Source organism: Giraffa tippelskirchi, chromosome 4 (assembly GCF_054371585.1).
Source record: "Giraffa tippelskirchi isolate mGirTip1 chromosome 4, T2T-mGirTip1v1.2.pri, whole genome shotgun sequence".
In the NCBI taxonomy this organism is placed as follows: domain Eukaryota; kingdom Metazoa; phylum Chordata; class Mammalia; order Artiodactyla; family Giraffidae; genus Giraffa; species Giraffa tippelskirchi.
In genome coordinates this window covers 205,293,013-205,423,944 of record NC_137278.1, presented here as the reverse complement: position 1 = coordinate 205,423,944, position 130,932 = coordinate 205,293,013, and the positions used below count along the sequence as shown (strand labels likewise).

The 130,932-nt window shown below is 51.1% G+C and overlaps 6 protein-coding genes, 1 long non-coding RNA gene and 1 pseudogene across 17 annotated transcripts; 4 read left to right on the top strand and 4 right to left on the bottom strand.

Annotated features, from left to right (window-relative positions):
* The first annotated feature begins 4,395 nt into the window (after nt 1-4,395).
* PMM1 (phosphomannomutase 1) lies at nt 4,396-14,531 on the top strand. Of its 4 annotated transcripts, none has more exons than XM_081587689.1 (9): nt 4,396-4,511; nt 7,047-7,164; nt 8,656-8,732; nt 8,866-8,957; nt 9,159-9,258; nt 11,711-11,881; nt 12,699-12,774; nt 13,495-13,610; nt 13,986-14,531. In XM_081587689.1, exons 1-9 carry the CDS (start codon nt 4,425-4,427, stop codon nt 14,106-14,108), a joined length of 960 nt encoding a protein of 319 aa, XP_081443815.1. In that variant the 5' UTR covers nt 4,396-4,424; the 3' UTR covers nt 14,109-14,531. The 4 variants fall into 4 exon arrangements, with proteins under 4 accessions (XP_081443815.1, XP_081443816.1, XP_081443818.1 ...); XM_081587690.1 differs by lacking the exon at nt 11,711-11,881 and adding an exon at nt 5,860-5,988; XM_081587692.1 differs by lacking the exon at nt 11,711-11,881.
* A 216-nt stretch (nt 14,532-14,747) lies between these two features.
* Nucleotides 14,748-29,277, bottom strand: CSDC2 (cold shock domain containing C2). The gene is made up of 4 exons (XM_081587671.1): nt 29,053-29,277; nt 18,846-19,144; nt 17,413-17,535; nt 14,748-16,647 (listed from the first exon to the last, which is right to left on the bottom strand). Exons 2-4 carry the CDS (start codon nt 19,019-19,021, stop codon nt 16,485-16,487), a joined length of 462 nt encoding a protein of 153 aa, XP_081443797.1. The 5' UTR covers nt 19,022-19,144; nt 29,053-29,277; the 3' UTR covers nt 14,748-16,484.
* Nucleotides 29,278-40,130: 10,853 nt separating this feature from the next.
* On the top strand, nt 40,131-51,824 carry POLR3H (RNA polymerase III subunit H). 2 transcript variants are annotated; one of them, XM_081587668.1, is made up of 7 exons: nt 40,131-40,364; nt 40,451-40,581; nt 42,978-43,074; nt 48,434-48,520; nt 48,914-48,977; nt 50,470-50,671; nt 51,551-51,824. In XM_081587668.1, exons 2-7 carry the CDS (start codon nt 40,471-40,473, stop codon nt 51,602-51,604), a joined length of 615 nt encoding a protein of 204 aa, XP_081443794.1. In that variant the 5' UTR covers nt 40,131-40,364; nt 40,451-40,470; the 3' UTR covers nt 51,605-51,824. The 2 variants fall into 2 exon arrangements, with proteins under 2 accessions (XP_081443794.1, XP_081443795.1); XM_081587669.1 differs by lacking the exons at nt 40,131-40,364; nt 48,434-48,520 and having other exon boundaries at nt 40,375-40,581.
* LOC145544686 (uncharacterized) lies at nt 47,885-50,748 on the bottom strand. Its single transcript, XR_014081571.1, has 2 exons — nt 49,189-50,748; nt 47,885-48,608 (listed from the first exon to the last, which is right to left on the bottom strand). It is a non-coding gene; the product is annotated as an uncharacterized LOC145544686 (long non-coding RNA).
* Nucleotides 51,825-52,906: 1,082 nt separating the features above from the next.
* ACO2 (aconitase 2) lies at nt 52,907-119,932 on the bottom strand. Of its 6 annotated transcripts, XM_081587659.1 has the most exons (19): nt 119,077-119,932; nt 118,560-118,631; nt 74,695-74,831; nt 70,383-70,641; nt 67,111-67,203; nt 63,778-63,936; nt 63,400-63,550; nt 61,974-62,078; nt 60,973-61,064; nt 59,896-60,001; nt 58,582-58,739; nt 58,354-58,427; nt 57,643-57,754; nt 56,427-56,549; nt 56,075-56,230; nt 55,057-55,248; nt 54,497-54,629; nt 53,893-54,014; nt 52,907-53,423 (listed from the first exon to the last, which is right to left on the bottom strand). In XM_081587659.1, exons 1-19 carry the CDS (start codon nt 119,209-119,211, stop codon nt 53,289-53,291), a joined length of 2,514 nt encoding a protein of 837 aa, XP_081443785.1. In that variant the 5' UTR covers nt 119,212-119,932; the 3' UTR covers nt 52,907-53,288. The 6 variants fall into 6 exon arrangements, with proteins under 6 accessions (XP_081443785.1, XP_081443789.1, XP_081443786.1 ...); XM_081587663.1 differs by lacking the exons at nt 118,560-118,631; nt 119,077-119,932 and adding an exon at nt 100,852-100,916 and having other exon boundaries at nt 67,111-67,245; XM_081587660.1 differs by lacking the exons at nt 118,560-118,631; nt 119,077-119,932 and adding an exon at nt 100,852-100,916 and having other exon boundaries at nt 58,582-58,804; nt 59,832-60,001.
* LOC145504128 (small nucleolar RNA SNORA11) lies at nt 78,591-78,709 on the bottom strand (annotated as a pseudogene).
* PHF5A (PHD finger protein 5A) lies at nt 101,384-110,805 on the top strand. Its single transcript, XM_081587670.1, has 4 exons — nt 101,384-101,466; nt 101,891-101,914; nt 102,416-102,582; nt 110,234-110,805. The coding sequence occupies exons 1-4, from the start codon at nt 101,415-101,417 to the stop codon at nt 110,321-110,323; spliced, it is 333 nt and encodes a 110-aa protein (XP_081443796.1). The 5' UTR covers nt 101,384-101,414; the 3' UTR covers nt 110,324-110,805.
* A 168-nt stretch (nt 119,933-120,100) lies between the features above and the next one.
* TOB2 (transducer of ERBB2, 2) lies at nt 120,101-130,147 on the top strand. 2 transcript variants are annotated; one of them, XM_081587665.1, is made up of 2 exons: nt 120,101-120,581; nt 126,283-130,147. In XM_081587665.1, exon 2 carries the CDS (start codon nt 126,380-126,382, stop codon nt 127,415-127,417), a length of 1,038 nt encoding a protein of 345 aa, XP_081443791.1. In that variant the 5' UTR covers nt 120,101-120,581; nt 126,283-126,379; the 3' UTR covers nt 127,418-130,147. The 2 variants fall into 2 exon arrangements, with proteins under 2 accessions (XP_081443791.1, XP_081443792.1); XM_081587666.1 differs by having other exon boundaries at nt 120,101-120,585.
* Nucleotides 130,148-130,932: the final 785 nt, after the last annotated feature.

Here is a 130,932-nt window from a genome sequence, read left to right as displayed (position 1 = left end):
CCACACAGTCAAAGGCTTTGGCAGAGTCAATAAAGCAGAAATAGATGTTTTTCTGGAACTTTCTTGCTTTTTCGATGATCCAGCAGATATTGGCAATTTGATCTCTGGTTCTTCTGCCTTTTCTAAAACCAGCTTGAACATCTGGAAGTTCACGTATTGCTGAAGCCTGGCTTGGAGAATTTTGAGCATTACTTTACTAGCGTGTGAGATGAGTGCAATTGTGCGGTAGTTTGAGCATTCTTTGGCATTGCCTTTCTTTGGGATTGGAACGAAGACTGACCTCTTCCAGTCCTGTGGCCACTGCTGAGTTTTCCAAATTTGCTGGCATATCAAGTGCAGCACTTTCACAACATCACCTTTGAGGATTTGAAATAGCTCAACTGGAATTCCATCACCTCCACTAGCTTTGTTCGTAGTGATGCTTTCTAAGGCCCACTTGACTTCACATTCCAGGATGTCTGGCTCCAGGTGAGTGATCACACCATCATGATTATCTGGGTCGTGAAGATCTTTTTTGTACAGTTCTTCTGTGTATTCTTGCCACCTCTTCTTAATATCTTCTGCTTCTGTTAGGTCCATACCATTTCTGTCCTTTATCGAGCCTATCTTTGCATGAAATGTTCCTTTGGTATCTCTAATTTTCTTGAAGAGATCTCTAGTCTTTCCCAATCTGTTGTTTTCCTCTATTTCTTCGCACTGATCACTGAGGAAGGCTTTCTTGTCTCTCCTTGCTATTCTTTGGAACTCTGCATTGAGATGGGAATATCTTTCCTTTTCTCCTTTGCTTTTCGCTTCTCTTCTCTTCCCAGCTATCTGTAAGGCCCCCTCAGACAGCCATTTTGCTTTTTTGCATTTCTTTTCCATGGGGATTTTCTTGATCCCTGTCTCCTGTACAATGTCATGAACCTCTGTCCATAGTTCATCAGGCACTCTGTCTATCAGGTCTAGACCCTTAAGTCTATTTGTCACTTCCATGGTATAATCATAAGGGATTTGATCTAGGTCATACCTGAATGGTCTAGTGGTTTTCCCTACTTTCTTCAATTTAAGTCTGAATTTGGCAATAAGCAGTTCATGATCCGAGCCACAGTCTGCTCCCAGTCTTGTTTTTGCTGACTGTATAGAGCTTCTCCATCTTTGGCTGCAAAGAATATAATCAATCTGATTTCGGTGTTGACCATCTGGTGATGTCCACGTGTAGAGTCTTCTCTTGTGTTGTTGGAATAGGGTGTTTGCTATTACCAGTGCGTTCTCGTGGCAAAACTCTATTAGCCTTTGCCCTGCTTCATTCTGTACTCCAAGGCCAAACTTGCCTGTTACGCCGGGTGTTTCTTGACTTCCTACTTTTGCATTCCAGTCCCCTATAATGAAAAGGGCATCTTTTTTGGGTGTTAGTCCTAAAAGGTCTTGTAGGTCTTCATAGAATCGTTCAACTTCAGCTTCTTCGGCATTACTGGTTGGGGCATAGAGTTGGATTACCGTGATATTGAATGGTTTGCCTTGGAAACGAACAGAGATCATTCTATTGTTTTTGAGATTGCATCCAAGTACTGCATTTCAGACTCTTTTGTTGACCATGATGGCTACTCCATTTCTTCTAAGGGATCCTTGCCCACAGTAGTAGACATAATGGTCATCTGAGTTAAATTCACCCATTCCAGTCCATCTTAGTTCGCTGATTCCTAGAATGTCGACGTTCACTCTTGCCATCTCCTGTTTGACCACTTCCAACTTGCCTTGATTCATGGACCTAACATTCCAGGTTCCTATGCAATATTGCTCTTTACAGCATCGGACTTTGCGTCTGTCACCAGTCACATCCACAGTTGGGTATCGTTTTTGCTTTGGCTCCATCCCATCATTCTTTCTGGAGTTATTTCTCCACTGATCTCCATTAGTATATTGGGCACCTACTGACCTGGGGAATTCATCTTTCATTGTCCTATCTTTTTGCCTTTTCATACTGTTCATGGGGTTCTCAAGGCAAGAATACTGAAGTGGTTTGCCATGCCCTTCTCCAGTGGACCACAATCTGTCAGACCTCTTCACCATGACCCATCCGTCTTGGGTGGCCCCACACGGCATGGCTTAGTTTCATTGAGATAGACAAGGCTGTGGTCCATGTGATCAGATTAGCTAGTTTTCCGTCGGCCGCCGCCCCCGGCCCCCAGCCCCCGGCCCGGCCTAGCCCCTGTCAGCCGCTGCCCCCGGCCCCTGGGTCCTGGCCCGGCCTAGGCCCTGTCGGCCGCCGCCCCCAGCCCCCGGCCCGGCCTGGCCCCTCTCGTCCGCCACCCCCGGCCCCCGGCCCGGTCTGGCCCCTCTCATCCGCCGCCCCCGGCTCCCGGCTTCCTACTGCTTCAGCCAAATAAATAAATATTAAAGAAAAATTCCTAGAGGAGCTGACCCCCATATCAGGGAACACACATATTACATTGATGTTATTTCTTTGCTTGTTTGTCTCTCAGTACACCCAGTATCTGGTGTTTATTCTTACAACACCCTTCCCTTTGTAGTGACGTATCAGAAAGAAGGTAGGTAGAAGAGCCAGACTCAATTATTGAATTACTGACAGCCAGTCTACGACTGTCTTTGAAACAATGCAAGAGGAAGAAATTAAGATCCTAATACCTTTGTTCCTCATCACCAGCTACTGACTGTGACTCCTTATCTTATATAAGCCCCTAGACTCCTCATGAAGGGGGGCACAGTTCTTGAGGCATTAGCCCACTGTATTCCCCTCTCCAGTGGTTGAGAATTAAGCCACCTTTCTATTTCCTCCAAACTCTGTCTCTGTATTTTTTATTCTGCTTCAGTAGGCAGAGAAAGCCAAGATTTTAGCCAGCAACAGATGCATGGGTCTCAGTATGACCAAAACAACCAGAGGCGATCACAGGTATCAGGGTAAAGATTGTGGATGTAGCAAAAATGCATGCCTACCCAGGCAACCCATGGGACTGCAGAGGGAAGTGGAGGTGGGCCTTTGATTCTGGCTTCTAAGGAGGAAACAAAGAATCTTAGAGAGGAGAAAGCTAGGGCCAATGCATTTCCAAGAGGAGAAAGAACTTCGAAATTTGCCATAAAACCAACATCCAGAGAGGGGCTACTCTGTGGGCTCTTTCATATTTATTATTTCTTTTCATGAGCAAAGCATCCCTACAAAACAGATGGTGTTCTTCCCATTTTACAGATGGAAATACATCTGTAAAAGCCTTGGAGAGGTCAAGTTAACTTGTCCAAAGTCACATGGATGGTGAACCTGGGAAGACAACCTAGAACTGACTCCAAAGTCAACGTGATGGTTAAATAGTTGTGAATAGAGAGGGGTCCAAGAAGTTTCTTTTTTTCATATATACACTTTTTTTTTTTTTGGCAGCGCAGCACCCGGCATGCAGGTAATCCTAGTTCTCCAACCAGGGATGGCACCTGTGCTCCCTGCAGTGAAAGCCTGAAGTCTTAAACTCTGGACAGCCAGGGAAATTCCCAGAAAGATTTCTTAAAGAAAGTAAATCATTAGCTACGCCTTATGGGGTGGACGGGATTCCCTGGTGGCTCAGACGGTAAAAGCATCTGTTTGCAATGCAGGAGACGCAGGTTCGATCCCTGGGTCGGGAATATCCCCTGGAGAAGGAAATGGCAACCCACTCCAGTATTCTTGCCTGGAAAATTCCATGGATGGAGGAACCTGGTAGGCCACAGCCCATCGGGTCGCAAAGAGTCGAACACGGACACGACTGAGCGATTTCACTTCACTTCACTTGATGGGGTGGACAGAAGGATAGCTGGAGAAGTAAGGATCAGGGAAGACCATTTGGCAAAGTCCAGAGCCTTGCGCAAAGGCCATCAGATTTCTTAAAGCTGGAGATATGTAGGTCTAAGGCATTAGGAGGGAGAGGGTGAGCCCTAGAGGGACTGATCGCCCTGGGGTGAGTGGCGGACTGGTCGGGGCGGGGCGCTGAGCTCCGGCCTCGCCCGCGGACTCTGCACTGCGGGCTCGAGGCCCCGCCCCCGTTCCGCTCCCACTTGCCATAGGAACCATCCCGCCAAGGGCCAACGCTGGCCCGCCCCTCCCTTCCGGGTTCCATCCCCCCCCCTTCCGGGTTCCATCCCTCCCTTCCGGGCCGAGGCCCAGGCCCGCCTCCGGTTCGGCTTGGTAAAATCCGAGGGAAGCCTGGCGTGCTGCAGTCCGTGGGGTCCGCAAAGAGTCGGACACGACAGAGCGACTGAACTAACTGAACTGACGGAACCTGCGAGGCTTTGCTCCTCCTGACTCCACGGCCACGCCCCAGCCACGCCCCTCCCCAGTTTGGCGCTCTCCGACCTGCCTGCTGGCTCCGCCCCTTTAGGCCCCGCCCCGTCCGTCCTCTATCCCCAGCGGCTCCGGCGGCCCCAGCCTTCGTCTCAGCTGGGCGCCGGGAGCTGCAACCATGGCCGTCACCGCTGAGGGCGCCCGCAGGAAGGAGCGCGTCCTCTGCCTTTTTGACGTGGACGGGACCCTCACGCCGGCTCGCCAGGTAGGACCCCGCTCGTTCAGAAGCTCCCGTCGGGGGTGTCACTCGGACACCCAGAAGCCGAATGAGTGACTTGCAGCGGCGTGATCCCAGATCCCCGGGGACCGTGCGTGGGCTGCCGCAACACCCGGCCCCTGACACCCCAGGTCCGCACACTGCGAATGGGCCCTCCCGATTCCCCACGTCACAGCCCCCCCGAGCATCGGCGCCCACGTTCTCTGCCTGGGTGCGAGGCGGATGGGTCGGATTCTGGAAGGAAGAAGCTGCGAGCAGGGGCCTAATCCCCTCCCCCACCAGGCCTGCCTCGGGACGCCCCCTCCCCCCCCGCCCCCGTCTCCCTAGCCTTGGTTCGCACCCCCAGTTCAACCCTGGGTCACACCAGTAGCCCGGAGCTGGCGTCTGAACCTTGGGTTTCCATACAGGGCAGCGCACCCAAGCGTTAAGAGTCCCTAGTTAAGAGTCCCTATCGGTGGGGCGCAAGGGGGGTCTCAGAGCCGTCCCTTTGCAAAATCAGGCTGGCCTGCATTTAGTTTCTCAAGCCCCTTCCCTACTTTCTCCCCCACCTCCATTCTCCTCCTCTTCCAGGGAGGGACGGGTTCTGTACCATCAGGCTGAGTTTGGGGGCTTCTTCCTCCTGGAGGTGAGGGGTGGGGGCTGATCTGGTCTCCGTGGGGTTGTTGTGGTACAGGGTGGGTGGGAGTGCGGTTTTCCTTCTAAAAGCATCTCACTGGGTTGATGCTCCAACCTCTGCTCCACACCTAGTTTTTCTCCCTTTGGATCTAACTCAGGAGGAGCACCCCCCCACCCACCCACCCCCGCCAAGCTGGCTGTGTGGATAAGCAGACTTCTTTCTTGCCCTCCAGTCTGGGTCCACCAGGACCTACTGAAGGATCTCCTAGAGCAGGAGCTATTAGGTCTGGGTGGCAAGGCAGGGGCTTATAGGAACCCTGGTCTTGGCATCCCCTTCCCTGAATGAGGGCCCTGGGGGCACAGGAAGCAATCTGGCCACCTTGCCTTCCCACGGCTCCCAGGGCCTAAACAAGACTAGAGTGTCGATGCTGTCCATCCACCTAGATCTGTCCATAGTACATTTTAAGTTAATTTTTAATTGTACACATATTCACAAACATATTCTCTTGTAAAGAATGAAAACATAACAGAGAAGGGTAAAGTCCCTTCTGACTAGTCAGGATTGCGGCCCAGCCCCATCCCCAAAGTTGTGAGTTTGTGTGTGTGTGTGTGTTTGTTTTTAGCAACTGGTATCATACTGTGTGTGCCCTTCTGCAACTTGCTTTTAAAAAAAAAGAGTCAATATCATAATTTTTTTTAATAATTAATTTGGCTGCACCAGGTCTTAGTTGCGGCACATGGAATCTTCGATCTTCACTGCAGCTACAGGATCTGGTTCCCTGAACCCGGGATCAAACCCAGGCCCCCTGCATTAGGAGCTCGGTGTCTTACCCCCTGGACCACCAGGAAAGTTCCTGCAACTTGCTTTTAACCATTAACAGCGTGTTTTGGCGCGCTCTCATGCTGGAAACACAGTCCTGCCTTATTCTGTGCAACCACAGTATAGAATTTCAGAGCAGCTGTGTGCCATTCTCCAATTGATTAGCTTATTTGCAGTTTTTCACTGTTATAAACCATCCCAGTGAACATATACACCTGGGCAATTCTGGGTGACAGAGTCCTGGCATGTAAAGTTTTACTAGATCTTGCCAGATTACCCTCCAAGTGGCTATACCAACTTACACTCTGACCAGCAACATCTGAGTATGTTTGTCCTATGTCCACCCTAGGTAGTGTCAGCTTTGAGTAACAAGGACTGAAACTCATTAGTTTACATTTCCTTGGCGGGACATCTTTTCAAGTGATTAGTCACTAGTTGTTTTTGTTTTGGTTTGGTTTGGTTATTTATTTATTTTCACTGTGCTGGGTCTTCATTGCTGCGAGTGAGGGCTTTCTCTAGTTGCAGAGAGCAGGGGCTACTCTTCCTTGCAGGTGCTTGGGCTTCTCATTGCAGGGCCTTCTCTTGTTGTGGAACACAGGCTCTCGGGCTTGAGTAGGTGCACGTCCCTGGCCCCAGAGCACAGGCTCAGTAGTTGTGGCTCACGGGCTTGGTTGCTCCATGGCATATAGGATATTCCCGGATCAGGGAATGAACCTCTGTCTCCTGCATTGGCAGGCAGATTCTCTGCCACTGAGCCACCAGGGAAGCCCCAGTTGCTAGTTGTTTTTCCAAGCACTGTCTCATTTAATCCTTAAGAGTGACCCTCTCCAGGTTCTACTGCGATCCCCACTTTATAGATGGGACAGCTAAGGCAAAGGCAAAGCCCATTTGCTCAGGTCATCCTGCTATTGAGGACCTTGAGCCAGAGTTTGAACCTAAGCGCTTCTAATTTGGAGATTGGGGTTCTGAACCCTGACTGGCCCCAGATCCGGGTGGAACATGGGCTCCCAGAACTCTGAGCCCTGAGTGAGGGCTGGGTGGAGGGCCCAGATGTGCCGACAAAGCCTGTGCTTCCCTGCTCCCTGCAGAAAATCGACCCAGAGGTGGCTGCCTTTCTGCAGAAGTTGCGAAGTAGGGTGCAGATCGGTGTGGTGGGCGGCTCTGACTACTCAAAAATTGCCGAGCAGCTGGGAGAGGGTGATGAAGGTAAGAGGAGAGACCAGAACCAATTCCACAGTTGGGTGGTGGGGGTGGAGGGTGTGGGGAGTTTGGGAGACCCCTGGAGCAATGTGCCTTCAAAGACCCAGTCCTGCTTCTGTGGGGCAAAGGAAGCAGAGTGAATAGGCAGATGTTTGCTCCGGGGATTTAACAAACATTTGGTGAACACCTACTATGTGCCAGGCCTCCCTGGTGGCTCAGATGATAAAAAATCTGCCCGCAATGTGGGAGACCTGGGTTCAATCCCTGGGTCAGGAAGATCCCCTGGGGAAGGGAATGGTATTCTTACCTGGAGAATTCCATGGACAGAGGATCCTGGCAGGCTGCAGTCCATGGGGTTGCAAAAAGTTGGACACAGCTGAGTGACTAACACATCAACACTTGCTATATGCCAGGCACTGTGCTGACTTTGGAGAAACGGCAGGGAACAAAGTAGACAGAATCAAGCCCTTACATAGTTTCCTTTCTCAGTTCTCCCTGCTGAGTCTTGATTTCCTCATCCTTAAAATGGGCCTAATCAGTAACAGCTACCACAGGTTGAAAATGACCTTGCATTAACTTCCTTTCACTTAATCCTTACAACTATGCTTTAGGGTGGGTATGATTATCTCATTTAACAGAGGAGGATTCTAAAGTCATTCTGGCAGTTGTGTGCACCTAGAGACTTCCTCGACTTTTCCCCAAGGGTGAAAGTGTTAGTTGTTCAGTCGTGTCCGACTCTTTATGACCCCATGGACTGTAGCCTGCCTGGCTCCTCTGTCCGTGGAATTCCCTAGGTGAGCATACTGGAGTAGGTTGCGATTTCCTTCTTCAGGGCATCTTCCCGACCCAGGGAACGAACCTGGGTCTGCTGCATGGCAGGTGAATTCTTTGTCATCTGAGCCATCAGGAAAGCCCCCTTTCCCCAACCCCTTGTCTGTTTCATCAGCAAGTCCAAAAATGTCTCCTCTCGTCCAAGTCTCCTGTATCCGTGTCTCTATCACTCCACCATTGTCCGGGTGCCCTCCCCCTACCTGACCCCGTAGCAGCCTCCCGGCTATGCTCCAGCCACTTCTTGGGGGCAGTCAGAGTCAAAAACTGCCCCCATGCAGCCAGCCTCGATGGCACAGTGATGGAAGTTGTAAAACAAAAGTTCCTGTTCTGAGGGCCTGTAGGATCACAGGGCAGAAATGATGTCCTCTGCCGGGAAGTTCCAGGGGACTTCCAGAGGAGGGAACTGGATCTTGAAGGAGAAGTGAAGGGGGAGGGCATCCCAGGCAGAAGGAGCTACAGGAGGGAAGGCCCAGGGATGGGCCAGGCTTGTGTGCATGTTTGGAAAAAAACCAAGTTGCGAAGGCGAGGAGGCTGGAAAAGCAGGTTGGGGATGGGACAAGGGTGCTTTGAATGCCATACTAAGGATCGTGGGTTTCACCTCTCTCCTTGGCTCTGGGTGTCTGGTCTCACGCTCTCTTTCTCCCCGGCCTCTACGTGGGCCTGAAGTTATCGAGAAGTTTGATTATGTGTTCGCTGAGAACGGGACGGTGCAGTATAAGCACGGACGGCTGCTCTCCAAGCAGGTCAGTCCCCCTGCCTCTACCCGTGGGTCTTGGGACACTTTTCTACAGTGGAACAGTCCTTGGGTGCCTTCTGTCCTGGGAGGGGGTGGGCCGCCATGCCCACCACCCTCAGAGCCCTATGTCTCTTGCCCAGACCATCCAGAACCACTTGGGGGAAGAGCTCCTGCAGGACTTGATCAACTTCTGCCTCCGCTACATGGCCCTGCTCAGACTGCCCAAGAAGCGGTGAGATCCCGCCCCTCCTGGGCATCCTCCCCGGCAGGGCGGCGGGGGGTGGTGCGCGGTGGGCACGGAGTCTTGCAGATAGGCCCTGACTTGTCCAGGGGTGGATCCCTGTCCCCCGTGAAGTCCCAGAGGGACTGGATTTGAATTCAGGGCCCTTCTTCTTCTCTCTGGCTCCCTGCCCCCCGACCCCCTCGCCCCCAGTGGGACCTTCATTGAGTTCCGGAATGGCATGCTGAACATCTCGCCCATCGGCCGGAGCTGCACCCTGGAGGAGCGAATCGAGTTCTCCGAACTGGACAAGGTGCCACCAGCCACTGTCAGCCTTAGTCTCTAGGACCTCAGTCACTTGACCTCTCTGAGCCTTTATTTTCTTATCCATGAAAAGGATCGGTGGTGGCAGGCTGTTCTGATTCAACCGGTACCCTTTCAGACACCCGCTGTGTGCCACGGTTGTTGGCACTTCTGTGTCTTCCCAGCACTGCTGGCTCGGTGACCGCCCTTGGCGACCACACCAGCAGCCGCCTGCTCACCTGAGCTAGCACCTGGGGCATCTCTTCCGCCTTCCCACCCCCACAGAGTCCAACAGTAATTCCTGGGGTTTCAGCCTCCTGAGTTGGTCTCGAAAAAGATCCCTTCACCCCTATGTGTGTGCCTCTGCCCCCTGCCTATCTGTTCTCCAGCAGTGCCGCCAAGAACCTTCTGAAGCACATCTGGCTGCCCTGCTTAACAGTCCTTCCTTGGGCCCGCTGGCCAACCTCCCATGGTCTCTGGAGCCCTGAGGGGTCTGCGTGGCTCAGACACCTTCTCCCTGTGCAGGGAAGACACCAAGGTCCCTGTCACCTTTGAGTGCGCTGCCCCCGCTGACCTGGCCTTGGATTTTGCTCATCACTCCCTGCCCTCAGCTTTCAGGGATGGAGGGCTTCCCCCAGGCCTTTTCATATCAGCCCATCTCTGACTTTCCCACTGGCTGCCCTTTTTAAACTGCATTTATTTGGCTGCCTCAGGTCTTGCAACATATGGGATCTAGTTCCCTGCCCAGGGGTGGCACCCATGTCCCCTGCATTGCAAGCTGCATTCTCAGCCACTGGACCACCAGGAAAGTGCCCTGACCTGCCCTGCTGCTCTCCCCTTTGCTGTCTCTGCCACAGCCATGTCCTCCCTGCTAATTCCAGAGACAGCAGACTATCTCCTGCTTCGGGGCTGTGCCTTCTCACCTGCATCGCATCAGCTCAAGTGTCACCTTCCCTAAGCATGACACGCAACCCAGCGCCCCCTTGTACTTCCTCTTCAGAGTTTTCTTTCTTCCCAAGCAGCCATCACCACCCACTAATCCAGTGCATCACCTGTTTTTAAATCTTGATTATCTGTCTCCTTCACTAAAGCTGTAAGCTCCCTAAGGGCTGAGATTTCTGTGGCTGTTGGCTGCTAGATCCATGGGTCCAGCATATGCCTGACAAAAGTGCTCGCAACATACTTTTTGAATGAAATAGATGATATTATTTATCCCCATTTTATGAATGAGGAAATTGAGGCTCAGAGAGAGGAAGTGACTCGCTCAAGGTTATGTAGGGCATGAGTTGCAGCCCAAAGATTTGAACTTGGGCTTCTGCTTGCTTCCTTCTGACATTTCCCAGAGGCTGGGTGGGACTTGGTGACAACTCCCAGCTTATCCAGCCCATCCCCATTTCCGCCCTGGGCCCCAAGGCCCACAGGCAATGCCCGCAGGCATGGAGACTTCCTTGTTGGAGTGGGTGATGGACCATTGGCCAAGAACCTCCTCCCACACACATATTGACAGGTGGCCCTTTCTCGGGCTGCCCAGGTTTCCCATCCCAGCTCCACCTCCTGCTTGCCCAGCATCCTGGAAAAGTGGCTTCTCCACTGCGTGCCTCTGTTTTCTCACCTGTAGAGTGGGGATGATCACAGTTCCCATCTCATGAGATGGAGCACGTTGACTCTTCCCACAGCCCCACGCCTGAGAGTCCCTCTTGTGTTTTGGGTCTTGTTCTGCCCTCTTCTGATGCTGGAGAGGGACATGAACCTTCTGCTCTGGGTGCCCTTCGCCAACACAGATCTAATACTAGTGTTTTACCTTCCTTCAGCCCCTCAGACCCTGAGGACAGGTGGTCCTCCTCCTTAGCTGAGGACATTGAGGCCAGAGAGCACGTGAACCAGCCTGAGGACACAGTGCTGGTCTCTGCTAAGGCTGGACTTGGCACATGGAGCTGTCCGGTGACCAGCCTGGTTCTCTGGAGACAGACAGTGCAGCTGCCCTGGACCATTTATTCTGAGCTTGTGGCAACCTTACCTCTAACACTGGACCCACAGAGTGGCCTCTGATAGGGGCTGGCCTCCCTGGGAAGCCAAGGCTTTCTGGGAAGGTCATATCCTTCATCTCTGCTCCCGTGAGAGGCTGTGAGGGTTCATTCAATACACCTGTTATCCTTAATCCCAGGAAATTGACTCAGAGTCATAGCCAGGAGGCACAGCGGCTGGGCCTGGACCTAGGTAGCCTGCCTTTATCTCTCATGTGCTCCCTGCACCACATTTTCAGGCTCCAAACTGCTGGCTACCGCCTGCCTCTCCTCCCTTTCTAGTCCTACCCATCACTGACTGACTACAATGCAGAACTGGGTGCCTTAACCCCCATGCTCTGAAATCCTCAGCGGCTCTTGGTCCCCTGGGATGTGTCCAAGCTCTCTAGCCTGGCTTACAGGCCCTCTGTGTGCTGATCATCCTGCTGATCTCTCGAGGTGGCCAGATGGGGGCTGCCCACCTCGGTACCTCGGCCACAGCGAGCCTGCCGTCCGTTCCCGCGGCCATGGCCCCCATCAGCTCAGCAGCTAAGACGCTCCCCTCCAGGCCCAGTGTGGCTGTTCCCCTCTGTGGCCACAGCAAGGCCAGGCTGGGGAATCCCTGGGCTGGTGAGTGAGTGTCCCCTTCTTGGTGTTCATAGATATGCTGCAGACTTCCAAGGTCCCGCCCAGAGGGGTAGGGGCCGGGGACTCCTGGGCCAGGAACACGTGGGAGGTGCTCAGTGAAGGCACGTTGCTGCCTGGTGGGTGCTGTGATTGTCCCCGCCTCCTGCTGACTTCTTTGCCCGCTGCCACTTCCCACATAGCTAAGTTGGTAAAGAATCTGCCTGCAATACAGGAGACCTGGGTTTGATCCCTGGGTCAGGAAGATCCCCTGGAGAAGGGAATGGCAACCCACTCCAGTATTCTTGCCTGGAAGATCCCACGGACAGAGGAACCTGGTGGGCTACAGTCCATGGGGTCGCAAAGAGTCGGACACGACTTAGCGTCTAAACCACCAGGGCCACTTACAGGTCTCTGCATGCTCTTGGCTCTTCACACCCTGAGCCGTGGCTGGGCTGGGCAGAGCTGACAGGGCTGAGCCCCGCCCTGAGGTGGACACTGCGACTCAGGACTCAGACCGTCCCATCCTTTCAGCCTTCCTCCTCGAGTCTCTGCCTCAAGGCCTCCTTCAGGATACCCTGCCCGAATTCCGCTAGCACACCTGGCCCTGAATTTATTTTCAGGACTTCTGGCCCAGCCTCTGAGGCTGGGTGACCCTGAACAAGGCATCGACCCTCTCTGAGCCTCAGTTTCCCCATCTGTAAAGTAGGGGTCATGACCTCCATCTGGCAGACTCAGTGAGCTCACAGGCACTGTCTGCCCAGCCCAGGACCTGGCACACAACGGGCCCCTGAACCTCAGTCTGTTCCCTCCCCTTCTGCAGAAGGAGAAGATCCGGGAGAAGTTCGTGGAAGCCCTGAAAACCGAGTTTGCCGGCAAAGGACTGAGATTCTCCCGTGGTACGTCCACCCCATGGAGGGCCTGAGAGGTCTGCCACGCAAGCCCACCCCAGGGCCTCACTGCCAAGGCCAGGCTGCACCCCGAGCATCTTCAGAAACTCTTCCCCGTCCCCCAGGTGCAGCACGGGCAGGCTGAGCCAACACAGGCAGGGACCCCAGCCCCCAAAGCTTCCCCTAAACCCAGACAACCCTCACTGCTACCTCCCCCTACAGTCCATTCCCTACAGTGGCCAGAGGGAGCCTTGTGGACATACAGCCCCTGTCACACCCCTGCTTAGAGCCCTTCCGAGGCTCCTTTTGTCTCCTAATGAAACCCAGGCCCGCCCCCTGCACCCCAGGACCCGCACGCCCCTTCTCTGCCCTGAGGATTGTATGGTTCCTGGGCAGCTGCCACTCTGGCTGAGGTCTCAGCTTGGTGTCACCTTCTTGGAGAGCTGTCCCCAGACCACACCAGCTGGGGAGCTTCCCTACCCCCCACCCCGCACCCCTGCCATGGACTTACATAAACTGAGAGGTGGTCTGGTCACTTCCTGCCCCTCTTCCCACCTGGATCGTAACCCTGTGAGGATCCTGAGCCTGTCCGTACCCTGCGCCTGGTGCTCAGTAAGCACTTAGGCGTTATTGAAATGAATGAACAAATGAATGAAGGGCCTTGCCCAAGGCCCCATGAGCCACCCCTCTGCTTACCTCATCTGCCCCCCCCACATACACACCCTGCAGGAGGCATGATCAGCTTTGACGTCTTCCCCGAGGGCTGGGACAAGCGCTACTGCCTAGACAGCCTGGACCAGGACTGCTTTGATACCATCCATTTCTTTGGGAACGAGACCAGCCCTGTAAGTGTGCCTCAGGCTCGGCCCGAGTCCCCCTACCTCCCCGGATCAGGGCCAGGACACGGGGTGACAGGACAGACCTCCTGGGAAACTCCCAGAAAGCAGTCGGTGTTTATCAGCCCCATTGTACAGATTGGAAGGCTGGGACCCAGAGCTGGTTGGACACTTGCCACATGTCACACAGCAAGTCAGGGCCGATGTGATGAAGAAGGTGGGCCTCCTGGCGGTTCTGAGGGGGGATGGAGGAGCAGCCATGTAGGAGCCAGTGTGGGGAGGGGACCCCAGGCCAGGGTGGGCATTGGGCCCCAAACCTGGGAGCCCCCTCCAGGCACCATGTGTGTACACATGCCTTCACTGCCCTTCTTCCTCCATGTGCAGGGCGGGAATGACTTTGAGATCTACACCGACCCCCGGACCGTCGGCCACAGCGTGGTGTCACCGCAGGACACAGTACAACGATGCCGCGAGCTCTTTTTCCCAGAGACAGCCCACGAGGCGTGACCAGGGCCCACACCTGCCCCTCAGGACTTCCAGGGAGCTCTGCCTACGCCTGAGAGTCCCTGGCCCTGGCGTTGGGGGGGTGCCAAGGCCCCTCCTCTGGTCCAGGACCCCTACCTCGTGTTAACCTACTGAAGGCCCAGCTCTATGGGCCCAGGGTCTGTGTGGACGGCCACCCGCAGCTGGTCAGCTCCTGGTGGGCCTGGCTTCCGTTCTCCAGCCTGATCCGATGGCTGCAGCTGCTGCCCGGACTCTTGGCAGAACAGGTTTCTGTCTATGCGAGAAGTGTGTGTGAGAGTTGATACGAGATAGAGCCCGCCCTGCCTGCCTGCCTGCCTGCCTGCCCTCCGTGGGGTGCAGAGCAGTGGGGACCATGCACATTCGTGAGAACTTTATATCATGGATATTAAACCCTGTGGAGCGTGATATGGAGTCCGAGTGGCTAATTGGCCCCAGTCACAGACACTGTTCCAGCCCCCCACTTTGCAGATGAGACCAACACACGTGGCAGGGACTTGGCCCAGGTCACACAGGAGGTGTGATGCAGTCCAGGAGGGTGGGCCACTGAACCCCAAACAGGGTCTGTTTGGGATGTCCTCCCCCAGCCCCTTCCCCAGACAGACAGGCAGCTCAGGGCCAGGCTGAGTCACAGTTGAGGGTTTATTGCCAGTGTCAGGAAGGATGGGGGATCCAGGTGGCTAGTGGGGGTCTCAGGAGGTCTGACTGGACACTGTGGGGCCACGAGTGGAGCAGCCCCAGGGTTGCTGTTTCCACAGTCTGCCTCCTGGTTGGTGCCTAAAAGGGGGGGGGCCTACTCCTGGTAGGGGTGGGGGTGTCTTGGGGGTTCCCAGGAGTTAACCTGCACCAGTAAACCTTCTGCCAAGGAAGCTGGGGAGCCTTGTTCCTCAGGGGAAAGGCCTTAGGCCTTGCTTGAGTAGGCCCAGCCAAACTGGGGCCATTCTGAGTTTTAGGGGGCTGGCCAGTGCATCCTAACAGTGCTGGTCTTCCAGCCTCAGGCCAGGGGTGGGGTACACATCGCTACAGGGCCGGGATCCTCCTAGACAGTCACTGACCCCTCATCGTGAGCATTTGGGCCCCTCTTTTACTCAGAATGGGTCTCCTAAGAGTGAGTCCCTGGCAAGCCCTCCCTTGAACCCCGTTTCTTCCCCCATCAGGTGATGTGTTCTCTGGAAGGGAGTGTGGTTGTGGGGGGGGGGCCCGGGGCCCGCTACCCAAGAGTGAATGCACACAAACACGTCCTGGTCAAAGGGGAGAGGGCTACCACACGTTTAAGGGATGGACAAGATGGGGACCACACCTCGGCCACTGGCCTGTTGGGGGCCAGCGGGAGCCTCTACCCCATGGCTTTGGGAACAGGGTCCAGCAAGGGGCCTGCAGGGCTGGTGGTCTCCCAGGCTGAGGGCTATTCTGACGGGTGCCCCTGCCCAGCCCTGCCTGAGGGGTGTGTATGTGTCCACCGCTGGGTCCTTGCAGCCCTGATGGGTGGGCACAAGCTGAGCATCAGTGGGGTTTGTGAGTCAGGGCAAAGGGGGTGGCTCCATCCAGGCTGGGGGAGCTCTGCCCCCACCCCACTGCAGACCCTTAGCTCCAAGGAGGGTGGAGGCAGTGAGGCTCAGTGCGGTCCAGGGTAGTAGACGTGGTCTCCTTTTGGGGTTCACAGCCATTGCCAGGCTGCGGAGGAAGGGCTGGCCAGGAGCTCCCCAAACTGCCTCCTGCCTCTCCAGTGTGCTTGGGAGAGAGGAGGAAGGAGCCGGGGCTGGGCCTTGGCAGTGGGGGAGGGGGGCTGTCTGCCTCCAGGTTTCACCCTCTTCCCCAGCAAGAGGCCAGAGGGCTCCCCCAAAGCACTCACTGGCCTGGCTTCTGGGGGGAGAGATCCAGGTCCCAGGGGGAGACCCCAGCCCAGAGGGGGAGGTGTGAGTGGCACAGGCAGTCTGGGCCCCCACCCCGCCTGCCAGGCCTGAGGCAGAGGCCAGGGGAGCCAGCTGGTAGGGCAGGGCCCACCGATGCCCTGAGTCCCAGCCCCAGGCCTGACGCCAGTCCTCAGAGGCTCAGTGGACCCTGGGACGGGTGTTAGGAGGGCAAGAGGGTCCTGTGCGTATGTGGCAGGAAGGGGAGGGAGGAGAGCGCAGATAAGCAGAGAAGGCAGGTCTGGTGGCTTCCGCCTCAGTCCAGCTCACACGAGGATCATGGGGTGGATGGAGGCCCACACTCATGTCCACAAGCACAGACAGACAGATGTTCATACCGAGGCTGCCTGGGGGACTGGCTTGGCCGGCGCAGGGGGCTCAGGGCTGGCTGCGGCCCGCCTACCCTGTGTGGCTCCCCCCTCCCCCAGTAGCTGGTACGGGGCCCCCCAGCCTAGGAGCCCACGACCTGGCCGGACCACGTCTCATGGGGAGTGTGTGGGGCCAGCTGGGTGAGCACCACTTCCACGGCTTGGAACTTCTGGTTCTTGGGCGGGATTGGGCACACCTTGTAGGTCACCTCGTCGCCTTCCACCGGCACATACTCCCCCTCGATGCTGGTGGTGGGGAGAGGGGTGTCAGCCCAAGAGAGGCCCCCTCCCTGGATGGCCCCTGTGGTCTGGCCTGAGGGCAGCCTCACCCTGGGCCTCGCTAGGCCGCGGAGCCAGAGCCAGACTCGTGAAAGAGAAATCAACACCACCCCTCACGATGCTATAACGCAGGGGTCCCCAACCTCTGGGATGTAATGCCGGGTGATCTGAGGTGGAGCTGATGTAATAATAATAGAAGCAAAGTGCACAATAAATGCGATGTGCTTGAATCATCCCCACACCATCCCTCCCCAGTCCGTGGAAAAATTGTCTTCCACGAAACCAGTCCCTGGTGCCAGAAGTGTTGGGGACTGCGGCTATAAAGTTAAGAGTGTGAAAGGATTCAGGGAGGTCCCCAAGGCTCAGGGCTCAAGGACTCCACAGGCCACGCCTGGCTTGAGGGCTGGGGTCCAGACCAAGACCACCCCACCTCTCCTAGCCTCCCTCCAGGCTGAAAGGCCCAGGGGCTGGCCCAGCCCTCTCAACCCCCATGGTGTGAGAACAGGATCCAGGACCAGGTGGTGGTCCCAGGGCTTCTGGGTTTCCCCCCTCTCCACCTGGCCCCAGCCCTCCTCCACCCCTGCCCCTGGAGGCAGACCCTAGGAGTGGAAAAAGCTGTCAGGACCACAGACTTCAGCCAGTGAGGGCAGAGGCCTAGGGAGGCATTTTGGAGGCCCTGCTGGGACCCTGTAGCAGGGCCCAGCCGAGAACAGGGAGCTGGGAGGGACTCACTCAGACACGTGCACAAAGATGTCCTCCGACCCGTTCTCGGGGGTGATGAAGCCGTGGCCCTGTGAGCGTGAGAACTGCTTACAGATGCCCTTGAACACCGGGCCGGCCGAGGCACGGGCTGTCCTAAAGATAGGGTAGGAGGATTGGAAATGTGGCCTGAGCACCCCGCCCCGTGCTTCCCTGGACCCCCACAGCCCTCCTGCGCCCTGCCTGCAGAGCCTGCCTAGAAAGCCCTCCCCAGAGCAGAAACCACCCATGTTTGGACAGTTCAGTCCTCTCATCATCCTATTGAACAATAAGGAGACAGGCCCAGAGAGGGAAACTGATTCTCCCAGGTGGCCGAGCAAGTGGGTCGCCTGACTGCCAACCAGTTCCCTTCTCTGTACACAGAACCCTCCCCAGCTGAGCCTGGTCTGGCTTACACGAATTCCTGTTGTAAGACTTCTTAGTGAAGAATGTGCAGCCTAGGCTTGAACACCTCCCAGAACAGGGAGCTCACTCTCTTCCAAAGCAGCAGTCTCCATCCTATTCACTCATTTGTCATTCATCCCTTCATGCATCATTCTTTTTTTTTTTTTTTTTCATGCATCATTTATTAAGCCTCTGCTCTGTGCCTGGCCTTGATGTGGACAGGGGACAATCAGCACCTGCCATCAGACCCCTCCTTTGGCCAAGCCAAACCAGCCTCCATGTGGCCCCCACAAGTAAAAGTGTTAGTCACCAGTTGTGTCTGACTGTGTGACTCCATGGACTGTGGCCCACCGGGCTTCTCTGTCCCTGGAATTCTCCAGGCAAGAATACTGGAGTGGGTAGCCATTCCCTTCTCCAGGGGATCTTCCCGACCCAGGGATAGAATCCAGGTCTCCCACAGTGCAGGCAGATTCTTTACTGTTCGAGCCACCAGGGAAGTCCAGGTGGCTTGCACAAACCCCCTCTTCAACTTGACTCCCCCCAGTGACCTATTCCAGAGGCCCAGGGCTGGTCTCTGTACAGCCTGCCCACCTTTCTCCAGAGGTCAGCCACGTGCTACAGCTCTTGCCCAGGCTGTTTCATCCAGTGGGAGCAGCCAGCTTCCCTCCTCTCCTGATACATCTTCCAAGGCCAGCTAGGACATCTTCACCGAAGCCCAATGCTGGGTCCTCACCCCCAACCCTGCCAGCTGTCATGAATGGTGGACAAACTCCCCCTGGATTATAAGCAGCTTGTGGACTGAGGTGTTGCCTTATTTATCCCTGGATCCCCCGGGGAAAGAGCTCCATACAGCTTTGTAGACTGAATGAATGAATCCCCATAGTTACTAGAAGGCCCTTACACAGCTCTCCTGTCCTCGGGTGAGGACAATAGGGGGTGGTGGAGGATGAGGCTGGACAGCCCCAACTGGAGCCCCGTCCCGGGAAAGATCAGTGGAGCCTGGGCGAGGGGCAGGTACTCACGCTGAATATGTCCTGGTCCGTTTGGTGGGCAGGGGACTGGGCAGGTCCCGAGATGAGACACTGCCTCGCTCCCAGACCCTGCTTCCCTCCCGGTGGAAGGGGAAGGTGGGCCAGACAGGGGACTTGGGGGAGTGCAGCGGGGGCACGACCGCAGGCGGCGTAGGCTCCGAAGTCATGGCGGGGCCAGCAGGAGAGCCAGGCGGGCTCCCGGGAGCAGGGGCCGGCAAAGGGCTTGGGCGTCCTGGCGGGCAGGGCCCGGCCTGGCCCTGCTCGGCGGCCTCACGAGCCACAGGCTCCGTCTGGAAGGGGGGAGAGAGAGGTACAGGTGAGTGTGGTCCAGGGTGGGCATCTTCTGGACACACGTCTGGAGGGCCTGCCTGCTGCTACTGACTGTGAGTTCAGGCCACTCACGGCCCCTCCCTGACACAGAGTCCTCACCAGAAAGACAAAAAAGTCTTAGAACCTTGCTGCGGGCTGAACTGTGGTCTCCTAAAATTCACGTGTTGAAATCTGAAGCCCTCAACGTGATGGTATTTGGAGATGGGGGCGTTTTGGAGGTAACTGGGTTTAGATGAGGTAAGGAAGAGGACTTTCCTGGTGGTCTAGTTGCTAAGACGCCTCGCTTCCAATGCAGGGGGCCAGAGTTTGGTCCTCGGTCAGGGAAGTAAATCCCACGTGCTGCAATTAAGAGTTCGCATGCCACAACTAAAGATTCCCAAGTGCTGCAACCAAGACCCGGCGCAGCCAAATAAATAAAAAAGTATTTACATGAAGTCAGAAGGGTGGGGCCCCCGTTATGGGATTGGTGTCCTTAGAAGGAGAGACCCTTCCCTCCTTCTCACCCCTCCCCAAGAGCTTGCCTCCTCTCCTCTTGCCTTGTGAGGACACAGCCAGCAGGGGGCGTGCGTGCGTGCTATGTCGCTTCATTGCTGTTCCACTCTTGCGACCCCCATGAACTGTAGCCCGCCAGGCTCCCCTGTTCATGGGATTCTCCAAGTAAGACTACTGGAGTAGGTTATCAGTCATTTCCTTCTCCAGGGGACCTTCCTGACCCAGGGATCGAACCTGCATCTCTTGCGTCTCCCGCGTTGACAGGTGGTTCTTTACTGCTGAGCCACCTGGGAAGACCTAGCAGGGGGTGGTCTAGGAGTTAGGAAGAGAGCACTCCCCAGAACCAGACCATGCTGCCACACAGAACTTGGACCTCTAGTCTCCAGAACCAGAAGAACTAAATGTCACCTCTAGTCTCCAGAACCAGAAGAACTAAATGTCTCCGTGGAGCCCCCTGTCTGTGGTGTTTTGTTAATGGTGGGCAGAGATGACTGAGACTAACCGCAAAGTCCTTCCAGCTTGAAGTTCAATTCGTTAACTTGGGGGCCTAGGAGGTGGGATGGGTAAAGTGGCCAGTGACCTGGAACACAGCTTGACACAACTGCCAGCAGTTTCCAATCTACAGACCTGGGTCGGAACCTCAGCTTTGTCACCTGTAACCTGGTGACCTCAAGCAAGCCACTCGACAGTTCCAACATGGCGGGTGGGAGTGTGGGCCCCAGACCCCAGTGACCTGGGTTTGAATCCTTCTCTACCTATTGGCTGTGCAGCCTTGGTCAACACTCATAGCCTTTGACTTGGTTTCCTGTTCTGTAAAATGGGAAGAGTGTTGCTTCTTATTTCATAGAGAGGTCACTGTGAGCATTAGATGACATTCTACATGCTGAGAACAGGACTGGGGCATGGGGAGCTCTTTGTAACAGTGGCGATTTTTCCTTAGCCCCAGTTTCTTCCTCTCCAAAAGGAAGTTGAGAGTGCTTACCGTGCAAAGTGACTATGGCTTCAATGATTTAGTGTGTGTGTGACAGCATCTGACATCGTGTAGATACCCAATAAATTGCTATTATCAATGCTAATCAATAGAAGTTCCCCTGACAACAGCTCAGTGCCTGGATAACCTTAAAAAAAAAAATTAATCCTTCTATTTTTTGGCTGCATCAGGTCTTAGTTGGGCATGCAGGATCTTTCTTTGGGCACTCAGGCTTAGTTGCCCTGCAGCGTGTGGGATTTTAGTTGCCAGACCAGGGACCGAACCTGCGTCCCTTGCATTGGAAGGCTGATTCTTAACCAAACACTCAATCACCAGGGAAGTCCTTCGTCCTATATTTTTCTCTGTGGAGGAAGAGAATGTAGTTCCCCCATCCATGCATCCACCCACCCTCCAGGTCCCTTTGGATGGGAAACTCTTGGACTCCAAGAGACGCTAGACTATTTGTTGAGCCTGGAGTGGGCGCCCTGCCACAGCGGGGCCAGGAGGATGCCTGGACCAGGAGAGCTCCAGTTTTGCTGCGTGTTAGCTGCCTGCTTGGGTAGCACTTCCACCAGACTCAGCTTCCTCTTGAGAGTCCCCTGGACTGCAAGATCAAACCAGTTAATCCTAAAGGAAATCAACCCTGAATATTCATTGGAAGGACTGATGCTGAAGCTGAAGCTCCAATACTTTGGCCACCTGATGTGAAGAGCCGACTCATTGGAAAAGACCCTGATTCTGGGAAAGACTGAGGGCAGGAGAAGGGAGCAGCAGAAGATGAGATGGTTGGATGGCATCACCAACTCAATGGACATGAGTTTGAGCAAACTCCAGGAGATGGTGAAGGACAGGGAAGCCTGGTGTGCTGCAGTCTGTGGGGTTGCAAAGAGCAGGACACTACTGAGTGACTGAACAACAACAGCTTCCTCATCTGTACAGTGGAGCTGAGAAACCCTGCCTCACTCCCTCACGGGCTATGGTGAGGCTTGACTCAGCAGGGATATAAAGAGTTTCCCATGGCCCACGACATATAGGAGTAAGGGTGACAGGTTCTCCACCTCCTCACCCCCATTTCTTCACTCCTCCCACCACCCTGGGGCCAGAGGTGAATCTCTGAGCTAAGTCTATTTCTGACCTCCATCTCTGCCCTGCCCTCTGCAAACCTGTAGTTTCCAGGGAAGAGTTTAAGATGCCTTTGGACTCCAGAGCCCTGCATAGACTGGAATAGCTGAGGAGTCACCCTCACTCAACTCCCGTCATTGGAGCAGGTCTCCTGGCCACAGTTCAATGTCCTACAGCAGGTGGAACCTTTCTGGGTCAAGGTGATGAGCTGGCTCTGCCATCCCTGGGGGTGGAGATGCAGCATCCCTCCCCCTCAGCAGGCCCCCAACACATCCCATCCAGCCGGGAGAGCTGCTGGGGGGCAGTGGAGGTGCGGGCAGAGGATCAGAATTGCCCCTCAGGGCCCCTCATGCTGAGGTGCAGTTTTTCTCTCTGAGCTCGCTTGAGAAGGCAGGCATGGGCCAGGTTTAGCATTTTTATCCCCATTTAGTTAACTAATTGAATTAATTAAATCAACCCTGAATATTCATTGAAAGGACTGAGGCTGAAGTTAAAGCTCCAATACTTTGGCCACCTGATGCGAAGAGCCATCTCGTTGGAAAAGATCCTGATGCTGGAAAAGATTGAAGGCAGGAGGAGAAGGGGACAACAGAGGATGAGATGGTTGGATGGTATCACCAACTCGATGGACATGAGTGTGAGCAAGCTCCGGAAGATGGTGACAGACAGGGGAGCCTGGCATCCTGTAGCCCGTGGGGTCGCAAAGAGTCTGACATGATTGAGTGACTGAACAACAACAAACTAATCAATTAACTTTTAAAAGCCAGGTATTGAATCTGCCCCCTTGGCAGTGAAAGAGCAGAGTCCTAACCACTGGACCTCCAGGGAATTCCCTTGTCCCCATTTTAGAGTGAAGAAAACTGAAGCTTCAAGAAGAAAAGCAGTCACACAAAACCTTGCACATGAATGTCCACAGCAGCATTATTCACAAAAGCCCCAAAGTGGAAAGAACCCAAAGGCCCATCCCCAGACAAATGGATGAACATGTGGTTTATGTCTATATGTGGTTCACTATGAAATAGAACATGATTCAGCCATAAAAAGAAATGAAGTTTTGATAGAGCTTTATGACAGCTGGACTTGAAACCTTGACCCTTGAAGTCATGCTGCTAGGTGGAAGAAGCCAGTCCCAAAAGACGGCGTATTACCTGATTCCATGTGTGTGAAATGTTCAGAAGTGGCAAACCCATAGAGATGGGAAGATTAGTGGTTCCAGAGGTTGGGAAGGGTGAAGGAAAATGAGGAGCGACATCTAATGGGTACAGAGTTTCTTTTTGGGGGTGACGAAAATGTCCTCAAGTTGACTATAGTGATGTTGCCTAGCTCTGTAAATACACTAAAAGCCACTGACTTGTCCATCATAAACAGATAAATTATATAGTGTGGTAATGACACCTCAATAATGCTGTTAGGGAAAAGGAAGACAGGCAGCAAAGCTACCCAGGATGACAGCAGAAAAGCAGGAGATGCCCTAGGGCTCACTCCTGGGTGCCCCCTACCCTACCTGGGTGAGGGTGGCAGGTGGCAGGAAGGGAAACTCGGCCTCCCTTTCTCCAGGAAGCAAGGCGGTCCTGGGCTGCCCACTGCACAGTTTTCCCAGGCCTGGTATTGTGCTTGGCAGTGACAGCCTGTGCTGGGAGGTCGTGGTGGGTGGAGGGGAGGGAAGGAGGTGGGGGAGGGGCTGAGGAGGCCCACAGTGGTTGCCAGGGAGATGCAGCTGAGCTGGGCCCTGCTCTGGCCAGCTAGGCCTCTGGACCCAAGACTGAATGAACCTGGCTCTCAGGTTCCATGCAACGTGGGCCGTGGGGAAGGGGAAGGGGCACTATCCAAGGTAGGGGTGGAGGGCAGCCTCCTCCTTCCCCTCCCACAGTGGGCCTGGCAGCAGAGGGGAAGGGAGAGGGGTCAGAATAACAGCAGTGATAGAACATGTATCCCTTCCAGCTCCCCATCCATCGCCCCACCTACCCAGAGGGGCTTCCTGGGAGAAGGTGGGGAGTTGGCCTTCAGGAAGGAGTTGGGGCTGGGATCTCCCCTCTCTTGTTCCTCTTCTGGCAAATGAGGATTACAAGAGCCCTTCTTCCAAGGGCATCAGTGAGGATGACACAGGATGGAGCGTGGGAAGCACTGAATAGGTGCTAGATGAGAGGGTGCTCCTCCCAGGCAGGGTGGCTAAGGTGGGCACGGGGGTGCAGAGGGAGTGGGTGGAAGGAGAGACCCTGGAGCCAAACCCACCCTTTATTCTCACCTCTGCTGTTTCCCCAAGGACTCGCCCACCCACTAGGTCCCTGCCCTGCCCCTCATAGTTTCTTCTTTCATTTAGTTCCTGCGTCAGTACTTTAAGACTCTTGCTATTATGACCCCATTTTGCAGGTGAGAAAACTGAGGCTCAGAGAGGCTGTCACTCACTCGGGGCCACACAACAATTAAGGTCTGAGCCAGAGCTTGAAGCAGGCCAATCTGACTCTGGAGCCCTGGAGTGGGGAGTCAGGGGTCCTGGGTTCAGTCCTTGTATTGCTACTGACTTGCTGTGTGGCCTTAGACAGAGCCTTTGCCTCTCTGGTCCATGCCAGAGCCCTGGACTTGAAGAAGCTGCACAGTGCAGGGTAGCCTGGGAAACTAAAGAGAACCGAACAAGGGGATGTAGAGCAAGCCTCCAGCTCAGAGTCTTTCTCCAGAATATTGCTGCAGAAGGGGGCAAGGGAAGACAGGGCTTTGATCATCTGAATGCTATACACAGTCTTTACAAAAAAGTCCTTTTTAAGTCTTTATTGAACTTGTTACAATACTGCTTCTGTTTTATGTTTTGATTTTGTGGCCACCATTCATATGGGATTTTCGCTCACTGACCAGGAACAGAACAGCACCCTCTGCAGTGGAAGGTGAAGTTGTAACCACTGGACTGCCAGGGAAACCCACAGAGTCTTTAAAGAAATTATTTTCCATTTTTAAATCTCCCAGTTGCCGCGAAAGGTTGAAATTACAATTGTGTCCATTTTACAAATGAGGAAGCTGAAGCTCAGAGAAGTGACGTGACTTGCCCAAGGTCAGACAGCAGGTAAGTGACAGAGGCTAGATTTGTCTGAAAGCAAATGGTGTCTTCCTCTGGGGATAAGTTCCCAGAAGAATTTTCCCTGAGAAAGCAAAGAGGAAGTAAACTCCGAGAACAGAGAAATAGATGTGTTTGTAGAACATTTGGTTCAACTCAAAAGCAGAGCTAGAGCCTGACCCCCAAGGGATTTTGGTGTGTCTGCCTGGGGGCATCTCTGGCCTGGAATGATGCCCTTCAGAACTAGCAGCTGGAGGGCAAGAGGACTGCCTGAGTCCCAGATGACCCAGGATTGACTCCTGGCTCTAGAGTGTCCTAGCTGGGTGACCCTCCCTTAAAAATATATATATATTTATTTATTTAGATATTTGGGTGTGCCAGATCTTAGTTGTGGTATGTGGGATCTTTAGTTGCAACATGTGGGACCCAGTTCCCTGACCAGGGATCGAACCCTGAGCCCCCTGCGTTGGGAGCTTGGAGTTTTAGCCACTGGACCATCAGGGAAGTCTCAACACTTCCTCTTTGAGACTCACTCTGGTGGTGGTTTCCTAAATCGTGTCCAACTCTTGTAACTCCATGGACTCTGATCTGCCAAGTTCCTCTGTCCATGGAATTCTCCAGGCAAGAATACTGGAGTGGGTTGCCATTTCCTTCTCCAGAGACTCAGTCTACCCATCTGTCAAATAGGGTGAATCAGAGTCCCTGTCCAGGTTACGAGAGGAGCCAAGGAGCTGTGTCAGGGGTCCCCCTGAGAGTGTTTTGCTTCTGACCCTGCCAGCCAAGCTCCTCTTCATTTCCCTGCATGAAGATCAAGCCCCAGCGATTCCGTAGACAAAAGGCCAGGGGAGGTAAAAATAAAACATCAGAGCTGTTTGGAGATAACCCTAGGCAAGGTCCTGATACAGCGTCATGGGGCTGTGAATGATGATTCAGCCACATCAGCGGGTGACCATCAGCCTGGTGTTGGGGCTCCTCCAATTATCAGCTCCCCTAAAAGAACTGAGTAGGAGATGGCTGTCAACAATTTTATATGTATAAAAAGAAACTATTATGAATTAGTCTTCTGTTGACCCTGTGAATCCCTTTCCTTTTGGGCAGGTCAGGGAAACGAAGCTGGCTCAACCACCCGGTCTGTGTGACCTCAGGCAAGCACCTGCCCTTCTCTGGGCCTCAATTTTCTCCTCGGCCTCATGAATCATCATTGATCCAGATGACGCATGAGGGTCACTCCACCGCTCCTCTGAGGCTGTCAAAAACACACACGTAGCTGAGTGTGATTCCCAGGCACTGGGACAACAAACAGGAGAAGAGACAGCACTGCCCTGAGAGAGCCTGGGTCCAGGGGGAACAGACAGACAAGTAGAACACAGGATGGTTGGTCACGACAAGATCATGGCCACCATCGATGGATTAGTAACCACGTGCCAAGAGGTGTGGCAAGCCCTTTGTCCCCTTTCCTCACTTATTCCTCACAACAACCGTACAAGCTAATTATCATTATAACCCCATTCTTCAGAGGAGTAAACTGAGGCCCAGAGAGGTGAAGAGCCTTGCTGGGGTCACACAGCCAGTTGGGGCCCGCACTTTAGCACCCTGGAGATGTTTGGGGGTTGCGGAACAGAGAGGCCTCAGGCAGGAGGTAGGAAGGGAGGACCCACGGGTCCCTGCAAGCTCCCGCCGCCCCTGCAGAAGGAAGAACGGGGCTTGGGGTTCTATTTCTGGCTTTGTGCTGACTCAGACCATGACCTTGCGTGAGTCACTTGCCAACTACGGCAAGCTTAAAAACAACTCCGTCCATAAAAGCATCCCAGCCCAAGCCCCCACTGAGAAGGAGCAGACGGGGAGGCGTGGGTCGATGACTTAGAAAGGGGAAGGGCAGGGAATGCAGGGTGATTGTGGAAGAGCTTTCTGGACTTTGAGGTCTTACCCAGGATGGGCCTGAGGAGGATGAAGAAACAGCCTCAGGACCACCAGGCAGAAGCTGGCTCTTCCCCAGCGCCCCTGCCCTCCCCCAGCCTCTCAGACACGCCTTAAAATACATCAGTGCCAAAGCTGCTGGAGCAGCTGGAGGTGACCTAATTAAACCTGGTTCTTTCCCTCTCCCACAGCATGTGTGTGTGTGTGTATGCGCGCGCGCACCCCTCCTAGGCGCATGTGTATACTGGGGGGTGGGGCACTGCCCCAGCCAATACTCTAGCTTAATTGAGACCCTTTAACTCTCCCCCTTGTCATGTCCCCAGGATGCCCTGGAGGGCTCCTATGATTAAGGCCTTTGGGCTTCGTGGGCGTTAGTGAGGGTATGGGTGCCAGGATGGGCACCACGAGAGAGCCCTGCTCACATCCCAGCTCCACCGGGCTGTGTGACCCTGGGCAAGTTGCTTTCCCACTCTGAGCCCTCCTTGGAAAGAGGAACGGACTGGTCAAAGTCACACTTACGAGTGGCTGAGCTTGAACTCAAATCAACGGGACCCATGAGATTTCCAGCATGCCAGGCCACTCATCCTGGAGCCCATCATTTTGCTGGATTGGGGCAGGGGGGAAGAGCTGCCCCATTGCTTCTTGTCTCCAATCTTAATGGTCTGCGTGAACAAAGGTCTGAACTGCCCGAGCCCTCCTCTTCCCACCAGGCATCAGATCCTGGCCGTGCTAGTTGTGACCAGTGGTCACAGCCAGGCCCTGAGCGCCCTCTGCTGGTGCCACTCCTGGGGATTTGCCTCCAGACCAGCCAGAGGGTTTCCCTCCCTCACCAGCCAGCAGTGTGGGACCCCCGAGTTCCTCCTAGGGAGGCTCCCTCCACGGCCAGTGGACTTCCGTGACCACTGCCCATCCCCTCTCTCCAGGCCTTGGAGAAACCTCTGTGGCCAAGATTGTCCTCTGGCCTCTCCCAGGCCCCTGTGAGCTGCTTCCTATTTACACCTGTCTTTTCTTTTCTTTTTTTTTGGAGGAGGGTCAGACAGACCCAGAGAGGCGGGGCAAATATGGGAAATAGATGTTTTTGGAAAAGACTTCAAGGAAATGCTGGGGGGAGGAGATATCCAGAATTTGGAGGACTCAGAGGCTTCTGAGATAGGGTCAGGTTTGCAGGACTGGCTCCCCTTCCCAGGGAGAGGCCTCCCCTGGAGCCCGTCCAGGTGGGCATGCTGCCAGGCTCTCAGAAAGGTGGCCCACCCCCCACTCGGGTGCACTTCCTCCTCCCCTCCCCCAGCCCCAGCGGATGCAGCAGTTCACACTCTGTATTTATTATTGTTCTCGCTCTGCGTCCCCCTCCGCTCTCCCTGGGAAGAGTCTGCAGGCTGGCAGATTTGCAGGAACCTGCTGTCTCCCTTGTGGGTGCCAGCATCACCCCTTATCTCCGCCTGGACTCTTTGTGCCAGGGTCAAGCCACTTGGGGACTTGGCACTACTATCCAAGGCTGCCTGAGTCTCTGAATCCCACAGCAGCGGGCCCAGCAGACCCTGGCTGATCACCTTTGCCCTCCAGGGGCTGCGCCCTGGCAAGGGTGGAGGTCAGTGCGAGACCAGCTGGCCGGGGAGAGGAGTGGCCTTGGGAGAAGCCAAAGCTCCTGGTGGGGGTGGCTCTGAGGCCAAGGGGGAAATAATAGCGTGGAGTCACCTCTCCAAGCCAATTAGCCCAATTATCCCCAACACATCCCGGAAGAAGCAGAGTCAGGATGAGACAGCTGCTCCAGGTCCAACTGTCTGCCTGCCCACCCCCCGACGGTCCCTCCCTGGCCCCAGCCCCAGATTCCAGGGGGAACGATCCATGTCGCTCCCTGCTGCACTCTGCTTTCAGCGTCTGGTAGGAACCCAATTATTCCCCAGTCATTTCTCTCCCCCCTGGTTCCCAGACAGGAGGCTGCGGCTGCGGCTTGGCAGGTGTCTGCTGTTCTCTGCCTCTTGAGCCAGACACAAGTCCCAGACACACACACACACACACACACACACACACACACACACACACACACACACACAGACACCCTCTCACAGGGAACCACGCAGCCTCAGCTTCCCTTGGGGGGCAGGCAGAGCGAGGGAGGGGGGCAGGATGGTCGGGTGGGCTCTTCCACGCTCACACACGCCTGCCTCTCCTCTGTAAACTGGACTGGCCTGGGCCAGCCCCAGGGGAGGGGGCCCACCTTCCCAGAGCCTCTCCCCCCCATCACACCTCCCTCTGCCCCCCATCGTTAAAGCCAGTTTTCAGGGCTGGAGCTCCCAGGCCCCCAGGGTCTAGCCCCTTACCTCTCCCTGGCGGCCGAGGTCCCACACAGCCTCCTGCAGCCGTTCAGACTCGGCCTCTCTCTGTCGTGCTTGGAGCTGATGAGCAGGGATGGGTCTGAGAGATGTGCTGTGTGTCTGACTCTGTGTGTGTGTGTGTGTGTGTGTGTGTGTGTGTGTGTGTGTGTGTGTGTGTATGTGTGTGTGTGTGTGAGCATGCGGCACCTCAGGCCCCTCACTCACTCACACACGCCTTCCTCCTGACGTCAGGAAGAGCAGGAGGGAGGGACCGGGGTGGGAATTTGTACTCCCTGCTTAAAGGGACACCGGGCCCCTGAGTCAGACACGGGTGGTGTGAGAGAGTGAGCTGCGTCTCTTGGGGGCCCCGAAGCTTCTTTTTCTGGAAAGTGGTTTTTATTGCCAGGCCAGGGTATAATTTGCCCTGCCAGGTGGGAGTAGCTGCTGAGGAATGCAAGGGGGAAGAGCTTGGGGACAGCCTGCATTCCTGGCAGTTAGAGGGCAAGGAGGGTGGTGTGTGTGTGTGTGTGTGTGTGTGTGTCTGCCGGGAGGCTTTGGGTGGAGGGTAAGTCTGGAAGAATGGAGCCCTCAGCAAGGCCCCAGGGACTCGCCATCCTCCCTCTCCCTTCTGTCCCCTCAGCAGTGTCCCCTGCCCTCCACTGGTCTCTCCCTCACTTGGCTTTGGGTTCCTCCTCAGTGAACCCATGTGGGCAAGTCTAGTCGCAAGAACTCATGTCTTCCTCTGTCTGGCCCACGGCAGACCCTGAGCTGTTTCTACTGGATTGAACTGAATTGAAGAGGCCCCTAAGGGAGTGAAAGGTGGCTACACACACACACACACACACACACACACACACACACACACACACACACACACACACTCCACAGCCTGAGATGTTCTCCAAAGGCCCTGGGTGTGAGTCTCAGCCCTAGCGCTTCCAAGCTGGGTGACCTGGGCAAGCCTCTCACGACTCTGGTCCCCCCATGAGCTCTGGAAAGCAGAGAAGGAGGCCCTTGCTGAAGGGGCTGTCGGAGGCTCCAGGGCAGCCGGTGTACAAGCCTGGCTGCAGGAGGCCCCCCCAGATTGGCTCCTCGTCCCCCTACCCATCCCTTCTCCTCAGGAAAGAAGGAAGTCTGTCCTTCGCATATCTTTAGTACTGCAGCCTGGCATTTTCAAAATAAGTCTTATTAAAACAAAAAGGAGCAGGGAGTTTTAAGGGAGACCAGAAAGATTCAAATACCTGATAAAAATGGCTAGTAAGAGGCACTGAGGGCAACCCAGTGAGTTGGGTGAATGTACGAGTCAATGAACAAATGATGTGGTCAGAACTGCAGGAAAAGATCTTCTCTGGCACAAGGCAAAAAGTAGTGACTGTTTAAAAATATTTTCAAGATATTTATTTATTTAGTCGTGCTGGGTCTTAGTTTTGGCATGTGGACTCTAGTTCCCTGACCAGGATCGATCCCGGGCCCCCTGCATTGGGAGCACAGAGTCCCGGCTACAGGACCGCCAGGGAAGTCCCAAAGGTAGTACTTGAATGAGAGAAGTCCTGAGTTGGTTCGGCCTTGGGTCTTGATGGTTGGGGGGTGGATTATGGGCCAGCAGAGGGAAGTAGTCAGGAAGGACCTCTCTGGGGTGATGATGTTTAAGATGAACCCCCGGTGACAAGAAGCAGCCAAGCTTGCCAGGGTCTAGAGAGAACTGTGGGAAGAGGGGGTGGTTTGTCCGAAGGTCCTTAGGTGGGTGTGAGTGCCAGCGTGCCAGAGCGCTGGGAAGAAGGCTGGTGTGGCCGGAGGGGGAGAGGGAGGGGAGAGGTAGGCCGTGAGTCTGAGTCTGGAGGCCGAGAGGCAGGGCCTCAAAGGCCACCTCTGAGGAGGCTGTGGCTTGGTCCGCTGTGGATGAGGCCAGGGCCTTCCCCCTCCCTCCACGTCCAGCATCCCCTTCTCTGAGGCCCTCCCTGCCCCGCCGGCAGGCGAGCATGTGCTGCGGCTGCCAGGCAGCCAGGAGCCGTGAATGAAGGAGGCTGGGCTGTTTGAAGTAGTATTATGATTATTCTCCACAAAGACGAGAGGGCACAGCTGTTCATTCAGGAAATGAGCAGCCCAAGGCACCACCCACCCACCCACCAGCAGCTGAGTAACAAAGAAATCGTCTGCTTAAAACCAGGGGCTCCGCCATGCAGGCTATTTCTGTGAAAACCCAAGAACTCAAAAGCTCATCTCCTAGAAATCCTCCCTGACTTTGGTGAGGCTGTAGAGCTGGGTCAGGACCCTTAGTCCTGTTGATTCCAACTGAACTTTAAAATCCTCATTTTGTTATTGACGATCAGCCCACCCGTGGGGCCCCATCCTGGCCTTCCATGGCCTTGAATCCACAAAACCCTTTAAGGTACATACACTCCTAAGGTATTGGTGCCACTTGACAGATGCTGAAACTTCGGCACAGAGAGTTTAAGAAACTTACCCAGCACCACACAGCTGGTAATGGAGCTAGAATTAAAGCACAAGAATTCTGGTTTTGTTATTCTTGTTCTTTCTGCTATATCACATTGCTCTGAAATGTCTTCAGTTCCCTGGACACCCATATCCTCTGCTGTGGGACTCATCTCCAGCCTGTACTAGCAATTTTAGTTTTATTTATTTATTCATTTTAATGTCACTGGTTTGTGCAGCCCTCCATAAGCATCCTATTTATTTATTTACTTTTCAGTTAATTCATTAACTTGGCCACTCTGGGTCTTTGTTGCGGCTCATGGGCTCAGTAGTTGCCTTGTGTGAGCTTAGTTGCCCAGAAGCATATGGGATCCTAGTTCCCCCATCCAGGATTGAACCCACATCTCCTGCGTTGGAAGGTGGATTCTTTTTATTTTTTTTATTTTTGGCTGTCCTGGGTCTTTGTTGCTGCGTGAGGAAGCTCCGCATGTCATGCTGTGCAGCCAAAAAACAGCAACAAAAAAACAAACTCTGCATATTCAAGGAACTTAGGGTCTCTGATGTGGCTGGTGCAGAGAATTGAAGGGCAGAGGCCACATCGTGGGGGGTCTGGGGGGGTGCCTGACAAGAGGTCCGCTCCTCATCTGAAACGAGACAGTGTCATTGGCAGCTCATGGCTTGTCCAGGGTAATGGTCGGGGCAGGCAAGATGTTGGGGGTGTGGGAGGCTCTCCTGGCCTTGTCCCGGGGCTGGAGCCTGCCCTAAGGTGCGTGAGTGAGCATCTCCTTGTGCTGTAGCTGCCTGGATCCCCTCAAGTCACTAGGAGGAGCTCTCTGTGATGAGAAGAGGGGGGTCCCTGACCGAGGCCAGCCTCCCCCGCAGCCTTCCCTGAGGATGGATCTAGGGGCTGGATCAGCCAGGCTGACCCCCAGCTGACCTGGCCCTGGGATGGCTGTGAGGCAGGCCTCTATCAGCCGTCTGCCTGCAGATACATGCTCCTGAACACCTCCAGCCTTCCCAACCCTGAGGGCTTCCCTCCACACTCACCGTCCAAGCGAGGCCTTCCCCAACCGCCTTGGCCAGAGGGGCAGTCGTCCCTCCCTCACCATCAGATTTTGCATGTGACCTTTCTCAACAGCAGTGCCTGAGAGAGGACCTGCCTCTGTTTGTTTTCCTGTTTCCTGCAGGTCCTCCTTGCTGGAGCACAAGCCCCACAGAGCAGGGCCTCCTGCACAGCAACCCTAACACACATCTATTGACTTTCTCTACTTTGCTTTCTGGCTCAAACTGGAACAGAGAGTAACACCCTGGGATGCTCTGTTTAGGTCCCTTCTAGGACCAGCGTCCCCAGTGCCCCCAGCTGTCCACAGCGGGGTGGGGGTGTCATTCCTGGGCCTTTCCAGACACGGTCAAGGGCATCATCCTGCTCCTCAGAGCCTCCATGCCTTGAGAACCTGGAGAAGGCCCTCTGAGAGCTTGGAATCAGGAAAATCCAGATACCTGGTTAGTTTATATTTTATAACTGAAACATTTCTAACCAATTAAAATTGGTTAGTTTCTATTTTGGGCTTCTCTCCTAGCTCAGTTGGTCCCGAATCTGCCTGCAATACAGGAAACCTGGGTTCGATCCCTAGGTCAGGAAGATCCCCGGGAGAAGAGAATGGCTACCCACTCCAGTATTCTTGCCTGGAGAATCCCATGGACAGAGGAGCCTGGCAGGCTATAGTCCATGGGAGTCCCAAGAGTTGGACACGACTTAGCGACTAAACCACCAACAGTTTCCATTTTATAATTGAGATGTTTTTCTCTTGGTTTTGACTGCTAGAAATCTTGGAGCCAAATTCTTCCTCTGTCAATAGCAAGTTTATTTACAGGACCATGCATATCTCAGGGTTAATGTTTTCTTTTCCTCCTCTGATTTAATCATCCAATAAATATTTGTCCTGGGCTTATTGTGCACTTGACGCTTTTCTAGGTACTGTAGTGGGAAATCAACAGTGAACAAAACAGACACAAAACCCTGTCTTCGTGGCACTTACAGTCAGGAAGAAGGAGAGAGGCAGTAAAACAACCTAATAAATAACTATGTCACATGTCAAGAGACGGTAAATGCTATAGAAAGCTATTAAGCAGGGAGGTGAGGGAGGGAGTGGGGGGTGGTGCTGGGTGGTTTGCAATTTAAAATGGGAGGGGTGGTGCCAGAGAAAGCATCATTGAGATGACATTAAAGCGAGGACCTGGAGGAGGTGACGGAGGAAGACATGAGGGATCTGAGAGGGAGAATGTTCTAGAGAGAGGAAACAGCATCAGGCAGAGGCCATGAGTGAGGAGGACGCCCGGAGTTTGAGAAACAGCCCCTAGGCAGAGGCATGGGTGCATGCGGTCACAGGGATCACAGGTGCGCCCCTCGGGGCTAAGAAAGCCATCCCAAGGACTGCCTCTTCCTCCAGTGAGATGGAGCATTGCCAGGTCGGGAAAGCAGGACTGAGAATTTCTGAGTGACATTTACTTTATTTTTTAAAATTAGTTGACTTATTTGGCTGTGTGGGATCTAACTAAGATCTAACATGTGCGACTTTTAGTCGCAGCCTGCAAACTTAGTTGAAACACATGGGAATCTAATTCCCCGACCAGGGATTGAACCCGGGCCCCCCTGTGTTGGGAGCATGGAATCTTAGCCACTGGACCACCAGGGAAGTCCCTGATGAAGTCCTTTTAGAAGATGGGAAGTCTAATAGGAGCAGGTTTGTGGGGGAAAAACCAAAACCATTTTGGCCCAGGTGAAATTTGAGTCTCCAAACAGGAATGTGAGCAGACAGATGTGTAGACTGCTCAGCGGAGTCCTGAGGCCACCCATGTCTAGAGGTGGGGAGAGGAGGTGGGAAGAGGACCTGGATATGTGGGGGAGGAGGGAGTGATCAGCTGGGATAAACGCTGTCCTTGAGGACTGAGAATTGCCACTGGATTTGCCAGCGTGGATGCCACTGTTGACCTTGAGAAAGCAGCATGGGTTGAGAGGTAGGGCCAAAAACCTGACCAGAGCATGTTGAAGACAGACGAGAAGAGAGGATTTGGAAACAGTAAATGCAGATGACTCCTTCAAGCGGTTTTTCCTGGTAAAGGGAGCAGAAAATGGGCCAGTAGCTGGAGGGAAAGGGGGCAGAGAGAGTTTTTTTTAAGATGGGAAAAAATCTTAATTGCTTTTTTTAATTTAAATTTTATTTAGTTTTGAATTTGAATAGGTAATATGATCCCATGATACAAATTATAATAAGGTTAAAACAATCACTGCACATTTCGCTCAGTCGTGTCTGACTCTTTGCAGCCCCATGGACTGTAGCCTGCCAGGCTCTTCTGTCCATGGAATTCTCCAGGCAAGAATACTGGAGTGGTAGCCATTCTCTTCTCCAGAGGATCTAGGGATCAAACCCGGGTCTCCTGCATTGCCCTTCCTTGGTGGCTTAGGCAGCAAAGAATCTGCCTGCAATGCAGAAGACCCGGGCTTTTGATCCCTGGGTCAGGAAGATCCCCTGAGAAGGAAATGGCTATCCACTCCAGTATTCTTGCTTGGGAAATCCATCGACAGAGGAGGCTGGCAAGCTATAGTCCATGGAGTCACAAAGAGTTGGACACAACTGAGCGACTCAGGACACGCCTGGTGATGGGAATTTCAAATGTCTGGCATTCAAGCGTCCCCATCTTCCAACCAGAGATTTCAACAGGCTGCTCCTGAGATTCTGATTGGTAACCCTAGTGGGTCAAAGCCCGTGGACACTGTGCCCTATGATCCCACACATCACAGATTCTGAAGGGCATTTAAAACATTTTCCCTCCTATCCCGTACCTCTCCCACATCCCTCAGGCATTCAGTTCCTTGCCCTGGAGACAGCCAGTGTGATCAGTGCACACATACCTGTGCTAACACACAGACACGCACAAACACACAGACACACACAGACACAGACACATAGACAAACACACAGAGACACACAGACACACACACAAACACACACAGACACACACACATAGAGATACACACACAGACACAGACCCACACAAGACACAGACCCACACACACAGACACACACAGACACACACAAACACACAAAGACACACACACATATACACACACAAACACACAGACACACACACAGACGCAGACACACAGACAAACACACAGAGACACACAGACACACACACAAACACACACAGACACACACACAGAGATACACACACAGACACAGACCCACACAAGACACAGACCCACACACATAGACACACACAGACACACACAAACACACAAAGATACACACACATATACACACACAAACACACAGACACACACAAACAGACACACATACACAGATACAGACAAACACAGAGACACACACATACAGACACACACAAACACCCACAGATACACAGACACACACACACAAATACACAGAGACACACAGACACATACGGACACACACACAGACACACACAGAGACACACAGACACACGCACAAATACACACACAGACACAGACACACACACAGATACAGAGACACACAAAGAGACACACAGACACACACACGGTATTATTTTTTTCCTTGGACATGAATAGTAACATCCCATATAGACTGGTCTGTGCCTTGGATTTTTATACTTAATAATATATTCTCAATGTCATTCTCTATCCATACACAAAATGCATTCTCATCTTTTCATATGGCTTTGTGTTATTTTACTCAATGGTACACCATGTATCTTTTTTCATCCAGCCCTCCACTGATGGACAATCATCTGAGATGGGTTCTATTATTATCTCCACTTTACAGGGAGGCCATGAGCTGCTGAGAGGTTCACCGGCCGCTGTTGCTCAGCTAGCGCACTGCGGCGTGGGAACTCCATGCCCTTAACCACTCATTGACTCTCCTCCTCCTGGATTAGTTTCCAACTCGATTTCTCCCTCACTCCTCCATTCTTAGCAGTTATTTTGGCATCCTTTTGTTCCTTCAAATAGCATGTATTTACAAGCCCTGACCTTGTGCCAGGCACAGGGCTAGGCCGGGAGGATGGAGAGGGACACGACAGAAGAGTCCTGGGCCAGCAAGGAGCTGGCAGACTAAGTCTTTGTGCGTTTTTGTCAGCCACCTCAAAGCTTCCATGGAACGATGCAGAGAATTAATAAGGAGGCCTGGTCCCTGCTTTCACTAATGAGGAAACCAATCATGCCAACAAATCACTGTTACAACCCCGTGAGCTGAACACCATAAAAGAAGCCTGGGAACCCAAAACATCGAACTCGGTAGCGCTGGCCTCTTCGCCCCAACCTGGCCCTCCTCCAGGTTCCCATCTCAGTGAAAGGCCTCAGGCCTAGGCTCCTCCAACTTCCATCCCCAGGTCCTGCACCCTATCTGGGACCACCCCCTAAAGACCTCTGGACTCGGCCCAACTTTGCTCTCCATGGCTACCAGCTTGCTCGGGCCTCCTCTTACGGGGGCCACCCAGTCATTTCCTCCCTGGTGTTCTTTTCTCCACCAGCCTCCTCCCACCCCCTGTTCCACCAGCTCACATGTCCGGGTGTCATTTCCAAAAAGTTAATGAATATAATAATAAGGTCTTTGTGATCTGCACCCTGCCTAGAGGGTCTTCAGTCTTACTAGTTTTCATCTCCTCTATAAACCCACTGAAACATTTTTTGGTTTCCTCAAAGCCTCTGGTCCCGCCCTCCCTCATCTTCTCCCAACCCCTCTGGGCTTAAGCTGGGCCTAGGAACTAGTTCTTCTTCCCCCCTGGATCTCTAACAGCTGTCACATAGTGTGTTGAATGAATGAATGAGAAAGATATTACATTTGGGTTCTGATGGATGAGTAGGAGTTTTTCAGGTAAAGAAGTGTTCAAGACTGGGCTATGAAAGGACTTTCTCCATCCTTGGAGCTGGAAGCTCCCAGTGACTGGAGGACAGAAGGGAGGTTAGGCTGGAGAGGAAGGTTGGGCTTAGTCCAGAACTTTCTGTGTGGACAAAAGATATCCATGAAGGGAAGCCTTTTGTGACAGCGAGTGGGTCACTTGCAAGAAAGACTGAGACCAGGAGCTTGGATGTATGGTGGCTAAGCTCTGGGGCAGCAATGAAAAGCCCTTTAAGGCAGTAAGTTGTGGGAATGGAATGAAGAAGGAAAACTTCAAGAGAGATTTGAGAGAAAGAATTAATATGATCTCCTAAATACTTTTACTGAAGACTTCTTAGAAATGATGTTGGGCAATTGTGGGAATAAAGAGCTGAAGTCGCATTTCCTTCCAACTTCAAGAAGCTCAAATCCTAGGAAAGGCAGACAGACCTATAAATAATATAGATGCAGGGAAGGCCAAATTTGGTCACTGCAGCCAGACTTACAAAGATATCCCTATATGTATAAAAATCAGCAAATTGAAGGACCATGAAGTGCCTCTGTTATGTACTCCAAGTCTCTTTTTATTTGTTTAAAACATACTGCAGGGACTTCCCTGGTGGTCCAGGGGTTAAGAATTTGCCTTCCAGTGCAGGGGGTGCAGGTTCAATCCCTGGTTGGGGAACTAAGATCCCAGAGCCCTCAGAACAGCTAAGCCTGCAGGTGGCAACTACTGAGCCCTAGTGCTCCAGAGCCCACAGGCTACAACTGGAGAGTCTGTGCACCACAGTGAAAGATGCCCCATGATGCAACAGAGATCCTGAGTGCTGCAACTAAGACCTAATGTAGCCAAATTAATAAATATTAAAAAAAAAAACACAACACCTTGCAGTGTTATATCCATGACCCACCAACTTTTAGAGAATGTGTAGTGTAGAGATTCTGGTGGGGCCCACTTCTGCCATTTAGCAACCCATGATCTTAAGTTACTAACTTCTCTTAGCCCCAAGCCCAAGTTAGCTACCACAGGAAGATTAATGAGACTGGAATGCTGGGAGAGAATAAAATGGGGCTGGAGGCCTGTGCGTAGTGTCAAGATCCTGCAAAGCCTTGCGAGCGACCAGAAAGGTTTTGGATTTTACTACTAGTTCAATGGGAAGCCATGATCTTCATCATTCAGAAAACTAAGATCATGGCATCTGGTCCCATCACTTCATGGCAAATAGATGGGGAAACAACTGAAACAGTGACAGAGTTTATTTTTTGGGGGCTCCAAAATCACTGCAGATGGTGACTGCAGGCTTGAAATTAAAAGACAGTTGCTCCTTGAAAGAAAAGCTCTGATAAACCTAGACAGCATATTAAAAAGCAGAGACATTATTTTGCCAAAAAAAGTCCATCTAGTAAAAGCTATGGTTTTTCCAGTAGTCATGTATGGATGTGAGAGTTGGACTATAAAGAAAGCTGAGCGCCGAAGAATTGATGCTTTTGAACTGTGGTGTAGGAGAAGAATCTTTTTTTAATTTATTTTTTATTTATTTGGCTGCACTGTGTCTTAGTTGCTGCATATGGGATCTAGTTCCCTGACCAGGGATTGAACCTGGGCCCCCTGCATTAGGAGCTCAGAGTCTTAACCACTGAACCACCGAGGAAATCCCATGGAGAAGACTCTTGAGAGTCCCTTGGACTGCAAGGAGATCCAACCAGTCCATCTTAAAGAAAATTGGTCCTGAATAGCCATTGGAAGGACTGATGCTGAAGCTGAAACTCCAATACTTTGGCCACCTGATGTGAAGAACTGACTCATTGGAAAAGATCCTGATGCTGGGAAAGATTGAAGGCAGGAGGAAAAGGGGATGACAGAGGATGGGATGGTTGGATGGCATCACCGACTCAATGGACATGAGTTTGAGTAAGCTCCAGGAGTTGGTGATAAACAGGGAGGCCTGGCGTGCTGCAGTCCATGGGGTCGCAAAGAGTCGGACACGACTGAGTGAACTGAACTGAATGGGAAGCCACTGGGCCTTCCCAGATGGCGCTAGTGGTAAAGAAACCGCCTTGCCAATGCAGGAAACAGAAGAGATAGGGGTTCGATCTCTGGGTGAGGAAGATCCCCTGGAGGAGGACATAGCAACCCACTCCAGTATTCTTGCCTGGAGAATCCCATGGACAGAGGAGCCTGGCGGGCTACAGTCAATAGGGTCGCAAAGAGTCGGACACTATTGAAATGACTTAGCACGCAGGAGAAGCTACTGAGGGGTTCTTTTCTTTTCTTTTTTTTTTTGGTCCCAATTTATTATTGCTTCTCAATTAAGATTTAATCTGCCTATAGTTAAATGCAAATGTTGAGTTAGATGAGTTTTGACAATTACATAAATCTGTGTAACCACCTGCTAAAAGGAGACACAGAACATTTCTATTATCCAGAAAAGGTTCCGCCTGCCCGGTTCCGGTTAATTCTCCCCGTTCCCAGAGTCCCGTAGGGTCTAAGCAGATTGTGTTTGCGTTTGGAAAGGATCACTCGGGCACTAGTGAACAGGACTGCCTGAGACAAGCAAGGAGAGGACGTACAGGCTAGGCGAGAGATGACTGGATGGCACCGAGGTCGCCTAGCAACCGGAAAGCTTAGGCTGAGGGTTTTGACAGCTCCGCGCAGGCGGAAGGGGAGGCTCCGCCCCCGCCTCGCCCCGCCCCTCGCACGAGCCGGTAGGCAGCCCCTCCCCGCGACGGGGGGCGGGCCGAAGCTTCTTATTGGTCGGCCCTCCGGAAGCTACTGAGTTCGGAATCTCGCCCCGGGTTTTGCGGCCGCGGGCTGCGTGTGGGTGCACGATGTGTGGCGGCGGCGCGCGGTGAGAGGCTGTGTGTGGCGGGCCGCGTACCGCTCCGGCTCAGCCAGGAGACCTCCTCGCCGCCGCTGAGCCTGTTTTCTTTCTCTGTCGAATCGGAGCACGCCCCGCACTGGACACCCCGGGCCCTACGGCGCAGCCTGCCTTACCGGCCTGGGGACGGGTATCGGCTGTTGGGACGCCACAGAGCAGGGTCGGGGATCCCCATCGCCCCAGGCCCCGGTGCGTGACTGACCCTCCGGTTCCCAGAGCCCGCTGCGCAGGCCGGAATGTTTGTCCTCGTGGAGATGGTGGACACCGTGCGGATCCCCCCGTGGCAGTTTGAGAGGAAACTCAACGATTCCATCGCCGAAGAGTTGAACAAAAAGTTGGCCAACAAGGTACTGGGTCCGCGGGGTCGCAGGCAGGCCTTTAGCACGGGAAGGGCCAACAGTGCGTACCCCGACCGTTGCCGGCCTGGCCATGCCAAGCCTTGGCGTTTGGGCAAGGAGCTTAACGTCTCAGAACTCGGCTTCTTCACCTGTGCGTGGGATGAACTCATCCTTTACCCCACTAGGATGTTGGAGAGAATCAGAAATTGGGTTTGAAAAAGGCTCTTGTAATCGGGAAGTACTAGCGTCCCCACTTCCAAATTATTGATAATTTGCAATCTAAATCAAGTCATTTACCCCCTCTGGGCCTCAGTTTCCATTTGTAAAAGGGAAATAATCATTGTTGCCCAACCATACATTGTTGCTGTGAAGATGGGTGGTAGTTCAGCTGTCAGGAGGTTTAGCCATTCATTCCTTCGAAAGAAATGTTTGTGCACCTTTTACGTCTCAGGCTAGCATGCCTTAGTGCCAGTTAGAGGCCTTCCCTCTGTCTTTTCTGAAGTAGTTATTCTGTGCCACATCACTCTTCTTAGCACTCACCACACTCTTGCCTTGCTTGTTTACTTGGTTACTGTTTTTCTCTTTTCCTCTACATGAGGGCAGTGACCTTTTTCTTCTCTGCAGTAACCCCCATAGAGTCTGGCACAGAGCAGATGTTCCATAATTGTTTGTTGAATGAATAAAACAGACACGCTTCTGCTCTGTAGTGCACTGGGGACAACAGATATGAACAAGAGACTCTTACAGTTGAGTGTGTGATAACAAATTGAGGTAACTATTATGAGAACAGGTGTTCACAAGTCTGTGGAATGAGGGAACTTCGCCTACAATGAGGGAGACAAGAGGCTTTGCTGGGGGTGATACTTGAGTTGAGACTTGGTGGTGAGGAAAAATTCTCATAGGGGATTCTGGGTAGAGTAGAGCTATGCAGGAAGCAGAAACAGCATGTGCAAAGGCCCTGTGGCAGGAAGGAATATCAAACCTGTCATAGCTTGGCGGAGGCTGGTGTGGCCAGGGCAGAGGGAGAAAGGGGAGGGCAGGCTGGAGAGTGGTGGGAGCTAGCCCATACAGGGCCCGCAGGACTTCACTGGAGTGATGGTCTTCATCTATACTAGGCTGAGAAAGAGCCAGCAGGAAGAAGACTTGGCTGGCTGGAGACTGGAGGCAAGTCCCTTCCATAGAGGCTGAAGTCACAGAAGATGGGGTGTACAGACCTGGGGAGTTGTTATTGGCGAGAACTGACAGAGTCCTTAGTGGATGGTGTCTGGTTACTTTGTAAGGTACAAGGAGAGGGGGCCTCTAAGGGGACAAAGAGAGAAGATATGAAAAGTCCAAGAAGGGTATGTAGTCCTTTTGTGGCGCAGGGCCTTCTATGACCTATTCAGACAAGTATTTCTTTTTTTTTTGGTTGCTCCTCGAGTCTTGTGGGATCTTAGTTCCCCGACTACGGATTGAACCCAGGTCTTCAGCAGTGAAAGTGCAGAGTCCTAACCACTGGACTGCCAGGGAATTCCCAGACAAGTATTTCTGCATTTGAATTACTGAGTCTTTTGAGAAGATTCCTCGCAAAAGAGGTCCAAGGCTCAGGCAAGGGCGCCTGTCTCCTTGTGCTTCCAAAACCAGCCAGAGTCTGGGCCTGACTGTGTTGAGGTCTGGCCAGGACTCACTTCTCTGAGCTTCTTGCTAATCCGTAAACAGTCCTGCAAGGTCTCTGTTTGGGATGTGATGATACTGGTGTCAGATAAGCAGATACCATGCAGCTAGTCGTTTGGAGCATCGTGGGGTGGAAATGGGGTGTGGACGTCCTTGCCTGTTTTGCCCAGTCTCAGGGCCTCCTGCATGTTACTCTGCCAGTCTCTGTCCCTGCGGCCATGTCTGTGTGTCTGAGACTTTGTGAGCAGAACAGCAACTAGCTGTGGTTCTGACACTCTGAACTGTGAGCTCCAGGATGGACTTGGGACCTTGGAAAAGTGTAGTTTTAACCTAGGGTTCCACACCCCAGTCCTTGCTAGTAATAATAATGATCCTTGATTGGAGAGGGTTCCCTCTAGCAGGTGAGCCAGCTCCTGAGCTAGGCACTTCACATCTGGTCTCTTTGGATTTAACAAGCCCACAGCCTGGTATGTCCATTTTTGCAGATGGGGAAACCGAGGCTCAGAGAAGTGACCTTGCAGGCCACAGAGGGAGTGGTGGAGCTGGTGTTGTGACTTGAATCTGTCTTGTCACCAAAGGCTTTGTTCTTTTTAGAGCTCACCTCCTACTGGAGTTCCTTACCTCAAGCAGTGCCCGAGTGCATTTAAAATGGGGATACCTGCCCCGTGGAGGGGGAGGGGGGCGGATCTCCGGAGAGACTGCCCTGGGAGCTGGGCCTCGGGGTCACTGGGCGTGTACATGGATGCACACAGGTCGTGTACAACGTGGGACTCTGCATCTGTCTGTTTGACATCACCAAGCTGGAGGACGCATATGTGTTCCCAGGGGATGGTGCGTCACACACTAAAGGTGGGTGCCCTCTCCTCCTGGGCTGCGGGTTTCTTGGGGCTCAGTTTTCAGTGGGGGATCCTGGTCTGGGGTTGGGAGACCTGAGGTCTAGTCCTGACTGCTCTGCTGGGAATTTCCTGGGTGGTATGGGCAGAATCTTCCCGTTTCTGGGCCTCCTTTTCCTGTCTATATAAAAAGAGGCGGGGACTTCCCTGGTGGTCCAATGGTTAAGACTCGTGCTTCCACTGCAGGGGGCACAGGTTCAATCCCTGGTTGGGTAACTAAGATCCCACATGCAGTGCAGCATGACCAATAAAAAAGGGGAGGTGGATGAGGTGATTCTCGAGCCCTCTCCATCAAGGCCTCTCCAGCTCTGAGGCTGTGCCTCTATGCACGTGTTCCCTGTGGTCTTACTTTGCCAACAAAGGTCTGTCTAGTCAAGGCTATGGTTTTTCCAGTAGTCATGTATGGGTATGAGAGTTGGACTATAAAGAAAGCTGAGCACTGAAGAATTGATGCTTTTGAACTGTGTTGTTTGGAGAAGACTCTTGAGAGTCCCTTGGACTGCAAGGAGATCCAAACAATCATCCTAAAAGAAATCAGTCCTGAATATTCATTGGAAGGACTGATGTTGAAGGTGAAACTCCAATACTTTGGCCACCTGATGCTAAGAACTGACTCATTGGAAAAGACCGTAATGCTGGGAAAGACTGAAGGCAGGAGGAGAAGGGGACGACAGAGATGAGACAGAGATGAGGGGACAATGAGATGGTTGGATGGCATCACTGACTCAATGGACATGAGTTGGAGCAAGCTCCGGGAGTTGGTGATGGACAGGGAGGCCCGGCGTGCTGCAGTCCATGGGGTTGCAGATTCGGACACAACTGAGTGACTGAACTGAACTGAACTGCCTGGCTGTCAGTGTGCTCAGGTAGGGGGAGTGGACAGATAGTGGAGTCGGCATTGCTGAATAAAAGTGGGGAGAGCGAGGAGGGGCTCAGGAGGCTGGTTGGGGGTGGGAGGGAGACCTTGAGGGACACCAGGGCATGCCGGCTGAACGCGTGGCCTCTGGGTTCAGATACCAGCCCTGCTGCTTATTTGCTGTATGTCATAAGCGGAATATGCAGCCTCTGTTTCCTCTTCAGTAAAATGCAGTTAACAGTAGACTAAGTCACAGGACTATTGAGGGTTACTGAGTTAATACATGCAAAGCTCTCAGGACAGGACCTTGGCTCATAGCGAGCCCTGATAGCTCATTGATTTGAATTGTTTCTCTGATTCTGTCAGTCAGCTCGGTGGTGGTCTTCTGGGCTGGCTTGAGCAGGGCTGGATGGTGTAGGGTGGTCTCGTGTGTCTGGTGGCTGGCACGCTGGTTGGGTGGGGGGGCCTCGACTGGGCCACTCATCTCCGCTCCTCGTGGTCTCTTCTTTCAGAAGGCAGACTGGGCACCAAAGCACCTCCGGGCCCTCCCGAGCCTCTGCTCGGATCCCATTGGCCAGAGCACGTCACGTGGCCGAGGCCAAAGTCGAGGGCTGGAGAAGGACTCCCCCGATGGGAGGAGCTGCAGTCACTTTGCAAAAGGATGTGCACCCCAAGGGAGGAGAGCTCTCAGGGAGGAAGTGGGGCGTTGGTCTCTCTCCTGCCAGGACAAACCAAGTCAGAAGCAGAGGGCCAGGAGGCTGTTGAGATGGTTTGGGGCTAGTCAGGATGTAGACATGCCACGTGCCATCCGCCCCAGACCCTCTGAGTCAGAATCTCTGGGGAGGGCCCCGCAGTGATTCCCACCCTGCCCTGACCCCCCACTGGGGGGTGGTCAGCCTCGGCACAGGGATGTCCGAGCATTCCAGAACGTGCCACGAGGCTGCCTGGTGTGTGTGTCCAGGAATCCGGAGACTTAATTCATTCACAAGGATGCCATGGAGCTCTGAGTTGTGTGCGGACTGGGACGGTCTCGTGAGCAGAAAGGTCGGACGGTGATGTGGAGCAAGGCCACGCGGGCCCTGTTTACAGAGAAGGACGCCGTCCAGCTGAGCCCAGTCTCTGCCGGGGAACAGGGGCCTTGCTGTCCAGGAGACAAGTGGTATGGGGGCCAGAACTTCAAGAAAGACTGGAGAGAAAAGTTAAATATGAGGGGATTCTGTCCGTTTATTAGGTTGTTTCTGCTGCTTGGCATCATTAAGTGGTTTTCTGACTGACCCCCTGTACCTGGGTCCCCAGTGTTCCTGGGAACAAGGTGCAGGGGTAGAATCCACGTGGGTTGAATTCTGGCTCTGACCCCCCTGGAGGGGGACCCCAGGCAGGTGACGACCTGGATCAGCCTCACTTTGCTCATCTGTAAAATGGGGTAACACTTGTGGCAGTCAGGCTCCCCAGGGCCCATGGAGCATCGTGCAGGGCGAGTTGTCGATCTGTGGTGGGTCAGTGGCCAGGCTTCGAGGCTGACCCCGAGCCCGGGCCCCCTTCCCCCGCTGCCTCCCGAGGGCTGTGGCCGAGGGTGTGCTGAGGGGTGCTCAGCACTGGGCCTCCGCCTTTGCTTAGAGGGTTATTCATTCGCCAGTTGCCTTCTACTTCTTTCTATTTTTACTTCTACCCCGGCCAGGTTACTTTACCTATCTCTCTGAGACTCACTTCTGGGAAAACAGTATGATACTCATAGTACCTGCCTCACATAGAGATTACAAGGAGTAAATGAGAAAAACCACAGGAAGCCTTTGGCTTGGGCACCAAGCCCGGCACCTAGTAAGTGCTCGCGAGCTGTCAGCCTTTTGATTTGTGACACTGGCCCCAACTGTCCAGTCTTATCCCATGTCACCTAGGGTACTTTTACCTGGCACCAGCCCTGTGTGCCCCATGCCCTCCAAGCTGGGTAGACCTGCCCGCCCCCAGGAATTCCCTCCTGACCTGCCCGCTGCCCCCACCTCTGGCTGAGTTAGGGCCCCACTCAGGGCTCCAGAGCAGTCTGTCTTTGTGCCTACCATTTGCTTTGTTCTTTTTCCTTTTATTTTATTTTTTTTAAGCTGTGATAGAACATAAAATTTACCATGTTTAGAGTATAGTTCTGTGACATTCACTATGTTTACATTGTTGTTTGACTATCACCACCATCCATCTCCAGCACTTTCTTATCTTCCAACACTGACTGGATCTGTCTCCACTAAACACCAATTCCCCCCTCCCCTCTCCTTACCCACTCCCTACCCCCTCCCCTGCAAGCACCATTCTACTTTCTGTCTCTGTGAATTTGGCTCCTCCAGGCACCTCTTGAGTGGAATCAAGGTATTTGCCCTTTGTAGACACTCACTACGTCCTAAGGCAACCCTGCTTATCCTCGGCCTACAACCAAGAACAGGTCTTCCTCTTCTTACTGGTTCTTCAGACCCATCCTTTTTGACCTTTCAGGTTTCCTACCTCAGGCTGAACATCCCTAGAACTTCAAGGGGAGCTCTTGGGAGGTGGCCCCGACACAGCACTACCCCAGCTGGCCCTCCACCTGGTCTGTGGCCTCCTTTTGGTTTTTTAAGTGAGATATAATTCACATACCATGAAATTCACCCTTTTAAGGCATACAGTTCAGGGGCTTTCAGCATTGTATGTTCACAGAGCTGTGTGACTGTCACCACTGTCTTAATTCTAGAATATTTTCGTCACCCCCAAAAGAAACACCACACCCATTAGCCATCACTCCCCGCCCTCCACCAGCCCTGACAACCATTCATCGACTTTCTGTCTCTGAAATTGCCTCTTCTGGACATTTCCTGTGAATAGGATCCTACAGTACTGGCCTTTTGTGGTTGGCTTATTTCTGGCAACATAATATCCTCAAGGTTCATCCGTGTGGTTCCCTGTGTTAGTCCTTTATTCCTTCCTGAGACTGAACAGTCTTCCATTGCATGGCTGTATCACACTGTTTATCCATCCATCTGTCCACGGACAACTGGGTTGCTCACCATGTGCTTTGGTTGTGGTCATTCTAGACTCGAGCTCCCTGAGGGTGGAATCACGTGTTGTCCTGCCCCAGCGAGCCCAGCACCCAAGCCCGGCCTGGCACAGCCCTGGCAGAGGCTCCATGGGGACTTATTAAACTGAGCTGATGGAACTGGGTCACACAGGCAGAGGGATTTTTCCGTTCTGTGCGTTAGGGACATCGGCCCTCAGCTGCTCTCTCCGAAGTCAGCGTGCGGCTCTCCCGTCTCAATGAAGGCTCAGACGGCTGTGTTTGTCCCCTCACCGGGAGGGAGGCACACCAGCTGCCCCCTGTCCTTTCCCCACGCTTTCCTGCCTGGTGGAGTCATGGGGAAGCAGCCTGCGGGGAGCTGGGGTGGGGGGCAGGTGGACCCCACTGTCCTTGGGGTGAACCGGCAGACCAGGCAGCTGAGGGCACTGAAAGCAGAAGCCTGTGTTTGGGGGTTAAACGGGGGAGGCGGATTCAACCCCGTGGCTCTGGGTGTTGATTCAGAAAGACTTGGAGTCTCCCTCTGGCAGAACAGCTGTGTGGCTGTGGGCAGGTTACCTGACCTCTCTGAGCCACTTGCTTCCAGAGGGGAAGCATGATATTGACACGGGTGGATTGAGATGGGCCCTGGGCGGCTAGGCAGGGGCAGCCTCATGGTTATTCTCTAGCCCTGGCGGAGTTCAGGCCCTAGGCACTGTATGCCTTTGGGGCTCAATGGGCACCCCCTTTGAGGTGCTCTGCAAAGGGCAGCAGTGATTGAGGGACAGTTTCTGCCAGGCCGTGGAGTCAGTCTGTGATGTGGGCACAGACCTTACCTGATATTTTCCTTGGGCTCATGTAAGTAGGGACCACCTAGGGAAGAACCTGAGAACCCACAGAGGCATTGTTGCTGGTTTATTGGCTCCCCACCCCCCAAAATTTCAGGGCATTTTTAGCATCCTGTTCCAGGTCAGAGCTGCACCTGGGGCAAACTTTGCTGGTCAGCGGGATATGGGGAGCTTGTTTCCAAACCTGGTTCTCTCTGCCAGTTGCTTCTGCCCTTGTTAGAATTCCAAGGATAGAGCCTGGAGGAAGGTTGAGATTGATTTTGGCGTCACTGATGGCCAGGATCTGGGCTCAGGTGTGACTGATGGATTGGGAGTGGGCCTGTGTTTCAGGGCCAGTGCTGCTGGCCTCTTGTGGGGGCCAAGCAGTGGCCTTGCAGGAGATGGGGTAAGGGTCCCTCCAGCTCAGCTCACAGGTCTCGGCTCAGCTCACAGGTCTCGGCCCACAGGGAGGCCTGGCATGGACTGCTGTGTGGACTCTTGGTACCACCATGGGGGTCAGCGTGCCAGTGAGTGCGGGTGGACACCGGCAAGCACAGGCCGCGCGTCGGAGCAGCCGTTGCTCACGGCCTGCTCATCACCGCCGCGTCATCTCCATTTCCAGTTCACTTTCGCTACGTGGTGTTCCATCCGTTCCTGGATGAGATTCTGATCGGAAAGATCAAAGGCTGCAGCCCAGAGGGAGTGCACGGTAACGTCGGCCCTGCGAGTCCTGGGAGCACGCTGGGGGCAGGCGGCCGGGCCCCTTAGCCTCTCCAGGTGGTCAGGGGAGTGGTCACCTAGACGAGCAGAACCTTCCTGAGGGGGTGCTCAGCCATCCGTCCTGTAACAGTGCGGACCCTGGGCAGCTCGGGGCCTTGGCCAGGAGGCTGAGACCCCCTGAGGGAGGCACCGGAGCTTGCGGAGGTGACCCAGGCCGCTGGCACCCGCTGGCCCGGGTAGTGTGGGGTCCACCTCGGGTTTGGGTGGCTGCCTGCTCAGGCCGGGCAGAGGCGTGGGGCTCGGAGGTGGAGGAGGGGTCCCCGGGCAGCAGAGACTCAGGGCTGGCCTGTCTACTCAATGTTGTCACCTGCCTGTCTCCCAGTCTCCCTAGGGTTCTTCGACGACATTCTCATCCCTCCGGAGTCGCTGCAGCAGCCGGCCAAGTTGTATCCTCCCAGGGTGAGAGCTCGCGCCCCTCCACAGGAAGGTCCCCCTCCTCGGGGTGGCCCTGGGTCCTGTGACCTGATGCTGCTGGCCTCTGTCCACCCCTCCAGCCTGCATTTCGTTTGCTCCCGAAGCACGGACCTGCCTGTGCGTCCCACACGGGCCGCGGGGCCTGTGCCTGCGTCGGGGCTGCCAGGCCTGGTTCCAGCTCACCTCGCTCAGGTTGTCCCCTGACAAAGCATCTCAGGTCACCTCCTTCTGAGGCCCTGACGGGCCCGCCGCCCCTCCTCGGTTCACGTCTGAGGGCCTGGCGCGGTGGGTCCAGGGCTGGTTGAGGAGTCTCTTTGCTGGCTCCCCCATTGTCCCCGTCCCGGCCCTCGCCCTGCTGCACTGGGGTGGTTGTTTCTGTGGGAGACTGGAAGACAGGTAGCTCCCCAAGACTGCTCACCGGGAGAGACCCCATCTTGTCCCAGCTGTGCCCAAAGTGCCCAGCAGGGGACCTGGCACTGAGGAGAGGCAGGACCCACCTGCGGGGCTGCCACTGGAGGGCAGTATGTCCCTTCAGTGTGAGATCTGCTGAGGGAGGGGCCCCGATTTTGTGTGTGTGCGCGCGCGCATGTGTGTGTGTGCATGTGCATGTGGTATGTCTGTACGTGTACACGCGTGTGTGCGTATGTGTACACGTGTGGTAGGTCTACGTGCACGTGTGTTCCTGTGTGTATACATGTGTGTACATATGTGTGGTGTGTATACATGCGCGCACACGTGTGTGGGGTGTGTGTGTACATGCGTGCATGCCCAGGGCCTGGGGCAGGGTCTGTGTGTGACTCTGGAACTTGTCAGAAAACCTGCCACGTCCTGTTGGGAACCGGGAACGTCCTGGGCTTCCTGCCGGCAGAGAGCACCGTGAGCCGTGCAGAGGCATGTGGGGTCGCACGGTGCGGAGCACACAGCCAGCCTCGCCCAGCGCTCGGGTTGACCGTGGCGCCTGTGGAGGGCGCTCTCCACGTGTGCTCTTTCATTTCCTCCCCGCCGCAGCCCTGGAGGGCAGGCCTCCCTACCGCCCCTGGTATACCGACGGGGGCCCTGAGGCACGGAGAGGTTGGGCCTGGCCCCCGGTGGGTGGTGAGCTGAGGTTTGAACTTGGCAGCTGCCCTCTGAGAGTGCACACAGGTAGAGTCTGACCCCGGGCACCGAGGGGCCGTGGTCATTCCCGGGTGGAGATGCGGCTTGCGCTCTGCTCCGAGCTCCTTCCGCTCTGATGTCCGTGTTCCCCGCCTGGGTCCTGGCACTCTGGTACCTCCATGGGCTCTGGGCTGGCCTGACCTCGCCTCTTGTATGTGGGGCTGAGCCCTCTCTTCCTGTGACTTCCTGGGCAAAACATTTCAGCCTGCAATTGGCTCTTCCTGGGGGTGGGTGCTATGGGAGGAGCCCCCCCAAACTCAGGGTTTCCCCTCTGGGCTGGTTGTTGCCTTGACCGTGTGTCCCACCCAGCGACGAGGCAGAGCAGGTGTGGGTGTGGGAGTACGAGACGGAGGAGGGCGCCCACGACCTGTACATGGACATCGGCGAGGAGGTCCGCTTTCGGGTGGTGGACGAGAGCTTCATGGACACGTCCCCCACGGGTCCCAGCTCGGCCGAGGCCGCCTCTTCCAGCGAGGAGCTGCCCAAGAAGGAGGCTCCTTACATGCTTATGGTGAGCTGTCCTGATGAGACCCGGGGGCAGGAGGACACAGCAGGTCAGGGTGCAGCCCCTGCTGTGGTGTCTTGGGTGGACCCTTCTTGGGGAGCCCAGTTGCTAAGGGCCAGGGCAGCAGTGGTCCTTGCGCGGTGTCATAAAGCTGCCACGCTGCTGGGGAGGGCGGGTGAGTCAGGCCCCTGCCCATGAGAGGACAGCAGCAGCTGGACAAGGCTGCTGATGAGCTGGCTGCGTGAGGAAGAAACCGGGGGTGGCGGGGAGGGGCAGGACCCTCAAGGCTGCTCCCACTACAAACCCGTGTGGCCCGAGGGGCCGGAGAAGCTGAAACCCACCAGATCTGACTTGGGTCCCTTGTCTTTTACCCTCATGAAGCCAGACAGTGACACATGACCCAGGTGGGATTCAGGGCCTGCAGGTCGGGTTTTCTAGTGTAACATGGGGCCCAGGTGGTTCACTTTCAGGGCAGCTGTCTTTGTCAGGAAGAGGAGTGGTTTATTTCATCTCCTCTGCATGATTTGGAGGCTGGGGCTCAAGGTCACTAGGCTTTTCTGGCAGGACTAGACCACCAGCGGTTCAGGAGGGCAGGCCTAGGATTGGCTGGTGCCCTTGTGGGCAGGCATACAGGTGAGGGGCCAGGGGCCATGTCCTCGGTAAACCAGCACGTTCCTTACAGGCCCCAGGGAGAGGCTGGGGCGAGAGGGGAGTCCACCTCCCCTCTGGGGTGCTGGTGGGGCTCCTGGGTGTTCCTAGAGCCTCCTGGCTGGCTGGGGCCTCTGCTGGGCACCTAGAAGAGAAGGCCCCCTTTGCCTCATGTCTGAATTGGCTCCAGGCTGAACAGTAGATGAAGCACACTGGTTCTCACTCCACCCCTGGCAGGGATCCATCAGCGAGCCAGGCCTGGGTCTCCTCTCCTGGTGGACGAGCAGCTAGCCTTGCACTGTGACCACGGACCCTGCCTGGCCCTCGAGAAGGAGGCGCAGCTGGCCCTGAAGACCACCGCTGCTCGTTCAGACGAGGAGCAGCCTGTGCCCTGCCAGGCTGTCCCCTCCCCTGCCCCTCCCAGAGCTACCCGATTGCCATGGTCCCCACGGACGTCTGCCCATTGGTGACAGCAAAGACGTTTAATAAATGAAGACAGCATCACCCAGGAGAGCCGCCCTTGTCTCAGTGATCTGCGGTCACCAAGTTGCCACGGCTGGGACAGCACATCCTTTCTGACCCCAGACCACGTCTAGAGATGACCCAGAGGCTGGACTCAGGGGTGAGAGGTCCAGGCCACCTCAGGCCAAGCTCTGGGCCAGCTGAGCTTGGCGGCTCCACAAGTAACCCAGAGAGCAAGAGGCTGGTCTGGGGCAGCTGCCAGGTGCTCATCAGCCTGACCTTCAAGGGAAAACCACCTTCCTTCCCACCAGCATGTGGAAGGTGGGGGCCTGGACTCAGCCAAGCAGCTCCATCAGGAAGTGGCGGCAGTGGGCTTTCCTGAGCCAGGGGGTTGAGGGCTGGTGACCCGCTGTTGTCGTTTTCCCACTGGCAGTACAGCAGGGAGCCTCGGGCCGGCTGTCACTTTGCGACCTCGGCCACACCGTGAACATGCTGTGGTCTGTCTGCTTGTGATTTGAGATCCTGGAGGCGGGGAAACGGCTCATCCTTTACTCAACAGAATGGCTTTGCCAGATTCCTCCTGCCCCTCCACTCATTTCTGCCAGAAGCCTCTCTGGGGACCAGGACATGGTTTTGTAGTCCCCACTGGACACCATGTTTCTGTCAGGCAAGTCTTGTGCTGATGAAGGGGTTGCCGTGGAGCCTGCCTCCCGCCCCGGCCTTCGGCTCATGTGGCCACAGGGGTCTGGAGTTGTGGGTAGTGCCAGGGGACAGCGCTGCAGGGAGAGGAGCCGTGCCTGCTGCCGCCCTGTGCCGGGGGGTGGGGGCAGGGCACGTGGACTAGCTGTGACCTTGGACATGGTGGCCGGTCTACAGACACACTCGGCGTGTCTGAAGGGCAACTCAAAGCCCAGGGGAAGGGGGAGGCTCCATATTGGGCCCAACCCCTCAGGCCCATCAGGGAAGCTGCTGGAATGTGGGGGCGGGGAGAGGAGGCTGCCCTGCAGGCAGTGGGGCTGAAAGACAAATGCTGTGGCATGGCTCTCGGGCGTCCGCTGACTCTGGCTGTGAAGGACCCCCCCCCCCTTGCTGGAGCTGATAACAGCAGATACCACCATTCACACAGCAACAGTCAATGAATGTGAATTCTTATTTTCCTTGTAAGAACAAAAGGATTTTTTCAAATCCTTCAGCCACCAGTGAAATGAACAGGCAGGAGAAAAACTTTAGATGGGCATCTGTCATCAAAAATAAATACAGTTGCATGAAGCTGCTCAAGATCTGAATCAGACTAAAAACAGGAAGACGGGGCTGACACGCTGTTAAGAGCCTCCCCCACCCCCGGCTCTGGGGCACTCCTTGGGCCGAGGGCAGGAGGCCCGGCCGCCGCATCTCAGAGCGGAGCCACAGCTGGATCGGATCGGATCTGGTTCTGGTGACGTGGAACCGTGCTTGTGACGCCGGAACCGGGTCTGAGGAGCGGGTCGGCGGGCGGTGGTGGCCGAGCGGGACCTCACTTCTGCAGCTCCTTCATCCTGTTGAGCGCGCTGCCGGCGCGGAACCACTCGATCTGGGTCTCGTTGAAGGTGTGGTTCAGGAGGATGGTCTCCCGGGTCCCGTTGGGGTGCTTGATGATGCACGTCAGCGGCTGTGAGGAGGGACACGTGTGGGCGGACTGGCCCTTGGGAACATGGCCTTCAGTTCTGCTAGAGGCTCACGGGGGTGGGCCACTGCTCCGGGCCCCAGGGCCAGCAAGGTGAACCAGGTCCTAGGCCAGGTCTGGGCCTCGGCGGCTGGCCATGGGAAGACCCGGAGGCCCTGACTCCTGGGACCACAGGGTCCTGTGGGGTGTGGGCTGTGGCCGCGGAGTGCCAGGCCTGGGCCAGTGACTGGATGGAATGGGGGCCTGAGCTGGCTTTACCTTCATCTCTGGGAAGGCACTTCCTTCCCTCTCTGGGTTACCTGGAGAATTCAGGGGCCCTTCTAGCTGGAACAGAGGCTCGTGGAAGGAGGTACAGGTGGGGCCAGGTATAGGAGGGCAACCCTCCCCTCCCCTCTCAGGAGGGCCCTGGGAGAAACGGGCTTGGCTGGCCCACCCTCCTTCCCTGCCCCCTGACCTTGCCAGGGGCAAAGTCCTTCAGGCCCTGGATGGTCAGCTTGTCCACAGGGTGAATCTTGTTGTAGTCAGCTGGGTCAGCGAAGGTGAGAGGCAGCAGACCCTGCTTCTTCAGGTTGGTTTCTAGAAGACAGAGGGCAGTAGTCCATACTGGGCAGGTCCCGTCCCTCCCTTCTCTGAGGAACCTCACCAACCAAGTCCAGTTAGGGCTCTGGGAGGGTCACGTGGTCCTGCCACGTGGGGACAAACCTGGGTCACTGACCACGAGGACCAGCTTGGCCGCTCTCCCAGTGACGTGGGGCCCTAGGCAAGTGTGCTTGGGTGCCTGTGTTTCCCTGAGGCCTCTGACCACATGCCCTGGATCCCAACTGCTCCAAGTGTGGAAGCGAGACCGGTATATGCCGGGGATGGGGAGCTGTGGTGTCAGAACCAACAAATCTGAAGGGGCAGAGGCTGGAGGCCAGAGGGCTGTGGTGGGAAAGGAGCCGTGGACATACCCTGGAGGCCAGCCCTGTGGCTCCGGCCCCGCCAGGCCCTGTGGGCCGGGTGACCCTGGGCTGCCAGTGAGGGGAGGTGGGCAGGGCTGGGACCGGGCTCCTGCTCACCATGGATCCTGGCGAAGCTCTTGGTGATAATGGCCCGGCCCCCGAGGTGGCGAGGCTCCAGGGCCGCGTGCTCCCGGCTCGAGCCCTCGCCATAGTTTTCATCTCCAATCACCACCCACCGGATGCCATGTTTCTGTCAGGGGTGAGTAAGGAGTGAGTTTATGAGGAAGAGGAGGCCACTGGCCCACCTCCTGCTCAGCCCTCAGGCTTCCTAAGGCTCACAGGTCAAAGGTGAGCCCCTTGGTCAAGGTGAGCCCCCGCCTCACCTGCACCCCAAGGACAGGTGAAGTTAGAGCTGAACCCGGCCACAGCCACGCCCTCGGAAGACAGGATGAGACAGGGCCTGGCTGTCCGCAGCGCCTGGGAAGGTGTGACCCACCCATCTGTAACCCAGAGCTCGGCAGTGGGGGTGACAGACATGGGGCTGCCTCGGTGGCGCTGGGATACCATTCCACTGCAAAGCTGCAAGTATGGACCCCCCCTTCCCTGAGTGGGAGTGCCCGACCTGGCCACCAGGAAGCGCCAGAGAAGCCCATCCCTACCCCCCAGCTCTGCCCCACCTTGTAGTAGCGGGCGGTGTCAGGGACAGGACCGAACTCCTGGGTGACGGCGTTGCGCACAGAGTTGGCCTTGCCATTCTCCACGTTGATGGCACCAATGAGCAGGTTGTTGGAGATGTTGTCTAGGTGCCCACGGAACTTGAGCCAGGGGCCGGCAGCCGAGATGTGGTCGGTGGTACACTTCCCTTTGACCTTGGGTGGGTGAGCAGAGAGAACAGAGGTCGGGGTGTGGGCTCAGAGCGGTGGATGGAGGAGAGGCCCTCTGGAGGCAGGCGGTGGGGTCAGGAGAAGCGGGTCAGGGTCTAACACGGGTTACAGTCTTGGTGTCACCACACTCTGGCCAAGAGGGTTCAGGCAAGGCTGGCCTCTGTCCCTCAAGGGTGCAGAGCCAGGCACGGAGGACCCGTGTGTTTGCTCACTCGCCCTTCAGCCCGAGGCCCACAGGTAGGAGATGCCCACCTTGGAAGACCACCTGCAGATTCATGCTGGAGACAAATGAGCCCGGGGATGTGTCTGGGTTCTGGCTGGTGACTGATCATTTCGTCTACCACATGGGCTTAACGGTGGCTGTGTCACTGCCTGCAGACCCCGCAGTAAACTGCACAGCGCCTGTGTGACATGGCTCGGAGGCCTCTGGCCGGTCTGCTCCCAGACACACGCCCTACCCTTGATGCTCAACGACGGGAACAGGAATCGACGGCATCAGAGCCTGTCTGGCCAAGCCCAGTGCACGGAGACCGGCGGTAGGGTCACAGTGCCCATCCTGCCCTCCTAACGCTGCATTCACCGCCCCCACCCCCGGAGGCCCCCAAGCAGCTGGCCCGGCACAGGGCAGTAGAAAGGGGGACACAGACCCCCTCACTCCTCTGCAGCCAAACCTCTCTTCCTGCCCAGCCTGAATCTTGACTGTGTCCTCCACTGGGGCCCGTGGGAGCCTGCGTGGTTTCCCGGCCCCTCCTGCCCATCAGGGGAGGGTGCCCTGGCAGCAGGGCTGTTCCCATGTCCCCGAGCCGCTGACCTTGATGAGGATCTGCAGGTCCTCCAGGTCTCGGCCGTCCCACTTGTCAAAAGGCTCCAGGAGCTGCAGGCGCTGGCTGGTGGGACTCACGTCCACCTGCTGCCCGCTGCTGTCCTTGGGGGGGTGCTGGTAGGTGTCCTGTCCGGGGTCGAACTCCTGCAGCGGGCGACAGGGCACGTTGGGTGCCAAGCCCTCAGTCCCACGTGGATGCGTTCCCACGGCAGGCAAGCTCCCTGGGCGCCAAGCTCTCCCTCCCAGTGAGCGCCACTCCTGGGCCGGAAGCGCCTCAGTAGCCCTGAGCCCCAGGCCGGGTGGGCCCACAGGGCGGGGGGCAGAGGCCAGGCCTGCTCACCGCTTGGGGAAGCTCATCCGCGTCTGGAGCCTCCAGCTTGAACTTCTTGCCATCCTTGCCCGTCAGGAAGTCAGTCTCTGGGTTGAACTTGAGGGTGCCAGCGATGGCGAGGGCTGTGACGATCTGGAATGGAGGCAACTAGTTTGTTATTCATACCAAACTCCCCTCCCACCCCTTCATCTCAGCAGAAGCCTAGGCCAAAACTGAGCTGGAGCCGCGAAATTTCCAGATTCTCTATGGCCGCTCTTCCCCTCGCAGGCGGGAGCTGCGGCAATGTCTCTGGGACCAGGGCCTGCAGAGGACTCATGCACCCACCTCTACCGCCCCCTGGGGCCTGAACCTTAACGCCTCCTTGGGCAGGGCCAGTGCTGGACCCCTAGAGGCCCTGGCACAGAAATGCTCCCAGGATGAATGTTCCTTAATGGGCACTGAAAACATGGAAGGGGCCATTTCTTCACTAAAGTATTTCTACAACACTCTTTTAAAAAAACAAATCATGGATTTCCCTGGTGGTTCAGTAGTTGAGAATTCCCCTGCCAAGGGACATGGGTCTGATCCCTGGTCTGAGAAGATTCCATATGCCGTGGGGCAGCTAAGTCCGTGCACCACAGTTACTGAGCCCTTGCACCCTGGAGCCCATTCTCTGCAGAAAGAGAAGTCACCGCAGTGAGAAACCCAACAAGCAACAAGAGTGACCCCTGTTCGCTGCAACTAAAGAAAAGCCTGTGTACCACAACAAAGACCCAGCGCAGGAAAAAAAGTCACAAAAGACTGTCTGCGTGTGGACAACCACTAAGTGCCCAGAGCACGCAGCTCAGTGACTGTTCATCATGACAGCACGGCCTCCCTCCTGGCTCGGGCAGTGCAAGCGCCTCCTGCGTTGTTCACGGGTCACCAACGGGACCCCGGGGCACTGAGGATCCGGCTCATGTGGCCGGGTGGAGGCAGGACTGCCTTCTGTCCCCAGTGGTGACTCTAACAAAACCTCAGACTCCTGGGGCCGAGGGGAGCCAGGCAGGGCACACCCAGGGAGCGTGATGCCTGGGGCCGGCAAGGTCTGTGGCTCTCGGTTTCTGCTCTGACAACCCCTGGCCCTGTGATGCCAACCCCCCTCAGCAGCCCTGCAGGGTCAGTCACCCTTCCCCAGCGCCCCTACTCCCGTGAGCGGCCAGGGAAGGGCCCCCAGAGGCTATCCTGGGCTAGGGCGGAGCCCCACCTCCGGGGACGTGACGAAGGCGTGGGTCTCGGGGTTTGCGTCGTTGCGGCCTGTGAAGTTCCTGTTGTAGGAGGTGACGATGGTGTTCTTCTCCCCCTTCTTGATGTCCTTTCTGCCAGGTCGGAGGGGACAGTGTTAGGGACATTTGGCCTTGTCACCTGGCCTGACCTGCCGAGCTCATGGCAGAGGAGGGGGAAATGGAAAGACCTAGAAACAGTCACCTACTCCCAGGACTCAGCTCACACCCACAGAGCAGGAGAGAATCTCAGGCATCAGAGGTTCGTTAGAAGCCACACGTAAGACAAGAGGCCGGACCAAGGCCAGGGATCCCTGACCGGGGCCACGGTGTCCTTTCAGGAGGGTCCATCTGAGCCCCTCGCTGTGTGGGTTAGGATGAGGTCTCCCTGGCTTCTTCCCACTCCCCAGGCTTCAGCCAGGCGGCCACTCAGCACTGTGGGGGACTCTTCCTCTTTACTTCCAGCCCAACTTTCTAGTCCTGCCCGGAAAAGTCTTCTAATATCCTACAGCCCTAGAAGCTCCACCCCAAGGGCATCTCCCCTAAACATCTGGGGCCAGGACACAAGCGGCTGTCCTATAAAATTGTGCTTCTCTGGCAGAAAACAACAAAATTCTGTAAAGCAATTATCCTTCGATTAAAAAATAAATTAATTTTAAAAATACATTAAAAAAAAAAACCCCTGTGCTTCTCACCTGTCCCATTGGCCAATGCAGGGGCCACAGGCATTGGCCAGGACGATGCCACCCACATCCCTCAGGATCTGTGCCTGCAGCGGGGAGAGGGGAGGGGTCAGGGGCAGGCTGGCGGGAACCCCGGGGCACCGGCCCCCGCCTACCAGGCTGTGGCCGGTTCTGCCCTGCAGCCAGGTTCCTCAGCAGAGGGGTGGTGGGGGAGCCGGGGCATGGCGCGCGGGCACTCACGTAGCCATCCCGCTCAATGGTGGCGCGGATCTGCTCCGAGCCTGGGGTGATGGTGAAGTGGGACTTGCACTTGAGTCCATGAGCCAGCGCCTGCTTGGCCACGGCTGCGGAGCGGCCCATGTCTTCGTAGCTGGAGTTGGTACAGCTGCCGATCAGACCTGGTGCATCGTGGGTGCGGGGCGGTGGGTCGGGGGACAGACCGTCAGGAGGAGAGTGACCAGAGCTCTCTGCCTGACCGCAAACGATCCAAACCCGGTCAAGGGTTCACTGACTCTGCTCCCAACAGAGAGAAGTTGAAAGCAACCTACCTCACCGTCTATCCTCTCAACCCAGACGCTTAAGACAAACTGGCCACTGAGCACGACGCTGAACACACTTGGCAGCGTATAACCCACAGTCTTAGAGTGAACAGAGTCTCTATGTGGACACACACTGGAGGGCCCCCACTAAAATACTGACAGTGACCGCTGCTGGGTGAGGACCGAGAGGCCCACTTTCTTTTACAGTTTGTAGCATTCTCTGGCTTTCTACTTGGTTTTATAATCAGGAAGAAAAGAATTCTTTTAAAAAAGTCTATCACAGTTATTCAAAAAGCCAATAAAGACTGGATGGCATCACACTGTCTATAGAGAGAGACAGTCTGTCTTACCAGTCCAGTGATTTATTTTCTAATTATTAAGCTACCAAAGATTTCTTTGTATTTACTTCAACTAATAAGGCCGCACACACTGTACAGCACATCATGCTAGGCACCTCGAAAGCTCCCACCACCCAACACGTCCCTCCTCCCAGCAACTTTAACGGTATCACCCCCATTTCACAGCTGGGGAACCGAGGCACAGAGGGTGAAGCAATGAGCTCACGGTCACCCAGCTATAAAGTGGCAGAGTCAGATTTACTCCCAGGCCACCTGGGTTCACGTGCTTCACTAAAGAATGACAACAGTGATACCAACATGCCAGTGTGTGTGTGTGAAGCATGTAAAGTAAAATCAGGCATGGTAGTTGGGAAGAGGAAATGTTTGTAAAACAGAAAATTTACACACATCAGTATGGGCATGTACAAAGAGCTGGTTCTGGCTGAGGGTAGAGATTAGGGGTTTTAAAATTCTTGTTTTGTCAATAGTCTCTACACTGATATGTATTTCTTTTATGCCAAGAAAAAGTAATTTCTTTAAAAAGCCGTGGAGGGGAAAAAAAACTATTTCAGAAAGTGCCTGAACCATTCAGGAAAGGCCCCATGGTAAGCACAGGGCGATGGTCCACAGCCCTGGGTGGACCTGCTGGCTCTGGGGTTGGGGATGGGGGTGCTCACCAACTCGGATGTCCAAGGGCCACCCCTCCTTCTCTGCCACACTGCCCACTTCTGCCACAGGGTGAGCCAGGTCGGGGGTGAAGGGCCCATTGATGTGCGGCTTCAGCTGAAGTGAAAGAGGCAGGGGTGGGTGGTGGGTGGGGAGGAACTCAGCTTGGTGTGTGGACACCTCTCTCCTTCAGAGGTGGCCTGGTTCCTGCTTGCCCAGTCGTGGTGGGCCTGGAAGGCCAGCTCCCGTTCTTATGGCCCAAACCTCATCCCAGGAAGGGCCCGAGCAGTGGGCACTGTCCATGCACCCGCTCCTGGAGCCCGCCAACCCCGCAAGGTTGTTATCTCCCGCCTGCAGATGGTAGAGCTGCCTGCCTTGCCCAAGGTCACAAGCTTGGAGACAACACAGGCATGGGCTAAACAAGGCTGCCGGCCCCGTCAGCCTGTTATCTCTCATGAGGTGGTGCTTCTGGAATCTGGAGGCCAGACATTTTATACGTGATGCTACTTATCACCAACATGAAGCACTGAGTGAAGTGCCTGGCACCCAATTAGCCCTCAATAAATATCAGTAACAGTTATTACATGAATTAGCTCATTCAGTTCCCATGACTGCCTCGGGTTTTACACATGATGAAGTGAGGTCCAGAGTGGCCTTAAGTAAGGTCGCAGGCTTAAGTGGCAGAGTCAGGATTTGAACTTGTGCAGGTTGGCTTCAGGGCCTAAACCCTCAGCTGCTCTGTTCTGCTACTTTGGTTTCTCCAGCCCATCCTTCCTCTGGCCTTCCAAATGCTAGCCTGATCTACAGGTCTCAGGGCACCAGGGTCGGGCTTGGAATCTTGGGCCCTGCCCTCTGAATTCTCAAAACAAAGCAAGCTCAAGGGTAAAATCGTGGCTTCTCCTAGAGCTGAGGTAGGGGCAAACTGAACGTTTCCGAATGACCAGCCAGAGAACCAAAAATTCAAAAGCCTTGCTGGATGTGCAGCCAGGGACCTGCCCAAGCTCTCCCCAAGACCCATCAGAAGTCTCCAGATGGCGGCTGACCCACCTAACCCTCAGAAACTCCCTGGAACCAATTCCTTGCCTCACCTCACTGAGGTTAATTTCAATCAGTTGGTCATAATGGCAGCCAGAATCAGGTACCAAGTGATCCTTGAATTCATCAGCAAGGTTGGCAATGTCTGAAATCAACAAGGGAGAGAGACTAAAGCATGTAAGACAGAAATTGGTCACAAGACTCCATCCATCCATCCATAAGAACCAGTTACCCAGCACCTGCCACACACACCGGGCCCTGGGCACTGACTGGGCAAACAAAGGAACAAAACAACAGCAAAGGACACAGTCCCTGCCCTCGGGGGATTCACAGTCTAGCAAAGGCGCTATTAGTGAGCCAGAAGTTACAACACAATACGACAGAGGCAGAGGAACATGGGGACACTGAGGAGAGGCACTGATTTGGGGTTCAGAGTCAGGGAGAGGAGAAGCACTGAATTTTAGAGGAGGAGAAGTTACTTGATAATAAAATCAAAGGACAAGTCTTTCAAGTAGGAGTCTATGTACAGAGAGCTCGGAAACAAAGTGAGAAGCTCTCCTCAGGTCCCCCAGCCTCTGGCTCCACCAATCGCCTCCCTTCAGAAGACCCAACAAGCTCTCCCCAGGCCCCATTTCCAATTCTGGGTTTCAAAGAAGCTAAGCGCGAACCTCAGGAAGTTGTTGGGAGAGGCTGAGAAAGTGGTTCTTGCACCAAATGTTTTTCCTCCTCCCCTACTAGAGGAGGAATTACAGAGAAGCAAATCCGTGTCATTTCCAGAGATTCCCACAGAGGGCGCCAGGGACCAGGCCAAGAAGAACCGAATTCAGACGCCCTTTCGGGGGAAACTAAATCCCAAGGATGCCCTTTCAGGGGAACTAAATCCCTGAGCCACAATGTTTCACGCTGAGAGGCCAGAGCCTCTGAGAAGTTGATGAGAGCTACAGAAGCCCACTCAGGAGCAGTCACACACATAATCTCTCACAGACTGCCAGGGGCTTCTCAGAGCCCTGAAGTTAGTTCAGAGACGCAGGGATTAGGACCCCCACCGGCTCACCTGCCCGGCCTGTCTTGCTCAGGTATTTCTTCATCCTGTGGTTATAAGGGAACACCGAAGTGGTGGCCCCGATTTCTGCGCCCATGTTGCAGATGGTCGCCATGCCTGTAGAGAGAGAGAACCCACAGGGCTGGCTGAGCAGCTGGGCGAGGCCCCCACACCTGCTAGAGGTGCACACATGTCTTTGCAGCAGGGAGCTGGCATCACTTCCTCCCTCACTCTCACTGCCCTGTGGTCCAGGGTTAAAAGGAGGACCAGGGAAGAGAGGCCACGGGGTCAGAGCCCAGTGTCCCGGCTGTCAGGGTGGCTGCTGGATAAGGGGAGAAAAACACAAGATTCTGGCCCTATGAGCCGAGTTCCAATTCCAGGCCTGGCTGGCCTGCTCGGCAGACTAAATGGCCACCATGTGATGAGAGCTGACCTGGCCAGACTGCCCAGCTGTTGCTGTGTCCATTTGCAGGTGAGGGAACTGGCTCAGAGAGGTCCATGGTCGTGCCATAAAGCGAACGCCAGTGTGGCCTTCAGGACTTGGTCTGCCTGGCTGATGGGCAGGCCTGTGTGCTTTCAGCCACACCACGGTGGAAATGTTTCTGGGCCTGGGGTTTTCCAGCTATAATACTGGAATGACGTCCACGGCCTGGACCACAGAGCCGCCCACAGAACTGGAGAGGTTATAGATGTCCTGAATGCATGTCCAGCACTCCAGCCCCATGGGGTTGCTGGGACACGGGTCTGTGCTTATTGCCAACTTCCTAACTGAATGTCCATCAGCAGTAAGGGCTACTTACAGGAGTGAGCCCCGCATCACTGGAGGGATACAAGGGCCAGCTGAACTGCAGCTCTGTGGGGGTGCTGTGGAGCTGAGGCAAGCAGGGAAGTCTGGATTGAACCATCTCTAAGGTTCATTCCAACTCTACTTGGATTTCTCAGGGCCCAGGCATTGAGGCCAGATCACCAGGAGTGATGAGTAGGGAGCGGGCTGGCTCCCACCTGGTCTTAAAGACTAACAGGTGATGGTCTCCAACCCACAGGAAGAGAGTGAGGCTCTGACTCCGGGCAAGGGAAGGTGTGAGAATGGGGCTGCTCTGTGACTGAAGCCCTGGCTCTAAGTCCCTAGCCACCACCTCCACCCTCTGGGGATTCTTCTGGATCACTCAAGGCAGCCCATGGCCATGGCCACATTGGCTCAGCCTCTAACTCCGTGTGGCCACAGGGAAGTGACCTGCCATCCTCAAGGGGCCCCAACGTCCCATTAAATGAAGGGCCTGGACTAGACCACCTCCCCTCTACCTCTAAGAGCCCATCGCAAGTTCCCAAACTGACTGGCCAGGATCTCATGGGCAGGCTAGCCGCTGCTTCTACAGCTCAACCACAGGCCCATGGGCCCGCAAAGGCTGGGAGCACGCCCCGCGGCCGCCGTCCTCACCAGTGCAGGAGATAGAGTCTACTCCAGGCCCGTGGTACTCCACAATGGCGCCCGTGCCACCTTTCACTGTGAGGATGCCTGCCACCTTCAGGATCACGTCTTTAGGTGAGGTCCAGCCGGAGAGGGAGCCTGTCAGCTTCACGCCAATCACCTGCATAGGTGGGGTAATACAGCAGGTACAGGCCCATGTGTCACGTGCCACGTTCCAGCCAGGAATCTACCTGCTGGAATTCCCACTCGGGCTTATTTATCCCTGCCTCCTTCCCAGAGAGAGCTGAGCCTGACCTATGCTCTCAGCTCCTGTGGGCCCCACATCTGTTTGTGTCACCAACCACCCCTCTGCTGCCACCCCGACACGAGCCCCTGCCCACTTCTCACCTTGGGGCACTTCAGCTCCCAGGGGATCCCAGCCATGACATCCACGGCATCAGCACCCCCAACTCCAATGCAGATGCCCCCCAGGCCACCGCCATTGGGGGTGTGGGAATCGGTGCCAATCAGAAGAACCCCAGGGTATGCATAGTTTTCCAGAATGATCTGAAAAGAATCCAAGGTCTTATTTTTAAAAGCCCTTAGCAGAGAAAGGAGCTTAGGGCTCCAACGGGGTCTGCAAGACTGCCCCCTGCCGACACTGGGCCACTGAGCTAGTCCTAGGCACACCTCCAGCACGGGGCCTCTCCAGTGTGGCCTAGATGAGGCAGAGACCTGGGAGACTAGTAGCCTGGGCTCAGGAACAGCTCTGACAGTTCCTGACTGTATGACCTGGACTAGTAAGTGCCTCCCTGGACCTCAGTTTCCTCATCTGTTAGCACAGCATTAAGAATGGTTGCACCATCCCGACCCCAGGATGGTGGTGAGAGCCAGATGACCTGGGATACAAGAGTGTGTCCTGTGACAGGCCCGGGGACAATGCTGACTGCTGAAAGGTGCTTCCGATAACACTCTCTGCCTCACGTGGTGGATGTGTGGAGTGTGCTTATCTGGCTTCTCCAGAGAGCAGACAATATTCCAGGGCCCGGCTCCAGCACAGGGGAGGGAGGAGCTGGCAGTGAGCATTTCCCCCCAAGATACCTGATGCAGCTGCAGAGGCAGCAATCCCAGAGCAGCCCCGCCCACCACCTGAGGTGCTGGACACACTGCGGCTGGGGGGTTGCTCAAGGAGAGTGGCGGCCAAAGGGAACCATGAGTCTGAGTTCTGGCCCCACCACCCAGCTGTGGGCCCCAGGCAAAGCACTTCTCTCCAAGCCTCCACTTCCCATCTGTAAAGAGCAGCTGACAATAGTGCTCTCCTCACTGGATCACCGTGAGGACGTGATGGAAGCATGTCCCTCAAGCTGTAATAATGCCAGGGAGAGGCATTCTTCTTATTTTGCAGCCAAGAGCCTTCACCTGAGGTTCTGTGGCTCACTGTCAGATGGATTTGTGCCCCAACACACACGTATATGGATGTTGGGGATGCTAAATGAGATCAGAGCAGTGAAAGGCTATTATGAATTGTCAAGACCAACAGAGAGGTGGGCAGGTTCCCTGGAATATTACAGAAATCCCAGGGCCTCTGCCTCGGGCGAGGCATTTGCTCAGCAAACTGAGCAAGGTTGGAGAGGTCTCGCCTCTTGGGAATGCAGGAAGTTAGAAGACCTGGTTCCTTCCCTAGAAACAAGCCAGCTGGCTGGGAGAAGAGGCCAATATGGAGGGAATCCCTAACAAAATCACTGTTGCAGAGAACACTGTTTACCTGTTTCAGTTCTCCAGCCCTCCTATCCTCGGCCACATACAAAGATTTAAAACTAGTTTGAAACTATTTCATTTCCAAAACTCCTTAAGGTTGTAGAAGCCTGCTCCATGAAGACCAGACACATAGAATTCATTATGATCACACAGTGTGGAGTGTGAGCATGGTCCACGTCCAGAAAGGAGTGGTCGGCGCAGACAGGGAGACTGCAGAAAGCATCACAAAGAAGCTGGCTGTGACACCAGCGCACACCCCTCAGCGGTCAGCTTCATTCGGTTAGGCAGGTGGGGCTGTGATGGGGAAGAAGTGTATTTTTAGGCTGGACTAACACTGAGAACATAAAACTGGAAATTTAGCATCTATCTGCATGAGCCACGCGCACTGAGGACCTATTCTGTACTGACCTGGCGGCGGGCCCAGAGCTGAGCGGAGTAAACAAGCCACAGGCCCAGTCCCCACAGGGCACACGGCACACTCTGTGGTCATAGTGCGAAGGGTCCCGCAGAGGATCACAGGAGATCCCCAGTGCTGGGCACCGGAGGGCCAGGGCTTCACAGAGGGAACCAGGAAGCAGCACGGTGGAGGAGGAGGGCTCTGCCAGGGCATTCGAGGCAGAGGGAAAGGGACTAAGGTTTGTTGTGGACATGGTGGATTGAAGCTGCCTAACATGGGAGGGAGCGGGGAGAAGAGGAGGAAAGCTGCGCAGAGATCACACAGTCCCTAGGAACTTTCTTTTTAAAAACCTTGGCCCAAAAGCTGCCAAAAAGGCCTGGGCATCTGTACTCAGGGATGGGGGACGCTTGGATTGGGGTCCCCTTGATAACAAAAAGCCAAGGTTGGGTCCACCTGACTCCCTCGCCCTGCTGCTGAGAGAGGCCTTCTGGCCCCTGCAGACCAATGTGACCTGCCATTCTTGGGGAGCCCCTTCCGGCAAGGGAGAGGGTTTGAAAGGGTAGAGCGGTGATCTGTGGGCTCTGGTTTCAGAGTGGGGCGGTGTGGGAGCCCAGGCAGGGTTGGGTTACAGCCTGACTCAGCGTATCTGGAAGTGAGGCCTAGGCTGGAGGTGGGGAGAAGGGTCACCTTGGGAAGGTGCAGAGAGGCAGGTTTCACACACAGGATGGAGGGCAGATGAACACACACCAGTGCACACCCCGCATGCCACTCAGCAGTCCTGAACAGACACCTCTGATGAAAGCAAATCAACTATCTCCCCAGAAACACACACACGTGCACTTGACAGAACTGCCTATCAGGAGAATGTTCATCCCTGGGGAAACCCAGAAGAGCTCCTGGCTGATGTGCCCACATGACCTGTGGTACCTCCACCCTCCAGAACACCAGCAAGTGGCTCAAGACTCCTGAGGCGCACCCCCTGCCCTGGGAGGGGATGAGCCCCCGGTGTGATAGGAGACCACACTGCGGCAGAGCGGGCGGAGCACGGGCCCCAGGGCCAGGCTGCCCGGATGTTTGCAGGAGCCCGACTCCACAATCGGCCAGCCGGATGTCCCTGGGCAAGGAGATTAAATCTCCACTCCTTAGCTTCCTCATCTGTAAGGTGCGGACAATAAAACCACCAGACTCACCGGGTCAGCGTGAGCACTGCGTTAAGTCACTATCTGCAGAGTGCCTGTCTCATTAAGTATTAGCAATCCACACAAGGTATGATGCTTGTGGAGAAAAGCGAAAACAAAAAACACTGCAATACGTACGAATGTTCAGAAGAAGGTAGCACAAAACATGCGAACCTTAAAATGTTGGTCAGAAGGGACTATTTTAAACTCTCACGTGGAGAGTGAGAACGTATAACCTGACACAGTGAAAATTAATTTTAAAATGAAAGTGGAATCTAAGGGTTGATCAAAATGCCATCCAATTGCCCACTGAGGCCCCTGCTCATACAGACCTGGAGGTGCTGCCCAGGTCCGAAGGGCAGCCTGCTCCTCTGCCCACCCCCAAAGGCTGGCCAGGCCCTGCTTTACCTGGTGAATGATTCCAGAGCCAGGCCTCCAGAAGCCCACGCCGTACTTGGCACCTGCAGTGGCCAGGAAATTATACACTTCCTGGTTTATGTCCTGTTGAGAGAAATCAATAACCAGGGCATTAGAGACAGTTTGCTCATGCCTCCCTCCCTCTACCTCCTCTCCCCTGTGACTGAAATGCTGGCACTGGAAAGACAGGCCCTCTCCTGGAGGCTTTCTACAAATAATTCCCAAAGGGCTTGGATGCCAGCCCACAAGTCTCGGCCAGCAGGCCCAGGAGAAAGAACAGAGACAGCGCCCAGTCCTGTGACACATGGCCAGGGAGAAGGTCCAGAACAAATCCCTTCCCCGCCCTGGGTCTCAGCTTCCTCATTTGTAGAAGGCTCCCTCTGGCACTCAAGTCCTTGGTCAAGGCCAGCAGTGAGGGGGCGGCAAGACACCACAGGACTAACCGGGGCACGGTGGGGGAGGGGAAGCGTCAAAGGGAAGCAGCGCGGAGAGGCCCGCCCGGCCCCACCACGTCTCACGCTGGCTGCTGCTTCTCCTTCGGAGCTCAGGTGCCTCGTCTGTAATCCGGGCTGACGTTTACTGAATGCCCACTATGCAAATGGTGCCACGCCAAAACATCCTCACAATCCAGCCCACAGGGAAGGAGGTACTGTCGCCAAGCCCATTTTACAGATGCAAAAACAGAAACTCAGAGGTCGTGCTCAAGACCCTAGGGTTAAACAGACAAGTCAGAGTTTGATTCCAGGCCTGTCCAGCCAGAGCCCATCACTACACTGTAATAAGAACAAAGCTACTGCCCTCACAGAGACTACATCACAGAACACCGAGATCACGGTCTAACATGTGGTAGGTGCTCAACACTTTGTAATATGTTTCATGGGCCCCAAATGAAAGACTGTGGGATGGACCATGTTCTCAACTGTAGGTTTCAGCAAAACAGACAGCAGGATGGCACCCAATATGCCTGTAATTCAAAGACAACTTCCTCAGGGGAAGGGAAGGCTCCCCCAGCACATGGACGTGAGGCCAAAGTTTAACTGGACGACCAAGCATGTCCCTGGACAGGTGAGACCTCAGGAACAAAAGGGATGAGACCACAGGCAGAGGAGGGTCTCACTGTCGGCTCCGCTAGGCCCTCCAAGAAACACCCTCAAAGCATGCAGTCCCCTTCATTTAAACTTCAGACCAACTGGACTTTCCCAGTGGTCCAGTGAGGCTAGGACTCCACACTCCCAATGCAGGGGGCCTGGGTTTGACCTCTGGTCAGGGAATTAGATCCCACATACTGCACATAAGACCTGGTGAAGCTAAATAAATACAGATTAGAAGTAATAATAATAAAATCAACCTCAGACCAACCACACATCCTTCTGAGGGCACGTGTGTTTCCCCCAAGTGAAAGAGTGGCAGACAAAGAGCTTGGGTCCCCACAGCAGTCTCTTTCGATTAATAATTAATCTACTGGCTTCCTCATTTACAAATCAGTCACTAATATAACTGGTACCAAGGGCAAGAGGCAGGAGGCTGTGGCTGCACCTGTTCCTGTGTCTATGCGGGGGGCAGCGGGGGAGACAGCAAGGTGGGCACGGAGTGCGCAGCTGTCTGCACCTGACTCAGTCTAGATACCTCTCTGGTGGTCTGTGTGACCCTGGGCAGGTCACTCTGCCTCTCTGAGCTCCAACCAGAGGGAGCCTTTACAAATATTTGGAAATCTGACCACGTCCCTCTCCTGCCCAGAGGCCTCAAGGCCCTGCCTGCTCCTGCTCCGCCCAACTCAGCGCTCCAGGCCCACAGGCCCCCTTCCAGCTCCACAAAGGCATCAGGTTTCTTCCAGCCTCAAGGCCTTTAGGAACTCTGGTCTGTCTAGAATGTTCTTCCTCATCTGTTCTCATCTCAGCTTACATGTTACACCCTCCCCGACTCCACACGCATCCTCCAGGGTCCCATACTCTTCCTTCAGTATACATGTACAAACTGGCAGTTACCAGTCTGTGTGACTGCTTAGCTGCTGTCTCTCTACTGGCCTCTAAGATCCACGTTCATACTGAATCCCAGCACAGTGCCCGGCGTAAAATTAACATTCAATAAACATGGGTGAAATAAAGCAGGAATTGGGTTCTGAGACCCCACGACTCTGTGAATCTCATCTCCAGAAGGTAGATTTTAATCCATAAAGTCAAGGGTGGGCTGACTTCCGAGGGGGGGACCCTGCCGGGGAGGGGGTCATGCATCTCTCGGGCTGAAGAGGACCCAGTCCCCAGCGCCGCAGGACTCCATCATGTTACCAGGTACCACGGCTGCTGCCAACATGGAAACCACGGGTCGGCCAGCTGGACTCTGTCATCTGAGGGGAGTCGCTGTGCCGCCAGGACACAGTGAGCAGGTGGACAGAAGGGGTCTGAGTGGGAAAGCTGCCCTGTGCCTTTCCCAAGGGTCTGAGAGGCTTGCTGAGCTGTGCCGACCCTGGGAGCTGAAGCACTTTAATTGCGTGCCCCGGTCTGTGCCCGGTCGGGCTGCAGCCCTGCCAGCATTCAGCTCCTGCCAACGGCCCCCAAGAGCGGGGCCCACTTCCATGACTGGCTGGAGAGAGTGGAGGCCCAGAGCTGGGAGAGACCGCATGTTGCCAAGAGCAGGCACACGCAAAGGTACCACAGCAAAGCCTGGAGGAAGGTGCACGAATTCGGCTTCTTAAGGAAGAGAGAATCTAATCCAAGGTGTTCAGTGTGGCAGCCAGCCCCTTCCACCTTGTTAAGCCAAACTCACAGACGAAGAAAGCCCACAAGGGGTTATCAGTAAGTGGGAGCTGGGAGAAGGGTCTGGCCCAAGCCTCACCCCCGTGCAGTTGTGGGACAGCACACAACTCGGACGCCTCAAGCTCACCAACAGTGACACTGTTCGCCCACCTCCTTGCCGAGGTCCCCAGAGGCCTGGCAAGAACATGAGTGATGCCTCTTCTGAGCAACATGGATCAGAACCTGCTACCTGCACCATTTACCTTATACTCTGTCTTATTACAGAAAAAGGACCTGAAAAGAGTACCTTTAGTATGGTTAAGACTGGGGATGATTTTTGTTTTCTCTAGGTTTTCTCAGTATTTTCTAACATCTTCACAAAGAGCAAATGATATTTTTAGAGGCAGAAGAGAACAACAAAAAGACTAAACCAGAGTCCCTTAGAACTGGGGGGCAATGCCCTGGTTCAAGGGCGTTGCCTCTCATCCCGCGTCACACCCACTGCCCCCCTCCCCACCACCTTCAGCTCACCTTGGCCCGACGCAGGTCCTTCTCCCCGCCGAGCTGGGCCTCGATCAGATGGTCACAGTGGATGGTGGACGGCACGGCCACCTTGGGCAGGCCGCTGCTGATGAACTGCAGCATGGCCATCTGGGCCGTGGCGTCCTGCATGGCCACGCGGTCAGGCCGCAGCCGCAGGTACGTCTTGCCCCGCTCGATCTCCTGGTTGGCCGGGTCATCCAGGTGTCCATACACGATCTTCTCTGAGAGGGTCAGAGGCCGGTTCAGTCTGGCGGGAGAAGGGAGGGCTTGCCTGGTACCGGAAGCACAATCCTGTCTGCCCACAGCCAGGCCCTCTCAAGTACAAGGCAACCTTGACAGCAGCCAGGGAGGGGACCCTGCGCCCAAGGTGGAGACGAACTGGTACCCCCAGCACACAGCACAGCGCCTGGCACACACCTGGTCCAAAATCACTTGAAAAATGACAACACCACGAGAGGGGGAGGGCTTTCTTTTTTCCCTAAAGGCTATTTCCTTTCCCAGCATATTAAAGCCCTGTTATCTGATGAGCACTTTTTTCATCTACGTCTCATCGTTTAATCCTTACTGTATCCTCGTCATTTAGTAAAACGACCAAGAGGTAATGGAGACTCAGCAGAGTGATGTTCAAAGCTCAAGTTCGCAGGCAGAGTCTCACCCTGGATCCTCTATGTCTCTCGGGCCACGGCCACCTCCCCTGTGCAGTCGGTCCACCGGGACACAGAGAGTCCACCCCGGCGACGCCCTCACCCCATCCTCCCCGCCCTGCACCCACAACCGTCCACCTTAGGTGCTGGAGGCCTCATCACCCTATTACGCTAAAGCCTTCCCTATTAGCCCCGCTTGCTCTCACCCCACTAAGATGGGTGAGGCTGTCAGCTCTCAGAACAGAAACTGATGCTGGCCTCACGAGACCCTGTTCCTAGACCCTGTTTCCCTGTGGGGCCCACCCCTCCCTTCCCGTCTGGGCCCCTGGGGAGGTGCAGCTGCCTCCTCATCACAGCCTCCCCCCGCACACTGAGCTCCCTCCATCGGGGCCACCTCTCACCACCCCTCAACCCTCGCTCGGCCTAGCCCGTCTGCCTGGACCTCACACTCTGCCTTCCGCCATTCGCAAAGCTTAAGCCAAACCCGAGGCCTCCTCAAAAGGGCAGAGTTCCACTCATACCCAATGAACCACAAAAAAAAAAAAAAAACACAAAAAACAAAACTGGACTCAGAGTCAGAGGCTCTGGGTTTAGACCTGACCCTACTACTAAACCCACTGTGTAACCAGATAAGCTGGGGAGCTCACCAGTCCATCTCTAAAGTCCAGGGCTGGTACTGGAAAGAGATAACGGTGCTTATTCAGCACACGTTTTTAAGCAACTACACCGAGGTATAATTGGTGTGGAACAGACTGCACATATTTAAAATGCACAACTGATAAATTCTGACATATGAATAGACCCATGAAATGGTCACCACGTCAAAACAACGAACACACCCACCACCCCAAAGTCTCCTCGTTTCCCTTTATGATCCCTCCCTCCTGTCCCCATCCCCCGGCAACCACTGATCTGCTTTCTGTCATAGTTTTATCCTGGTGCTTTTAGACCAGCACTGCCCTAAGCACTATATACATCTATACTTGGATGTATACAAGTCACTTTATTCTCACAACACAGAGGAGCAAGCTGAAGCCCAGTGAGGTGAAGAATCTTGACCCTGGTCATAAGGTAGCGAGTGGACAAGCTGGAAGGCAAGGAGCCACTGTGGCCTTACACTGTCTTCTCAATAACACCTGGAAACTCAGAGTCCAGCCCGGCCTGTAGTCAGTGCTCAATTACTATCATCACTGCTATTGCTGTTACCAATACGACTCTGCGGGGAAGCAAAGACAGGCCCTTCTGCTGGCCTGGGTTCCAGCCCCTTACCCCCAAGTTGACTTTACCCCTTGAGAGCAAGAGTTCCCTAGGCTGCTGGTTTTGTGGGCAACGGCAGAGCAACTGGCAATTCTGAAAGCCTCTCAGCTCTGCTGTCATGAGAACTTGAATAAAAATAGCCCTGGCCTGGAGTACAGCCTGCCCCCTTTAGCGGAGCATCTCCCGGGCTGGTGAGCAGGCAGTGACTCACTGTGCGGAGCAGAGCCCCTCTTCCTGCGTCCCAGGGGCGATGAAAAATAGCACATGGGCTTTCAAACCAAAGACCTTGACAGCAAATGCCTGAAGCTGTATAAAAAACCCAAGGACAAGTTCATTATCACATTTCTGTGAGGATTAAGTGAGGACGGCAAAATGGATCCTCAATGTCCATCTGTCGCCCCACTTCACTGAATGACAGAGACTCAGTTCCAAGGAACAGAATCAGGCCCCTCTGTCACAGGGTGGAGGAATCGTCCCCACGCAGGCCCACCGGCCCTCCAAAACACTCTTACATCTATCCTAATCCTCTAGCATCTTTTTAGAATGGCCCCACTTCCGCCTTCTTTTTTCTATGGAAGGTTTCCTCAGCTGTGGCACCACTGACAGTTTGGGGCAAATGATTCTTTACTGCGGGGGCTGTCTTCCGTCCTGCAGGGTATCTGACAGTATTCTTGGCCTCTACCCACTAGATAACAGTCAACCACCACCCCACCCCAGGTTAGGTCAACCTACAAAGTCTCCAGACATTGCTAAATTTCCCTGGGGGACAAAAATCAACCCCTCACCCCCACCCTCAATGAGAACCACTTCTCTATTGCAATAATGAAAATGGAACATCCCTAATCCGTACTAACCTGGAAAATGCCCAAAGTTATTGACTGGACTTTTCTGGTTGGTGCAGGGTTGGAATAAAAAGGCAAAGGAAAAATTTTAAGGGAAGGGTTAATTTCGCCGATAAAAATGAAAACCAAAAAAATTTAAACCAAAGGGCAGTTTTTTGATTAATTTTTTGAAGCAAAGACAAAATGGTGAAGACTCTTTCGTCAAGTTATGTGAAAGCAAGCTTCTGCGTTACTTCTCTCAAGCAGGGGGGGTGTTTTTGCAGACTAAAGGAAAATCCATTTTTTCCACTGAGCTGTGATCTGAGAGCTCTAAGAATAAACAAGATAGTGTTTTCTGGGGAAAAAGTATTTGTACAAGGTTGCAGAGTGATGAGGACGGTGGTTCAACCCTGACTGCACGTCAGTACCAACTGGGAAAGTGGCCAGTGCTCCTCAGTCCGATGTCCACTCCGTCACCTGGGGCTCCTGTGAAAACTGCCGATTCTGACTCAGTGGGTCTGGGGCGGGGCCTGAGGGATGTCTAATATCTAACACGTCTATGTCTAACAAGCCCCCAGGGCTGCTTGCTGATACTGATGCTGCTGATCCACGAGCCACATTTTGAGTAGTAAACTTCATACCACCTGAATCTGATGAACACCCGTGATGGACATTAAGAGGTCCTTGTAATTAGGTGATGCTATCTTGGAGGCTGTCAGAGATAAAGACTAAGACAGTCCCTGGCCCTTAAAACTGAAGTTAGGATACCAGTAAGGCAGAAGCAAAGTGGCAACAGGGAGCACGTGTGGCGCAGTGGCCAGAGCACTGGACGAGGTCCAGTCACTCACTCACTGTGCGGCCTTGTCCACCCACCTGAGCACGCTCATCAGCTGTAAGCGGGGGTGCAGTGTGTGCTCATATTGGTTCTCGCGTGCTGCCAGGGCCATGCCACCCAACAGGCAGGCGTGCAGCTCTGTCTGCAGTGGGTCAAGCTTGAGGAGCAGTGCTGCCTGGTATGCAGGAGCAGCACCCATCCCTCATCCTCCTGTGGGATCTCGTCCATCCCCTCTCCTGAGCCAGCATCCAGCCCAGAACCTGGCACTCAGAACCGCAGAACAAGACGGCTGCCACTTCACCACATGGGCAAAGAGAGGTCCAGAAAGAAGGGATGCTCAGGTTCCCATCTGACCTTCCTTCTGAGTCTCAAGGTTGAGGTCTCCCCTGGGCTGATGGACCAAAGAGGAAATACAGTAATTCTGAAGTCCCTGGACCTGGCAGATCCAAGAGGAATAGCCCAGGGCCAGTCGTCTGTCCTGGAAAGGGTAGCTGGGACGTTCAGGCCACAGCACCAAAGAGGGCCCTAGCGCCCACATTTCCAGGCTTTTCCTTGGCAGAGAGGGCAGAAGGCCCACCAGTGATCCGGAACACCCTTCCGCAGCAGGGACCGCTGTGCCCTCAACGCCTAGATCCTGCCACCCTCCTCCTCTGCCAAGCACCTCCTACACTGTCTGAGAGGGGCAGGGAACACCCGAAACACCACCCACCTCGTGGTATCCACTGCTTGCCCTGCAGCCTTACCGTTTGCGGACAATGTTAATGTTCTTCTCGAGCAGGTCATAGCGGATGTACTCGTTGGGTTCGAAGTGGCTCATGGCCACCTTGGCCCGTTGGCACAGGACCGAGGCCACATGGTACTGCCGCACACCCAGGGCTTTCTGCAAGAAGAAAGACAACAGCGATGTCAGCAGAGCATTTAGGGTGCTGCACCCCAAGGGATGGCACAGAGTGGTGAAAAAAGCAAGGAATTAAAGTGTCAAGAGCTGTTCAGTGACTGCAGCCTCAGTTTCCTCGCCTGAGCACAGGAATGATACAGCAGCCACCAGGAACACAGCCTGTGGTAGGAGAAAGTGCAAGGGATTTATAGTCACAATGCCTATTTATAGTCACAAAGTCAAGTTCTATCCACCTGAGAAAATCCTCCATCATCTGAGGGCCAGAAGAAATGGGCCACGGCAACACAACCAGCTGTAGCGATCACGCGGCTGCTACTGGGAAGGCAGAACGAGAACGTGTGTGGAGGCTCTCATTAAACTCTAAAGCACCACCCAAATGGCAGCTGCTGTCCTACCTGCTCCATAAGTCCCTTGAGGGACTTTGTCTTATTTATCTGTATCTGGACTACCTGGCACATTAGAGATTGAACAACAGCTGAATAAATGGAAAAATTAGTGAGGAAAACCTGCACGTGAGCTTCGGATGTCTCCTCATCCCCTGAAACGGCGGTGGCCAACCCTGCTCCCCTAGGACGTGCAGCAGACCTAACAGCTGGCCAGAATGTGGACAGTATGCTACGGGGCCTCTGAGACCTGGTCATAAAAAGGATAACTTCCACCTGGCTCTCCTTCTTTGATTGCTCTGAGGCAAGACACCACTGCTGTGAAAACATTTAGGCAGTCCTGAGAGAGGCCCGCCTAGAGAGGAGCTAGACCTCTTGCCAAAATCCAGCACGAACTTGCTAGGCAGGTAAGCATGCCATCTTGTAATCAAGTGCTCCAGCCAAAGCATAAGCCTCAGATAACCAGTGGCCTGGCCAACAATCTGGACTGCAATTTATTGAGTGAATCAGAGCCAGAACAACCCGGCCAAGATGCTCCCAAATTCCTGGCCCACAGGAACTAGGAGCGAGAAATGTTCACTGTTGTTTTAATCCTCCAAGTTTGGGAGAAACAACTTATTAATGCAGCAGCAGATGAATGATTGTTAAGTTGTCAGGTCTGTATTAGTTCATTTTAAACTGTGCATGACAAACTTCACAGGGTGCACTATGACCAAGGAAGAATAAATGAACCCAATGAAGCGACAGAGGGAAAGAACAGCGGGGCTCCGGGTCTAGCAGCTCACACCTTGGGCAAGGAAAGAGGCAAATCTCAGGCCACCGTCCGGGCTCCCTTCTGTAAGTCACCTGGATGTTTGACACCAAACCCTGCTGACCTCAGCATCTGAACCAATACGAGTGCACAGCGGCCACTCCCTATTCAGGTCACCCAGTGAGGAGAGCAGACCCCATTAGGAAACAGCACACACACCCCCACCCAGCACAGCAGGAGTGACCTCTCGATGCAGACTTCAGGTCCACTTGCCCTCCAGCTCAAAATCCACCAGGGACTCTACTGCCCTTCTTCTATTGGGTGAAGAACCCTCTAATCAAAGGACTTTTTTTTTGGGGGGGGGGGCCAGTACATCATGTGGGATCTTGGTCCCCTGACCATGGAGCGAACCATGTCTCCTGCAATGGAAGCATGGGGTCCTAACCACTGGACAGCCAGGAAGTCCCAAAGGACTTTCAACAGTCTGTGCAGAGGAGGAATGTGGGACCCCACAGTGGCAGGTAATAACGCTGATTGGAAAAAAAGGACAAAACAATATGTTCACGTAGAATGTAACTTTGGGATTAAAAAAAGGAGGTATTAGTGAGGTGAGCGCCATGCTAAGCACTCTGAGTGCATCATGTCCATCAAGTCCTCATGGCCACCAGGTGAAGTGGTGCCGATGACGAGCCTGTTTCCAAAGTGAGGCGACTGAGGCCCTCATGGAGTGACCGAGGCCACAGAGCAGCCACCAGGACCCAATCCAGCTTGACTGACCCACTTTCTGCTAATGCCCCAGGCCCTCCCCCTAAGCTCTGCCCCTAAAATGGGGATAAACTCTACACTGTTAATAACAACTGAATCACCTACATGCTCCGTCCTTAATCATGATACGCTCTGCTTACCAACCATCTGCAAATGTCTGTTCCCAACAGCCAGCGCTGCCCAAGAGGACCTTCTGCTCTGATGGACATGTTCTAGATCCTCACTGTCAAACATGGTAGCCGCCAACCACACGTGACTGTGAAGTGTGCCCAGTGTGGCTGAGGAGTGGAATTTTTTATTTTATCAACTTTAATTAACTTAAATTGCCACATCAGATGACTCAGGTTTACATAATAAGGATGGAAAGAGTTTTTAGGAAGTCTGTTTATTAAGTCATTTCTTCTAAAAAGATATCTATATATTTTAAAATTTGGACCCCTTCTAACACTAGGAATTCATCATCCCACACAACCACCAATCCATTGTTGAAAATTTTCAAAATATCCCCCCAAAATATTCAAGCCAAACTCTTGTTTCCTTGCACAACCTACTTTTTCAGTTGGGGGGTCTGCCCTCTCAGACCATATGAAATAAATCCAACCTCTCTTCCTTAGGACATTGCATCCCAGGCCTCAGATGCAACATAATCTCCTGAGATTGTTAAAAATATGTAATCCTGGGAATATTCTAGCAGTTAGGACTTTGGCGTTTTCACTGTGTGGGCCCCAGTTCAATTCCTGGTTGGGGGACTAAGATCCTGCAAGCCACACGACATAGCCAACAACAACAACATAAACCTAAAGCTCAACCCAGATCAGCAACTCAGCTGAGGGTGGGGTCCTCCTCAGCTATTTAAAGACAGGACCTATCATATTCTCTAAATCTCTCTCTAGGCCAAAGGTAGCCCTGAGTGTTTCAACTCTTCCTTTACATGGTGTGATTCTAAATTCTGCAACACTCCGACCATGCCCTGTGCTGAGGGCAAAGGGACAGTCACCTACTGTTAAGATGGTGACAGTCGACCTCACCGCTGACACACACATCACTTCCTACCTCCTAACACCTCAATGGACATCATCCTAACTGACCACTCAAGCCATACTGTACTACTGACTTCAATTTCTGTGCAGAGCTCTACCTTGATCTTTTTTTTCTTGAGATTAATCTGTGCCTTTATTTGCCAGTACAACTACAGTAGCCTGCAAACTTTTTCAATCTAAAAAGTATTTTATATCACTGTCCAACAAATACACAAACATATATAATACATATACATATATAACAATGAAACAAAAGTTTTGACAAAATGTCTATCCTAAGTCATTTTAAGTTTTTCCCTTTTTAACCAAGGATGAACTGTACTAACACATCAAGTCCCCAGTTCATCTGAGGGTCCACTTTAACGAAGGGAACAGTGTTGTACATTCTGTGGGTCTGGACAAAAATATGAGGACATCCATCCACCATTACGTTGTCATACAAAGTATTTACATCCACCACCACATTGTCACACAAAGTATTCTCACTGCTCATAAAAGCTTTTTTACTGTGTATTCATCTCCCCTCTCCCCTCAAATTCCTAGCAACCACTGACCTTTTAATTGCCTCCATAGTTTTGCCTTTTCCAGAATAGCATATAGTTGGAATCTATTTTTCTTCTTTACCTTCAAAAAAGAGGTTCAAAGCCTTTATGTCTGTAAGGCTACTCATGGCCCAGCCGTGCATGGACCGGACAGGCTCTAGGTGGCAACCCCCCACCCCCCAATCACTGTAGCTTTCTGAGCAATACTGAGCCTTGTCCCACAGGTCCTGCCAGCAGCCACGTGGAGGGACAGGGGGAACACGTGTTGGGTGTTTGTTCACAGGAAGGTCACAAGTTTTGTGCCCCCTGTCACAATAACCCAGATTCCTGTTCAGTGTGTTGTAAACATACCTTAACCTTGACTTAATTTCAGCACCGGTTTCTGTCCACCTCCAGCCCCTTGTGGTCTACAGGAGTCCGGGTCAGTCACCCCAGGCCTGATAGGCTGGCCTTCCCAGTGGACGTCAGCCACACACACAGTAAGCACAACTCTCAGGCTGCTCATTCAAGTCTCAGTACAAATGTGACCCATTCCAGGTCAGGCTCCCCAGGATGGACGTTTGGTCAGGCCAACCTATTTAGTGACACTCCCCAAGTCTTCAACCCACAATAGTAATAACCACCTGACTGAAATGTCACTAAGCCATCACTTATGTTTCATGGTTAGGGACAGCCTGTCAATTGTCTGACCTGTCAATTGTCCTACAGAAATCAACACTCGCACTCACTGTTTTACTAATCTACTAACAGCAACAAAAAACTAAAAGGATGTTATTAGCTCGGATGTAAGACTGTAAGCAATTCGCTCTGTTCCTCCAGGCCTTAGATTTTCAAAGGGTGAAACCTCAGCTGTGCTTCCTGCTTCAGAACTGAACTGAGAGGTTTGAAGTGTATGAAGTATCACGTGTAACTCTGAAGAGGCTGAACTCAAGGGCAAAGACACCATGTACTATTCATTCACAGACCACATATATCTCACATGTAAAATGAACACTAGGCTATGGGTGATCTTAGGATAAAAATAAGAACAGGGACATTCCGGGTGGTCCAATGGCTAAGACTTGTAGCCCCCAATGCAGGAGACTCGGGTTTGAACCCTGGTCAGGGAACGAGGCCTCCTTTGCCATAAGGAAGATCAAAGATCCCACATGCAGCAACGAAGACCCAACACAGCCACATAATTAAAAAAATAAACATCAAAATAAATGAAAAAACAAAGTCATTACTTATTTAGTACCTGCTCTATGCCTCCAGGCATTTTCTGTGTCTAGTTTTGTGCAAGATGACTGTTACTCCCATCTTACAGATGTGGCAACTGAAGATCGAAGAGGTTAAGTCACAAGTCTTACACGTGCTAAGCAGTGAATCCAGAATGCAAGCACGGGCCTGTCTCTTTTAAGGTGAGCCAATTCCCCTGGATTCTGCTGCCCTCTTGCCCCACAGAGCCTATCCTTTCCCATTTGAAGGCAGCCTGGTGTGATGGTTCAAATCAAAGACCTATAGCCAGACCGCCTGCAGCACCACCAACCTGCGTGACCCTGGACAAGTTACTTGGCCTCGCCAAGCTTTAGCTTCCCCATAGAGAAAATGGGAGATAAATGTTGGCATTAACATTAAATGAAAAAATCTAAGTGCTTGGCACAGAGTGGGTTCATAGAATATGTGCTCATTGTATTCTTTTCCTTCACGGAGGAGACAGACACAAAATCAGATAAGGTTGTGCTCCTTTTCTGGATTCTGGCGGAAGAGGCATGCCTCTTATTCTGCTTACTGCAAACACACCTTTTGGTTGATCAGCATTTTTCAGAAGCCTTAGCTCATGTGGGCCTTTGACATTCTTGACCCTCTTCTGATGTATTCCAGCTGTCTTAGTATCTCTCCTTAGTTATTTGCCCTCCTTCCAACTCTGGCCAAGACATTCTGAAAATCTACGCTGAGGTCTATAGGTACATCTCTTCTGTCTCTCCTTCAGACAACTTGCAATTTGTTAGAATTTGCCTTGGAAAGTCTCCCATCCTTCTGAAATCCCTTCTGCTTATGGGGTCCTGGCAGTGAGACCTCATCTATTTGGTTTCTGAGTAACTCAGAATTTGCTTTTCTCCAAGGCACTAAACATGCTGAACTTCCTTATCTAGCACAAAGCCTAAACGGATCTGCCACTGGGCCTTTGCACATGCTGTTTCTTCTGCTTAGAATGCTCTCTGTCCATCCCTTCCCAATCTGCCCTTAACGTAGGTAATTCCCATTCATCCTTCAAGTTCCAAACTAACTTCACTTTCTTTCTAATTTCATTTTTCTTCAACTTCTTGAACTCTCAGTCCAAGCAGAGCCTCCTCTTATATATGCCCATTTACTACTTTCTAAGGTCCATTTGTGAGATGCTATCTGTCTCCACTACTCTGTAAGACCCACTAAGGGAGAGACTGTCTCTGTGTCTTCATAATAAAATTCCCCATATGACTGAACACCAGGTCTGATACACAGGAGGTGTTACATAAACATTGGCTAATTAAACCAATGGATTCTTTTTTTTTTTACTTTACCAACCAGTTTTTCCTTATTGAACAAGGTTGAATACAGAGCAAGTTCGGTTAACCTTGGAACAGCAAACAGTTAACAAGACAAATTAATAATTTACCAGTCTCAGATGCTTTTGGTTAGATTGTAAACAGGTTGGCCATTTCTGAAAGACAATTAGGCACTACCTATTAAAATGTGAAATGTTTCTATCTTATGACTAACTTTTCTTCTTCCAGGAAACTGTCTCATAAAAATACTCATTTAAAAGAGCACAGAGACTGGCAGGAACATTCTACATCACTGTTTCTAAAAGAACAACCTAATTGTACAAAATAGGGCACTGATTCTGGTCTACAGCCACTTAAAAAGGACCAGGCAATGGCAGTGGTCTCACAACACTGTGAATGCAGTTAACTACTGGACACTTAAAAATGTTTAAAAATGTCAAATTTTATATGTATTTTACCATAATTTTAAAAAGGAAGTAGATCTACCTTTATTGGCAGGAAAAAAAATTCCATGACATTCGGCAAAAATAAGTGGCAAAATAGTACTATGGTATGGGCCCATTTCTGTATAATAATAGTAATTAACAAATGTAGATATGCTCAGAAAAAAAAAAACTGGTAAGATATGCTTAGACTGTTCACAGCAATTATCTGTAGAGATTAGAATTATGGGCACTTTTATGTTCTAGGCTAAGTATTTCCAAATGCTACATATGTGAGCTCCTTTTGTAATCAGGGGGAAAAAATGGATGAGACAAATCAATGCAAAAAAAGCACGTTTACTGTAGTATAGCATAAACAGCAAGATCAGTGAGGAGCATTTGGACAACAATCAAAAGTATTCTAGTTTTTAAAAATGTGCAAACCCGTTGTTTTAGCAAGTTAACTTACAGGAATTTATCATTACTAACGAAAAGGGGGGAAAAAAGTACCTTCACACTACAGGGACCTGGTTACCACCACCTTAACCCAGAGTTCAAAGAGCATCACCAACAGCAAGACTACCTCACATTTGTGCCTGCTGATCAGATAGCATCACCTGTGAAAAATTCCTGTCAAAAAATATTTAACTGAATCTAAGAAAGCTTTGGGACCTGACTTCCAGTTTAAGGGAAAAGCAGGGAATAAAAGAATAATCAGTTACATCCAGAGTGTGGGCAGTCTACAAGAAACTGGCCTGGTCTTCTCCTGAAGTCAATGTCAGAGAGGAAAATGGGGTGTGTGTGTGTGTGTGAGGGGGCAAGAGTGGGGAGGGACTGTTCTAGGTTAAGAGAGACTACAAAAGTCATGTCAATGCAGTGTGCAATTTTTTTTTTAATTAGATTTTGATGTGGAGAGAGAAAGAAACCAAAGACACTTTTGGGAGAAGTGAAGAAAGCAAATAAGGCAAAATGTTGATAACTTTTGACTCTGGACGGTAGGTATATGGGTATTTTTTGTACTATTTTCTATATTTCCTTACGTGTAAAAAGTCATGACAAAAAAATCTTTTAAGTAAGGCATCAAGTACAGCTAAATCCATGTGCTAGATATAATGGCCTAAATTTCCTTCTTGATTTTTCTGTATTTTCCAAATTTTCTACAAAAGATTCATTTTATGATACTTCTTCTAATTAGAAAGAATGTAGCCAACATTAGTTTTTAACTAAATCAGAACCAAAGAAATATTCTTATAGACTGCTTGCAAGCAAACTATTGATAATTCAATCTTTTCATAAAGCAGTTTGTCAATGAGACGCCCATAGGCTCATCCATACGTTTGACCCAATAATTCTGTATCTGAGACTCTATCCTCAAGAAATAATTCTAAAAATGTAAAGGCAATGAACATTATAAAAAACTGTTTCGGTTAAGATGGAAAATTATTTTCTCCTGTAATTCCCCAAACTTGTATCAAGGTGATACTGTTTTCAGATGGTGTAGAAAAAACCAAAGTTCCCTAGTATCATTATATTTTTGTCCTTGAACCTCAATTCTGAAATCCAACATTTGCAGAAGGTATCAAGCTCAGAGTGCCCACCCCATGGGTCACTTCCCTGTGTGTGGTCTGGTGGACAGTGTGATCCCCCAGGTGACAGGAGGTGGTGGGGGCCAAGAAGGAACATTCAAGGGGATGGGAATCCAGAGATCTGGCCTCGGAGTTGGGTCACAACGCACCCTTGTACAAAAAACCTAGACTTTCTGTGCCTTCTTTTTTCCATTTCTATAAAATAGGAGAAGCAGATTATTCTTGATGCTTCAAAATCACCTGGGAGATTTCGCAGACATGGTGTCTAGCCCCTACGGGCTCCCAGACCTCTCAGTCAGAGTCACCAGAGGTGGAACCTAAGCATCAGTAAGAGCGTAGGTTACTCTGACACAGCTGGGTCTTGGAACTACTGGACTGGATGCTCTCTAGAGTGCGTTCCAGTTCAGAGATTCTATAAATACTCCTCCCCAGCAAGCGGGCTCTCAGATAAACCCACTAATTCCCCAAAGGCCTAGGGGAAAGCATAGCAACATCACAACAGATTTATCTGCATCAAGGAAGAAAACCCCCAGGGCTCAGGTCTTTCTGGAGCAGCCACAGCCTTCGCCCTTCATTCACAGGCATGGAGGTAATGGCATGCATGTGTGCACACACCAAACACAACCCAGTACAGTGTCACAGAAAGCAAGCCAGGTTCAGAACACTCCATTGACGACTAGCTCCCTGCCTGGTCAAACTATTTTAAAGTAATTATTAAATATGGAGAATAATCCCTGTCATTTAACAAACAATGAACATGTTCCTAGATGCCAAAAACTGTCTCCGAGTGGCTTCCAAACTTCAAGGCCCTCGAACAAAATTCTTTGTGGTAAACACACCAGGCTGTTGCTAGGAGGCAACTGGCAGCCTCAGTTGCTGAGGGTGGGGTGGGGTAGGGTCATTATCTCTGCACACCTGTACGCTATTTGCTACAAACACCTGAAGAGAGCTTAGTTGTACCACACTGGACTCGAGACCACCACAACGCTCTCCCTCAAGACCAGAAGTTGGTGGGATACGATAGACAGGGAAACAGACAGTGTGGTAGTGCGTTAGAGTAGCTATTGTATGCGTTAGGTACAGAGGTCAGTGAAGTCAGGAAAATATGAGTGGTGAAGTGAAAAGGATGCTAAGACCTCCTCGGGGCTCAAACAAGATCATGTTTGGTTTTAAATCAAAAACACTGGCTACAGATGCAAAAGCCAAACAGAGAGAATGAGTGATTTGCTCCAAATCGCATGCCATTTGTGGAGAGTCATCAGGGAAGGAAAAAGTCATTCAAAGTCCGTTGTAGTATCCTAGCAACATTCAAATATTGGCCACAAGATGTTCTGGGCTAAAAGGACCCTTGCAGAGAGGACTTTCCAGTTTTGACTGAAAACACACAGGCACAAAATACACTTTATGGTGTGATCCAGAGCAGGTACTTGACAGTGTGTGTAACTCAAAAGTTTCACACCTGACATGTGCAATGTACACTGATAGCTTTTATTCTCTAATTATTTTCATTGTGGTAAAACACACATGGACACATAAAATTTACCACTGTAACTGTTAAAATGTACAATCCAGTGTGCAACCATCACCACGGTCTCATTCCAGAACTTCTCCACCACCCAAAGCGAGCGGCTGCTCCTCTTTCTCTCCACCCTCCCTGTCCCAGCAGCTGGCAGTTACTGACCTGCTGTCTCTAAGGATTTGTCTATCGCAGGTATTTCATATAAATGAAATCAGACATTAGGTGGCCTTCTGGGTCAGGCTTTTTCCATTTAGCTTTCTGTATTATTTTTTTGAAAGCAACTTGCACCCCATTAATTTCATGATCCAGTAACATGTCAATATAGGCAGTTTGAAAACACTTCCTTAATGCAGCCTTTTTGGCACCAGAGACAGATTTTGTGGAAGACAATTTTTCCACAGGATAGTTTAGGGATGATTCAAACGCATTACATTTATTGTGAACTTTATTTCTATTATTATTACATCAGCTACACCTCAGATAATTAGGCATTAGATCCCAGAGGTTGGGGACCCCTTTCAATTAAAAATATCAGTTACATAACGTATGCCGATGGATGTTAACAAGCCTTACTGTGGTCATCGTTTTACAATACATACATATCTATAATCATGGTGTATACACGAAACTATCAGGAAGTTGTATGTCAACTGTAACTCAAATTTTTAAAACGTTCCTTACAAACATCAAAGTCAAACGAGGGGCTGTTGCCGCGGGTGCTCGCATCCCCAGGCTCTCTGCAGCCTTCTACCTCCAGCGCCCACCCTCCAGCGGCCCCCACCTCAGCCCACACACTTGGTGCCTGTCCACACACAAATATCCACCAGGAAAATGGAATAAATAAAGACGATGTAGCAAGCGTTTTTTTTTTCAGTCAAATTTATTATACTTAAAACATGTCCCTTGTTGAGCCTTCCTGTATCTTTGATGTTAAAAAGGTCCTTTAAAGAATAATGGTGACAGTAGAGGGTGATTTGGTGGGCTTTTTGGTTTGGTTGGCTGTTGTTTTGGTGTCCTTACTTCAAAAAATTTAAGACCTGTAACCTCAGGTTGATCCCCTCAATTCCATGTGTACACCCTAGTGCCCTCTATCATGCAACTTTCCAGAAGAAAACTGTCTTTGGGGGACACTGGAGAAGTAAGATACAAGGAGGAGGAGAAAGCTAGGTTTTAATATTACCCCTATTATCTCAGCAGCAGCCAGAAATTTGAAAATGATAAGAGGGGTTGACTCTGGTGAAAACCATCGATCTTCACTGTCATTCTCCCTGTCTCCCCTCCCTCCTACCCCCAAACCTTACCATCTGTTGATTCTGTCCATCTATCAACTAGTTAAGAGTGACTATGTCAGCCAGGCACTGTTCCAAGCACTGAGGATACAACAATGAATACAATGTTTCAGTACTCCCTGCCCTCTTGGGACTGACATTCAGGGAGATTAAGGGGGGAGGGGAGACAGTCAAGTAGAGACAGAGTAACAAGTAAAATCTCAGTCAGATATTAGTAAGTGTCATAAGAGAGAAGGAAGCAGAAGCACTGGGCGAGTGAACCAAGGAAGTGGCCAGAGGTGCAATTCCAAGTAGGATAGTTAGGAAGGGCTTCAGTGAGAAAGTGACATTCTAATGATAGGATTTGCTCACAAACTGGCCAAGAAAGCATGAGAGGAAAGTCAAGAATACCACTGAGGTTTGGGGCCTGAATAACTGGAAAAATGGAGCTGCTATACACTGAAATCAGGAAGGTAACAGAAAGAGCTGGCTTGGGGTGAGCCTGAGAGTCTGCCTGTCTGACCACCAAGTGGAGAGATCAAGTAGGCAGCTGGATTCTCATTTTAGGTCCCTTCCCTCTAGAACTAGGCTAATAAATGGTCCATCTGGAAGCACAGATTATCAGAACCCAAGCTGACCCCAGATCACCAAGTATCTTTTATTCACTTGACAGATGAAGAGTGTCCCAGGTCACACACACCTAGTTAATAGCAGTTTGGGGGTTTCCCTGGCAGTCCAGTAGTCACCACTTCACTTCTAATGTAGGACATGCAAGTTTGATCCCTGGTTGGGGAATTAAGATCCTACGTGCTGCGTGGTGCAGGAAACAAACAAAAACATCCAGCACTTTGGAGCAGAACTCAAGTCACTTAATTCGCAAGTCAATACTTTTACCAGCATCAGTTCAGTTCAGTCGCTCAGTCATGTCCAACTCTTTGCGACCCCATGAATCGCAGCACACCAGGCCTCCCTGTCCATCACCAACTGCCTAAGTCCACCCAAACCCATGTCCATTGAGTCAGTGATGCCATCCAGCCATCTCATCCTGTCGTCCCTTTCTCCTCCTGCCCTCAATCCTTCCCAGCATTAGGATCTTTTCCAATGAGTCAGCTCTTCACATGAGGTTGCTAAAGTACTGGAGTTTCAGCTTCAACATCAGTCCTTCCAATGAACACCCAGTGCTGATCTCCTTTAGGATGGACTGGTTGGATCTCCCTGCAGTCCAAGGGACTCTCAAGAGTCTTCTCCAACACCACAGTTCAAAAGCATCAATTCTTCAGCTCTCAGCTTTCTTCACCGTCCAACTCTCACATCCATACATGACCACTGGAAAAACCATAGCCTTGACTAGACGGACCTTTGCTGGCAAAGTAATGTCTCTGCTTTTAAATATGTTATCTAGGTTGGTCATAACCTTCCTTCCAAGGAGTAAGCGTCTTTTAATTTCATGGCTGCAGTCACCATCGGCAGTGATTTTGAAGCCCCAAAAAATAAAGTCTGACACTGTTTCCACTGTTTCCCCATCTATTTCCCATGAAGTGATGGGACCAGATGCCATGATCTTAGTTTTCTGAATGTTGAGCTTTAAGCAAACTTTTTCACTCTCCTCTTTCACTTTCATCAAGAGGCTCTTTAGTTCTTCTTCACTTTCTGCCATAAGGGTGATGTCATCTGCATATCTGAGATTATTGATATTTCTCCCGGCAATCTTGATTCCAGCTTGTGCTTCTTCCAGCCCTGCGTTTCTCATGATGTACTCTGCATATAAGTTAAATAAGCAGGGTGACAATATACAGCCTTGACGTACTCCTTTTCCTATTTGGAACCAGTGTGTTGTACCACCGTACTACCTAATTAAAACTGAAGTAGTACGAATTCATTAAACACATATTTATCCAGCCTTAGACTTTATGCTGGGATTCCCTGGTGGCTCAGACAGTAAAGAATACACCTGCAATGCAGGAGACCTGGGTTTGATCCCTGGGTTGGGAAGATTCCCTGAAGAAGGGCATGGCAACCCACTCCAGTATTCTTGCCTGCAGAATCCCCATGGACAGAGGAGCCTGGTGGGCTACAGTCCATGGCGTCGCATAATCAGACATGACTGAAGCAACTAAGCACAAGCACAACAAAACTTTGTGCTATGGTGCTTGAATTAATAAGATAAGCAAGACAAGACACAGTCCCTCCCACTGGTGAGCTTACAGTTTGGTGGAGAAGACAGATATCACTCACGAGACCATGGAAGCAATGATATAAGTGCTGTGAAAGAAAGGTGACGCAGCTACAACACTCCAACAGCATAAAGCTGGAGAACCCAGTCTAGGCGGGGGAAAGGCTTTTTCCAAGAAAGGGATCTTTCATCTGAGAACTGAAACATGACTAGGAGCTAGTCAAGCAAATAAAGTGTGGTTTAGGAGAAGGAATTCAGGGAACCTGGCAGGCAGAGAGAAGAGCAAGTGCAAATTCCCCTTGGCAGGGAAGCACTTGGTAGTTGAAAAAAGAGAAAGCCAGCCTGGCTAGAGCAAAGTGAGCAAAGGGCAGTGGAAATGGCAGAAAATAAAGCTAAGAGGTAAAGTGGAGCCAGGTACTGTAAAGGACCTTGCAGATCTATGAGAAAAGCCCCCCAGCAACCCTGAACTAAAGCTTATCTGCGTCTTGGTGGAATACCTGGTGAAACATCTCGGAACACCAGAGGGCAGAAGGCTTCTAAAGGAGCTGTGAAGTCATCTCCCACTTGACTCCTTACCTCCCTGGGAGGCAGTCATGAGACGGTTTCTCCTCGCCTCCCAGGATCCGATGAGGTACAGAGCTTTCTGCCCTGGACTCTTCAGACTAGAACTGCAGAATACAAACCCGTTCAGTGGTACCAGGGCCGCCACAACTTTCGGTTCAGTCCTCAGTTCCTTCTGTTCTGGTGTTGCCAATTTCAGTGTATGCGACTAGAACCCAGGGAGCTGGCGTCTTCAGCTTGTTTTTCTCATTCTGTATCTAAGTAATGAACTGTCTGAATATGAAAGGGGTTCACTGTACCTTTACTGATCAAGCAGTCAGGCCTTGATCTCTTCTTATAAGTATGTATGAGCTTTACAGTAGGACATGTTAAACATTTAACTTGATCCTAAAAGTAATAAGAAGCCACTGAAGCACGATTATATCTGCCTTAAAGAAATAAAAACCTTAGAGAAGGAAATGGCAACCCATTCCAGTATTCTTGCCTAGAGAACCCCATGGACAAACGAGCCTGGGGGTCTATGATCCATGGGGTCACAACTTAGCAACTACACCACAACAACCAGAACAACAAACACACAATCAGGCAGATTATGACTCAGGGAAATACCTTTTCATGAAAACATGGCATAAAATGGAGAATGAAGAGACCTAGCAACGTGAAATGTAGAGTTTTGTAAGAAATTAAAATGTGTGTATAGAATAATAGTTGTTAATTTTCAAACAATAAAATCTGTGGCTAAAAGAAAAAAAAAAAGAAATAAAAAGTCATAGTGGTTGGCATGTAGATAATGCACTCAAGGGGGGCCAAAGCAGGACAGGTTGACAGTGGCTTATCATGTAACCAACTTACTTCCCATGAGCACATTTGTATTTTCACCCTTGAGCACCTATCCTGTGCCAGTCAGTAGGACACAGATACCAAGAAGAGTAAGACAGTCCCTACACTGATATAGTCTGGCCACAATCAGCAGGTCAATGCACCGACTGTGACCTGCAGGAAGACGGAAACACACACAAGAGTCAGGAGTACAGCAGAGGAACAATGAACTCTGCTCAGGCCAGCCTTCACTGAGCAGGGCCACGGAGGATAAACAGGGTCTGCAAGGCACTCAGAGGACAGTCAGTATGCAAGATGCTACAGAATTGTCAAGCGAAGTGAGCAGGAGCTAGAAATCACTCAAAATGGTGGGAGGTAAAAGACAAAGCAGGAAGTGGTGGAAGGTCAGGCCAGACACCCAGCAGGGCCAAGGAGGGTAAATTAAGACCTGTGGTTTATTTACCCAGTGAAAAGAACTTTGATACAGCTCAAAGGCCCAGCTCCACCATTTACTAGCTGTGTGCTGTCAAGCCAAGGGTTCACCTTCTAACCCGGTTTTCTTTTTCGAAGTTTTTATTGGGGTAGCAGTCATGTACAGATGTGAGAGTTGGGCCATAAAGATTGAGTGTTGAAGAATTGATGCTTTCGAATTGTGGTGCTGGAGAAGACCCTTAGGAGAGTCCTTTGGACAAGAGATCAAGCTAGTCAATCCTAAAGGAAATCAACCCTGAATATTCATTGGAAGGTCAGCTGCTGAAGCTGAAGCTCCAATACTTGGCCACCTGATGTGATGAGCTGACTCACTGGAAAAGACCCTGACGCGGGGAGAGACTGAAGGCTATTTATTAAATAGCTTTTACTAGAGTTTTTCCTCTCATTTAAAAAAGTAGGACATGTTTCTTGGAGAAAATTTAGAAAACACAAAATTTATAACTCCTTGAAGCTCATCCAGAAATACCTACCACCACCACCCCTCCACCAGACTCCCTGGCCTGATGCCAGGTACCCTGTGGAATTCAATACTCAGTGATTGCAAGAAGGGCACTAAACACCAGTCCACGCTGAATCCACATCTTCTCAAAGCCCCTAGCACCAGGGTACCCATTGAACCCAAACTGAACAGGTATCAGAGCTGAGGTGTCTAAGCAAAGACAATGGTAACAATAATAATTACTAGTAACAGCAGTAATGGTTATGTGGATGAACAGCCCTAATGTATATGAGCCCCATTTAACAGAAGAGGAACTTGAGGGCTGGAGGAGGATAGTAACTCACCCAAGGTCTTGCAGATACGCCAGTATTCAAAGACAGCCTGGCTCTAAGCCTAAACACTGAAAATCTCCAAGTGCCAAGTGAACCCTGCAACTTTTAAGCACTGAGTTGGACACAAATGAATTAAAGAAATCAAATAACCTCAAAATGGAATAGATGCCAAACTGTTAACAGTAGCTATCTCTGAAGGGTGAAATTATGGACAGTTTTTTGTATTTATATAATCTGAACTTTTAACACTGTACATAGATTTTAGAATCAGAAGAAAATCTGAATATAAATTATAAATACATCATTATTAAACATTTTTAATTTTGATTACAAAATTTTAGAAACTTTAGAAGGAAATGTATCAAAATGTTAACAGTAGTTATCTCTGGGTGGGGTGGGTTATCTCTGGGTATTATGAATAATTATAGGTAATTTTTATGGTATTTTTTATACTTCTGTATTTTCCAAGCTTCCTAAATAGTTATCTTTATAAATAAGAAAAAAAAGGTAAGAAATTAATTCTACCTTAAAAATAGCTATTACTGAGTCTTATAACATTTGACCGCTGTGGTTGGAGTATGAGTAGTCCAGATCAGCATTATTTAAAGAAGGAAGATGACTTGGGCATATTTAAAACAAAAACTTATTGGGGTTTTGTTCTTGGTTTCTCAATCCAAAAGTAAAACATAATGCTTGGTTCAACCTGGCCCCAGGGTCATTCCAGCGATCATCCACTGGCCATCCACTCAGATGTCACAACTAGGAAATGGGAAATTTTTTCCCCATACTTGAAGCCCAAGTCCCAGGCCTTGTGAAATTCTCATGAGTAAGCACCAGGCCCTTATCTAGAATAGATACTTCCACTAAGCCCTCACCCTCCATCTTCTCAGGAACTAGGAAGTCGAGGGCAGCCTCAAGGCAGAAAGCCTCTCTTCAGCAGCCTCTACAGGGCCTGGATTCAACATGATTATTCTAGGGAGCTAATATGCTTCCAGAAAGCCTATTCCACTACTAGACAGTTCTAACACTTAACAACCAATGCTTCTCACGCTGAACTGAAACCCACCTCCTTCCTATCAGGCAATGGAACCCAGGGCTCATATCCCAGCTCTGTCCCCAACAGGCTGCGGGATGCTGTGTGGTTTTGTTGAACCCCTCTCACGTTGTGGGGGTTATTAAAGGAGAGCACCCATGTGAAAGCAGCCAGCCCAGTACACACTTCCTAGTCCTGTCCTTTGGAACCAGATCAAATGAGCTTCGTCACTCCTCCACACTTCATCCCTTCAAATCACTGAAAACCATGATTGTGTCTTCTCCATTCTAAGCACTCCTGTAGTATTTCCTTGCTACAAAACTCCATCCACTTGGGTGGCAGCCTCCCCTCAGGATGACCAGAAAGCCCTCAGATCTGTTTTGGAGTAAACAGCAACAGCTGACCCACTGCTCCATGGCAGTGCCTCCTATAACCCTTGCTGGACAGAGCTCAGCCTCCCTAACTGCCCTGAAGATGCAGAGGTTCACCGACAGCAAGTGGTCTGCCCAAGGTCACACGGCTGGGAACCTGCTGAGCCATGCCCTTCTCACTACGCTACAGACAGTACCTCCCAACCTCTGCTCAGGCCTGGCAGCCAGTTGGGCTCAGTCCTCCACGGGGGCTCAGTGTCTCTGGTGGAATCTGGCTTCTTGGTCTGACCATGCCCTCTCCTTTGCTGGCTGTTATATGAATCTCCAGGGCTCCCGGGGGGGAGGGAGGCTCTCTTGATCTTGCCCTTAACTGACACAGAACAAACTCTGAAGGAAGGACTATAACCAAAGTGGACCCACCAGGGAGTCAGGGAAGAAATGAAATGAAAAGAAACCAACAAAACTCTGTCAGGCAGGACCAGAGAGGTTATCTTATGTCACCTTCCCAACAACTGTGCCAAGTGGGAGTGTCATAGGTAATTTTGTCTTGTTTTAAGGAGAAAACGGACTCCGACAGGTGAGAAGGTAAACTGCATTAAAATGTAAGCTCTACGAGGGCAGAAGACTTGTCTCATATGGTCACCACGATACTCAGAGTTTAGGACACAGAGAGTCCAGGACATCAATGCTTGATGATGAGATGGATGAAGGCAGAACCATGATTTGAACACAAGGCTCTTCATCTTGCTTTCAAATTCAAGTTGTGAGCACCTCTGGCAGAGGCTGTGCTGAGCCTCAGTGCCTGTTCACAGAGCCAAAGCATGGGAGAGGCTGGCTGGGCCAGTCTGACCTCTGTCCACACTGTGAAGCACCCCATACGCCAGCACTGCCTCAGGGAACCATGTGTCAGAGGGCACTACAGCTCAGAGCAAGTGGAGGAGAAGGTAGCTGAGCTGTCCAAATAAGCCGGGATCCTGGAGGAGTCTGGTCTCTGAAGGCAGCCGCTGCAGCAAGAGACAGAGAAGTCACTAGACCCTTTCTGATCTGTCAAGTGTCACTGCAGCAACACTGCAACCCCACTGTCTAGCCACAGGAAAGGCAACCACTTTAGAACTGGAGGGATCTGGCTCAGAACCTCAGCTCCCCTAGCTGTGGGACCTCAGACCAGATTCTTCACTTCTCTGAGCCTCCGTCTCCTTTTCTGTAAAACTGGTGTAAAAGAGCAGAAATTTTGTGAGGATTAGAAACAATGTGCGTGCTAAGTCACTTCACTCACATCTGACTCTTTGCAACCCTAAGGACTGTAGCCCACCAGGCTCTGCTGTCCACGGGATTCTCCAGGAAAGAATACTGGAGTGGGTTGCCATGCCCTCCTCCAGGGGATCTTCCTGACCCAGGAATCAAACCCACGTCTCTCACATCTCCTGCATTGACAGGTGGACGCTTTACCACTAGCACCACCTGGGAAGCCCAGAGACAATGTATTGTTTGTAAATGTGGAGGGGAAAAAAAGTGTGGAATGATAAATACAAAATTCCGATCAGTGGCTGCCTCTGGGAACCGGAACTGGGAGAAGGAAAGAGAGCTTTTATAAACAGAGTCTTCTTTAAGGAAAAAATATATGGAAAACACAGAGCTCGGCAGCTGCGTTCCTGGCAGACGTTCAATAAATGTAAGCTGCTGTTCCTCATTTCTCCTGGGAGGAGATGCTGCCACTCACATACCTCCTGCCTACGTGTTAAGCGAAAGAACCATGAGCTGCTGTTTCCGACCATGCCCTCTGCCCCCTCCCAGCTGTCAAAGCAGGTCCCTCCCAGCCCCAGAGCAGGTCCCAAGCACCAGGATAGCACATCTCAGAATTGAAAAGGTCTCATCTATCCACTCATTCTGCCCCTGAACGCCTGAGAGACCCTTTCTGGCAGTGGGGAAGGCATTACCATGAGGCCACCCATTCCACCAGCAAGATGACCTCAAGGTCTCCTCTGACCATGACCCTCAATTGCCTGTAGCCTCACAGCTCTTAGCAACCAGCTCTTCCTGGCAGGGAAGCCTCAGGTGAGGCTCTGTCTAGGTGAGCAATGCAGGAATGCGTGTCAGTCAGCAGCTTCCTTAAGAAGCATCATCTCTCCACATCTCTGCTGCTTCTAACAACTGTCTCCCACTCCTGGTAGGAGAATGTCTGGCAACCCTCCTAAGACTCCAAAGCTAAACAACTCCCTCCTGTCCCTAGGCAATCAGTAAGCTTGGTTGCTATGCAACAGGGAGGCACAGAAGTGATGCAGTCCTTTTCAGAGGCTTGGAAAGGGGGCAGGGAGCCATGTCTATCCAAGACATAGCCTCTAAATGGGCTCCAAGGCAGTAGGGGTTCCTTTAAGAAGTCAGTTGATAGATTCACTCATCTGCCTAATTCTCCTTTGCTGGCATCTGAAGCAGAGACTCCAGGCATACCATGAACTGCATATAAATTCTGAGCCCTGGTCTGGCCCCCACAGCCCATCCTGGGGCAATAGCTGTCTCAGAAAGCTCGACAGGCAGCCTGTGAGGCTGACCCACAGCTCTGGGGCCCCCTCTCAAGCTCTGCTGGTACTTGGGGCAGGAGGCAATCATGGCCTCAAACATCTCCACATCCCAACAGGGCACAGAGCCAACCGAACGGTGTCCCCTCCATCTAGCCTACTCTGCAGAGATCCAGTTTCTACTTGCTCTACTCAGGGGAGTTCTCTGGGGAAACAGTTTGACTGAAGGGTAAAAAGCCTGAGTTCTGCAGTCAAATCTAGCTCAGCTGCATACTAGTCGTGACCTTGGGCAGGCCATTTAACCAACTGGGGTCTGTTTAACTGTTTCACTTCTCCAGGCCTCCTTTCCTCGGCCACATACAAAGGTTTAAAACTAGTTCATTTCTGAAACTCTGCAAGGCTAATGACACCTACATCTTAGGTTGTTGTGAAGGTCAAGTGAGGCAGTGTTTGTCCAACAAGACCTAATTCAGTGACGAGCACAGTGGGGCTGACAGCTCAGTATCTTCTAAATGCCAAGGGGGCGGTGGGGCAGACTGAACATGCCATCACTCACGCAAGCAGGACGGGCCGGTCTGGACTCAGCTCCACCCAGCACACCCCCTCCCCTCCTCGCGTCAGCACAATGTATTACAGTTACTAAGACATGGTTTCTTCCTCACCAGCACAGAAGCTCTTTCACAGGCCAGGCCCTTTAAATAAGTTCTGTAGTTCTCTCAGTGAGCAGTGACAACACAACAGTAACACAAATGTCCAGCTGAAGGTGAAGGAGCCCAGCAACAGAGCACTGAAGTGTAGGGGCTGAAGGAACTCCTGAGACCTCTTTGGTACCCCCCACAACTGGCCACAGAATTAAAGCTCCCACTCAGAAACTGTCTCAACTTCTGCAGGGTGAAAGCAGAAATGCTCCTAACTGGGCCTAAATTCCCCAAGGAACTTCATATTTATTGATGGAAATACTGCAAATATTCTAGAGCTCGCCTTCTCAATGCTGCCCTTCAACTTAGAAAATTAAAAAACAGGAAGCCAGTGGGTTCATTTGCTCCTCTTCTCCCAGCGCTCTTAGAGCCATACCCAAAAGGTTTTCCTGCTCAAGTACTACACACCCAGTATGCATGGCCATTACAGGAGGAGCAAGCAGGTTCACTAGAGCCACTCTTTCTTATTTTTTAGGCCATACCACACAGCGTGCAGGATCTTAGTTCCCGGACCAGGGATGGAATACGGGCCCACAGTGGTGAAAGCACAGAGTCTTAACCACTGGACTACCAGAGAAATCCCAAGACTCTTTTTAAACATATGAACTGAAGATAAATGCTGGGCAATGGAGGCTGCAGACCATCTTGAGGAGTGGAGACATAGACTAACTCTCACCAAGGGCCCATATACTCTGCGTCAGATTTCCCCCAAGTACTTTATACACACAGTCCCACTTACCACTCATGATCGCCCAGAGAGACAGAAGGTACAGTGTCCACTTTATAGATGAAGAAACTGAGGCCCTGGAACTTAACTATTTTTTCCAGGGCCACACAGCAACGTTGCTGCCTTTTCCTTTGACCCAAGCTTTGCATAATGAATCCAAGAAAAAATCATTTTCTCTGCCTTTTCAGATCCACTAAATAAAGAAGAGCTTCCATAGGTTCATTCTGGAACAATCTAAGGAAAAAAAAATCTGTCCTTTGTCTCAATATTAGAAAAAGTGTATTTATAAAATAACATTAGAAACTACTCACAAATTTCTATAGTGCGTTAGAGTTTAAAGAATCTTCCAAATATTACCAGGTCTTCAGGACCATTCTAAAAATGGACTGTAGTCCACCTGGTTCCTCTGTCCATAGAATTCTCCAGGCAAGAATACTGGAGTGGGTTGCTATTTCCTTCTCCCGGGGATCATCCTGACCCAAAGATCGAACCTGGGTCTCTTGCATTGCAGGCGGATTCTTTACCATCTGAACCACCAGAGAAGACCAAGTGTTTAAAGAGCTTTTCAAACATTACTAGGTCTTCAGGAGCCTTCTCAATTGGAGGGTAGCTATGAACTGTCCCATTTTGCAGATGTGTAACCAGAGAGCTACAGAGGGTTGAGACCTTGCTTGAAGCCACATGGTAAGAGTGTGTTAGAGGAAGTCTCCTAAGGTTCCCGATGTTCTATGTACTGCCTTTTTTCATTTTGATTTGTTTCTATTAAAAATTTTTTTTCCCTTCTGGTTTTATTGATATAATTGACATAGCTGTGTAAGTTTTAAGGTGTACAGTATAATGATTTTACTTACAGGATGAAATAATTACCACATTGTTTAGTGAATATCCGTCTATCTCATTTAGATACAAAATCAAATAAATGGAAAAATATCTTTTTTCCTTGTGAGTTTTTTCCTTCAAGAGTTCCTTGAGAACTCTTAGAATTTACTCTCTTGGCAACTTTCATATATAACATACAGCAGTATTAATTATATTTACCATGTACATTACATCCCTAGTACTCAGTTTTAACTATAAAACTTTGTACCTTTTGACAAATTTCATCCAATTCCCCCCTGCCCCCCCAACACAACCTCCCTGCAGCCCCTCCCCTTCTTCATGCTGAGGGGCCCAGAGCCCACCACTGCCTTCCAAACCATGAGATGGGAAAACAAGGGGTGTCAAAGAACACCAAGGCCAATGAAGACAAGACTGCTCAAGCAGCAGTACTCATACAGCCTGAATGATCCTTCTTGATTATAAATCAAATCCTGTCACTTCACCATTTAAAACCTTCCAGTGGATTTTCATTACACTTGGAGTAAAACCCAATTTCCTTACCAGATCCAACAGGACCCTGGCTCCTGCCACTTGCTCAGACCTTCCTCGCATCACCTCAGCCACACTGGCCTTATTTCTTATCCTCAGACCCATCTCAGGTGCTTTGCACATACTGCTCCTTCCCCTTCTACTTTGGGCCCTTCCCAAAATGCTGAAGGGCTGCCTTCTTATCATTTAAGTATCAGCTCAAATGCTATCTCTTCTGAGAAGCCTTCCCCAACCACTCCAGTCAAAAGCTATGCCACATCCTCACTTCTACTCTCTCGACCACACTATCCTGTATCTTCATTGGCTTACTTCACAGCTACATTTTCTTGTCCACTTGTTTGTCTCCCCAGAACTACAATACAAGCTCCACTATTCCTGTTCATTATTACTCTCTCAGCGTCTAGAATAGAGATAGGCACGTAGTAAGCATTCAATAAACATTTTACGAACAGGCTGTTCAAAAGGCAATGGTGTGCTCCCCTCACCCTCAAGATGGTGATTCTACTCCCTCTGTCCAAATTTCAGGTTGGAAGTTTATTTACTCATCTGTTCATTCATTCACTCAATTCAAATCAACAACTAACTACTGGTCACCTGAGAAGGTACCACAGTGAATAGGGAACCAGAATGATATCTCCCAATTCAAAGCAAGATTTTTTTTTTAACGTGGCACTTTACAGAGGCACTTTTAACATCTGCAAATGTGTCAGACTTCTTTGTAATTAACACTCTTCAGATTTACATGCATGAAGTTACATGACTTCTGCAAGGTCACATGGTAAGAACTCAGCATCCCAGTATCTCATGGCAAAACCAAAGACCTAAAATGTATCTGGAAGTGCCCTACCCCTTTTATTTTCTATCCATGGTCATTTACACAAAAGTTAATTTTAAAAACTGGAGAGTAAATATGGCTTTTCAAAAATTTCACCTCCATTTTCTTCACTTTATTTCTATCTTTCTACCTGCTAGCAGGTATCAAACAATACAACAATTTATGGAGCACTGTTCTCTGGTTATGGACTATTAATGGTACCCAAGTTGACAGGCTGAGTCTTGATGCCAAAGGGAAGCAGTGGTATGGTGCAGGTGCTGAGACCTCAGGCTTGTGAGTCAGAAAGCACCAGATTCAAACCACATCCACTAACAACTAGTGATAAGGCCTTAGACAAGTTTATTTTAATTTAATGAACAAACACTTATATAGCTCTTTTAGATGCAAGCAGGGTTCTAAGTACTTTGCAACTATGATTATTAGATAAATCAGATATACTATTTATCCGTATCTTACAGGTGAGGAAACAGGCACAGAGAGGTGAAGTAACTTGCCCAAAGCCACAGCTAGCGAGTATTAGAGTCAGCATTAAAGTAAGACAGTGGGATGCCAGAATCTATGCTAAGACAGGGCTAATAAATCTGTGATATCTCACAGGGTCATGTGAGGCTACTGCCGCACAGTTAAGTTAAACATTAGCTGCTCTTAGTGGTAGTAGTAATTGCCATCACCTTTGGTCCAGTCAAGGTTCAATCAAGGTCTGTCCAAAATACTTCAGCTGAGAAAGAGCTTCAAGATCCTCTGCAGTAGAATATGTTAGAATAGAGTGGAAGTTCCATGAGAACAGGAATTGTCTGCTCTTACTGCTTCTCGTTGTATCCGGAGAAAGCAGAGGGTACTCAGTTAATATGTGGTAAATAAACTGAATGCATGGACAGGGTTCTGTATACACGACAACTAAGGTAGTACCATCACTTCTCAAATGTAGCTAAACATGAAAGAGGTAAATTTACAAAGTCTTTAGATGACAGTGGAAGCTGGCCATTACTTAAGACAGCCTGGCTATTAGCAGACAGTGTGGTATAATGCTGTTCATTCATCTTAGCTAAATGCAGAAACAAGGAGACCCAGGCTCTCAAGGTCTTGGAGTGTCTATCTGTAAAAGAGGAAGTTGGACGACATGATGATCATAAACAAATATATTCTTTCTCATCACTTTGTAACAATCATTATAACAATATGAATGGAAGCTGATCACCAAGTACTCAATAAACGTTTGCCAATGAATATAATCTCCAAATGACAGATGAAGAAACTGGGATTCAGTTTCAAAGTTCAAGGTCACTTGGATGGGTTAGCGTGTGGGTTAACATGGAAGAGTCTAGCTCTCTTCCTATGTGTGTCTAATGCTCATGCTTTCCAAGATTCTTTTTCAGTTAAAAAATACTGTGATATCAGTTCTCTCTTCCAAGCTCAATAAATCTGTAATAATTTACCTTATCAAATAACCTTGTATAACTTCACTAGATCATGTGACAGCAGGATCAAGAAACAACTATTCCACATTGTTAACCTGGAGAATCAAAGCATCTAAAGAGATAATTAGGCCAAATCCCCTGTTTCTGCCCAGAACTGAGAGACCATAAGTATAAATAAGATAAATGATAACTTCACTTTAAATGGTTTAAATTTAAGCAATGTGACTTAATAACTAACTTCTGGTAACACAAAACTTTTTGATGGTACAGTACATCTTCTTCAAACCTGTAAGCACAGTTGGCTACTTGATCCAAAGTAGATGCGCAAAGTTAAATGTAAAAAGTTGCATAGAATGTCCACAAATGTTTGCTTACTTTATTTTTATTAAAATACAGGCTTGACGTTGAACCTTTGTGTATAACAACACCCTAGGATTGTCAAGTTAGGAGTGAAAAAGCCATCTGGCAGTCACAGCCAATTTTCTAGACAGTTCATAACAGGACTGTCAAGGTCAAACTGTTGATTCTTTTGCCTTCCCATCTAGTAACTGAAAAGCAACGAATGTGAGCTCAAAGTACTCCATTCTGGTACTCTCACAAATACAAATGTCAGCTTCAGGATCACACTCTGGCTCAAAAAGTTCTGAGGACGGGCTGACATGAACAAAGAGAACAGCGGGGTAGTAGGGCATATGCTAAGGCCACAGCACTTGGGTAACACTCAGAGACAGCAGGAACTTTTACCTAGCAGTTTCATCACCTATCAAATGAGAATAATCATCCTACCAAATGATCATATGAATTAAGTGATATGATGAGGAATTGTCTTGCAAGCTGTGCAAAGGTGAGAGACTACTATTATCATTACTAATTACTATGGCTGGGGACGGAAGGTCCTCTCGAATTCTTGACTGTCTGTTCTGCAGGATGGAATAGATTATAGTTTTTTCCTCCAGACTTCGGGTTTGACAACGATTGATGCACTTGGCTAGCAAGTCTCCGCTGCTGAGAGATGAGAAGTGAGGCCTTCGGGTTCTGGGCCTAGCGGGCTCAACAACCACCGCGCCCCCCCAGTCACCTTGTCCTCACCTTGAGGAACAGAAAACGAAACCCTATGGGGGAGAAAGTGAGGTCCACGAAAACAATAAAGAGGTGCCTCCACTCTTCACCTGGCCGCCGCTTCTTAGACCCAAGCTTCCAACTGGGCGGGGACAGAGCAGAGAGAGCTGACAGAGCCAGGGACGCCTTGACCTCGGGCGCCGGAGGAGCAAGCGTAGGTGCTGGGCCCGCGACAGGGACAGGTACACGAAAAGCCGGCCGGAGGTTGGGCCTGCCTCGTCTTGCCTCGCCCACAGCCGCAAGCACAGGAGGAGGCACCCCGCCCCCGCGAACCCAGAGGGCCCTCAGTTTGCTCACCTGCAGTCGGGACACCAGTAGGCTGTAAGGCGCCATTTTGTGCACTGACAAAGATGAGGTCGCTTGAAAGTGACGTACCACTCAGAGTATTTAAAGCCTTCGGGCTGGGGGCGTGGCCTGAAGAGAAACTCGACCTCGTGGAGGCCGGGCCTCCGCCAAGGCGCCTACTCCTGCGAGTGCCTTGGGCGGAGCTCCCGTGTGAGGACTCGAAAGGGGAGAGGACAAAACTACATAAAAACACTTAAGGAAGTAAATGCCGGGCACAGAGATGTCTTAATGAAGTGAAAATTTCACCTTTTCACTTTGCAGTTTGCCTCTTCCATTCAAGTGCTGGAAAAGGCTGTGATTTTTTTTTTTTTAACAACTTTCATGCACCTGCCAGGACCTGGCCCCCGTTAGGACGGAAACTTGGCTTTGGAATTTAATCTCGCGAGAACCAGCGGGGCTTGGTGCAAAGAGTATAAACGCTGATGGAGCCAATCACGGCGACCAAGAGGCAGGAGCAACGGAGGTTAAAGGTCGGACGGAAGTTCTCTAAGCTTCCGGTGGCTTGAGAGGGCGCTATGGCTAAACATCACCCGGACTTGATCTTTTGCCGCAAGCAGGCTGGTGTTGGTGAGGCAGCCTTCTGCCCCCGGCTGTCTGGGTGGGAATAGTATTAGGACCTGAGAAGTCCGGGGTTCCCGTCACTTGCTTAGGGTCTTGCCCGGGAGGCGCCACGTTTCCCGCCTCTCAGTTGAAAGTGTAGGAGCGTGCGGGTTTGCGGTCATCTCTGATGAAAAGAGGGCGGGGGCTCGCGTGCTGGGAGCCGGAGGCAGGCTGCCGGAATGGGGTTGGGAGAAATTCTCAGTTTGCACAGGACCTGTGAGGAGGCTGTGAATTTGGTTCGGATTGAAGTTTAAGGGGATAAGATGGATAGATCCCCTCAGGGCTCACTGTAGACCCTGCTCCTGTTCCCACCGCAAGCTCGAGGATGTTTGTCCCCTCTTCGTCAAAACTTTAATCCTAATTGTGCTCTTTACCGTCTTTTATCTTGCAGCCATTGGAAGACTGTGTGAAAAGTGTGAGTGGAACACGCCTCCCCAAAGAGCCCACCTGGCCCACTCAGTTTCTGTAGAGCAAGCAAACGGGCATTTTCAGCGGTGGCACTAAGAGGGCTTTGAGTAGACGTGACCCGAAGAATGTCAGCACAGTGCCAGGCTACAACTAAAGGCCACCACCCTCACTCCAGCTTGCACGTTTTAGACACTAGGTTTTGAGAGAATCTTTGGCTTTGGACCAGAAGTAGCATGACCCCATCCCTGACATACTCAGCGTTCTGCTAATTAATTTATATAGACGTATCTACCAGGTGCTTCTCTAAGCACTTTACCCAGTAGCTGGTTAACTTTTCCTGTGTGTTGTAGAGATTGAGATGGACACGAGGTAAGTCAGGTTTTGTGATGCCAAAGTAGAGGGTCCTCAAGCCACTGTTAGGAGACTGGTGTAGTCCCCATAGCAGGAGGAGGGCAGAGGACTTGAGGTACTTGCACGTGGGTGTAACTGCATTCTCTCCTCCTCATAGGTGATGGCAAGTGTGTGATCTGTGACTCCTATGTGCGTCCTTGCACCCTGGTGCGCATATGCGACGAGTGTAACTATGGCTCTTACCAGGGACGCTGTGTGATCTGTGGAGGCCCTGGAGTTTCAGATGCCTATTATTGTAAGGAATGCACCATCCAGGAGAAAGATGTGAGTATATATAGGAAGCTTTTCATCTGATCTTCCCTTGTGTTTAGTAATACTTTGCCATCCACAGAAAACTGTATGGTCTGTAGATGAGTATGTTTGTTTAGTCATCTAAGGTATAATTTCTTCAACATCTGTGAGCCAAACTGGGTGTAGCCCAACAAAAGGCAGTTATTTTATATCAAGGACAAAAGTGCAAGAGAAGCAAATTTTGGTCAACACTGGCAATTTGGAAAGCCCTCTATTCCTTTGATGTCTCTCTCATTTTTATTCACAAACAATATCTTTTTTTTTTTTTTTTTTTTTACTGTGCCACATAGCTTACAGGATCTTGAACCCTGGCCACTGCAGTGAAAACCCAGAATCCTAACCTTTAGGCCATCAGGAAACTCCCAATATTCTGCATTTTTTTAAGTCCTAGCATGGTGCATGGTGTATAATAGCCATTCAGTAATTCTCTTTATTATCATTAAGGACTGTTCAGGTGGATGTGTTGACGTCTGAATTTGGGACTATTCAAGTTGATTTCAGCTCTGAGTAGCTAGAGGATTCTTTTGCTTTGATTTTTCAGAATTGCTTGGGATTCTGCTTGTGACATTTTTGCCCCTTAACATTGTATGCTGGCAATGGCAAGTTATTCAACTCCTTGAGCCAGTTCCCAGGATACAGTAGAGAGCTATAGATCTGTACCAAAAACAGGCTTCTTGGAGGAGGGGAGGACAACTCATGAATCACCTTTTATTCTTCTTATGACAATAAAACAAAGTGTGATACAGTACCAATAGGCTAATATGAGGTATCTGGTTACCTAATCTAGCATAAGACATAAGGCAAAAAAAAAATAAAAAATTCTTTGGCCATGCTGGGCAGCTTTGGGGATCTTAGTTCCCAACCAGGGATGGAACCCAGGCCCCCTGCAGTGGGAATGCAGAATCCTAACCACTGAACTGCCAGCGAATTGCCAAAAGATAAATAATTCTTTATATGTTCTTTTACAAATAGTAGATAATTAAATATATATATATATATATATATATATATATATATATGGCTTCCCTGGTTGCTCAGATGGTAAAGAATCTGCCTGCAATGTGAGAGACTCAGGTTCATCATAGTTCAGCCCCTGAGTCAGGAAGACCCCCCTTCTATATAGATGTTATCTCCCTTATTCAATAGCTTTGTTAATTAGGGGTTATTATTATCCCCATTTTACAGCCTCTCTCCCAGCTAATAAGTGGCAAGTCCAAGCTTTCTGACTAAACCTCATGGTGTCCTTTCATAAGTCTGTGATGTGCCTATGTTGAAGAGAAACGATTCAGCCACCTCAGAATCTTTGCAGTTAGATTTTGCCTATCTCTAATAAGTGGGACATATTAGAGCAGATAAACCTATTTCTTACACTGTTAAAGTCTTCTGTTATTTAGGGAGATGAGAACGGTCATAGATAAAGTACCAGAAACATAATTTCAGTTGGTGATTTGAACATTCTCTCTCTTTTGGGGGGCTGCTCTGGTTCTTGTGCACAGGGTTAGTTGCTCCAAGGCAAGCAACTAACCAAGGATCCCTGATCAAGGATCAAATCCATGTCCCCTGCATTGCAAAGTAGATTTTTAAACACTGGGCCACCAGGGAAGTCCCCGATGTGAACATTCTTTTATCCTAAACTCTGATTTGCATTTATCTTTGACTATCAAATCATACCCTGCTCAATCTGACCCACCAGCTAGGTTATTCTCCCGATAGAGAACGAACTTTGGTTTTTGTATTTGTCTCCCTTTTTCTCTAGCCCTTGGTATGTTGCTGCTGTTTAGTTTGCTAAGTTGTGTCTAACTCTTTTGCCACCCCATAGATTGTAGCCCCACCACCAGGCTCCTCTGTCCATAGGATTTCCCAGGCAAGAATACTGAAGTGGTTGCCATTTCCTTCTCCAGAGGATCTTCCTGAGCCAGGGATTGAACCTAGGTCTCCTGCTTGACAGGCAGATTCTTTTTACCCCTGAGCCACTTGGGAAGCCCCAGCTCTTGGTATAATCCTGGCATATATTGTAAGTCTGGTACACATTTTTGTGCTACTCCTGTAAATCATCTGTAGGAGCTCCCCCTAGAGAGTGTCTTGTACACAGTAGGTGTTGGGTGATTATTGTCTATACCATGGTGAGACAATATCAGTGAAAAAAAGTACAAGCAGGTCTTTAACTAACTAAAACTAGCCAAAGAGTCTATTAAGGACGACATTTTCTTGAACTTTTCCATAGCTAGAGTTCTTATCTGATACGCTTACAACCAGAGAGTGCTTAATAAAGGTTAATTGTTGTCTGATTCGTCTGCATGTGGCGTGTGACTTGATCTCTCTGGATCCTTGTGCCTCATTCTAGATGTCACCACTTCCCTTATTTCACATTGTACAGGAATGTTCTGAGGATATTTGAGATGGGATCTAGCTCGCGTTTACTCAACAATAGTTTCCAAGGAACACAAAACAGCCCAGTGACATGATCCAGCCTCTCAGCCTTACAGATCATGGTGTAGATTAAGTGCCCAAGACTTTCATATACACAAATATTCCTACAGCCAAAGCAACGCCTCTTATTATTCTCTTCCAGCAACTTCCATAATTTATAAGAGAATTAGCCCAGTAAGCCAAGTTAGGTGTTCTCTATAGTATTTTCAAAGCCTCAAGAATACACAGGGGTCAGGGACAATATCTGTGGGCACTGCTGCCAGAGGACCAATGTGTAGTTTCTTATAATGTAGCATCTTATTGATCTCCCTTCACCCTCGACTCCTTTTACTTAACCATTTTCCTCAACTCTCCCAACCAGATAACAAGAAAAATAGCAACTAGTATTTTTGGAGCTCTTGCTGCATGCCAGGTACTGTGCTGGTCATTCTTGTCTAAAAGTTGTGCATGATACAGATGAGGAAATGAATAGCTTAAAGGCAGGTTTGGCCCAAGGTCACATGATGAATAAATGGCAGATATGGGATTAGAACCCAGGTCTCTGTAACTCTTTCTCAGCCTTTTTTTTTTTTTTTTTTGGTGGTGGTTTTTCATTATTGCCCTTCCACTAAAGGAGAAAGGTTAAAATCCAAATTAAATTTTCTTGGGAATTCCCTAGTGGTCCAGTGGTTAGGACTTTGTGCTGCCACTGTAGGGGACACAGATTTGATCTCTGGTTGAGGAACTAAGATCTTGAATGCCAAAAAACTTTATTTACATTTTCTCCACAACAAGAGGAATTAAAGTTGGATAAGATTTTGTTGGGTAAGATCACAAACCACTGTAATGTCAAAGATGTTTTCATCCTTATTGAAGATGCATCATCTAACTCAAAGCACTCACCCTAAACACTCATCGTATTTCTCTTCTCAAGGTGGTTAAGGATGCGCCTCTATGTCTCATGCTACATCTACCATTCTCTTCTCCCCATTTAAGTAAACAGCAGAGCAGTTAGATATACAGAAAAGATACTTGATATTTTTCAAAGGTAATACACAAGTTTACCCTTCTCTGCAACTTCCTAAACCTTGTGAAAGTTTTGGGGTTTGCCTCCAGGAAGCTTTGTTAACAAAAAACACAGGAGGTAGAAAGCCCAAGTTCAGGTCTTGGCTTTGCTACTAAGATATTGTGTGTGGCTTTGAGGAAATCTCACCCTGACCCCCAGCCGGCAAAGCGTAGTAGTAATCCCTTTTACCTCCTAGATACATTTACTGAGAGCTAAAAGTTTCTAGTAGAAAATGTGATGCCCTTGTTAAGGTCTCAAACCAGTATACAGTCTGGTTTTTACATTGTAGGTATTCATTAAATAGTTGCTGGAAGAGTCAGTGGTTCATCTTCTAGTTTCTGTTAATCAAGCAGGTCTTGCCTGCTGTTGGTAATTCTTTGCTACTGATTATAAGAAATGGATATATGGACCCATTTTCTGTAATCCTGTTTTTCTGATCTCAAAATTTGTAAATTGCCTTTTCCTGCAGTTTGGTTCTATACACATTTCCCCATGGTATGTTATATTTTGGTACATGATCAGTGTTGGTTTTTTAAGTATTACTTTCAAGTCCTGGATTTTCACCAGGTCCAGGTCCAGGGTAATTTTTGTAGCTTGCTTTTGTGCCATAGAAATGGACTTGACGTTCAGCCCACCTCAGGAAGGAAATCATAGGCATTGGTTCACCTTGGTGGTTGGTAATGGAGCCCACCTTAGGCTTCTCCTGGGGATGTTTCAGGGGCTTCTCAGGTGGCACTAATGGTAAAGAACCTGCCTGCCTATGCAGGAGACATAAGAGAGTTCAATCCATGGGTCTGAAAGATCCCCCGGAGGAGGGCCCCAGCAACCTACTCTAGTATTCTTGCCTGGAGAATCCCATGGAGAGAGGAGCCTGGCAGGCTACAGTCCATGGGGTCACATAGAATTGGACACAACTGAACTGACCTAGCTGGAAAAGGCAATGGCACGCCACTCCAGTGCTCTTGCCTGGAAAATCCCATGGACGGAGGATTTTCCGTCCATGGGGTCGCTGAGAGTCGGACACGACTGAGCGACTTCACTTTCACTTTTCACTTTCCTGAACTGGAAAAGGAAATGGCAACCCACTCCAGTGTTCTTGCCTGGAGAATCCCAGGGATGGGGGAGCCTGGTGGGCTTCCGTCTGTGGGGTCGCATAGAGTCGGACATGACTGGGACTGAAGTGACTTAGCAGCAGCAGCAGAACTGACCTAGCATGCACACACGGGGATGTTTTAATGGACATATTTAGTATAATGGAAAGAAGCACTTGGCAGTCAAGTGTCTACTTTTTTGTGTGTGAAATTTTAGAAATTAAGTGGCCATGCAACATGTACATTCAATTCAAGCTGTAGCTGCCTAAAATAAAAGCTCCCTATGCTCAGAATGGGGAAATCTGTTACCCTCTGGGAGGACTGAGAAAGGCTGAAATTTGTATTCAGGCATACAGTTGCTAAAAGAGCTACTGGCACCAGGCAGACATTTGCAGGTTGTTTTTAATATACTCCCTAGCTCAGCTCACAAATACTCTCTGTACCATCCTTCGAGGTTTTCTTAAACATCTTCATTTTCATGGTCTCCATTCACAGGCACATTCCCAAAAGCCAGCCAGTGCACACATCTTCACTTCTCACAGTATTGTTAGAATTTGGGAACAACCACTAGACCCACAGGATATGTAGAAAATAAAAACAGGAGTTTAGGCAAGAAAATAGGAAATTTATAAGTCAGTGAGAGAAAATGCCATAAAAGCCAAAAAGCTAGTAATCTAAAACATTGGCTTTCTGATGTTTTTCTCAACTTTTTAATATGTGGAATCCTATCTTCAAAAAGTATCTCATACAGAAGCCATATGTGTGGGTGTGTTAGGTTGGACTATTATGAAATTGCTGCTATTTGTTTTTGGCAATTTCTTATAATTTATTAAAGGCTGGCTATATGCCAGGTATTGTTCTAAGTAGATTTATTGATTAACTCTGTAAGGTAGGTTCTACCATTGTAGTAATTTAATAATATGACTAAAAAGAAACACAAAGAGGGTAATAACTTCTCAGAATTCAGGTGGCCTGTCTCCAGAGCCTACAGTCTTAATGTGAGTGAGAACAGAGCTGCACAGATCGGGGGAGGAGTCCTGCAGTCACCTGGCACCTCTCAGGACTCTCTAGGGCTCTATAAATACAGTTTGTAAACATTGACCTGATCAGTCATCTTGTTTTATAGCTGGATATGAATTCAGACAGAAGTGGTTTGCCCAGTCATGCAAGTCAGTGAGGCGTAGTAAACCTGAACAGGCTGTCATCATACCACAAAATTTCATAGCATCCCTAAAGGGCTTAGAGCACTGTCGTGGCTAATAGCAGGCTATCTTGGGTCAGGAGAGGCAGTTCTTCTGACATTTGTACCAAGACTCCCAGTACAGATTACATGGCTTACTTGACTTCACCTAGCACCTAGTATTGGTGGGGCTGGTCTCCCCACAGCCTGGCTCCCTCAGCGCACTGAGCTCCACAGACGGTAGTTCTCAATGTAACACGTGGTACTGGATTGATCACAAAGTTCCTTCAGGTTTTTCCTTTTTTTTTTGGCTGTGCTGGGTCTTCACTGCTGTGCACAGGCTGTCTCTCATTGCAGCAAGTGGGGCCTACTTTTTGTTGTGGTGCATGGGCTTTTCATTGCAGTGGCTTCTCTTGTTGCAGAGCACAGGCTCTAGGTGCGTGGGATCAGTAGTAGTGGTACAGGGGCTTAGTTCCCACCCAGCATGTGGGTTCTTCCCAGATCAGGGGTCAAACCGGTGTCTGCTGCATTGCAAGGTGGGCTCTTAACCACTGGAAGAGCCACTTAACCATGTGGCTTTTAACCACAAGGTGGGCACTTCCCCACCAGGGAAGCCCCTCAGTAACATCTTTGCAGAAAAACCTGAAGGAACTTTTTGGCCAACCAATACATGTTTTCTAGAAAATAATGAAATGTTAGTGATGGCTTTGTGTCTTTTCAGAGACTTTTTTACAGTGTTACTATCAGTCCCCCAAAAGAGAAATCAGCTGAATTAGAAATAAGATGTCTGAGGACTGGACTCATTCATTCATTCATTCCATAGCCCAACGTCAAGCAACTACCTTTGACATGGATGTTTACTAAAATCATCAGATCTAGGAAGGCTTCTTCCAGTAGCAATTCCCCCAGTTTTCCTCCCATCATCTCAAATCAACTGATGGAGCCATCATCCCTGCAACACACAGTTTCCCCGGGGCTTCACTGAAACCACTCAAGCTCACAAAATGGCCAGGGGAGCCTGACATTACAAATCAGAGTATGGACTGTCAACAGTGATCTCTGGCACAGGAGCACTCTTCTCCCAAGACCATGTGTCAAATTAAGTGAATTAATAAGAACACATCAAACTCAGTATTCTCTTATAATACTTAAAATATAAGGCACTATTTCCTAAAGTCTTTAGTTTTTTTCCCTTGGTATTCTCTTTCTTGGGATAGTGAAAGAAAGCTAAAGAGCTTGATCTGTAGATAATTATTACCATTTCCTATCTCTCACTTGGAGAAAATCCTTTGAACGCCTTAAAGAGTTTTATTTATTTTGGGGGCCACACATCATGTCGGATCTTTGTTCCCCAACCAGTGATCAAACCCATGCTCGATTCATTGGAAGCACAGAGTCTTAACCATTGGACCATCAGGGAAGTTCACCTTAAAAGAGTTTTAGATTTTGCCTCCACTGTATCATATTAGCAACAGAAGTGGGCTAAGAATCCAGCATTCTAAGTGCAGGCCACTGGATAGATGGCAAATTCTAGGTGCTTAATACTTGATTGATCAAATAGGATAACCGAACTGGTAAGATGAATGGCTAAACCATTAATCCAAAAGTTATTTTTATCTTAGTGTGGAAGTCACTCAGTCGCATCTGACTCTTTGCAGCCCCATGGACTATACAGTCCATGGAATTCTCCAGGCCAGAATATTGGAGTGGGAGCCTTGCCCTTCTCCAGAGGATCTTTCCAAGTCAGGGATCGAACCCAGGCCTCCTGCATTGCAGGCAGATTCTTTACCAGCTGAGCCACAAGGGAAGCCCAAATTTTTATCTTAGATTCCTTTCAATTCAAGCTCAGAGACTTTTAACAACTTTTCTGTTTTCCAGAGAGATGGTTGCCCAAAGATTGTAAATTTGGGAAGCTCTAAGACAGATCTCTTCTATGAACGCAAAAAATATGGCTTCAAGAAGAGGTGATTGGTGGGCTGCCTCTTCCTCCCCCCCCATCAAACTGCTGCAGCTGCCAAAAGAAATGCCTACTACTGCCAGCAGAAAGGAAGTGGAGCACAGAGCGTCACCTGAATTGCCTGTTAGTACAGGGCACCTTCCCACTGTTCGCTCTCTTCTCACCTGGACCTGGTAGGAACGGAAGAAAGATTCTTCGCAGAGCACTCTGGCAGACTATATCAGAAAAATTGATAGATTAGTTCATGGTATTCCTTAAATTCAAGAAGCAAGGATGTGTTATCCACATCAAGAATTTCTGTACACCAAAACCTTCTAAAACAGAAATAATATGTCATTTCCGTCTTCTATTTGTGGAGTTGACTGTGAAGCTACCTGCAGTGAAAATCGTGTTCTTACAGAATATCTGATGGCAGTTGTCCTTGATGAAATATCTGCAGTGTGTGGGGGGCCAGCAGAACAATAAATGCGGGCATTTCATCTTGTAACCTTTACCAGGTAGTGCTGGTTGATGTTATTTTTCTTCTAAAAAATTTGAAACCCTTTCTCTTGCTGTTATATTAATAAAGTAGGTGTTTACTTTCTGGTAGTCAGCCCCTTCCCAATTTAATTTTAACTCTAGGAATTTTAGTCACCCAGAAATTTGTGATTCAAAATAGAGGTATTGGGATTAACTAAGCACCTTGTTCTCTTACTACTGTAATTCAAAACCAACCACTCATGCCTTTTATGATAAGTAAACCAAAGTTATTTTTAGAAACATCACTTTTTCCTTCCTACCCAACTTGAATTTTGAACTGAAGAGGTGGCTTCCAATAATGGTAAAGGGAGTGAGACAAAATGTGTTCAAATCAATGAGTTAGGAGAACTGAACTTGGTTGACTTTTTTTCAAGTGCATATATATACTTACATTAAGGATATAAGGGAGGGACCTCCCTGGTGGTCCAGTGTTTAAGCAGTTCCAGTGCAGGGGGTATGGGTTCAATTCCTGGTCAGGGAAATAAGATTCCACATGCCTTGCTGCTGCTGCTGCTAAGTCGCTTCAGTTGTGTCTGACTCTCTGCGACCCCATAGACAGCAGCCCACCAGGCTCCCCTGTCCCTGGGATTCTCAAGGCAAGAACACTGGGTTGCCATTTCCTTCTCCAGTCCAGGAAAGTGAAAAGTGAAAGTGAAGTCACTCAGTCGTGTCCAACTCCTGGCGACCCCATGGACTGCAGCCTACCAGACTCCTCCGTCCATGGGATTTTCCAGGCAAGAGTACTGGAGTGGGTTGCCATTGCCTTCTCCAAACATGCCATGAGGTGCGGCCAAAAAAAATAATAGGATGTGAAGGGATGTGTGATTTACATAAAATCAACTTTAGATGTATCCTACCCTAACTCAACCATCTGTACTTTTTGTCTGCTAAAGGCAATAAGCAAGTTATCCGGAGGAGGCATGTTCATAATTGGAGACTTCCAGTCAAGTAAGCCTTTAAGACCATGAATTTGAAAGAGCTTGTGAGTCCTGCAGGATCCAGGGACCTGGCCTAAGGTCACATTGCAACTTAGTGGCAGAGCCAAAGAGATGAATCTTCTGACCTCTGTGGTAGTTTTGTCTTGAATTGATACTTGCTTATTTGTGATGTATTGAATGTCCAAAACAGAAGTAAGATAATTCTGCCTTCAAAGAATTTAGTGATTGAGCTTAACAGAAACAGCTCAGTGCAACTCAGGGGCTGCACAAAGCAAGGGCCTAGCGAGAGGCACCTCATGAAGGCTAGAAGAAGATCATAACCATAGGACTGCCATGAGGGCTCCTTTCAGTTCCTCAAACTGCTGCTTTCCCTCCTGCCTCGGTGCTTTTTACCTGTAAAGCTCTGTTCTGCCTATGCTCAGCTACCTCCTACTCATCCTTCAGACCTTAGTTAAGTATTTCCTTAAAGATGCCTCATTCAACACCCAATCCAAGTCTCTCTTGTCATACTCCCACATATCACCATAAGCATTTTGTTTCTAGCATTTGGTAATATTGACTATCATCTATAAGGTTCCATGATGGCAGGAAACAAGTCTGTTGTGCCCAGCATGTAGCAGGTACTCAGTGTTGAATGAGTAATTGGAAGTCACAGAAACCAGGTAATAAACTGGGCTTTGAAGGCCACATTGGAACCTCCCAGCAGAGGGGATGGGGTCTGCTGATAACGGACATTTTTGTGGGAGAAACGGTTTGGACAAGGTGATGTGTTTGGGGAGCTCTGAGCAGTTTTAAAGCATCATGTGAGGGTTATGGTATATCAAAAGTTGTAGAGACCAGATAATCTTCAGATTATAACTAGAATCTGTCACTGATTCTAACTAACTTTAGTTAGTAACTAACTTCAGTTTTAACGTGAAATATTAAGTCATAATGTTTTGTTTTACTAAACAATTTCTGAAATTTGTTCATTGGGACTTCCCTGGCAATCCAGCGGTTAAAACTCCAGGCCTCCAATGCAGGGGACTCTGGTTTGATCCCTGGTCAGGGAATGAAGATCCCGCATGCCTTGAGGTATGCCCCCCCACCAAAAAAATTCATTAACCACCTTGGTCCATGTAACATCTTACATCTACAAGTGTTTGAAAAGCTACTGCTTCGTTTTAGTAAAACCACCTTACTGTGTTCTGTGAGCTTCAGTGGTGTATACCTCTAAAAGGTCTTGCAAGGGAGCTTAAAATTGAATGCCCAGTGAGATTTCCATACTGATCAGTGACAGGTAAGTTCAATCTCAGCCCAGTGAATTCTGCTAAATGCTGTTCCTCGGTCACTTAATTTCACAATCCCATTCTCCATTTGCTTGCTGTCTGAGGCCAAGAGAAGGATACGAGTAAGCTAAGAACGTCTCTGGTGGCTTAAGACACTGTGCTTCCAATGCAAAGGGCCTGGTTTCAATCCCTGGTTAGGAAACTAGGGTCCAAATGCCCATGAAAATTGAAAGTCCTTCCTACTGCAACTGAGTGCTGGAGCAGCCCCCAAAATACTTTTCTAAAAAAGACCATCTTAGATAAACAGTGTTCAAATTCAAGTCCTTCAGTCAGTTCAGTTCAGTTCAGTTGCTCAGTCGTGTCCGACTCTTTGCGACCCCATGAATCGCCACACGCCAGGCCTCCCTGTCCATCACCAACTCCTGGAGTTTACCAAAACTCATGTCCACTGAGTCGGTGATGCCATCCAGCCATCTCATCCTCTGTCGTCCCCTTCTTCTGCCCACAATCCTTCCCAGCATCAGGGTCTTTTCCAATGAGTCAAGTCTTCGCATGAGGTGGCCAAGGTATTGGAGTTTCAACTTCAACATCAGTCCTTCCAATGAACACCCAGGACTGATCTCCTTTAGGATGGACTGGTTGGATCTCCTTGCAGTCCAAGAGACTCTCAAGAGTCTTCTCCAACACCACAGTTCAAAAGCATCAATTCTTCAGCGCTCAGCTTTCTTCACAGTCCAACTCTCACATCCATACATGACTACTGGAAAAACCAAAGCCTTGACCAGATGGACCTTTGTTGGCAAAGTAAAGTCTCTGCTTTTTAATATGCTGTCTAGGTTGGTCATAACTTTCCTTCCAAGGAGTAAGCGTCTTTTAATTTCATGGCTGCAATCACCATCTACAGTGATTTTGGAGCCCAAAAAAATAAAGTCAGCCACTGTTTCCACTGTTTCCCTATCTATCTGCCATGAAGTGATGGGACTGGATGCCATGATCTTCGTTTTCTGAACATTGAGCTTTAAGCCAACTTTTTCACTCTCCTCTTTCACTTTCATCAAGAGGCTCTTTAGTTCTTCTTCACTTTCTGCCATAAGGGTAGTGTTATCTGCATATCTGAGGTTACTGATATTTCTCCTGGCAATCTTGATTCCAGCTTGTGCTTCCTCTAGCCCAGCGTTTCTCATGATGTACTCTGCATATAAGTGAAATAAGCAGGGTGACAGTATACAGCCTTGATGTACTCCTTTTCCTATTTGGAACCAGTCTGTTGTTCCATGTCCAGTTCTAACTGTTGCTTCCTGATCTGCATACAGGTTTCTCAAGAGGCAGGTCAAGTGGTCTGGTATGCCCATCTCTTGAAGAATTTCCCATAGTTTATTGTGATCCTTGGACCTTAGAATAAGTCTTTTTCAGTTTTAAAAATCAGAATAATGACAGTATTAAATTCTCTGTTGAGAAAACATTGCTTACAAACTGAATTTTAACCTCTAATTGTATATAGTTCTTTACAAAGAATTAGAATAATAATCTCAGACAACTGTATGGCCACAAAAAGTCAGAATAGTCTTAAAAATTACTGTTTTTCTCATTTGTTGAAGTAACCACTACTTACACAAGTCTAGTTGAAATAAGTAAATTCATTATAATCAGTCTAAGAAAGCCATTTCATTTCCCAGGTATATGACTACTGTTAAGTATTCAGTGTTTGATACATTTCATTTCTAGGATCTAAGAAGGGTGAGTGTCTTGCTTCTAGCTTCTCAAATATGCTCTGTACACATATGGTAATTTAATCTCCTTTAAACATCACACTTATTGCTCTTCCTCAAAAAAAAAAAAGTGTAATGAGAAATGCGTTGGCTTTATTATCAGTCCGGTATTCGAATTCTATCTGCTACTGATCTTTAGTGAGGCTCTGGGGGCATTTTTTTCTTATCTATTAAATAAGGACATTAAATGCCTCCCACTTTGGTTTGTAAGGATTAAATTTGACCTGGTAAATGCCTGACCCTTACTGGGAAGGCTTACTTTTTTCAGTGGTAGTTCTTACAAAGGGCCTCTACTTCATAGATAAACATTTAAATCGTAGTATTGAAGGTCTTCCATATGGTTCCTCCTCTTTCCTACCCCTCAGGTTTTCCTCTATTCATGAAGGGAATTCCTAACACATACCCCATCTTTTTGGCTCCCTATTTCCTTTGAAATACCATTCCACTGTCACATTATCCAGCCAACTCTGTACCTTTTCTTTCTAAGCTCCTAACATGAATGGTGCCAGATGCACCATACCCTACAATCTCTCACTTGGACTACTTTCACACCTGGTACATATGTATAACAGAAACCAAAATTTCATTAAATATTTTGTGTGTGTACAGTATTTTCCAGTATTTTTCAATTTATTCTGTTCTAAAAAAAAAAACACCTAGAAAAAGTACTCACAAATACAGGAGTCTGGGTGAGTAATACAAGTGATTAAAAGGGAGAGGTGGGAGACTTTCTTGGTGGTCCAGTGGTTAATCTGCCTTCCAGTTCAGGGACACAGGTTTGCTCCCTGGTCAGAGAACTAAGAGCCCGCATGCCTCTCGCCACGAGTACTGAGCCCTCACTTAGCCTGTGTGCTCCAAGTAAGAACCAACACAGCCAAATAAAATTTTTTTTTTTTTAAGGGGAGAGATGGGACTTCCCTGGTGGTCCAATGGTTAAGACTCCACCCTTCCACTGCTGGGGGCACAGTTCAATCCCTGCTCGGGGATCATCCTGCATGCCTCATGGTACAGAAAAAAAAAAAAAAAGGGAGGGATGTAAGAAGAGCAGCCCGAGCATGATGGTTACTGGTATGTGGCACTGGGCCTCAGTGTCTGGGGCACAATAGGGAGTCTAGGAACCTTGGAACCAGAGAGCACAGGCCCTGTCTACAGGGAACAGTTGCTATTCAACTGAAACAACTGCCAGCTTAAATGCCCAGTGTTACCATATCTTTTGAATTTAGAACAAGTGACAAATTAAGACATTTTTGTACAACCTCTCAAGTGTTGTCAACTCATTTCAAAAAATTTAGGGGCTTCCCTGGTAGTCCAGTGGTTAAGAATCCACCTTGCAATGCATGGGAAACCGGTTCGATCCCTGGTCTGGGAAGATCCCACATGCCATGGCACAGCTAAGCCCATGTGCCACAACCACTAAGCCTGAGCTCTAGAGCCAGGGAGCCACAACTACTGAAGCCTAAGCACCTCAGAGCCCATGTCCTGCAACATGAGAAGCCACTGCAATGAGAAGTCGGAGTGCCCCCACTCAGCACAAACTGAGAAAGCCAGAGCACTGCCGGAGCACAGCAACAAAGACCCAGCACAGCCAATTAAAAAAAAAAAAAAGCTTTTAATGTGTCAGTATAGCCCAGGCAATAGATCCACCAGATGTGGACCCTGGCCTGCAATTATCAGCTTCTAAATTAAGAAAACTAACTTCCCAGGGAATCAGACTCAACTAAATCTTGAAGAGATTGTATGTCACTACATTTTGACCTGTAGTTCTTTAGAGTTTGAACCAAGGACATAAAGGTGAAAGATTCTTTGCCTTGGAATTGTCCTGCCTTTAAAAAAAAAAAAGATTCCAGTTTCCATCTTTTCCCAGTTATTTAGTTCCATATCAACTCTATCCCCAAATGGCCTGCCTGCCATCACCAAGGCTAAAGTGATACTTTCTTTGGACACTCTAGTTTTAGGGTCTTAGCCAAAGGCAGGTTTGTTCACTTATCTCCTTTACTAGAGGTAAATGAGGTCAATAAACAGCATATCATTTGCCCTCAGTATCCATCCAGTCACTCTTCTCCAAAGTTAATTTCTGTTGTGGCTATCTTTGTTCCTGCCCAGTTGGAACAGTGGATCTGAAGAATCAAATTTTCTATTTTCTTGGATAACTTAAACTACAAAATTTCTCACCTAGACGTGTGTGTGAGAGAGTGACTCACCCCTGAGTTAATTGGGGCTAATTATGACCCACTTGACTTGTCACAACAAAACATCTGGCATAACTTGCTTACTCTCAGACAGGGGAGCTGCCTCCACCCTCTGAGCACATGCTTACTCCTGAAGCTCACCGTCTTGAAAACAAAGTGTATGTCTTTCAACCTGTGATTATTCAAAATAGGAGGGGACTCTGGAATGCTTGAGAAGGAACTCAGCTCACAATTAAGCCCTGACAAGAGGAAATCACACGTTGAGGAGAGCAAAAAACATCCACCTTACCACATGATAAATGGAGACTTCAGCAGTTAAGAATGATGATTACCTTTTTTCCTATATATTTTTTTTTTCCTATTTATATGCTAACCCTTTACCCAGCGCTCCCACTTGCCAGGGAGGCTGAGTTTCTCAGTTTTGTTTCAGTGATATTGGTCCAGGCTGGTGTGTTTTCAGCATTGCAGAAAAGATTGGAATAAATGCTGGAACGCGCATAAATTCAACACCTTCCTTCCAGGCATTCACTTCTCCTTCAGCCTGCACTGAATGGTAGGAAATGTGTACCCTTTATCTGCTTACATGGACTCCATCCCTCCTTCTTGTGATACCCTAGGAGAATTCGTTTCAGCTCACTATCCCGTGTCTCTTTCTGTCTTGTATGGTTTCCTACTGCGGAATACATACCGAACTGAGCACAGCACATGTAGGAGGCAATTTGGCCAGGTCTGTGACCTTTAAGAACAGCAACTATTTGAGACAGGCTTTACATACAGTATCAGAGTTAATCCCCACACGATCTCCATTTTAAGGGTGGGAAAACGGTTTGATGATGTAAAGAGATTTACTGCCATTAAATCAAGACAAAACGGCTGGTGGCAGAACTGGGATTCAAATCCACTGATTTCCACATTGGCCTCCAATAAATGACTACAAATACCAGCATCCCTTGCAATGCCCCAATACGCAACAGCACTCTCCGCCCTCCTCCCCCGCCCAAGGGCTGGGCTCCTAGGTTCTTCGCCCCCACTTCCCCGTCCTAGAGGTTGGATCGAACACCCAATCAGGGGCTGCCGCTCCCTGTTACTCACCAATGGAAAGGCTGTTGCTAACGTACCGGGTATATTTTTAGCTCTCCAGGGCTCCGGAACCCTGACTCGGCCAAGTCTCGCTGCCCGGTTGGAAATCGCGAGGGGAGGGGAGAAGAGAGGGAGGGGGGGCGGGACGGGGGCGGGGGTGTAGGGGAGAGGAAGGGAGGGGAAGGAGGTGGAGGAGGAATAAGAAGGGGAGGGGTGGAGTAGGCTAGGCGGAGGGGGCGTGTAAGTGACGCTCTAGCCCTCGCTGACGCACAAGCAAATAGTCCCTGGAGGTGCCCCAAGGGCTGAAGCCCTCTGAGTGTGGGGGATGGGGGGGTTCTCGGGCTCAGGCTCCCTCCCACTTTCTGTCCCCTTGGAGTTTGCCCTCCAGTCCAGCGTTTTCTCTACAGCGAAGAGCATTTAAAGCCGCACGTTACCGTTGCTCTCTGCCCTTGCCAAAAATAGTGATCAAGGAAAAACTGCAAACCATTCGTAGCTGGAAACTTTCGGATCTCGCCACCCCACGTGGGTTTGGCGGCTGCCGTCTGGCTGGAACCATCTGGAATGAGAATTAAGGTCGGGGGTAGGGAGGGAGTTGGGGAATGGGCGATTAAAGAAAGGAAGACTTCAGGTACAAGCTCCCAGCGGCCCCGGGCTTCACCAAGGGCACTCCCGTCCGCCTGTGACCTCCCTGGAGGCTCAGGCCTTCCTACACACAACCTCCCCCTCCAACACACACCGACTCGGTGCCTCGCACAGTCACAAAGTAGCCGAGTGGCCCGCGTGGCCAATAGCCCGGGCAGGGGAGCCGAGCGCGCGGGTCTGGCGTGTGCGGGTCCCCGGGTTTGGCGAACCTGGGTCCGCCGCCCGAGGGGCTGACGGCCGGGTGCGCGAGCCCTGTGCCTCTGGCCCTAGCAGGCGCCACCCCCGCCGGCGGGGGCTGTTACTAGAGGAAATGTGGCCCGGGGTGGGGGTAGGGGGTCGCCGACTGGGGAGAACCTTACGGGGGCGTCCGCAGAGGGGCCGAGCCCCGCCCGAAGCGGGCAGGGGGCGCGCCTGCGCGGGGCTGGGGCTGGGGCTGGCGCTGCCCCAGACACGAGGTTAACGGGCGCCAGAGGCGGCAAAGGGGGAAGGTTCATGTGTCGCTCGGCTCCTTTTCCTGGCCGTCTGGCCGGCCTCTGGTCGTCCCTTTCTCACGCCCGCGCTGCCTGAGCCCAGGTTTTCCCCTCGCCCTCCCCTCGACGTTACGAGTTCCCCTGACGAGGCACGAGGAGCTCGGAAGACTCGGGCCAAGAGCCGAGTTTGATAAAAAGGTCCGAAACCTTTCCAGAGCTCGAGTTGTCCCCTCAGCTCCCCGACCCGCGAAGAGACCCGTAACTGGGGCGGTGCGAGCGCCGCGGGGAAGGTCAGTCAAAGAGGCCCAGAGGAAGGACTCGCCGAGGTGGCCGCGGGGACGGTTCGGCCGAGCAAAACCGAACCATGCAGGTGCAGGGCCGAAACGCACAGCGGGGAAAACTGTCCGTTTTCCCGCGACACACCCATTCAGCCAACACACCTTCAAGTGAGCACACACGCAGTCCCAGGCCAGACCTTCCCCCCCGCCCTCCCGAACTTGCTGTCTAACCTAGGGAAACACCTTTACACGATAAGCACGATTTGAGGGGGGGGGGGGACGAAGAAAAAAAATTACGATGCGGAGTCGTGATGGAGAGGGGAGACGGCCCATGTGACATAGGCCGGCCAGAGGCAGCCTTGCTGACATCTGAGCAAAGAAGGGGCTGAGTGATGAGTCGGGCCGGCCGGCCACCGGAGGGTGGGACAAAGGCGAGGGCCCGGCCACCGCCGGGTTCCCCGCGGAGCGCCGGGCCGCGCGCCCGGAGGGGTTAAAGCTGCCCGCTGGCCTGGAAGTAGTCCCGGCCCGGCGCCGGGCCCCGCCCCTGCAGGGCGGAGGGACGCATCACGCAGGGGTGGGGAAGCCGGATCCGTGCGCAGGGTTGCTAAGGGTGAAACTTTTCATTGACTTTGCTCACTTCGGGCCGGGGCGCGGGAAGGTGCGAGTCGTTGTTTTGCGGCGAGAAGCGAGCGGCTTGGGCAACGCGCGGCCAGAAGGGCAAGACCGTCCTTCGGCCACAGCCCAGACCGTCCTCCGCCCCGCGACGCGAGCCACCCTCCTGGTCCTCCCATCCCCTCGCCGTAGCCGCCGCCGCCGGCTGGCCCGCCAGCCCTGCGTCCATCACCACCACCACCACCACCGCCCCCACCCCCCGCTCCGCGCGCCGCCCTGCTGCTGAGCCCGACCTCCAAAAAAGCGGAAAGAATTACTGAGAGTCATAGCCCATAAGCCCCTCTCACTGGTTACCCCCAACCCTCCACGAAGCAAAGGACACATCGGCTCCGGGCCCGGCGGTGCCCAGGAAAGGAGAACGATCTCCGCTCGGCTCCCAGGACCACCGTGGAGGGAGAAGCCGCCCCGCGGCCTGCACGCAGCCCCGCCGCGGCGGAGACCCGAGTGAGTGAGTGGGGGCTGTGCGGACGGAGGGGGGTGGGGTGGCCCCCCCCAAGGACCCAAACAGACCGGAGACGCTTTCCCCCACCCATGCTCCACTCCAGCTCTTCGCTCTGCTGGACGCTCCACTTTGCTGTCGCACCCCCTTACACCTGGCCAGCATTTTTTTTTCCCTCTTCCACCTCCCCACTGGAGCCCACCTTTTAGCCCGTGCTCCTCTTTCCCTCGCGTTCTCTCTTATCCTGGGGTATCCCACAGCCTCTCCCAATTTCAAGTATGATCACCTCCTGAGTGGGGTGCGTTTCCTCCCTCCGTTCTTAATATCCTAGAGAGTCGCTAGATTGTCCTTGCCCCCCCCCCGAAACATAACTCTACCATTAAATAAATCAAGAGGAAAGAAGAGGATCCAGGCCTTCTTGCTTTTCTCCTCCTTTGCCCGTGTGTGGGGAAGAGGGGGGTGGTAGTAATAATTAATAGGGTTTATTTTGAGCCCTCTGGAGCCTGAGGGATGGAGCGTGGACACCCCACACACACCACACACACTCCCTTTTGGACCCGGTCAGTGATGATTGTCCTCTGGTCGCCAAGCCAGAATTCACCATTTTGGCTTGAGCTCTTTATCCTTGTCAGTGTTTCAAGGGAAAACTGGGCGGAAAAAAAGTACCCTTCCAGCAGTATCAGTCAGTGGATACTGGTTGACCCTGGTGAGGTGCCTCAGAGGAAGAGCCCTACTCCTAAGCTCCTGTCCAGAGGATGGACTGTGCCCTTGACCAGAAAGGGAGGGGGAGGAGGGAGCAGAGAGACGAGCGACAGCTGGCAGCCCTTTTCTCACCCTCTAGAAGAGCCAGAACGCCACACATCAGGCGACAACTTAGCGGCTAGCTGAGGGGGTTCCCGGATGTCTGCTCAGTATCTTAACCTTTTTTTTCTTGCGCTCCTTCCTACCCACGCTACCCTGGGAAAGGGTCCCTCATCTTTGATTTAACAGCAGAAAAACACCCCTGTTGCTTTCTTGGGTGCCTGCCCCATCCCCCTCTTAAGCGGAGGGGGTAAAGAAGCTTGTGTGGGAGGAAGGATTAGCGAGGTTTAACACCCTGTAGGGGAGCTTTGCCTAGGATCTGGTAAGTCTGGTCCGTAGCGCAGGTCTTTCAGTGGGAGGAGACCCACCAACAATTTTAAGTATTAAAAGATGTTGTTCAGGTGTCAGATATACCGTTTTTCCTTCCCTGCCCGGGAACTCTTTCCTATTACCTAGCCGGCTCCGGTTACTCGGACTTGGATTAGGAGAGGAGTGAGGCTTGGGTCCTGCTGGCGTCGGGCCTTTTGATTGTCGGCCCAGCGCCTCCCCACAGCTCAAAACTGGGAATTTCTTTGGCCGAGAGGACGGGAGAACTGGTTAAATTCCTGCCTGTCCGTTCCTGGCTGTGAGAGTGCTGCAGCGGAGCCCGCTGGGCATTAAGGGAAAAAGGCTCTTTTCTCTTCGAACCCACCGGCCCTACAGCAACTCTAAAAGGAAACCACCCAGCCCACAGAATACAGATTAAAGTGGCAGGGGTTTGGGGCTGGGGAGGAATGTGACCCTATCTATCCCAGCCTACCACCTTCACCCAGAAAAAAAAAAACAACAAAAAACTCGTTAGAAGCTGGTCCTTAATTCAGCAGTCATGCGAGGCAGTGTAGAGAGAGGAGGAAAAGTTCAGTTTCTTGAGACGTCGAGACTTGGATATGGTGGGGTGATACAATACGAGGAATAGGCTTTAAGGGTAGAATTTATATAAAATGTATTAGGCCGTGGGCGGGGGCGGGGGCGGGGGGGTTGCCAGCCCGCCACAGCGCGCATGTGCAGCGGAAACTTTTCCTGGATTCTCACACCCTCCGCCGGGCGTGCGTAGTTCCCTGGCTGAGTTTTCGCAAAGTACGCCGGGAAATGTAGTGTGCAGAGAAAGTAGGTCATTTGCTCCAACCTGAGCGTGAGGTTTCTGAAAACTACAATTCCCAGAGTGGAGAGCACATCTTTGCCGCCGCTCGCCCTTCTTACGTGGGGCGCAGTCAGGTCTTCCTGGATTCAGAGAAACCTGGAGTGTTCAGGATGGGCCCTCTTAGTTGGAAGGAACTTTGCAAACCGGCTTGGGCTTGCACAGTCCATGTTCGAGGGACATGGTGTGAGACACTGGGCGGGGTGTTGCGGTTGGTTACCGCAAGTCCTGGAAGCCTTTCAACCACACCCGCCCATCTGGGCCACCGCCTTCCGGACCAGTGGGGCGGGGCTACCCCCTGTCTGGCGAGAGCCAGGCCCCCGCTGCCCAGCACCCGGTTAGTGACATCGACTGGCCTTGTCAAAATTGAGACTCCGAGTCCTCCTTCCACACTCACTTGAATCCAGTAGGACGATTTGGATGTTAAGGCTTGTGGTGCCTGAATGTTTTACACGTACTCAGAGTTTAGGGGCCCAGTGGGTTCCCTCACCATCCCTCTTTTTCCCGTTGAAAACATAACTTTTTCTTCTGAAAACTGACCTTCACGTTTTTGTCACTTCTCTGGCGTCTCCATTACCATATCGTTGACTTGCAGCCACCTTTCAGCTTCTTTCTTCCCCCACTTTTTGACATTCTGTTGAGCACTTACTCTTTTAAAACACAAGCCAACACAGGGATCTGAATCCAGGATTAACTTTATTGCTGGAAGTAAAACAAGTGAAAGAAGATGTGATTCTAAATAAAATCTTACAGGGAATTCCCTGGTGGTCCAGTGGCTAGGACTCTGCACTCCCACTACAGGAGGTATGGGTTCGATCCCTGATCAGGGAACTAGATCCCACATGCCAGGACTAAGACCCAATGCTGCCAAATAAATAAAAATAAATATTAAAAAAAAAAAGAATTTTAATCTCATATTTCAACTTTTTTTAAATGACAAAGAGTCAATTTTGCTATTGTTAGCACTTAGCCTTTTTTTGTTTTTGTCACTTTTCTGGCCTTTTGCACCTGAGTCAGAGTTGTAGAAAGTCTTTGAGTCCTCTCCTGTGGTTTGACTTGAATCTAGTTGTTCCTTTTATTGAAAGGTGGTTATTTTTAAGCTTTCTAATTTTACCACATTGTATGAATATTTAGTATATAAGCCTTAGAATTTGTACAATAGCCTTAAAAAAATGAACAAACTGATCATAGTAATCACTCCTATCTTTAGTTAAAGACAGCAGTAGTGCTTTAATCCTCTTGTTCCATAAGCTTCTTGAAGTCAAAATTAGAGCCTGAGCTGATAAAGCAGAAAAGCTTATTCTGGTTGTCTGGCATTTTTCTAAGGTTCCACCCCACAGCCATCTGGCCTGGCCTGTTCTCCGATTAAAGAAGTGAAGGTGGCATTATATACTTCCTTATTTGTGCAGCAGCATCACAGAGGTATAAATTGGTGTGCAGTGTTAGTTGCTTATGCTGCAGAAAATGGCTAGCTAGGCAGGGCTGATGACAGTGATTCTATTGTATTTTGAGGTGGGAGGCTTATTTCCCAATGACTTTGGCCTGCATTTAAAACGCTCCCATTTTGAGGCTGAACTGTTCAGAGGAGGTGACTTGGAAGGCAGTTAGGCAGCAGAGTTTGAGAAGACATAGATGGGTACAGGAGCCCTTTTGGACTGCGTGGCATACCAAGAGGCCACATGGTGCCTTGGGAGAAGTGTCATATGTCATGTTCAAGGTCTCCTTAAACTCCAGGCCTATTCTTGGGAATCAGTGCCAACTTTCTTCACAACTCTTTAGTTTCCTACGTGTTGGATACTCCTAGTGGGCCACTGTGGCCCTTACAGACCTCCATTCTTGCGGGAGTGGGGGGCATAGTCCTGGTGGCTAGCTTTGCATCTGGTGATGAAGCCAGTCCTGATAAACAGAAGGCTCCTTATCTTTACCATTCTTCTCTTTAAACCTAGAAGGACCCTGGAATTAATCTTTGGTGACCATGAATAGACATTTGAAGACATATGGAGATTAAGTCTGTATTGGATGCCAGAACAGAGGGGAAGACAAGGGTCTCCTGAGTCCTGAGCCTCCCTGTGGAGGGCTCTGGAGAGGCCACGTTCGTAGCATTTATTTTGATGCTGCCCGTGACCTCTCAGACCTGAGATGAGGGTGGCACTAGACTTAGCCAGTGTCATCAGATACTCCATATTGACCCAGTGTGTTTCCTCTGATACTCACCTCAGAGAGCTTTGCCGGAGAGTTCATTCCTTGAAGTGCCCCCAGGGAACCATGGGCCCAGACCCTGCAATTGCAGTGCAGTGAGCTGGGGCAGGTGTTCAGAAAGCCTGAGATCCTCAAGCCTAGAGTGAGCACCTGGATACTCTGTGCTGGACCCCAAAGGGATTTTAGTCGAAAATCCAGCTCCAGGGACAGAAGATACCTGTCCTGGGTTGTGAATGAGTCTTGTCTCTGGGCTGAGCTCAGCAGCACAGTCGTACCCAGGCGTCTGGCGGGGGACAGGTTCTGGCTCTGTCACCTTCAAAGATGGCCCCTTTCAGTTCAGATCTCCCACGGTAGGAGCCTGGATCTGCCCTTGTGGAGAAAGCGAGCCGATTAGGATCACTGCTCTCAGGACCTCACAGATCATTTTCCTGAGAAATGAGGCTGGCCCAGACCTTAGGAATAAACCTTTCTGACCTCTGTGGATCTGGCTGTGAGAGAATCCCAAAATAACAAACTGAGTGTTTATGTTGGGCTGCCTCCTCTCCAGGGATCTCCAAACACTTGATAAATCTGGTCCAGTGCCAAGGACAGGTGGTCAGACAGTCCCTGGGAGGCTGAGTGATGATGGGTCCCCAGCTGGAGGCTGTAGGGTGATGGAAAATGTCTTTTCTCTGCCCCCCCCATCACAGCCAGAAACTGCAGAGATTTCCCTGAGGCCACGCAAGTACTGCTCCTAAGGCTTTGTTCGCCTAAACTGCTCGTTCCCCTCTCCTTCCCTCTGCCTCCGTGGGGCAGCCCCTAATCAGCAGTTCCTTTGTTGGTCTGTGTGTCTGACTGTGATAGATCTTGGCTTTTTCTGGGGGAATTGTGCTCTTGGAGGTTTATCTGGGTGGAAATGCACACCTTGGTTACATGTTCTGCAAAAAAATAATCAGTTCTGCAAATGCCGAGTGAACCAGAGCACATACACACGCAGGGAGCCCAGGATAGCAAATGGGATGTGACTGGCATCCCAGCCTCCCATGAAATGCTGGCGGTGCTACTTCCTGTTCAGGGACTCGTATCACTTTTCATTTAAGGGGGAGAAATGAAGATTCTAAACTCCTGCCGTGACCTGTGACAGTTTGGGAGTACGACTTCCCCGAGACATTGTGGGAACCAGTTAGTTAGACCCTTCCCTTCTCCTTCTGATTCAGGAGCTCAGTGTTTTTTGGGGGTTTTTTTGGTGTCACTCAGAGTGACCTGAATTCTCAAAATAGTGGAAACCACAGCACCCCTATTTCTTTAGAATTACTTAAAATATTTATCAAGCACCTCCTAAAATATCACGTTACTGATAAAAGGAAGGCTCAGAAGAAAGTGACCTACCCACAGTCTCACATAGCCCACAGCCTGTCACTAGTGGAGCAGAAATGGGACCCTGGGTCTCTGTGTTCCAAAGTTGGTGCTTTTCTGTCTTGCCGGTGCCATCCACCCCCTCCCGGCTTTCTGCATATCTACTCATGAAGCCTTTCTTTTTCATTTCTCAGAGTTGTCTGGAGCCCAAGACTGCCCACCTTAACGTTTCCTACCACTCCCCTCAACTTGAGCACGTACCTGCGCTGATTCTCTGCCTAGGAGAGGACCATGCAGCTGGAGATCAAAGTGGCCCTGAACTTCATCATCTCCTACCTGTACAACAAGCTGCCCCGGCGCCGGGCAGACCTGTTTGGCGAGGAGCTCGAGCGACTCTTGAAAAAGAAATATGAAGGCCACTGGTACCCTGACAAGCCCTTGAAGGGCTCTGGCTTCCGCTGTGTCCACATCGGGGAGATAGTGGACCCCGTGGTGGAGCTGGCCGCCAAGCGGAGTGGCCTGGCCGTGGAGGACGTGCGGGCCAATGTGCCCGAGGAGCTGAGCGTCTGGATCGACCCTTTCGAGGTGTCCTACCAGATTGGTGAGAAGGGGGCTGTGAAAGTGCTGTACGTGGATGACAGCGAGGGCTGTGTTGCCCCCGAGCTGGACAAGGAGATCAAGAGCAGCTTCAACCCCGACGCCCAGGTCTTCGTGCCCATCGGCAGCCAGGACAGCTCCCTGTCCAACTCCCCATCTCCGTCCTTTGGCCAGTCGCCCAGCCCCACTTTCATCCCCCGCTCGGCCCAGCCCATCACTTTTACCACTGCCTCCTTTGCAGCCACCAAGTTTGGCTCCACCAAGATGAAGAAGGGGGGTGGGGCGGCAGGTGGGGGTGGAGTGGCCAGCGGGGGTGCAGGCGGCCCACAGCCCCCACAGCAGCAGCCTCGCCTGGCCCGCTCTCCCACCAACAACCTGCTGAAGCAGAAGAGCCTCTCTCTGTCCCTGCATTCACTGAACTTCATCACCGGCAACCCTGCCCCTCAATCCCAGCTCTCACCCAACGCCAAGGAGTTTGTGTACAACGGCGGTGGCTCGCCCAGCCTCTTCTTTGACGGGGCCGATGGCCCGGGCAGTGGCACCCCGGCCTCCTTTGGGGGCAGCAGCGCTGGTACCTGCAACAGCAGCAGCTTCGACGTGGCCCAGGTGTTTGGTGGTGGTGCCAACAGCCTCTTTCTGGAGAAGACACCCTTCGTGGAAGGCCTCAGCTACAACCTGAACACCATGCAGTACCCCAGCCAGCCGTTCCAGCCTGTCGTGCTGGCCAACTGAACGCCTACCCGCCTGTGGGGCCAGGAGCGCCCAAGACCACAGAAAAGAGAAAGGAAAGGCCAACAAAAAAGGAAAAGCAAGATAACAAGATTTCCAGTCTTCTCACTCTTAACTTCTAGAAACAAGATCCAGCCCAGGCATGGAGTGGGAGGGGGCTTCCGAAGCAGCGAATCGGGTTTAACTCGGCTCCCCCTGCTGTTTTCCTGCCTGCCTCTTGATTTATTTGGTTGGTTTGGGTTTTATATTTTTTTTTTCTTTTTTACATGTAGTTTTCTATATAACATCTTTAATTAGTGGCTTCCTGTGCTAAGAATGGTCCAGATGTGAATTGCTGCTCCCTGCTCCCTCCCTCCCTCCCTCCCTCCTTCACAGGCCCGGTTTAAGGCTGGCGTGTCCGAGCTCACTGGGAAGGAAGAACTGCAGCTGGGGCCCGGCCCTCCTCAGAACAGGGAGAGACTGCCCCGTGTCACTGCCTCCATCACCCAACTGTCCTCTGACTCAAAGCCATCCAACCTCAGCAGGCCTTCTCGGGCCCTGCCACCCAAATAGGTCTGACTCCAGCCCCCGCCCCCTCTCCGGCCTGGGCCTTCGGGAGCTGCCAGTTGGCCGCCTGACACCCTCCCCCCTTGAGCTGATGTCTGTGACTCCAGGGAGGCTAGGACTCTGTCTGGTGTCCCTTTCATCTCTGCCCTGTGGCCCTACGCCACCATTCCCACCTGGCCCAGACAGTCACTGAGGCCCTGGAGCCCCAGCCATTGGCACAGGCGGCCTCTCCTCTAGCCCCTCTTTCCTGGGCCTGTGCTGGTGGTCAGGGAGGTGGAGAGTGAGTGTCGCTGGTGTGCGTGCGTGCTTTGCTGTCCTGTATGGGATTCCAAGCCACGTGAAACTTGGTCTCTAGGTGTGACTCTGGGTTGCAGCAAGTGCTTATTTATGTGTGAGGGTGGGGAAATGGCTGGGGGGGGCGGCTGTCAGTCCTTCTGTGGTTCACGTGGAGGGTGAGTCTGGCTGAGCCTGACACTCCCAGGGGAAAGCAGTGCAGAAACCACTGGTTTCCCGACTGTGGAGGGATCTGCACTTTTGTTTGTTTTTGACCAAAAAAGAAAAGGGTTAGCAGTGAGGGGCTAAGGAAACACCCAGCCCCTGATACCTAAGAGAAGTCCCTGGACTCAGACCTTCCTATTGTGTGACCTCAGCCCAGGGTGGGAACTGCTCCCCTGAGTACCTGGGGAGGAGGGGATGGGAGTTTGGGGTCAACACCTCCGGTGGGCAGTCCTAAGCCTTGAATTGAGACTTGGATCTTTGGGCTGTCGTTCTTTTAGTACATTTCTTCCTCTGCCTGCTGGGGAACCTCTTGGTACCTCCTGCCCTCCCCTCACTGCCCAACCCAGTCCTCCTGGGCCCTGATACTCAGAGGACGTGATGGGCTGGATAGGCGCATGGCTCCACCCCCACCTCTGCTGGAGAGAAGTTGTTTTTTTCGACCCAACCCCAGTGGGCTAGCTTCCACACCATGATGCTTTGGCAAGTGGGTGTGGGCACCAGGGGCCCCATCCCCAGAAAGTCCCAAAGCCCTTGGCACGCCCCAGTGACCCCAAGTGGGCAACTGCTGTGGCAGTGGGTCCCGCCCAGACAGACACTGCCAGCCTCCTCTCCCTGCAGTGGGCACCAGCTCTACCTCCCTGAGCAGGGCAATGCCCTGGCTCCTCAGCCCAGCACCATCTGTCCCCCTAGACTTCTCAGGGGCCAGCCCAATCTGGGCCACCCTCTCCCTAGCCCTCAGCTCCTGCACAGGTGACAGGCCCAGGCTGTTCTCTGGGAAAGGTTGGATGCTGCCTTATGCCCCCTTCCAGCCCTTCCTCCCACACTCACGCACACAGGCACCCGCCACACCGGGTCGGCTCGTTTCTCACCACATACAGGGAGGGGGAGACCAACCCCTTAGTGTCTTTTGAAATAAGAAGAAAAATGTGTGTTCAGGAGCATGACTCCTGGGCTGGGCTCTTGGGCCCACTTCAGTGTGTCTGTCTCAAATCTAGGCATTTTTGCTTCAATTTTATTTTTTTTAAGAAAACAAAACCGAAATCTGCACTAATTTACCTGGTTTCGTAGGAAGACTTTTTTTTTTTATTTTTTACATTTTTTGGTGTCCGTTTGTATTGAATAATTTGCTACATTTGTAAAATGTAAGAGGTATATATAATATATGTATATTTCTAACGTAAAAAAACGTAATTTTTTTCTTTTCAAGATTTTTTCTTAAAAAGAGGAGAGAAAGATATTTTTTCAGGAAAAACAAACTTTAAAATAAAAAAAGAGGAGAATAAAACCTATTTCTCCCCTTTCCCCATCCTCTCTCTGTCTACCCCTCTTTCCCAGGAACAAATCAAAAGGTGGATTGTCTTGTAAAGAATGTAAACTTTTAGTCCAGAATGATGTCTTTTTCTCAATGCAGTGAGCTGTAGATTCTCTAGTGTGACCCCTAGGGATGGGAAGGGGGGCATTGAGGCAACACGCAGAGGAGCTTGGGGGAGCAGGGTAATGAACTTGTTTTCTTTAGTGAAGGAGGAATACAATCAAGCATTTTGTATTCAGAATGTTGTGCAATATTTTGGAATGGAACATTGGTGTGTTTAGAGATTTAGTTTAAAAACAAAAAGATTGATCAAATCTGTACAGTTTATATTGTTCCAGATTTTTTTAAGTTTGTATTAAAAGCATGATATATAATAACCTGCTGGCTCCCTGCTTGTTCTGTTTCCAGGGCCCCTTTTGGGAGAGGGAGAGTTGGGAGTGACGCCTGTCAGCTTCGAGAAACGATTGGCCATCCTCACGTGAACCCTGGAGGGTCATGGTGTTGCGGGCCCCTTTTTATCACCTAGCCCATCAGCACAGGACACTGAGGGGTGCCGGCTCCCATGGGGCCTTTTCCACATTGGAAACAGGTTCCAAGAGGTTGGGAACTGCCCCGCCTCCTCTGCTGATAGTGGTGAGAACAGGACACACCTGTTCGTGGAGCAGCAGCCCAGGGAGGGCTCAGCCTCCAGCCTGCTCTCCACCTCAGGCTGCTAGACCCTTATGAGTGGGCAAGGATGCGAAGAGCCTGCCTAGGTCAGGTTCCATCCAAAAACCTGGTGCTTCTTGGCCAGGCAATTCCCAAGGTGCTTCAGGGGTGAAATGGCCTACCTGAGCTTGGGCCTGGGGAGGAGCCAGCCCCATGCCTTGCCATCTGCTGATTTTCTTAGGAACTCAGCTATCTCCTCTACCCTCTGCCATCTCCTCTACCCTCTGCCATCTCCTCTACCATGGGACCTGGCACCTCCTCCCGAGCGGAGATGCACACCAGCCCTGCAAGGCCAACGGGATGAAGAGAGCGGCTGTGTTTGTTGAATTTTGTTTTACCCTCACAACAACCTGATGATAACAGGTATGATCACGATACAACTGAGAAATGGCCTCCATGTTAAATTCATAAAGCTGAAATGGGGAAGCCGACTTTTTGACCCATGTGTGGCCTT

Excerpts from the sequence above, each read along its gene's own strand:
- PMM1 (XM_081587689.1), top strand. The coding sequence starts at position 4,425 with ATGGCCGTCACCGCTGAGGGCGCCCGCAGGAAGGAGCGCGTCCTCTGC. Across the intron at positions 8,733-8,865 it reads GACGGCTGCTCTCCAAGCAG|ACCATCCAGAACCACTTGGG; the intron begins GTCAGTCCCCCT and ends TCTCTTGCCCAG. Across the intron at positions 11,882-12,698 it reads GCTGGGGAATCCCTGGGCTG|AAGGAGAAGATCCGGGAGAA; the intron begins GTGAGTGAGTGT and ends CCCCTTCTGCAG.
- CSDC2 (XM_081587671.1), bottom strand. The coding sequence starts at position 19,021 with ATGACTTCGGAGCCTACGCCGCCTGCGGTCGTGCCCCCGCTGCACTCC. Across the intron at positions 17,536-18,845 it reads CGGACCAGGACATATTCAGC|GACAGCCCGTGCCTCGGCCG; the intron begins GTGAGTACCTGC and ends CCCTATCTTTAG. Across the intron at positions 16,648-17,412 it reads ATCTTTGTGCACGTGTCTGA|CATCGAGGGGGAGTATGTGC; the intron begins GTGAGTCCCTCC and ends CCCCACCACCAG.
- POLR3H (XM_081587668.1), top strand. The coding sequence starts at position 40,471 with ATGTTTGTCCTCGTGGAGATGGTGGACACCGTGCGGATCCCCCCGTGG. Across the intron at positions 40,582-42,977 it reads ACAAAAAGTTGGCCAACAAG|GTCGTGTACAACGTGGGACT; the intron begins GTACTGGGTCCG and ends GGATGCACACAG. Across the intron at positions 50,672-51,550 it reads AGGCTCCTTACATGCTTATG|GGATCCATCAGCGAGCCAGG; the intron begins GTGAGCTGTCCT and ends CACCCCTGGCAG.
- PHF5A (XM_081587670.1), top strand. The coding sequence starts at position 101,415 with ATGGCTAAACATCACCCGGACTTGATCTTTTGCCGCAAGCAGGCTGGT. Across the intron at positions 101,467-101,890 it reads CCGCAAGCAGGCTGGTGTTG|CCATTGGAAGACTGTGTGAA; the intron begins GTGAGGCAGCCT and ends TTTATCTTGCAG. Across the intron at positions 101,915-102,415 it reads TGGAAGACTGTGTGAAAAGT|GTGATGGCAAGTGTGTGATC; the intron begins GTGAGTGGAACA and ends TCCTCCTCATAG.
- ACO2 (XM_081587659.1), bottom strand. The coding sequence starts at position 119,211 with ATGAACCTTCCCCCTTTGCCGCCTCTGGCGCCCGTTAACCTCGTGTCT. Across the intron at positions 118,632-119,076 it reads GCCCCTCTGCGGACGCCCCC|ATGGTTCCAGCCAGACGGCA; the intron begins GTAAGGTTCTCC and ends TTCTCATTCCAG. Across the intron at positions 70,642-74,694 it reads ATTAACATTGTCCGCAAACG|ACTGAACCGGCCTCTGACCC; the intron begins GTAAGGCTGCAG and ends TTCTCCCGCCAG.
- TOB2 (XM_081587665.1), top strand. The coding sequence starts at position 126,380 with ATGCAGCTGGAGATCAAAGTGGCCCTGAACTTCATCATCTCCTACCTG.